We start from the raw sequence: 144,179 nt of genomic DNA, 5'->3' as shown, positions 1-144,179 counted from the left end.
AAAAACACTGACCCAGGAACCTATCCTTGTAACAAAGCCCGATGTCAACTCTGTCCACATATCTATTCAAGTGACATCATCATAGGGCCTAATCACATCAGCCATATCATCAGGGGCTCGTTCACCTGCACATCTACCAATGTGATATATGCCATCATGTGCCAACAATGCCCCTCTGCCATGTACATTGGCCAAACCGGACAGTCTCTACGCAAAAGAATTAATGGACACAAATCTGACATCAGGAATCAAAATACTCAAAAACCAGTGGGAGAACACTTTAACCTGTCTGGTCATTCTATGACAGATCTGCGGGTGGCTATCTTAAAACAGAAAAACTTCAAAAACAGACTCCAACGAGAGACTGCTGAGCTGGAATTGATATGCAAACTAGACACAATCAACTCAGGATTAAATAAGGACTGGGAATGGCTGAGCCATTACAAACATTGAATCTATCTCCCTTTGTAAGTATTCTCACACTTGCTTCTTATCAAACTGTCTGTACTGAGCTACCTTGATTATCACTTCAAAAGTTTTTTTCTCTTACTTAATTGGCCTCTCAGAGTTGGTAAGATAACTCCCACCTGTTCATGCTCTCTGTATGTGTGTATATATTTCTCCTCAATATATGTTTCACTCTATATGCATCCGAAGAAGTGGGTTGTAGCCCACAAAAGCTTATGCTTTAATAAATTTGTTAGTCTCTAAGGTGCCACAAGTACTCCTGTTCTTTTTGAGGATACAGACTAACACGGCTGCTACCCTGAAATATGTTAACATCATTTTCAACTAGTCCATTAGATTGTGAATAACCTGGATTTGATGTAATATCTTTGAAATTATATGTTATGGCAATTTTTTTAAACTCTTGATGGTGAAATTGAGGTCCATCATCACTCGTGACTGTATTGGGAATGCCATGCCTTGCAAACATTAATTTACTTTTATTAATGACTTGTTTGGCACATGTGTTTTCTAGTATGGATATTTCAGGAATGATGCAAAAAATAATCAAGAACTATAACATATCTAATCTACCAAAGTCTTCCATTTTAAAAACAGATATTTATTACATGGAAAATTGCCCTCTCTTTATTATGTGTTAATAATTGTTTCATCCACTTTGCTGTATTGTGCACCAGGCACATGATTAAAAATTACACACCTAATGTGTTGTCACATAATAGCTAAGTCTGAGAAAACAGTGGCTTTTAAAAAAAAAACTGACACACAGGGCAGCAACAGCTGTTAAGAGTCAAGGGCTCATCTATGCATAGAGTTATTCAGGAATAGCTGTTCTAGTTTAAATTCACACCCTACCTTAATCCTAATTAACTTTGCAGTGTAGACAAGCCCTAAGAGCTAGTCCACACTGGGGATTTTACACCAGTGTAGTAGCTACACTGATGTGACTTCACGAGCCCAACCCCTATTATCGATGTGCTGTAGCAGTGTAAAAAGTGACTCACGCTGGCACAATGTATCAACACCAGTAGGTTACATCAGTATAGCTATAGTGGGGCAAAACTCCTTATTTAAGACAAGCCCAACATGAGTTCTGTGAGGCAATTTAAATATTCCAGGATATTTTATTGTCAAGGCAGGTCAATCACATTGTAATTTATTTTAATTAGCACTGTTAAATTCTTCCCATGCAGCCAGCTGCTAGATTCTTCCCCTGCAGCAGTGTTATATTAAAAATAAGTACAAAAATCTTTTCTGCTTTATGAAAATTTAAAATAAAATTATTTCTAAACTGGTCTTTACAGTCAGAAGCTCCAGTCACTGATCATTAGAATGAAGGACAAACAGTCTAGCACAGTGGTAGGCACCTTGCGGCCCATCAGGGTAATCCACTGGCGGGCCACAAGCCAGTTTGTTTACATTGACCGTCTGCAAGCATGGCCGCCCGCAGTTCCTAGTGGCCACGGTTCACTGTTCCTGGCCAATGGGAGCTGCAGGAAACGGCGCAGGCCACAGGGACGTGCTGGCCACTGCTTCCCACAGCTCCCATTGACCGGGAATGGCAAACCACAGCCATTGGGAGCTGCGGACAGTCGTGCCTGCGGATGGTCAACGATGTCTCGTGGCCCATCAGAGAATTACCCTGATGGGCCACGTGTGGCCTGCGGGCTGCAGGTCGTCCAGCACTGCTCTAGCATCTACAGCAGCTGGATTTTGGAAAGTAAAATCTGATCCCTGGAACCTAAGATAATTAAATAAAGCCAACTCCCATTGCAGTGAATAATCGCCCTGCAACCAGACTGCAGCAATGTTCACATCACACCATGATGTGACTATTGGATTCTTTGCAGTCTGAGTGCTCTTCCACTCATTTTAGGTACTGTGGCAAACCCAGGACAAACAGCTACAAAGGGGGGGTGTAGTAATTAGTCCCCGGGGGTTAAAAGGCCTCTCCCAATCCACTGAGGAGAGATAACCACGGGGAAATAAGGTGCAGCTGGAAAAGGGGTTACCAGGGAACTAATTAGGTTCAGCTGGCTCCAACTGCTTGAGACCCGCCCCCCCGGGGGGGGGGGGAGAGTGAGAGAAGCAGGGAAGCTGCCAGTAAGCTAGGTGCAACAAGGAAGGCCGCACTCTCCCCAGAAGGGAAGAAAAACAAGCACAAGGGACTGACTGAGGGAAGGAATAGCCAGACCCTGTGCTACCTACAAGGATTTGCTTTGCCCAAGCCTGTATCTCCAAGGCTAAAAAGGACTGAGCCTGCTGAGGAGAAGAAGGTACTTTGCCACAGTACTTACATGCCACCACCCTCCCACCAGATTATCTGAGCACCTCACAGTATTTAATATATTTTCCCTCACAACACCTCCCAGGTGGTAGGAAGTCTTGTTATCCTCATTTCACAGATGGGTGGAATGAAGCACTGAGGCGCAGATCCTCAATCTCTGGAAGTTAGGAGCCTAAATACCTTTGAGGATCTGGCCCAGAGTGACTAAGGAACTTAGGCCAGGTCTACACTAAAAAGTTAGGTTGACCCAGCTATGTAATTAAGTCAACCTAACCCCGGGTGTAGACCTAGCTACCTCCTCTCTGGGAGGGGGATTAACTACAGCGACAGAAGAACTCTTCCCATCGCTGTAGCGAGAGTCTACAGTGAAACACTACAGCAGCACAGCTAGGCACTTTTAGCCTAGTGATGTGAACTCTCAGTTGGGATGTGGGAGACCCACTCTGCCTGATATGGAGAAGGGATTTGAACTTGGGTTTCCTCCCAGAGGAGGGCCTGAACCACAGGACTATAGACTCATTCTTGCTCTCTCTTTGGCCCAGTGCATTTTTGATTATTTATATACAATAGAATAGCTTCAACAGGAAAGCTTTAGAGAAATCCACACCAGACTAGCCCCTAGTCCAGTGATAATGGCACCCAGGTCTCCCACGTATAAGGAGTGCCCTGACCTCTGGGCTAAAGGTTATAAGGGAGACCTCACTCCAGCCATTATGTGCAAGTCCAAAGGTGAGATAGGTGGGGGAACACCTAGTTTGAGCATCCCACTGGGGATTTAAGCCTGAAACAGACACTTAGGCACCTAGACTGAGGTAGCTGTGCACATGCTCACTAGCAGAAACTTGGATGCCTAGGGAACATTAATGGTAAAATCTCAGTGCCTAAAGATGTTAGACGGCTCCAGCTTGGCAGCAGCTGAGGGGGGATTTTAAGGATCTCAATGGCATCTAAATTGGCAGTCAGGTGCTGACATCCTTTTGAGAATGTAGCCCTAAATGACTTTCCCAAAGTCACATAGGAAGTCTGTGGTACAACAGGAATTTGAACCTGGATCTCCCAAGTCCCAGACTAACACCCTAATCCTTCCTTGCCACTCACTATTGGGGACTCAAGAGGGAATTGATAATATTCCAAATCAAGTACTTAGTACTGGGCCAGCTTCCAAACTTTCATCGATTTGGTTCTGATCCCACCGTTCGCAGGTTAACATGAATCAAATTTCTGAAGCTATTGAGTAGAGCTGGTTGAAATTTTGCCATCAAAACTTTAAAAAAAAAAAACCCTAAAAATGGCCTTTTTATCAAAATGAAAAATGCACCCTGAAAATGTTTGGGTTTTTTTAATTGAAATTTTCCAATTTTGGGACAAAACCCCCAAAACTGGAAAAGGAGTTTTCATTTTGGGGGAGTTATTTTACACGGGTCAGGTAAAAGGATATAGTCATGCCAAGAATGCCATGTCAATTCTGCACTGTACTAGGTAAAGGAGTTCTAGCTCCAGGGCTTTAAATCTGGAACATTTCACAAGCACTGAATTTAAAATACATAAATAATTTTCCCGTACACCTCCAAACTTTGGTATCATTAACTGAACCTAACCAGCAGATTTCAATCATCACTATCGCATCTCCTAGGGCTAGAGGAAGAGAGAGGTATTATGAGGAGGAAGAGAGGTGTGGGAATGGTTGGAAAGGTCTCCTTTACACTTGTGATACTAGTTCTTGCTGTGACTGGCCCCAAGAGAGTTTCTATGTGGTACCAGCATGGCATGAAATGTTGGCACTTCAAAGGTGACACACCTGCTACTTCGTGCAGCCCTGGAGAGCTGCATCTGAGAGACATACATAGAGCTCTCCCTCCAGAGCTTCTGCAAGACCATCGCCTGCATCCTGCAAGAGCTCTCTGAGACACCCCTGGAGACAAGGAGATCCCTGAGGACCCCTGTGGCTGCAGGTGAGGCCAGGGCTGCTGGGCAAGCTGAGGGGGAGCAACAAGATGCCCTATGAGAATATTTTGCCCATTGAGCATGGACCAGCAGAGAAACAATTAACTGATCAGGTCCTGAAGCTTAAAGGAAGGGGTTCACAATCCAGATCAGTTCAGAAAAAGAGAGGAGGTTCAAACTTACTTTTATGCTATAAGAGCTACTTTGTCCCTTTCACTATTTACTAATCATCAGCTACATAGTGACTTGCTAACTCTCCTTTGGGATAACAGCCATATAGATTTTTCTGACAAAACAACGAAATGAAACAAATATTGATTTGACAGGAACTCCAAGATATCAAATCCAGATACAGATGCAAAATTTTGCTGGCAAAAACCACAGGTTGACAGAAACTCAGACAACTCCATCAATAGTGAGTGACATGATTGTACATCCAGAGGGAGCGTACAAAGTAATAAACAGCTTTTGGGAGGTTTGGGGGGAGTGCCCCATGAGAAACACAGGTGATAAAATTGTACTGGATTTTCAAACTAGACTCTAAACTTGAATGTGCATGGAAATCAATTAATTGTGAATCTGACCATTTTATTTGCAAGCACAAATATTTGCTTGTCTGTTCAAATGAGTGTGCATGCAAAATTTGCTTGTGGAAATTTGCAAGCCAGGTTGAAAATGTGGCATAATGGCAATAAGGATTTCCATGTAATTTCTGAATAAATAGTTGATCTTTCTGGATTGTGATTGGATGAAGTCCTTATCTTGTTGAAAACTTGTAAAACATGTACATGATAGATCCATTATTATTAATAATAGTATTGTTATAGTTTGCTGTTTACCCTGTTAGGGGCAATAAAATACCCCCCTTCATCTCCTGTGTGGGCTATCTGCATCACTAGTCAACACTGGGAAGGGAGAGCAGCCTCCATTGGGTCATGATTCTCCATCCTGAGCAGGAGCTCCATCCCACCAACACTCCAGTCAGTGCAACTGAGCTACAGCATAGGGACATATGATGTGAGTCAGGTGTAAGGTTTAGATTATTTCCCTCTTGGAACAAGCAGGGAACCAAGGGCCAGTTTTGAGCTCTGTGTCCTAATCTGTTCCAGGCTACTCCTGGGGCAGTGCCATTATGTGCTGTTAGCATAGAACACAGATGGGGAAGGGTGGCAGCCATAGGCACACAAGATTACCTATATCTGGGAAGTATAGGCATTCTATTTTTATTTTATTTTTAAATATCTTAGGTGAACAAGACATTAATGAATCACTGACAGACCACTTGTCTAGCAATTAATATTGCTAGAGGTTAACAGGTCAGAAATCTGCCTTTCAAAAATGGTCCCTAAATATGGATTTAACACAAGCCTCTAACAATTCTAACATAGCTATAACTACTGGGAAAACAAATATATATTTGCAAAATTGCCTGACTGTTTACACAGTTGTCTGTAGTGGCTTGAAAGTGGAGATTCTTCAAATAAGATGATGCTGGTTATGGGTTACTCATGGTGAAGATATGACATAGAGTCGACATAGAGTAGAAAATCATAGAGGAACAATGCTGATTTTGTTGTACCAAATAAATGGTTTTCACAGCTAAAACATTTTTTGTGTATAAAAATGAATATCTATTTTAAAATGTATTATCATTAATAAGCATTTATAAACCCTTGTATATTATTATGTACCTGGCACTTTACTAAAAAGAGAGCAAGTCATGGCCACCACCCCAGAGAGCTCATAATCTAGCACTTACAAGAGACAGCATGGAACAACGACTCCATAAGGAAGAGTGTGGAGAGATCACTGGGGAGGAAACTAATATAGTGCCCTGGTTTCTGAGCATCTGAGGTTAGACTTCTGGAATGGGCTAAATCCTCACTGAGAGAGAAATGTGTGGACTCGAACCCAGCATTTTGTATTCTAATCCATTAATAAGCTTTTAGGCCCACATGCTCAAAGAGGTTTAGGTGCTTAACTCCCATTGTTTTCAATGGACGTTGGGCACCCAAATGCCATTGAGGATCTGGGCCTTAGACCCCGGTTCTGCAAAGCACTTCAGCATATAGTTACGTCCCATTGACTTCAATGGAACTTCACGTCATTCCTTGATGGTCTGCCTAACATATAATATAGTGGGTAAACAGCTGAATCTCCAGACTTCTTTTGATCTGGTGTTTGTTGCAAATCTGTCTTCTTTGGGTAATGTGTTTGTTCAACAGAAGTTTTGAGCACAGGCAACTATTAATTGTTATTTCAGTTTCTCTCCACAGAAGTTTGGTAGAATTCATGGTAGATGAAGTTTTTTACCTGCTTCAATACCCTAAAATGTAGGGGGATCAAAAGAGTACTAATAAAATGCTATTTTTTATGTTATGTTTAGGAGGGAGCAGTGGGCTGGTGGATAGGGCCCTAAACTAGGAATCAGGATACCAGAGTTGTGTTCCCAGCTTGGCCACAGACCTACTATGTGATCTTAGGCAAGTTATGCTGCCTATCTTTCCCCTCCCATATTTTGTCTGACTTGTTTATTTAGATGGTAAGTGTTTGGGGCAGGGATTCGTTCTCTCTATGTGTTTGTACTCTGGCTAGCACCTGATTTTTGGTTGGGGCCCCCAGAGGGCTAAAGTAACACAAAGCGACTAGAAAACTAAACAACAGATTATATGCAAATAGATCAGAGAGGAGTATGTAGTAGGTGATTAAAGTAAACTAGAGGTAAAATTGTGTACAAGATCACTCGTAATAGGAATACTCCTGACCTCGGTATATTCCTAGACTTAGGGTTAAAATGTGTCATTTAGTGTCAGCCTGTGCTGGGGGATGACCCCATGCGCACTTTCACAATTCCTCCCCAGTGGGAAGGGGAATACCCTGTCTTCCCCATTCCTTAGCAATGTACAACACGCCCCCGCCCCAGTGTGGCCAACCCACTGGCTTTTTTTTTTTTTTTTTAAGAAAAAGGTGAGTAGGATGCTGAAAAATAGTTTGATCTATAGAATTCCCTCCCAACAATTTTCTGAATTAATAGATGTCAATCATGGTCCTTGGGTCTAGCCGGTAACAAATGAATCTGAACAGTGTCATTAGATTGATGGCAACAAGCAAATAAACGCCTTTATATGTTGAACACTTTCCTATTGCTACTGTTGTGCAGTGTAACATTTATATATAGTAAATGAAAGATTAGCAATTGAGTGTTGTTCTCTACCTTGGAGAGTGGGAAAACGACAATTCCTGAAGCATGCAGATGGCTTTTCATCTGTAGGGAAAAATCAAGCAACTCTCTTTGCACCAGCCTCTGATGCTGCTAATGCTCATAATTACTATATGTTTTCATAACAACATATTAAGTTTTTGCCCATTTGAGTGTTTCCATTAGCTTTTGTTTACATCCTAAAAAAAACCTTAGTCCTTGGCCACACTTCCTGAAGTTTCCTTTACATTTTTAGTTACAACTGGACTGACTGATTTTAAAGCTAAATGTATTTCTTCTACTGAATAGCATCTAATTGCTGCACAACCAGAGGACTCAACTCTTTAAATTTATACACCAGGTGTAGTGCTTACTGTGATCAGACTGCAATAGGACACCTGACAAAAGAAAGCATGTCCCCGCCCTGGTAGTAAGTGGGCCCAAAGGTTGCAGCAGTGGGCCCAAAGATTGTGTTTGTATGAAAAAGCCTTTGTTCTCCGAACTTCCACTTGTTGGTGTCTAGGCTAGTTTGTTTAGAAAAAGAAATTAAAAATTGAAAATCATTTCTTCTTTTTGGGGACTTCCAAACAGAGGATGAATTCAAGTCCTTTTCCTTAGATTATCAAGAAACAGCCAATAGAAAAACAGTCTTACTGTACGCACAAATAAGCAAAGTCTCAAGAGAAATGCAGACCCAGGAGCTTACATATGAAAGTGGCAGGAATGCACAGAAAGACAATGTTTCAACCCATCAGTCTTGATAAAGGCCCAGATGTGTAGAAATGTCAGCTTTATGTGTGTTCCAGCCACTCTCAATCAATCTACTTTCCTATGTAGGTTACTTGAGTGCGTCTTCCCCAAAGCCTTTAAGGCTCTAAATCTTGTGCCCAGAGTGATGCCATTATTTTCATGATAGAATTGATCCAGGCAGCCATCAACATTCATTTTCATGGTACCAGACTGGTGGGATTGTACTTTTCAGCTCAGTGGTTCTGGAAATACTCATTGTAGTTGAGCTGTATTAAATAGTGCAGTGCGCTTGATTCTCTTTTACTTGATATCACCAAATCTATATTACTAGGTTGTCGTAGGGTTTTTACACATTATTCGTTTGATATAATTTATTGCTCAAAAGCAGAAGACAACATATAACTATAAATATAACTAATTATAAGTCTCAAATAGGTTTTTTACGATGATGTGGATTGGGCAGACAGACTATATTGATCATTACATACATTTAGTTATTAAAAGTGATGTAGCTCTTGGGCAAGGTTCACTGCTGTGCTACTTCAATTTTGCATCAGCATAACACTGAAGTTATTCACAGTGGTGAACCAGGTCCCCTTTCTAAGGGCCATGGGATGCCTTAACATCCAGATCCAAACCGAAACTTTCCCAGAGTTCATAGGAGTTCAGATCTGGGCCCATCACTAGTTAAAATGAAATTTCTTTTTCCAGCATTTTCTCAGTCAGCAATATGCTAGATGGCACTTTAACATTATGGTATTATTTGATTGGGAAGCCACCATTTTAGATGGCAGGGAAGTATCATCAGGTGTCTACTTCAAACACCTGTTGGTATTCAAGATGATTTTCAGACTGTACTGTATTTGAGATAAGTGGTATAGAATGGGACAGGAAGATACTAGTAAGAGTAAAAGGGAAAGTCTACAATGCATCCAGATATGCTCAAAGTAACACCCATAAACAAAAAAAATGAGAGTGCAGACTCAGATGGCTTGGGTATGTAAAGTGCAGTCCTGAGACCTATGAGGGTAAGAGAGTCCAACAGATTTAGATTGAAGGGAAAAGACAGAGAAACCGACCAAAGAAGAAATGGAGGGACGTCATAAAGGAAGACATTTTACCATTTGTTGTGATAGAGGATAAGGCATTGAACAGAGTGCTGTGGAGAGAAAGGACCCATCTGATGGGATTACACCAAGGAAAAAGATGGTATTGGAAAGCCCAAAATCTTAAGTACTGTATACAGTAGATTTATTAATAAGGAAACTGCATGTTCCAACTATAGATGAATCTATAAGTTTAGATCAAATTAAAATTTGTTCTAACTTTTCTATGACTCACCCTGAACTTAATCATGGAGGCCTCAATTCAGAAGAGCACTTAAGCACGTACTTAACTCCCATTTAAGTTAGTGGGACTTCAGCATATGCTTAAGTGTTAGGCTCACTCTCGGCATTAGTTACCTAGTGTTCATTTTTCCCACCTCTCTGTTTTGGTTGAGAAGAGAAAAGCTGCCTGAATACTCTGAAGATAACTGGTTCTGGAGGTATTTCTGCCTAACCAGAAACAGGAAATATTAGAGATCTCATGAAAGAACCTGTTCTTGTAAAGGCCTTGATCTCGTAAAGGCCTTGCTTTTTAAACAGCTCACCTCTTACTACTGAATAAAAGGATCCAATTAGAAGATAGTGATTAGAACAGCAAATTCTGACTATCAAAAGAGAGAATTATCTAGCTGGGAGGAGGGATAGCTCAGTGGTTTGAGCATTGGCCTGCTAAACCCAGGGTTGTGAGTTCAATCCTTGAGGGGGCCACTTAGGGATCTGGGGCAAAATCAGTACTTGGTCCTGCTAGTGAAGGCAGGGGGCTGGACTTGATGACCTTTGGTCCCTTCCAGTTCTAGGAGATGGGATATCTCCATTAATTTAAAAGCCTGCTGAAGTAAGTGGAGGGACTCACATTGACTTGAATGTGCTTTTAGACCAGATCCAAGAAGTACAGTTCAATTTTGCAGACACAGGAGATTCAGATCCAGCAGTTCTCAAACTGTGGGTCAGGACCCCAAAGTGGGGCTTAGACTTTCTGGGGCCTGAAGCCAAAGCCCAAGCCCCACTGCCCAGGGCCAAAGCCTGAGGGTTCAGCCCTGGGTGGTGGGGCTTAGGTTACAGGCCTTCCACCTGGGGCTGAAGGCCTTGGGCTTTGGCTTTGCTCTCCCTCTCCCTCCTGGGACAGGGAGTTTGTCTTTGGCCCCACCACACCTGGGGTGGTGGGGCTCAGGTGGGCTCAGGCTTTGCTCCACCTTCCTGGGGGTCATGTAGTAATTTTTGTTGTCAGAAGGGGCTCAAGGCGCAACAAAGTTTGAGAACCCCTGAGGTAATTTAAAGTAAGAATTTGAAGATTTGTGGGGAAGGAAAGTGGGGCCTAATGCAAATTGAACAAAACCGTTTGAAGGTGACTATCACTACATCCAGCCCTGTACCAGTGGCATTTACCAGTAGTGTCATAGATTTCCCAAAGTACCCTTTTTCTCTGCATAAAAATGTAAAGAAGCAAATACTGAATCAGCTTGTTGTATAATGAAGGGGGGTGGGGGAATGTGCAGCTTTTACCACTGTGACTAGATATTCCTTTATTTCCTTTCAATTTAACATTCAGAGAGGGTGGTTTTCAAACAGAAAGCCGTTTTCTTAAGGGATAGCAACACTGCAGGGTCTGGAATTATACAATTGTGTAAGAATATTGAAAAGGCTGCATATGTTTCTCAGTCAAATAGTCTTTCAAGTAACCATAATGGATAAATCAACACAGTCCCCTAACCCAACTTGAAGTGAATGTAGTATTCAGAAAGCACTACTGTCTGCAGCACTGTTGCAATAACAACATTTATTTATAAAGATTTAACATTTTCTCCATAACACTCTCAAATTCTGACTTCACTCTGTGTATCAGTAGGGCATCATTTTAACACAGATGAAGTACAGAAGCATGCTACCCTTTTAAATACTAGCAAAAAATGGTTGGTTGCACCACTTCATCTGTTACCCTTCAAAATGCTATGAAGTATATCTTAGGAATCAAACCACATTTCCTCAATTTTTCCCTTAAAGGTCCAGGGTTTGAATTGGGTCAGTATGTGCTGACATTTCCCCTCAACCAGAACCACTGCCCGTCAGTGTGAGAGTACTGTTTAAGGTGCTCCTAGGTCTGCTAAGGAAGTGATCTGATTGGCGCTTTGTTCAGTTTACCAAGGTCTATCTGAAACAGGATTTACAGTACGGTTCTCTGCTAGATCAGGCACTGAGGAAACAGGCATGGTGGCAGGGGAGAGCATGAGATAAAGATTCCAGGAACATACACGCCAAGACATCCTTCAGCATGCACGCCAACACCTGAGAACCACAAACGCAGGCTAGAGAGAGCCACAAGGAAGATGTGAGGAGGGGGGAAAAACAGCAAGAGAGGAGGTGTTCCTCCCCCTTGAAAACGTAGACTTAGGCTTGGTCTACACTACCCGCCCCAATTCGAACTAAGGTACGCAACTTCAGCTACGTGAATAACGTAGCTGAAGTCGAAGTACCTTAGTTCGAACTTACCTTGGTCCACACGCGGCAGGCAGGCTCCCCCGTCGACTCCGCGGTACTCCTCTCGCCGAGCTGGAGTACCGCAGTCGACGGCAAGCACTTCCGGGTTCGACTTATCGCGTCCAGACTAGACGCGATAAGTCGAACCCAGAACTTCGATTTCCAGCCGTCGAACTAGCTGGTAAGTGTAGCCAAGGCCTCACTCTTTCAACCCAGCACCTGAGAGGGAATAAAGTATCCTAGTTGTGCTGGTTACGAGGTGAGCACCATCTTCCTTCTTATCTCCAGGTATTGCAGGGACAAATCTCAAGGTGTTGAATAATGTTAAGAAACTTGGGGTCACTTGCCATTCCAAATAAAAACGTATGTTGGAGGAAAGGTTTTGCTCCATTTACACAGGCTGTGCTCTTTATTCTGCGCTGACTTTGCACAAGCAACATGCACGGGGCTCAGTTATTGTAATTCCCTTTTCTCAGGCCTCAAAGCGTGACTTCTCCGTCGCTCACTGTTTATTCAAAATGCAACAGTGCACGTACTCACTGGCTTGAGCTTCCACAGTCATATTAAGCCCACTCTGTGTTCTCTGCATTGCCTGCGTATAGAGTGGCAGACTGCTTTTGTTATTAAACTATTATTTCTTATATTGTGCTAGCACATAAGGTCTAGTGGAAATCAGGACCCCACTGTGATAGGCACTGTTATTGTTCAAAGCCCTGCATGGTAAAACAGGTCAAGAAACAATAACTTTTTCTAACAAAACATTCCACCTGCTTTGTTAGTGGAGCTGGTCCTGGATGCATTCAAACTCTCCTCCTGAAGTTCATGTTAAGGACTACTTGAGTTCTGACACTGCCCAGCATTTACAGGTTTCACCCTGAGCCTCAGGTTATCTGGCAATCATGTCCTTGTTCTAGTGGGACCTAAAGTGTGGAATTTGCTCTCCCCTTAATATCCATCACAGCCCATTCTTCCCCACCTTCAAAGAGTACTACAGGTGGGATTTTCCAAAGCCCTCAGCACTGCCCTATCTCTGCTCCCCACTGAAGTCAGTAGCAGTTTTGGTGACAGCAGAGATAGACTGACACTGAACCTATCATTTTGCTTACTCATGCTCTTTTGCAAATCTTTTCTCCTCCTGCTATATCGCCACTGTGGTCTCCATATTTATTAACTTCCCTTATTTCTTTTTTCTCTTCATTTTCATGAGAGATTTTTATTATAGTCATATTTTATGTTGTTCAGCACCTTGACTGCCTCAGCAGGAGAGTGGGGGATACTGTGCACTTTATAAATTCATTATTATTAAATTTGGTTCTTAGATGGCTTTATTAATACAAATATAGTTAAAGTCCACATAGTCTCTGGGGTATGTCTGCGGTATGATTACAGACCTCATGCTTATACAAAGCTATTGATTTTTCTTATGTCCTCTATTCTCAAGTAGCTTAATCTGTTGCACATAGGTGCTATTTTAACATGTTCCTCTTCATTATGCTCAAGTTTTGAATAACATTTTATCGAGGGGGAGAAGAATCCTGCATATTTTCTCAATCATCAATAGAAACTTATTTCCTGGAAAATCCTCGTCCTTTTGGAAATCAGTAAAATGACACTTACACTTGGTTTTTGTTACGTGCTCTCCATTGCCATTTCACTTCCACCCAAGCTGATGATGACAAAAATGAATCTTGCAAGCAAGGAAGAGATTTTCATCCCTAGATGAATTCATAAGAACGCTGTGGGTATTTTTAAACAAGGTCTGCTCTATCCATTGTTACCACTTCAACAATAGCCTTGGGCTGTTGGGAGTTTATGCTCTATGATTTATTTGAAAGGTACTCATGAACCCTTCATTTTTGTGGCTTCCACTCCCCAACCCCTTCCAATTTTTAAAAATAGTTCTTGTGCATTTGAGGATCGGAGTATTTCTCCTAGAATAATGGGTTCAAGCAACTATGAACAAATCACTTCCCTTTCTCTGCTGCACGGGGCTTGAACCTCAAAAGGTTCTACTGCTTCAAGATAATTCACACCCACAGTCTTCAAAGAGGTTTTGGAATTCCTCAAATCCATGTTCATAGTGAGTAAAACTATTAAAGGAAGGGTTAACTAAGACCCAAAAGGGGCCTGGTGTAGCGAACTACCCTGCAAAATACAGGCGGAATAGTGGCCATATCCCCTCTGCACCAGTTATACAATATGCTGGGACCACTGGATGTGTATAAAGGTGGATTTGCAGATCTGGCCCTTGTACTGTCCCAGCCCACCCCTTGTGAACTTTTACACTGGATTATGTGAAGCTGGCATGGAAACACTTTCCACAGTTCATAAGGGGCATAGGGTCCCTGTGCAGCTGCTCTGCTTGCAGAGTCTCAGCACAATTCACATACTGTGGCGAAACTACTGTAGTGGTTCTCTGCTCTATGGGTTGATTTCACCATATCACCAATTTTGGTTTCAAATGTTTTCCCACTCAGATGGTTTGCTGCGTCTCAGATGGTGGTGGAAGAACCACTTGTGGTTCAGCGGATTAATTTGGTGGAGCAATTCACACAAACAAGTTTATCCAAACCTTATTGCTCCACTTATAATTTAAACTTGGTTTTACAATCCAAAACTACATTAGACTGTATAGACACTGAAGAGAGGGATGTTTTGATTTGTAGATTCACAACTGTAGAAATACATTAGAAAAGCCAAAGATTGGCACTGATTCCTTTGAAAAATAATCCAACATGATAAGATTCTGTCCTTGGATGTTCTCCTTATACAAGGGCATGAGTGCCATTAACCTCACTGACAATTATGTGTGCACTTTGAAAGGAGAATTCAGCAGATCATCTCTATTTCCTCGGAAAGCCTGGAGAGCTCTAAGGTTGGCTAAACAAAATAGTGACCCCATTTACCATTTGTAACACATCTTGTGATTCTCAGTGTATTTTAGGACTTATCTTACGTGAGCTGATCTTTCTCTCAATTTGCTGCTGGCTGGCAATTATCACTGACTGAATATGACCTGCCAATTGTGGGGAATGTGTCAGCCCTGTTAGTGTCAGACAAAGAAATTATAATAAATATTTGCTCAGTGATTTTATTTTTTCTAGGTAGTCCGTTTTGATTGTTTAGCACACTACCTCTGACCTAATGTTGTGGCTGTACAGTAAAGCAAATGCCATTGATTCAAATGGGTTTTGATCATTATTTCAAAAGAAATCTTGCAGCTTATCACACTCCGTTATCTTTGTGTTTGGACTGAGGATTATATTATGAAGCATGGTCTAGCAAGGCTAATATTGTACACTATGCTCTCACCTTCACATATGCTCCGAATACCTTCAAACTCCAATGCAAATTCATGTCTGAATTGTCCTAATCACCAGCGCGCAGGCCGTTTAGCTGAACATACTTTTACTTTGAACCGTACAAAATCTAATATTGTCACTTGAGGCTATATCTGCTTTCCTTGTCATACTGCAGTACATAGTTTTCTTTGTCTGCTCTACAACCACACTGAGACAAAAATAACACGCTACTGTTTGGTGTCTCACTGGGCCAGAAAGGCTAAATGTTGCTGAGCATCAGCCAGTGTTGAAATGTGAGTGTAGTAGATCTTCACTTCTCTTTAAAAAAGGAGTCACCTGGTACCAGGAGCCTTCATATCTTAGAGATCCTGCTTTTTGGTGGGGGGAGGGGAGTGGTAAATGGGGGGAAGCCTGATAATTCACAGTTTAGGCACCACAGACAAAGAAAACAAAGCCATAGATAGGTGATAAGTGAGTGAGTGTTCCAGAGTCCAGGTCTGGACCACAGGGCCACAGTCAAACCCCCCAAATTCCTTACAAGCAGTGGAAGATCAAGCATAGATCCATTCCTGACACCTGCTGGCAGGAAACCTAGGGCCGAAGAGAATTTAGATCGACAGATCAATCTGAGGAGGGGGGTCGATTGCTGGCGAAGAGTCGACCCAGGAGAAGCAGAAATTGGAGAGTTGGGGGTTGGCTGGCTGCTCTCTGTCTCTTGTGTTTGAATTTAGTACACCACCATGTTATGCATTACGAGGTACGATCTGAGAAACCCCATAATGCAGTATGTAGGAACAGGCTAAAGCCAATCACAAGGGGCAGCCAATGGGAAGAGGGTACTGAAACAGCTGGGTCCACCAGAGAATCATCACAAGAAGTGACCGCAGCAGTGTTTCTAGTGCCCTTATCTGAGGGAGGAATGACCATCCCCATCCCACTGAATTCATCCCTCTGAGTAGTGAGTAAGCACAGCATGAGCCACCGCAGCACAGGCCATTCTGTCCTAGCATCCCTTTTCTTCCCCGTCCAACTCTGCTGCAGTGCCTATTTATCAGCCAAGCAGCAGAATGGATCATGAGGAATTGCAGCTGCAACTCCCTTGCAGCGCAGGAGCAGGGGAAACTCCTGACTTGCAATGACCACCTCTGCTACATTTTCATGAACTGCTGCAGTAAATGATAAGTAGCTGGTTGTAAAGTGGGGATGTTCGGAGGCTCAAACTTTAAGTTCAGTCCCTAAAATGAATTGGAAGCATCTGGCTGTTTTGCTGTCAGTGGGTAATGATGCAGCCGTGTCACAAACCCAGATGTGATTCTACATTTCTGCAGCTGTTCTGATGGGAGTTCCAACACCCGAAACATCTGCTATTGGGAATCAGAGACACAATATTCACACAGTGGTTTAAGGCTGTTGTTATTGTTTTCTTTGGGTTTTTTCCCTTAGAAAATTTGTTTTGTCTCTATAATGTATCTTCCTATTTTTTACTAGAAGTGTTAATATCCTTAACAAGAGGTTCTCTCTCTTGCACTCACACACACACACACACACACAAAACTCCTATGTTTCGGTAGCAGACGACACAAAGGTCAGGAAATTCAGAGTGAAGGCTGCATGTGTGTCACAAATGAGGTTTATGGGGATTGACATGATAGAACAGTATGGTCTGTCATGTAAATATATATATCGGGAGCTGTTAAAATGAAGTCATTATTGTCTGTTGCATAAATATGTATTTACACCATTTTAATAATGCAGAGATTGCAGATTTAGAACATGGGTGGAAAAAGCTTTTTGAGTCATTGCATAAGGGCCTTTTGTGGGGAAAAAAATTCAGATGATCTAATTTATCAAAACAAAATTGATTTGACAATCATACCACAAACTCACCAACCAAATCTGAGGATAGTTCAGGTGGGATGAAAGTGTCTAGAAAATCAGTAAGCCTCGGGAAGTGGGGGCGGATGGTATATGATCTTATAATGCTCACATTGATTTATTAAAATATGGGGGGGGATTGCACTCTGGCTGAGACTTTTGAATGCCAAATTTAATCCTGAAGTGAAGTTTATGATTGCATTGTATAAACTCATTAAACCCAGAATTTCTTATGGAAATGCTGATTTAGCACAGTAGCAGGAGCAGAAAATGTTATAATTCTTTGATTTCCTGTCACTGTGGACAGTTAATAAACTCAAAGTAAATAGGACATGGAAAAGCAATATGAGGGACTGTATTATTCCAGCTGCTACCATGCTGTTAATTACACTTTATTTTTTATTGAGCAATTCAGCACAGACTTTCTGGTGTCCTGGAGGCCATCTCCTGCATTGGAAAGTTAATCTCATATTTTAGCAGCAGCAAAGGACATGCTATCCCACTAAGGTTTCTGCATGCTGATCGACTCCCAGACATGCACCACATTGATACTAATTGTGTCTCAGCTGTGACTTTTATCTCCCGTTATCATAGACGCAGAAGGTGCTGTGAGATAGTGGTGGCTGGCATGGCTGGGAAGGGAGGGTCAGTCAATATGAAGGGTGTGAATCGTAGGAACATGAAAGCGTGCTCTCTGCTGTTGCCTCTCGGGCTGAGAGGGTTATTGAAATGAGTGAGCGGTATCAAGGAGAAGGGAGAGAAGAAAGACAATGAGAATGAAGAGATACAAGGTGGTAGCAGGGATTGAACAGAGAAAGTTCGGAAGATGTGAGAGAAACAGCAGGAAAAGGAGGATAAACAAGACAATATGGAGAGGGAAGAGAGAAAAGCTTGAAGGAAGGAAAAGGAAATGGAAGACAGGAAACTGAGATGAGAGAAGGGGGGAAGGAAAAGAAAGAGGAGAAAGGCAGAAGAATTTCTTCCCCTGGGAACAGTACCTCGACTCATCTACTAAGAGCTTATGCTGCCTTGAGAAGAGTCATTTCAAGCTCTGGTGAGACTCACAGGAGGAATTGGGGAGCCCTGAGTTAACCATAAAAAAGCAAAGGAGGAAATGGAATTCAAGGGCAAATATAAGCGAGGGGGGAAAAAAGGGAAAATGGAGAGAAATGGGAGATGTCGTTCTCTTTATGAGAAGACAGGATGTCCCAGTTTAACTTTACAATGTATTTTGGACGGTTTTCAGGACAGGAGCCCCACTTCCATGCTAGATTTCAGGTGAAGCTCTAGCAAAGCAAACTCAGCTCCTTGCTTTGGCATCTCAGTCAGCAGTAATTTATATTGCTGTTCCTCCTTAATAAAATCCATCGTGCACTCCAAAAGAGTAACTAGGACACTTAGTTTTTATTCCACATGCATCTCATTTGTCTTCAGCAGGTTCTTCCATAATCTCATCATTATTGCTATCACCCTCTGAGGACAGCTGACTTGCATTAATCAGCTAGGCCTCTCTCATCCCTCACTAGATTCTTTACAGTTTTACTGTGCCCTTGGGCATCCTAACTTTACTTGAAAAATTAATAAACCTCCCCTCTCTTATCTTACCTTATTAATGTCTGTCTTTGTAACCCATTATCCGTGCATCTCATCAGTGACCATTTGAGGATGTGGTGAGCACCAAAGGATTGCACCCTGGTGATGTAGCACACAAGAGTGCCCTACATAAATACAAAAAAAAAAAAAAAAGTTCAAAGACCGGCATAGTTGTTTACTAGTTTGGATGGCTGATGGAATGAAGACATGGGAATTGTTAGGAACCAAATAAAGGCCATTAAGGCCCATCAAATAGTTCCCTCTTGCCTTATCCCTCTTCCCATTTAGCCCCCCTGCCCCTCCAATCCTCTTCCTGCACCCCTTTCTCTCTTGTACACTGTTAAATCTGACTCGTTAGTTTTAAATGTTTTGAAATACTGGTACATTAATCACTTGTGTTTGCACACTGTTTATGTGGGTTGTTGGTCATGGTCTGTAGTTATACTGGCTGTCTCCCTTGCTTACTTAAAAGTACAATCCAATTGAAAATAAAGATTTTGCAGGTTTGCTCATTTCACACAGTGATAGCAGCTGGTAAGTGTCTTTTGCAATTCATCAGAGGCCTCCCAGACCACCTGCTCTTGGCATCCTGCAAACAGCTGGCTCTGTGTAAGTACCATAAGCTATTATCTTACTCAATAAATAATGAAATAAAGAAAGCAGGACAAAGCCATTTCTTTGTAAATAAAATAAGTCCATTGCCATCCATCCCTCCTCTTCCAGCAAAGAAGCCTTCAAGTTAAGATAATTTGCTGTCTAAGCAACACCGCACATCAAAATATTGAGATAAATCAACACCAAAATCTAATGCACTTTATTTTCTTTATAAAAAATCTGCTGCATTTCTGAAAAGGCCATAGGGAGCTTTTGTGGAATTTCAGCTAATGTCACCAGATGTCCCACTTTTCAGAGGTGACTCTGTTTTCTAAGGACTGCCCCTCTTAACTTTTTAACTATGAACTTTTGTCCTCTATTTGTAGTCCCAGCAATAGACTCCAGGTCACTTCCCCCTCCTGGTGCTGTGCTATACTGCAGCAGTATCTTCTAGCAGCATGGGGGTGTGCTGCTGATCCACCAGAGAGGAGATGGGCCACAGACTGCCACTGGGAGCAGAAGAGTCAGGGGCAGCTTGAGCTCAGAACTGGTAATGGATTGCTATGATTGGATAGAAATCCCAGAGCTATGAAGGAGAACTAGACAGCAATGTCCCAAAATCTTCCCAAGTGTCTAGAATTTAACAAGAAAATACTGCATTTTGGAACAAAACCCATGTCTAAGAGAGACTTTTTTAAATCTGGGAATTCCACAAGGTGCATCTAACAGATTTTTGTACTATGAATAAAAGTAACAAATAAATGCAATCTGTTGCATGAATGATTTATACCACCCCATTTTAAGTTTAGGGACTATTTTGTTAATGGCCTCCTGTTTTGTGTTTGCTATAGCTTGAGGTTGCAAGTGACGGCGGTTAGCTATCTAACGACCTGAATTGGGAGGACAACTAGGAAGTTCAGTGTCTTGCCATGGTTTGCAAACACAGGGCCACCCTTCCTCATACACAGGGAGACCTGATGCTGCAAGCAGTCCCTTTTTCTTTAATGAAAACAATGAGGAGTACTTGTGGCACCTTAGAGACTAACAAATTTATTTGGGCATAAGATTTCGTGGGCTATAACCCACTTCATCAGATTTTAGCCCACGAAAGCTTATGCCCAAATAAATTTGTTAGTCTCTAAGGTGCCACACGTACTCATTGTTTTTGCTGATATAGACTAACGCGGCTACCACTCTGAAACTTTTTCTTTAATGGCAGTGTTCATTGAGTATGATACTACTCAGTGTCAGCAAGACTGACAGAATTTGACTCAAATTCAAAAATTTCAAAAAATACTCCAGTTCTGATTTCCGTAACATTTTGTTTACACCATGACAGCATCCCTGGGGTGAGTTGTTCATAATATTTAACACAGACCGGCTCAGGGGTGCTGGAACAATTTGTACAGTGGGGGTGCCGAGAGCCATTGAACCAAACTGTAAACCCCGTGTATGATGGAATCCACTTCAAACCAGGGGGTGCTGCAGCACCTCTAGTTCCAGGACCTGTGTACTGGCTTGACTGACTAGAACTACCCCCTGCACAGGCTACCTGGACACGGCGCCATACACCAGCCCCATTAGTAGGTAGCTGTGGACTGAGATGGATGGGATGGGGGATGGGTGGAGCCTGGGCTTTGACCAGTGCACCAGCCTGCACAGCTGGACTGAGGTAGAGTGCTGTATTTGCTTCTGGTATAGGTCACTACCCTCCCCACTACCCAAGCAAGGGGGAGGCAGGAGCATATTGTGCCTGCTGGGGCTATTTTTGGGGTGGTGCTGCTGCTTATGCACTGTCCCTTACTCAGAGCAGGGTCAAAAAGCACAAGCTACCCCATATCGTTTTATAGACAAAAAATTAGTTTTTCTCACAACCCTTACTGAAGATGGGGAAACAGAGGTTAGAGAGGCTGAGTGACTTGTCAAGATCACAGAGAAAGTCAATGGCAAAGAGCTGGGATCACAATTCAAGAGTTGCTCCCAGTTTCCCACCCTGTGCTCAGAATTCTAGCGCATTCCTAGAATGGGTCTGTTTGCTGTAAGAGAAAGGACCATTCATAAGAGGAACTAGAGAGGGAATGGGGGAAGAGAATGACCATTGAGGTAATCCACCTAGATGCTCCCATTCTTCCGCCCCTCCCCCAATTTATTGCCCCTTGCTCTCTAGGCTTCCTCAGGCAAAGTCTGGCTGGATGCATTTTCCTTTAGCGTTTTTAATTGCCGTGTAAATGTAAGCTCAGTGCATTTCACTCTATGCCTCTCCTGTTCTGCTGTCTTGGACAGGAGGTGCTCAATGTGATGGAGGAGCTGGATGTGGAGCACTGAGCTGCAGGTCAGGAACAGCAGCTCTCCATCAGCCCGGGTCATGAAAGAGCACTATGGTGGCATCCCATCCCCTTACGTATTAGGGGAGCTTGAAGAGAGACAGAAGGGGAAGGAGAGGAATGAGTGAGGGGCAGAGACACCTCTCTGAGGAGAGGAAGAGAGATAAGGGGATAGCAAAGGGAAGAGAGGAGAATCAGAGGGACAGGCAGAAGAAATTCAGAGAGATCAGGGAGACATGGGCAAGCTCAGGAGAGGAGAAATGACGCCCTCCCCCCCATAAGACACCAGAGCGGGATGGTCCTGTCATTGCCTCCCCCAAAGTATCTTCTGATGATATGGTAGCAAAGAGGTAACTGTATGGATAAGCATTGAACCCACATAGGCCCCACAACCACCCCAGAGAGACCCTGCCTCCCCAGGAAACAAAAAAGCAGAGGAGAGCCAGGGTCTCTTTGGGGTCGCTGTGGGGCCTCTTTAGGTTCATAGAAGCAGATGAGCTGTTTGATCCTTACGCAAGCCAGTCACAAATACCAAACACTTTGAGGTTCCCCAGTCATGGTATTTTATGGGTAATTTTGCCATTAGGGTGATGAGCATTGCGAATTGGTTACTATGTATTTTGGCAGTGTCACTGGGCCTGAACCAGAACCCCAGTCCCAAGTGTCCCTCTGCTTTGGGTATCCGCTTCCCCCACCTCTCTTTAATTTTCACCCTTTTCTCTTTTTGCCACTTAGCATTTTCTGAAGCGCATGGCTGGAAGCTATGGTTTTATGATATTTTTAATATGCTGCATGCTTATTGAAAGAGCACCTTATAAACCCTCAATCTTCAGTGAGCCCCCTATAAACTGGTTCTGTTTTACATCAACAGGCTTCACATTTTTCCTGGCCATCATCCCCACCCCTTTTAATAAAACAAGGCAATCTCCCATAAGGATTTCTCTTGTGTATGCTGGTGCAGCCTACTCAAAATTCAAGACAGAATGCCTTTATTTTATTATATTTCACCGAGACTAAAATCCTCAAGATACTATTTTCAGTTTTAAGAGCAGCCCGGGTAAACAGTGAAGTTGGAATTAAGAATGTCACTCTTGACTCAAAGAAACTTGAATAAAATGAACTTGGGACACAGTATAACCTAGCCAGGAGCACAGAAAATAAGCTAATAAAAGCAAGGAATTCATTACCAGCAGGCCTCAACTAAAACTCTGGCTCCATACACTCAAAAACTGTGACAAAGTTCAAATCTGAATTTTGTTCTGCCCTTATCCATATAATGGGTTGAACCAAAGCTTTGGATCTAAATATTGAGGAGTATGGATTTACATCAAACCTTTGACTCACTCTCGTAAGTAGTGAAGGATGACCCTCAAAGGATTTGAACGTTTGGTTTAAACCATCCTCCAACAGTCTGGATGCCTCTCTGAAACGTAACTGAACTGCCCAAAGCTCTTTGGTCTGCAAAACTGGGCTGGAATTATTATAACTAGCTTTTTGTGAGATTTCCAGTCCTTCCTACTTCCAGTCAGGCCAGAAATACTATAGGAGCACCCTTTCTTGCATTATTTCAGCCCTTCTGTTTCTGGCTGGATACTATAATATCACATATGTACATTATGGTAGTGCCCAAAAACGCTAACCAAGATTGGGACCCCATTGTGCCAGGCACTACACACACACACACAGTAAGAGAGTCTTTGCCTTGAAGAACTTACCTTCAATGTCCCCTAATCAGCAATGTTTGTAGGCATGTGACCATTCCCATTCACTCAATGGGACTACTCACCTGCTTAGAGTTAAGCAGGTGCTTGCTAAACCAGGGCCCAAATAGACAAGGCAGACAAAGGATATAAGAAAGGAAGTATTATCTCCTACAATTATTGTTGATGTTATTTTTATTTTTATTATTATTATAATTACTAAGATGTTAAGTATCATTCTCACTTGTGTAGGCCTTTTAAAGTATCTCCTGAGCTCTATATTCCATGTGAGGGGCTACAGTACTTATCTCCCTTTTCTCGAGTGTTATCATTAACAAGGAAATGTGGCATAGCTGTCTGCAAAAGCAGTTGAAGCCCACATACTTTAGTTAAAAACTGAAAGTAAATGGAAGCTCTGGAATATCAATGGGAGGTAGCACTCCAGCTGCTGGTGCAGCACTGTTAATTACACAATACTTTTTATTGAGCAATTCAGTGGTAATTCTTACTGCTACTCCTCCTTAATAAGATCCATTGTGCACCATAAAATAGTAACTAGGACACAGTTTGTATTCCACATGCATCTCATATCTCTTTAGCAGGTTCTTCCATATCCATAATCTCATCATTATTACTATTACCCTCAGAAGACAGCTGACTTGCATTAATCAGACAGGCTGCCATTCCCTTGCCAGATTTTCTGCAGTTTTATTGTGCTTTTGGACATTTTAATTAACTTGGAAAATTAATTAAAAATCTTACCTTATTAATACCCCCTTCTTGCCACCCCCGTTTTGTAACCTATTATCCCTGTTTATCACTGACCATTTATTCTAGGGTCACCAAAAATGGTGCTGAAATGGGTGACCACACAAGAATGCCTAAGTTAATGGTAAAATGATAAGCTGGTTTGCGAAATGCTAAAAAGGGTTTCTTAGTATTGATTTAAATTATATCAGACCAGGAGAGAAGTTGAAGACACGACTATAGATCATTAAAGTTTATTTTAGTTCTCGCTCACTAACTCTACTGCTATATCCTCGGGTCTTTACTGGAGTTTGCCTGAGTAAGGACTGAGCAAACTGAAGGCCAATTTACTCAGCATGAGTAAGAGAGGAGAGGACTAGGCTACATCCACACTTGGAGCTGGGGGTGTGATTCCCAGCTCACATAGACACACTTGCCCTAGCTCTCCTTGAGCTAGCATGCTAAAAATGGTAGTGTAGCAGGCATAGCATGGGCAGTAGCACAGACTAGGCATGCCAAGTACGTACCCAGGAGGTTGAGGCGGTTAGCCCATGCCCTGGCTACCCCAATTACACTGCTATTTTTAGTGCGCTAGCTCAACGCGAGCTAGCGCTAGTACATTTAGACTCACATCCCCAGCTCCAAGTCTCGACATACTCAAAATCAGGCCCTGAGACTTGGCTATCAGTAACATAAATTAGAGTTTTATGACTTTCCTTATGGAAAAGAAAAATGAAAGAGGGAGTCTATAGAAATGACTCTATAAAACCCTACAGTTAAGTTTAATATAGTGCGATCCTTCCTATGGAATTTTTAAATCTGCAGAATTTAATCAAGAATGCTACACAATTCAATAGGGTCGTTTAAAAATGCTAAAGAAGCGATAGTCTCTATAATATGTACAGCACTATTCCATAACTGGGTTTTTCATGCCTGTCTGCATTGCCTGCCACATTTTTATTAGAAACTCACACTATTCTTATGAGATAGTCAGATTATACTACCCTTACATGGGTTGAACAGTATCACTCTCCGAGAGCAGTTCCATTGAAAGCAATAGGATTGCTTTCAGAGTAAGGTACTACTCACCATGAGTAAGGGTGAATCAATCTTGTCCTTATGATTTACATTATGATAGCAGTCAGATGCACCAATCAGGATCTGGGCTACTGTACATAGACATATGAAGACATAGTGCTTGGTTTGCAATCAAAGGGCCAGATTTAGTGTTAAAACATGGTTGTATTGAGTCATTTTTTAAACATCCTGCAGATTCTATGGCACACTGGCACCCAGTTCAATGATAAACCTTCCTAGCTGAAATACTTACCAACGGCTAAATGTCGGCCTGTTAAGCACGAGTAGGGGACACATAAACCAGCTCCTCCACTTGTAACAGGTCCACCACTGCTCACTAAAAGGGCAGAAAGGCATAAAGCTGCTCAAAGGGGTGAGGAGCTTATTCGCTCTCCTTGCAGCCTGCAGAGAGAGCACTAGGGGCTGTAGTAACCTCTATGGGGTTTTCCATAAGGAAAGTGAGAGGGGCAAGAGGAGAGCAGATCCCTTAACAGCCCCCTTCAATCATACTTAGTATCTTCTGGGAGGCGGAGGAGGCAGATGGAGTTAGGAGGGTCAGGGGATTCTTTATCCTCCCCATTCTTGACTGCCTAGGGCAGTAGTTCTCAATCAGGGATATGTGTACCCCTGAGGGGGTGCGCAGAGGTCTTACAGGGGATACATCAACTCATCTGGAAATTTGCCTAGTTTTACAACAGGCTACATAAAAAGCACTAGTGAAGTCAGTACAAACTAACATTTCATAAAGAAAATGACTTGTTTATACTGCTCTATATACTATACACTGAAAGGTAAGTACCATATTTATATTCCAATTGATTTATTTTATAATTATAAAATGAAGAAAGTCAGCAATGTTTCAGTAATAGTGTGGCTGTGACACTTTTGTATTTTTATGTCTGATTTTATGAGCAAGTAGTTTTTAAAGTGAGGTGAAACTTGGGGTACTAAGGCAAATCAGACTCCTGAAAGAGGTACAATAGAAAGCTTGAGAGCCACTGGCTTATGCATAGGGTATGTCTACACAGCAAAGAAAAATCCACAGCTGGCCCGTACCAACTGACTTGGGCTCATGGGGATCAGGCTGTGGGGCTATTTCATTGCTGTATAGGCTTCTGGGTTCAGGGACTCTAGGACCCTGCGGTCCCAAAGCTCGGGCTCCAGCCCAAGTCCAGAAGTCTAGATAGCAATGAAACAGCCCCACAGCCCAAGCACCACTAGCCCGTGTCAGCGGACATGGGCCAGCTGCAGGTGTTTAATTACAGGGTGGACATATCCTCTGCCTCAGTTTCCCATCAGTAAAACGAAGACACTAGCACATTCTGACCTCACCAGGGTGAAGAGAGGAAAAAGATATTAGACTGTGAGGTGCTCAGATATTATGCTAAAGGAGGTCTTATAACTACCTTAGATAGAACTGTCAGGGCTGCACAGGGAAGAGGGCCAGGAGTCAGTGCAAAGTGATTTAATATTAAACCTAAAAGACGAAGACAAAGGCTACCCAGAAAACAAAACATATTTACTAAAGTAGCCACAAAATAATTCTAACTCCAGTCACACAATGGAAGATTCACAGAACTCCCAGTAAATGGAAGAACATGGGTGAGAGACATCAAAATAGCCTGTGTTTTTAAATCATTTTAATAGGAGAGACTTGCATTTTGATAGACGTTGGCATTTCATGCATCAGAGTCCCCGCCCACCTTTAGATAATGTTAAACATCCAGATTTCCAGAAGACAGAGTCACAAGAGTGACCATCTTAGCTTCATAAGGAACAAAAAGCTCTTTGAGGTAGTTAAAAGCTATACATCCTATCACAGCCAAGAGAGAAGGTACTGAATTATTTAGTAATTTCAGACCACTCCAAAGGAGAAGAAACTCATTGCAGGGCTCCATGGGACTTGGATGAAGTTATGTGGGTAGGAGTATTATATATTTATTCACCATGGACTTTGATAAATTATTTACCTGTTCAACTGCCACTGACAAGATCTCTGAATGGTGAGGTCTCTGCAGTAACCAAATATAAACATTCCTTTCATTATTTACGCAGGTGAGATCCTAACCTTTTAATATAGAAATCTAGTGCTATGTTCCCTAAAGTCACCTGAATAATGAGATAGCCTCATGTTATACGGACATAACTTAATCTGTTTTCTAGCCACCTTTCTGGGCCTAATCCTACTTGCCTTACATTAAAATAATGGGATTAATCGTGTGAGCATGGGCTGCAGGATCTGACCCTCTCTGTGTAATTCAGCTAGACCTTTCACAGGGCTATGAGAGATGTGGGGCAAATGTATAGTTTCTGTAGTGCTGTGTTTTTTAATTATTTCACTTTCAACTGTGAGTACAAAAAGCAACAGTGCTACCCACTAGCCAGCGGCGTTAACTGCATGGAAGCAGAAATTGTGTGCATCCCTAAACAGTGTATTCTTCTCATTCTGTTTAAATGAGAGGGCCAGATGCCATCTCTAAACCTTTTATAAGATTCTTCTTTTGTAAAACTCCCTCCCTGCTATAGTCTTCCCATTGTATTGTACATTATCAAGCAATAGTGACCTCAAGTGGCCTATGTAGTTGCTCACTGGTATCTTTTCCACTGTGTATTCCCAGAGGAAGTTATCCATTGTCACCAATCCATTTTGTAAACAGAAAGCTGAAATAAATCCAATATTGATTATTTATCCAGTTAGGTCATATCTAATCAGTGTCTCCATGTCATGATTTAGATTATGTTTATAGATTATAATCGGATTGCCAGTAGATCCTCTAATTTTTCACTGTATGGTAGTTTTAAAGTTCTCTAGCAAAAATGTGCCTGCATAATCCTATTGTCTGGAACACTTGAGGGCCCTATACTCCCATCCAATCTGTAACACAGGGAAGAGCAAAAGAGTCAAGTATTATTTATTATTTGTATTGTGGTAGTGCCGAGCAGCTCCAACTAGGGATCAGGGCCCCATTTTGCCAGACACAGCAAACACATCACAAAGAGATTGTTCATGCCTCAAAGAACTTGCAGTCTAAATATAAAATGAAAACCAACAGGTAGATACAACAAACAGATGGAAGAGCAGCAGGTAACAATGGGATGATAACAGCATGATAAGTAGTGATCATAGCCCACCAGCTGCCCAAATGGTAAGTGGGTGTAAGCCCCTAAATAATAAAGGCACATAACCCCTAAATCTGTGGCAGTCACACTGACAGTACAAAACATTCTTGGTCAAGGGCATTTGGCTGCACAGTGGACTTCCTGAAGACGGATTTGATGTATCCAGATTCTGACCATCATTAGGAAATTCTGAAAAACCTTCTTCTTTGCCTTTCCACCATAAAAAATATGCTCCCGACACTGACACTTCTTTTACCGCTAAACCCTACCAGCTAAATAAATCTTCAAAAAAAAATGTCAAAACAAAAAATCCTAGCAAAGTTTTGACTCCAAGAAGGGAGGGGTATTAGAGACTCCATGAAACTTACTAAGGACTTTACTGTTGCTATTGATGGTATGTGGAAGGCACTCAGATACTATGGTAATGGGCAGCGATATAAGGCCCAGGAGAAAATACAGCAAGTTTCCTTTTTCTGAGCATGCTAATTCCACAAAGGAAGGGCCTAGAAAGATTTCAGGGAAGTTTATGGTAGAGCTAGTTGAGAAATACAAAATTTGGCTTGTGGATATTTTCACAAATCAACATGGTGTGTTCGTCCCCCTGTTACATATCATGTGATTTGTTGCCCACAAGTACTTGCACAACTGGTATGTTCATTTATGCAAATGTTTGTGAACCCTAAAAGTTTGAGATTTTAGCATGAGCCAGCCACAGGTTTTTAATTGTAGTGTACACATACCCTCAGCATATGTTATTTCAATACTACCATCTTCTGGAAAGTTAGAAAAAAGCAGAAAAAAAGCTGGAGCAGTTTGTCTAATGGAAGACACTCAGATACTACGGGAATGGGCAGTAATATAACACCCTAGGCAGAAACAATGGGGACAAAAACCTATTTGTTGGAATGTTAGCAAATAGGAATAAAAAAGGGACACAAACATAGCTGACCTGGACAGTTATTTGGCATTCACATAAATGTCCATGAACCCTATTTTTACTGTATTTAACTAGCTCCAGTGCAGAGGATCTAATTGACACATTGTTGTTGAAACCTGACTGCATTCATGAAAGAGCTGCAAAGTCCTCCAGTTTGTGTACTGTAAACATTAGTGATTGGTGAACAAGTCAGACCTGAAGCAGTTTTCACTAAAAAACACATTGGGCAGTGCTGACAGATGCCAAAAAAAAAAAATTCTGGTAGCACTGGAATGGGTTACCCAGGGAGGTGGTGGAATCTCCATCCTTAGAGATTTTTAAGGCCTGGCTTGACAAATCCCTGGCTGGGATGATTTAGTTGGTGTTGGTCCTGCTTTGAGCAGGGGATTGGACTAAATGACCTCCTGAGGTCTCTTCCAATCCTAATATTCTATGATTCTATGCCCTAAGTTGTGCTCCTCACACACCTGTACAAAACCCCTATCTCCAAGGGATGGAGCATATATTAATATGGCAAAGAGATCAGGTATTCTGTGATTATTTTTTTGACTTAAGCATGCATATAGAGAGGCTGCTCACTGCCCCCTTTGATCCCCATCATTTAAAACTGGTCAAATTACTCATGGAGAACAAGTAATCTCACTAATTTAGCCCTTTTTTGTCTATTTGTGAATTGTTAGTCAACTCATTCTGATTCCTACCAATGTACTGGTTATTCATAAGGATTTGCCAAATAGCTCATGTGCAAAAATACCAGTGTATGTGCTGCTCAACTGTTCACTAGGACTACTAGGTATTTGTTATTCATGTTGTGTGACTGGTCACCTAAGTCACATGGTATTATTTCTGCTTCCTGATTGGATGACAAACTTTTTAAATGGAAAAATAAGGAGCTGGATTGACTTCTGACAATGATTAACGCTTCCAGAATTAATTTTTTTTATGAATAGTCATTTGTGCTGACAGCATATATTAGCAGGAAGCAAAGTGAAAAAGTAGAACCAAGACCCAAATATAAAGGGATTCATAATATTGGGCTTCAGAGGGAACAGTGTTCTTTCCAGCAGTGTGTATCTTAAGAAGAATGGGTGGGCCATGCAAGATGAATGGCGATGCCCATGCAGATACCATCTGTGATGTTGGCTTATCAGGTTCTGACATATATTCTGGCTCTCCCATGTTAGGTTGTCATGTTTTGTTGAATTCAGTCTTCTAACTAAACTCAGAGATGGCATGATCTGAATGGTGATGTAGCTAACAACAAAGATCCCATAAGCCAAACATGACCATTTGTAAAGTTTTGGATATTGATATAGCACCTCCTCCCCTCTAGCACACACCCCCATGCCTGGACTGGCATTGCAGGGAGCTTTACCTCTTGCACCCCCTACTGACTATGTCCTTGCCCCTGCAATGGCCTGTCTCTGTCTGAGCCTTTGCTAGCCTGGCCCTCCAGACAGGTCACTTCTTCGGTTTAGCCCCCTTCCAGGTCTAACTAGAAGTCAAAAATAAACACTCCGATTAATTATTCTTCTGCCCCCTCAGGCTCCACTCAAGTTCTCCCTCCCTTCTCCTGACCCCTGCAAAGCTGCTCTTACACTGCTTCCAACCAACAGTGTCTCCCCTCCTCAGGGACTCTGGCAGCTTCCATGCTCTTTGGATGGCCTATCTCTGCCCCCCTCCTCTTCATCTTCCAGGCCCTTCCTATGAAATACCTCCAACCCCCCCCTGTGTCTTTTCCATTAAGTCCGCCACTCTGTTTATATGGTCTTTCCCTGACCCTTTCACAGCTGGGGTCAGTAATTATTATGGTTGCCATCAGATAGGGATTAGCTAGTAGGTTACAGACAAAGCTGAGCCCACCTTGCCTTAAAGGTCCAGCCAGCCTGTGACAAGATATATTTTCAGTTCTTTTGATATTATAACAACAATTAGGCCAGCCATGTGTATGAGGAATATGCATGAGTAGACATGATGGAAGTTAAGAAAATGTCTCCAAAAGGTATAGGGACCTGCTTAGAAACCTCATGGGTGAGACCTCCAGAATGATCAGAATCTAAAACTGTTGGGTTGTATCACAGGGCACTGGGAGCCTTCAGTTAATATGCAGAAACTCCAGTTTAAGGTAAAGAACTATAGCTGCAGTTTTATTAATAGCAATAATAATGCAAAGCTCACATCAACTTTACCATACGGATCCCAAAGTGCTTTACAAACAATTTTTTAGACAGGGGTCATGTGATCCATACCTGTAACATTTTGAGGGGAGAATTATATGGTCCATTTAATTTCTCAACAGAAGTAGTAGTAGGTGGACCTGGGATGTTGAAAACTTTTCTGCCTCCCAATCATTTGTGTTTAATACCAGTTCAATCAAGCTCGACACTTGGCTCATTTTATTTTATTTTGCTTTTGCACAGGAGCCACAATTAGCGCTGCAGATAAAGAGAAAATCCCAAGCTTGTGTTTAAAAAATTCCAGATTTAAAGCAAAAATGATGAATATACTTTTCTACAAAGTAGTAAAATAAAAACTGATCTGATGTTCTTCCTTGCAATTTGCCCCAGGCAAAGAGCATTCCACTTTAAAAAAAAATACTTTTGGTCAGAAAAAATTTAATGTTCCCATGGAGGAATAGCTAGAGGTCAAAGGTCAATTCACTTTGCTGGCACATGTGTTTCCAATCTGTTTGACCCCTGTGATCAGCAAGATGTGGACATGCAAAGGGAAAGAGGATAAAAATGGATTGGGAAGAATAAAAAAATCAAAAGAAATACTTAAGAGATCTGCAAAATACAGGTATACATTTCCTTTATGGGGGCAGGGAGGTGGAAAGTATTGAAGAAGTTTTCTGTTTTTCTTTTTTTGGAAGAAAAAGGAGGAGGATGTGGGCTGTGACAGAGAACAGGGGTTTTCTCAACAGAAGAGAGTGGGAAGAATTAGCCTAGAGCTGCTGTGACAGGGATTTGTTTCTGATGTAATGCCTGATGATGGGTATACCTAAAAAGAATCAGTGAGGAGGGGATCAGCACAATGACAAATAAAAATAATGAGAAAAAACCTTTTTCCACTAACCTGCTGAGTCTGCATGCTCCTTGTCCTACTTTGCTCAGTGAGCATATTCTAGCTAGCTGCCTTTAAACCAGCCTCTTCAGACGTGTCCTCTCTTAAGGGAAGTCCTAGGGGTGGAGTCTACAAATAGAAGCTGCCTCGTGCCATAAATGAGGATGTATTGCCTCCTTCCACAGTAAGTATCTATGGCAGGAGTTTTCAACCTTTTTCTTTCTGAGCTTCCACCCCCCATGCTATAAAAACTCCACGGCCCACCTGTGCCACAATGGCTTTTCTTCACATAAAAGCCAAGGCTGGTGTTAGGGGGCAGAAGGCAGGGTAGTTACCTGGGGCCCCATGTCACAGAGGCCTCTACAAAGCTACTTTGCTCAGGGCCCCGGGCTTCAGCCACATGCAGTGGAGCTTCAGCTTTCTACCCTGGGCCTCAGCAACTCTAATGCTGGCCCTGCCTGGCAGCCCCCCTGAAACCTGCTCATGGTCCCCCCAGGGGGCCCCGGACCCCTGGTTGAAAACCACTGATCTATGGGACTACAGAGCCTTCTATTGCAAGACTCCATTAGTCTTTTGTAGTTCCTGATACTGTTCCCAATTTTTGTGCTCTGGAAGTCCAGGACAGACTTGCTAAAGAGTCATTCCTTCTCCTATTACCTCTACACTGTGTATTCTCTCAGCAGTCAATTGCCCTTTGCAGTCCAGTTTTCCTTCTGAGCTAACCAGGTTAACATTAACGGATTCCAGTTTAAACGAGTTATAACGATTGTTGCATGAATACGGTATAAATGCCTGGATGTCATGGACAAATGGATATGTTTGGTTTTGTTTCTGTTTCAAAGTGATCAGTTTACCATGAGGTAACAAAGTCATCCCCTAGCCTCATACTTCAGCCGTATTATTGTCATGAATGATTGAACCGGCTGAGGGGAAAATATGAATGCTGCTGTAATCCTTTTTGTTCCAGGTTGTGCAGAATGACCCATCTGATGACTCTTTCTGCATTTTGTGTTCCTGGCTGCACACTCCTCCTCCCTGTGAAGTCATAACTGTTGCTTGTGAATAACCTGCTCTTCTAGGCACTCCTTGGGTTTGGCTATGTGTGTTTGATTTGTCTGTGTTGTTTTATGGGCTGGCGATACTTGAGTGGAACTTTCCTGACTGCTTTGCAGCCCTGACTGCTTATACGATCTCTAATAACGTCTGAGTGGTGTGCAATTGTGCCTGAATGCTTCAGGGTCAGATCTGATTTTGCAGGCAGTGTCTCTGCTAAATCCTTACCAGAAATAACAATTATAAATATGTCTCAAATGTTCACTCCTACTACTCCTGAAGTCACTGAGAGTCATATCCTCAGCTAGTCTAAATTAGAATAGCTCTATGGATTTCAATGGTACTATATGGATTTACACAAGCTGAGAATCCAGGCCCCAGTGTTCTGCCAATACAGGCTTCCAACAAGTGTTTCAATTACAGCTGGACCCAAACAAAAACCCTTGCCCCTAACACACCCAAGCTGCGAGACAGTTTAGAAATTGGCTCCTCTTGCTAATAGGATTGACCCAACCCTTAGATCTGAACAGCCTTGAATTTTTGGGGAAGTTTGCATCAGGGGGGAAGTCAGACTAAAGTCATTCATGAGGGGTAATGAGATTTACCCTACAAACATATCCAATTAGAGAGTAGCTCTTCCCTTTCCAAAGAGTAATTCAAAGTGGAGGGGTAGGTAGAGGCTGTACTAAAAGCAATGGAAGTTACACTTCCTTGTTTGTAGCTTGCCATTCTTAAACCAAATGTATGTTCCAGAAGCTCTGTGGCTTCATCGATTATAACAGGGTCTCAGTAATAAACCTGGGAAGAGATTTCAGAAAACAGGAGCAAATACAGCAAAAGTGGGTGGAGGGGATACACAAACAGGAGTGTCTACGTGGAATCCAGAAACATATTTTGCTAGTATCTGCTTCATTTACTTGGAATTTACACCACTGTTACTTGCCTGAAGTGACTGGATTTACACCAGTATCTCTGAGGGAGAGGGAGCCTTTGTCACACCCTTAAAAGATACACTCCTCTCTGTAATTAGATGTTGTGATCAGAATCCGTTTTACATGCCTCTAGAGTTCTCCTTTCAGTGCAATGTCGAGAGTTTGCTCGTTATATTTTTGCATGCGAGATTGAGGATTGATGAGCCCATTCATTTCTCTTTTATCTGTCTGTAAGCTATATCACTAAAGTCTCTGCTTTGCTTGTCTTCTATTCAGTGTGCAGTGCAACTCATCTGCAAGCACAAATTACCTTGCTCAAGTATTCTTCAGAGAAATAATTAGCCACAAGCACCTCCTCTGCAGGCTCTTGCATGTGCCTCCGGGGACTAGGGCGCTTGACATAAATCATTTAGTCCTGAGCCCTAGCGCGTACCTTTCCCAATGGACTCCATAATTGGCAAAGCAGTTGCCAACTGGGTTTAAAGTGATTTGAAATTGTTTTCCATACAGCCTTGCTGACAGCAAAAGGTTTTCCCTTTACCTCAAGCTTGAGTTACAGTAACATGATTGAATGTAACCAGTTATTCAGTTCAAGCTGTGATTCTGATACAGTATAGACAATATAAATTCCCCGGAGCTCTGTGAGGCCACCTCAATGGTCCATTTAAGTCCAATTCAATTAGGCTCACTATAGTTCTTAGGATTTCTTAGGTATGTTTGCAGCAGCCTTGGGGTTTGAATGTGAGAACAGTATTCATCCAGGACTTTTAAATTAGGTCTCAGGTGTCATCATTCTAAATGAATTATTACAGTGGTGTGTTCATGCACTACAGTTAAGGTTATGTTAGCATCTGCACTCAGCCATTTTAATGCACTGAGGGCTGAGGTTTGGCATGGAAGGTCCTTGCCTAACAGTGACTATTTTAACCCAATTTTTAAGTAATTGGGCTGTCAGGTAAATACGAGGTGTATATTTTTACATGTAAATAAGTTTTTTGTACTTTTGGATTTGCAGTGGTATGAATTAAGGAAAGCATATTGTGCACCTGGCACTAACATTGTGCTACTGTGAACATCTACACAGACAGGAAGAAGACAAGGTCCCTGTCCCAAATAATGTGCAATCAAAATACACCATGAATAGAGGAGGGTGGGGGGACATGACCAACAGGATACAAGAAAATGCAAAGTTACTGAGCCTGTGGCTTGCAGGGGCCGTGATTTTTTTGTTCAGATATATTGACTTTTAAAAAAGGGGAGGGCAGAGCTGAGGGGATAAGATCAGCCTTTATTTTGCATTTCTTCACACTTGCTAATTAGTGTCTCAATTTAATCTTGACAGTATTTAGGGTTAAATTTTCAAAGTACTCTCAATTGGGGGGCTCTTAACCATGCCTGCCCAATTCTGCAGGTCCAAGATTTTTGGTGAAAAAAATCATATGTTCTGCACTCGAATGTCACTTGCACAATCCAGTTAGGTATTACAAATGTCACATGTGTGGTTAAATCTGAGTTTTTTGTGGATTTAAAAAGGTGCACAATTTTGAGCATGTAAATTTGGAGACTGTTTTGAACATATGGCCCTTAGACTTGTATTTAAAGAGAAAGAAAAATTTTCTAGCCTTTCATTGTTTGTTTTTATTATTACAGTCCCATCTAGAGGCCCCAACCAAGAATAGGGATCCCAGTGGACTAACCACTGTAAAGCAGAGTAAGACACATTCCCAAAGAGTTTACATTCTAAATAGACAAGGGAGAGGAAAACTTTATATGTGGGGAAATGAGACCCAGAGCCACAAAGATATTTAGGCACCTGAATCTCAAGTTTAAGCACCTAAGACCCAGTTTTGGCTTCACTGCCATCCACAAAACTTCCACTAGACCCCATAGTCATCTAATCTCACTCACTCCCTAAATTTTCAGAGTTAAAGTTCCCTTGGTGCCTACGTTTCAGCCTTAGTGGTGGGTGCCCTAACCACTGGGCTACAGAGTCATTTTCTCTCTCTCTGTCTCTCTCCCCGTGACTATTTAAGTATTTATCCACAGTGGAAAAGTCATTGGCTCAGAGACAGTGGTACACTGGGAAGGGAGTGGATTCATAGACTATAAGGTCAGAAAGAACCATTAGATTATCAGTCTGACCTCCTGTATATTGCACGGAGTAGCTGGTGTCATTTGAGCAGCAGTGCCTGGAGACATCAAGCTTGTGAAAATCATGGTACCTTCAGGGGTGCTAGGGGGGGCACTCGGAGGAGTGGCACTTGCTGTACCTTTTTATAAGATGCTGCCTATGCAGCTCCAGAGCTGTCTTGCCAATGTGCAATCAGCCTACTTTCACCCAGACTTGCTTCTTGTGCAGATGGCACCATGAGCCAGCCAGACAAGATCCACTCCCCCTAGCACCCCTGAAGGTACCAGCCAGCATTCTAAATATTGATATTGTAAAAATTAATTTCTGATATCACAAATTAATTTTATTTTAGCCAGTTTCATCCATTTAGTCCTATTTTTGACTTCTCACACTACCACGGCCCTCTCTGCTCCCTCCTTAATATAGCTACCATACAAGTACAATCAAGGTCACTTCAGTGTTACTGACATTCAGGGGAAGTCTCTTCTCTTTTGCAAGAACTCAGAGGAATTTAATTCAGTTTGCTTAAAATTAACCATGTTTTTAAGTACCTTGCTGAATCAGAGCCATAGTGCAGGAGAAAAGGGGAGTGGAGGACTATATACAAAAGGTAGAATGACTATCTCCTGAGACGAGGATAACTTTTAGCCACTTTCCTAGACAAGCTGACATTATTTTGATCAATGTTTGTTTTTTTTCAGATGTGGAATAATTCTGTGATTTTTATTGAAGAGTCATGTTTTAGTTCTGCTTTTATAAAAATGTTTGTCAGTATATTAACTATCCTCTTTTTGCTAGGCAACACTTTTGGAAGTTTCTGCATCAACTGGATAATTAAGTTTAGTGGGTATACAACAGACACCCCTTTCATGCATTGTGAAGGGCATGAAAATCCACGTGAGGCCAAATCTTGCAGGCCCTATAGTGTTAGCATAAAAACATATTGGTAACTAGAAGTGAAAGATTTTTCACTAACGCTACACAGTCCTAAAGCCTGAAAACATTGTATGGGATTCTCAGAGTTAGAAATTGATCCTCCTCTGCACAAAACTCATGTGAAGCACAGGTGATGGGGGGGGGGTGGTAAAAGAGACCAAGATGGGTCTAAGCCATCTTTCTGCTTCCTCCATCCTGGGGCTGGTTGGGGCCCAGAGTAAGTTCGAGTAGCCACTGGGCTGCTTGAACTTTCATCAGCTGATGACCCTGTCCACTGGTCCAGCATTACTGGAGCTCATTGTGCTATGGGCAGAGTCCCTTTTCACCCCCAGCACCCTGCAGGGAGGGATTAAGTGATGCAAAGTTGGCTACATAGTAAGATTACCCAGCTGTCCCTTAAGGGCATGTAATGCTTCACTAAGAGTGCCACAGCTGGGACTCAGTCTGGGCCAAAGGTCTGGTCCCTAGATCCTGAGCTATTTTTGTCTGTTTAAAATGCACAGGTTGGATGCCAAATACCTGCATGGCTCAGCTGAACCAATTCCCAGCACAAACTTACCTTCCCATACCCGGCATAACTTTGTCTTCCTTTCCCTACTGTAATCCACCTGAAGTTATTGTTTGTTTCCAGTGTTGTTAATGAGTTAAACTCTGGAATAGGCTTCCAAGGGAGGTTGTGGAATCCCCGTCACTGGACGTTTTTAAGAACAGGTTGGACAAACACTTGTCAGGGATGGTCTAGGCTAGGTAGAGTAGCGCAGGGCGCTGGACTTGATGATCTCTCAAGATCCCTTCCAACCCTACATATCTATGATTCTGTGTTTTTAAAAAAAAGTTCTCAAAAGAGAGAAACCGCTGTGTCCTCAATATTGCAGCATTGTGGGCACAATACCAAAAGATGGCTGTCACTTGTAAAATATGCAGTGTAGTTGTCATGTTGGTCCCAGGATATTAGAGAGACAAAGGTGGGTGAGGTAAGATCTTTTATTGGACCAACTTCTGTTGGTGAGAGAGACAAGCTTTCAAGCTACACAGAGCTCTTCTTCAGAAACCCACAGATTACCACTCTTACCTTCATAGATCCAGTATCTATCCCAAGAAATCTGTTATCTACCGCCAGGCACTCAGATACCACAGAATATGCTCTGAGAAGAAAGTCTGGGATATACACCTTAACACACTCAGAACGGCCTTCACCAAACAAGGACACTCCACCAGAGAAGTAGATTGTATCATGGAATGGACCACCCAAATACCTTGAGAGATCCTGCTTCAATACAGAAATAAAACACCTTCTGACCGCACACCCATATTGTTACCTATTTCTCCACACTGGAGCCCATATGGGGTATCCTCTAACTACAACCCATACTCAACGGAGACCCCATCATGAAAAATCTTTCCTGAACACCCTCTCCCCCCCCATTCTGGCCTTCAACCAATCCCCCAACCTCTCCAAGCTCATCATCAGAAGTAAGTTTCCCACAGACTAGGACACACCACCCAGACCCTGCCAGAGCAACTGATGCAAAACCTGCAGACATATACCCACTGCTACAATGATCAACACAACACACCTTTCAAGATCTATGGATCCTACACATGCCTATCACAACGTGTGGTGTAACTTACCCAGTGTGCTATGTGCGTGAAACCAGACAATCACTATGCTCTCAAATGAACTCTCACAGGAAAATGATAAAAGACAAAAACATCCTGTCACTGGAGGGTGAACACTTTTGACAAAGCGATTACTCTATGTCTGACCTATCAGTCCTCATCCTCAAAAGAAACGTGAACAACACTTTCAAAAGACGAGCCTGGGAGCTTAAATTCATAACTCTGCTAGATGCCAAAAATCATGGACTGAACAGAGACACTGGATTTATGACTTATTACAACAATCTGTTACCCACTAACCCCTCTTTTTGTCCTGTGACTGCAAAGGGTGTTAGGCCGTCTACCTTGAATGGTCCCTTACAATATGTGCTAACTGCTTATGCTAAGCAATCTGTTCCACCTTGCATTTTGCTGTAATACTGGGAGATCCTTTCCCAAACCTGAAGAAGAGCTCGGTGTGGCTTAAAAGCTTATCTCTCTCACCAACAGAAATTGGTCCAATAAAAGATATTACCTCATCCACTCTTGTAAAATATGACACAACATCTACATGAAGATTTTTCATGTGCATGACTTGTCAGGCCTACTTAATGCAACAGCATCCTGTAAAGGATGCTAATGCTATACTGCACAAAGGCCATGGGTTGCTATAATAAAACTCTGCGTGGCTAATGTAATTTACAGTTATAGTTCTGTGGAACAACAGTGACACCCAGTGGTCAGTTAGGACAAGTCAAAATGTGCATTTCATGTAACAGGAGTTTCCCAGGGGAAAGTGCATCTCCTACTTTACCTTTCTTGTGTAAAGACAACAGTTAAAATACTAATAAGTATGTGACACACCAAAATCACTAGTCACTTCTGAAAAGTTGGGCCTCTCTTTTTAACTGGAAAACCTCGATATAATACAGTAAACTAAATCTATATATGAGAAATTCAGTAATCGAGTAAGGCCAAGAATGAGAAGTTTTCGAAGTAGTACCAATTGAAAATATTTCAAGGGGATGGATCAACCACATCTTTTGGGGAGATATCGTCTCATTGTAAGCCCCAAACCTCAGTCTTTCCAACCCCAAGTGCTCCAAAATCATGTCAGCCCTTCCCCGCTGCCCCATCAGGTGAGCTTTTTTAAAAAAAGAATAAATGTTGCGTTCTTTTTCTTTGCCTTGTGTTTTCTGAGCCTTAAGATTAGAGTCAGGTCACATTTTCAAGCTTTTCTCCACAATCACAAGGGCTATAAAATTACTTTTTTAAAAAAATGAAAGCCAAGATTCTCATAGTTTGACCGTGTGCTTGATTGCTTGTTTGTTTGAAAAGTGTGAATTGGGAGTGCTTTGTTCCAGGTGGGCCTTGAGTGGGCCTGACTGGTATATAAGGGCAGTCAGCAGTGAACCAGCTGAGCGGCGAACAGCAGAGGCTAACAGCGGGAGTTTGCCTGGGAGTTCGCTTGGGGAGAGCGAACTGAGGCTTTCATCTGCAGGTTTCTCTGAATAGTTCCTGCAACAGTTGAGGAAGTTCTTAAGAGGATGGTGATATGGAAGGTGAGCAATCAGCTGTTGTAACCTGCACAGGTTGTGCCATGTTTGTCTTCCTTCCACAGGACAGAAGCGACTTTGTCTGTACAAAGTGCAAGCTGGTCTCCATATTGGAAGAGAAGGTTCGAGGGCTGGAGAAACGAGTATCGACTCTGCGTTGCATAGGGAAAATGAAGATTTCCTGGACAGACGTCAGGAGATGCTTCTACGGCCACAATGTTCTGAAGATTCAGAGCAGGCGCAGCAGGGACAGAAGGATTGTGAAGAGGTTTGGCAGCATGTGACCTCCAGAAGGAGAAAGAGGAGCGTCCATGCACCAGCAATGGAGATACAGGTGAGCAATCGTTTCCATGTTCTCTCTACAGGTACTAATGCGGGGAGTGGACTAGATGACCCATCTGAGGGAAGGGAGCAGAAGGAGACTCCACCGATTGGAAGGCAAAAGATGCACTGTCCTAGGGATGGGGGTTCCACGACCACCACTCCCAAGAGGAGGAGGAGGGTGGTGGTGGTCGGGGACTCCCTCCTCAGGGGGACTGAGTCATCCATCTGCCGCCCCGACCGGGAAAACCGAGAGGTCTGCTGCTTGCCAGGAGCTAGGATACACGATGTGACGGAGAGACTGCCAAGACTCATCAAGCCCTCGGATCGCTACCCCTTCCTGCTTCTCCACGTGGGCACTAATGATACTGCCAAGAATGACCTTGAGCGGATCACTGCAGACTATGTGGCTCTGGGAAGAAGGATAAAGGAGTTTGAAGCGCAAGTGGTGTTCTCGTCCATCCTCCCTGTGCAAGGAAAAGGCCGGGGAAGGGACCGTCGAATCATTGAAGTCAACGAATGGCTACGCAGGTGGTGTCAGAGAGAAGGCTTTGGATTCTTCGACCATGGGATGGTGTTCCAAGAAGGAGGAGTGCTAGGCAGAGACAGGCTCCACCTAACGAAGAGAGGGAAGAGCATCTTTGCTAGCAGGCTGGCTAACCTAGTGAGGAGGGCTTTAAACTAGGTTCACCGGGGGAAGGAGACCAAAGCCCTGAGGTAAGTGGGGAAACGGGATCCTGGGAGGAAGCACAAGCAGGAGAGCGCAAGAGGGGAGGACTCCTGTCTCATGCTGAGAAAGAGGGACGATCGATGAGTTATCTTAAGTGCCTATACACAAATGCAAGAAGCCTGGGAAACAAGCAGGGAGAACTGGAAGTCCTGGCACAGTCAGGGAACTATGATGCGATTGGAATAACAGAGACTTGGTGGGATAACTCACATGACTGGAGTACTGTCATGGATGGATATAAAACTGTTCAGGAAGGACAGGCAGGGCAGAAAAGGTGGGGGAGTTGTGTTGTATGTAAGAGAGGAGTATGACTGCTCAGAGCTCCGGTATGAAACCGCAGAAAAACCTAAGAGTCTCTGGATAAAGTTGAGAAGTGTGAGCAACAAGGGTGATGTCGTGGTTGGAGTCTGCTATAGACCACCAGACCAGGGGGATGAGGTGGACGAGGCTTTCTTCTGGCAACTAGCAGAAATTGCTAGATCGCAGGCCCTAGTTCTCATGGGAGACTTTAGTCACCCTGATATCTGCTGGGAGAGCAATACAGCGGTGCACAGACAATCCAGGAAGTTTTTGGAAAGTGTAGGGGACAATTTCCTGGTGCAAGTGCTAGAGGAACCAACTAGGGGCAGAGCTTTTCTTGACCTGCTGCTCGCAAACAGGGAAGAATTAGTAGGGGAAGCAAAAGTGGATGGGAACCTGGGAGGCAGTGACCATGAGATGGTCGAGTTCAGGATCCTGACACAAGGAAGAAAGGAGAGCAGCAGAATACGGACCCTGGACTTCAGAAAAGCAGACTTTGACTCCCTCAGGGAACAGATGGGCAGGATCCCCTGGGAGAATAACATGAAGGGCAAAGGGGTCCAGGAGAGCTGGCTGTATTTTAAAGAATCCTTATTGAGGTTGCAGGAACAAACCATCCCGATGTGTAGAAAGAATAGTAAATATGGCAGGCGACCAGCTTGGCTAAACAGTGAAATCCTTGCTGATCTTAAATGCAAAAAAAGAAGCTTACAAGAAGTGGAAGATTGGACAAATGACCAGGGAGGAGTATAAAAATATTGCTCAGGCATGCAGGAGTGAAATCAGGAAAGCCAAATCACACTTGGAGTTGTAGTTAGCAAGAAATGTTAAGAGTAACAAGAAGAGTTTCTTCAGGTATGTTAGCAACAAGAAGAAAATCAAGGAAAGTGTGGGCCCCTTACTGAATGAGGGAGGCAACCTAGTGACCAAGGATGTGGAAAAAGCTAATGTACTCAATGACTTTTTTTTGCCTCTGTCTTCACGAACAAGGTCAGCTCCCAGATTGCTGCACTGGGCAGTACAGTATGGGGAGAAGGTGACCAACTCTCTGTGGAGAAAGAAGTGGTTCGGGACTATTTAGAAAAACTGGACGTGCACAAGTCCATGGGGCCAGATGCACTGCATCCAAGGGTGCTAAAGGAGTTGGCAGGTGAGATTGCAGAGCCATTAGCCATTATTTTTGAAAACTCATGGCGATCAGGGGAGGTCCCAGATGACTGGAAAAAGGCTAATGTAGTGCCCATCTTTAAAAAAGGGAAGAAGGAGGATCCAGGGAACTACAGGCCAGTCAGCCTCACCTCAGTCCCTGGAAAAATCAGGTAGCAGGTCCTCAAGGACTCAATTATGAAACATTTAGAGGAGAGGAAAGTGATCAGGAACAGTCAGCATGGATTCACAAAGGGGAAGTCATGCCTGACTAACCTAATTGCCTTCTATGATGAGATAACTGGTTCTGTGGATGAGGGGAAAGCAGTGGATGTGTTATTCCTTGACTTTAGCAAAGCTTTTGATACGGTCTCCCACAGTATTCTTGCCGCCAAGTTAAAGAAGTATGAGCTGGATGAATGGACTGTAAGGTGGATAGAAAGCTGGCTAGATCGTCGGGCTCAACGGGTAGTGATCAATGGCTCCATGTCCAGTTGGCAGCCGGTTTCAAGCGGAGTGCCCCAAGTGTTGGTCCTGGGGCCGGTTTTGTTTAATATCTTTATTAATGATCTGGAGGATGGTGTGGACTGCACTCTCAGCAAGTTTGCAGATGACACTAAACTAGGAGGCGTGGTAGGTACACTAGAGGGTAGGGATCGGATACAGAGGGACCTAGACAAATTAGAGGATTGGGCCAAAAAAAACCTGATGAGGTTCAACAAGGACAAGTGCAGAGTCCTGCACTTAGGACGGAAGAATTCCATGCACTGCTACAGACTAGGGACCGAATGTCTAGGTAGCAGTTCTGCAGAAAAGGACCTAGGGGTCACAGTGGACAAGAAGCTGGATATGAGTCAACAGTGTGCTCTTGTTGCCAAGAAGGCTAACGGCATTTTGGGCTGTATAAGTAGGGGCATTGCCAGCAGATCGAGGAACGTGATCGTTCCCCTTTATTCAACATTGGTGAGGCCTCATCTGGAATACTGTGTCCAGTTTTGGGCCCCACACTACAAGAAGGATGTAGAAAAATTGGAAAGAGTCCAACGGAGGGCAACAAAAATGATTAGGGGTCTGGAGCACATAACTTATGAGGAGAGGCTGAGGGAACTGGGATTGTTTAGTCTCCAGAAGAGAAGAATGAGGGGGGATTTGATAGCAGCCTTCAACTACCTGAAGGGGGGCTCCAAAGAGGATGGAGCTCGGCTGTTCTCAGTGGTGGCAAATGACAGAACAAGGAGCAATGGTCTCAAGTTGCAGTGGGGGAGGTCCAGGTTGGATATTAGGAAAAACTATTTCACTAGGAGGGTGGTGAAACACTGGAATGCGTTACCTAGGGAGGTGGTGGAGTCTCCTTCCTTGGAGGTTTTTAAGGCCCGGCTTGACAAAGCCCTGGCTGGGATGATTTAGTTGGGAATTGGTCCTGCTTTGAGCAGAGGGTTGGACTAGATGACCTCTTGAGGTGCCTTCCAACCCTGATATTCTATGATTCTATGATATTATCAGGTTTCAGAGTAGCAGCCGTGTTAGTCTGTATCCGCAAAAAGAACAGGAGTACTTGTGGCACCTTAGAGACTAACAAATTTATTAGAGCATAAGCTTTCGTGGACTACAGCCCACTAAGAAGTTTGTTAGTCTCTAAGATGCCACAAGTACTCCTGTTCATATTATCAGGTAATTCCAGGAGCTGGGTTTTAAGGAAAACACTAAATATTGTGAGACTCACAAAAAAATCATGAGATTCAGCAACACAGAGACTTCTTTTTTTTTCTTTTTTTTCCTGAAGGCCCAGTCTTTCCCTGTGCATGGATTAAAAGACATTAACGACTGTAAAAAGGAGGAGTTCCTGGAAAAACAGACCTGAGGCCTAGTGTACAAGAGACATTTTTGCCAGTATAGCAATGTCAGTTAGAAGGGTGGGGGAGTTTTTAAATACATGTTTTACCAGCAAAAGCCTTAGTGTAGATGCAGTTACACCAGCATAAAAAATGCTTATTTTATTCAGGGAACTGGTATAAGCTATACTGGCAAAAACATTCTTTTGCCACTGTAAACTGTATCTATCTATACTAAGAGGGTTTGCCAGTATTTCTATGCCAGCAAAGCTTTTCTAGTGTAGAATAGGCCTAAATCAGCCCTAACTTACCATTTCCACACTTTCAAACTACCAAAAATTGCTAGGATTCCCCAGAAAAGGGAATATTTTGCCAATGGAAGGTTATGGTCCTTGGCCTCTGCTTCGGCCTTTTCCTAAAATCTGAGAGTAAAAAGGCTTATCTACTTAAAGGACAATTTCACGCTGCAGAGTCAGAAGGGCACCCAAGGCTACATATCTGAGCCACAGTACACTTGTTAAAGCTCTTGAGGATTGTGGTAAATACATAATAATCCAGTTTCTCAGTTTAAACTTTCTGGGCTTTCCTCTGGATGTCATAGCTCTAACATTAACAAAAAAAATTAAATGGGCACAAAGAGAATCCATAATAAACAAGTGTCAAGAGGTGATGTCTTAACTCCTGACAGGAAAGGAAATTAGCAAGTTTATTGGGGTCACTAGTATCTTTACTCCTTGCTTTTCCAGTGGCCATAGGGACATCCAGAGTTATCCACTGGCTGAAAAAAAATGAATAACTAATTGAGAAGCAAGCATTACAAGTGCCACAAGCCACTTGGCTAGACCTCCTACAGTAGAGGTTAAAACCTAATACTATGAGAATCCTATTCCTTCCTAGACTTATCCCTTTCAGAAAGCCTGGAAAGAGATTTCTCATAGTCAGTCTTCTTCCGTTGCTAACAGTAAGTGGGATATAGGACCCTACTAAAGCATAAGCAATCAGGGTTGCATTGAGTATGGAAAACTCTTAGTGGGCTACTGATAACTCAGGAGATTCTGCACACGTGGCATTTTTTTTTAAACATTTCAAGTGGAAACTTTTAAAGATGAATGTGTAGAAAAAATTCAATGCAATACATTCCATTGATCTCATGAAGAGAGAACTAAAATTGCTTTTTGCTGCTGCTGCTTTTGGAGTTACAGTTGCTATCTCCCCCAGCTGATCTATGGAGAAATATACATCCTGTGTCTTAATCAGCAACATCCTGCTGCTGCAATGTGTTTGTGAGTGGCCTGTGCCTGGAAGGAGAGGAGGAGGAAGATGTCAGCTATTCCATGAGTCATTCAGAAGCAGGGTAGAATATGGCTCACAACAGTACCAGTTTTGCCTGTATAGCAACAGACTTCTACTAAGTTTGACTTAGTAGGTACCGACTTCTTTTCTGCCCATGCTTGACTGAACAAAAGCCATGAAGAAGCAGCTACTGATAAGTGCACAACAGCTACAATTACAGTTAGGTCCCTCAGTCAGTGTCAACACTGTGATTCCAATCTAGCAATGTTCCTGCAACAGTTCTGTAGCTGTCAGCATGACCGGTGTATGCCAAAGTTATGCCAATGCATCATCAGCCCAGAAGGACAGCTGTAGACAGAAGAAGAGCCAAAGATTGCAGAGCAGGGGGAAACCATTGTGGTACCAACATTGAAGTACATGCTATAAGTGACAGAGCCATGTTGTCACATAGGCACTGAGGAGAAATGTCCTCCCACCAGGCGAAAGGAACTGCAGTTTTCTAACAACCTCTCTCCAGCTTTGCCTGCCTTTTCATGTGCACCATCAGAAGCCACATCTCCTGTCAATTGCTGACAATAAATCCTACCGGGACAGTGCAGATGCTGTGGAACAGCACAACAGGCTAGCAGTAGAGTAATGTGGAGTGTGTCAGCTTTAAAGGAAATAAGTTCTTTTGCTGAAAGAAAAAAAGTGAGTGGTGACAACAAAGAAGATGGGAGGTGGGAAAAGGCAGGAAGAAGAGGGGAAATCTGATCTGAGGAAATAAGGGAGAGGAAGAAACAGCAAAGGGGGGGAGGGGGGCTAGCGATATTGGTGTGGTAAATAGTAGTTCCTTTATTCATTACTGCCCCCTTCCCTGGTTTTGGCTCTGCACTGATGCTGCTGATTATTGTCAGGGATCAAAGTGGGGACGGAGGGAAATGTGATGGAATTCTACTGAAGCTTCATTGCCAAATCCCTCGTCATGTCCACCATCCCATAATTCCCCCCACTCATCATGCTGACAGTCCTGTAATTCCTCATAAACCCGCGGTGCCCCCCATCAACTTTGGAGATTTGTGCAAGGAACTTAGATTATTGAGCTAACAGGATTGCTTGTGATTTTTGAAGCACAGGTTATCCAGATCCATACTAGTCTGAGCAAGTCTATATATGGCCCATGATCAAAATATAGAGATGCTGTCTTTTTTCTTACAGGCTCAAAAATCTGCTCATAGTCATCCTCTTTCATCTCTTTTCAGCCAGCTCAGGATCTTCTGTCATGACCACCGCTCTTCTAGTTCTAAATTCCCATAGCTGTTTCTCATAACCCTTTCTATCTCCCACAGCCTTCCAAGCACCTCTTACTTCCCTATATACCACCCTTTCTCTCATCAGTTTACTCTACAAGTGCAAACTTTGATCTCCTCCATCAGCTTCTATCTCCAGCTTACTTCCTCTACTCTGTAACCTTGGGCACAAATATCTGCTACACCTCAGATTTTCGCCAGCTTTGTTTCATATAGGCATGGCTCCTGTTGTTCACCTGGAAAATTGAGCCTTTTGACATTGAATTTCCACTTTCCCAGAAGCCAGCAGTTCTCCAGCTAGTGAACAATCATCATTTGGGCTCCTTCTGTAGAGATAATGTGCTAATTTATACCCAAAACCAAACATCTCCATTACCATGTGTGCTGCAGATAGTGGGGAGGGGATTTGAGAGACATTCAGATTTTGCATTAACTGGGGGAAATCTGATTTATTCCCCTCTCACTGCAGTAGTTATTAAAGTGAGTGTGATTGGATTCCCCTTTTCACTGGGTCTTGGAGTCTAGGTGTATGTCTATACTTACCTCTGGGTCCGGCGGTAAGCAATTGAGCTTCTGGGTTCGATTTATCGCGTCTTGTCTAGACACGATAAATCGATCCCGGATCGATCCCGGAAGTGCTCGCCATCGACGCCGGTACTGCTGCTCCGCGAGAGGAGTACGCAGAGTCAACAGGGGAGCCTGCCTGCCGTGTCTGGACCCGCGGTAAGTTCGAACTAAGGTACTTCAACTTCAGCTAGGTTATTAACGTAGCTGAAGTTGTGTATCTTAGTTCGAAGTGGGGGGTTAGTGTGGACCAGGCCTAGGAGGCACATTTGGTGGAGAAAATTTTCTCACTGAGTTAGCAGCAAAGAGTCCTGTGGCACCTTATAGACTAACAGACATATTGGAGTATGAGCTTTCGTGGGTGAATACCCACTTCGTCGGATGCATGTAGTGGAAATTTACTGAGTTATTATCTTATTCAGCCTACTACCCCAGTGTTCTTTTTCCCACTACCCAGAACGCACAGGTGCATAGACAGACTCTTGAGCTGAAGAAGTATGTCATTTATTTGCTGCTTCAGTGAGTGATCAGTCCATCGAAACAGAGCATGGCATAGGGTTAAATGCAAGTGCATCCCCACATTCAGAGAAGTGCCAGAGATTCCCTGAGTCCCTTAGGGACTTACTATTGCAGTTGATTTTACATGGAAAACATTTAGGTACTATGGTGAAGGGTGGCACTATAAAAGACTAAGACAGATATATAAGATAGATCTGAGCCACTATCCGGTCCTCTTTCTAATCTTGCCACAAAACACAGCTCTTCCACGATACCTACAAGATGAGATAGTTTGAAGGAGAGTCAGGAACAACTGAGGTGTTTTCTTTTATTCATTATTTTCACAAAGTATGCCATGTCAGTATTTAAAATGTCAGTGTTGTAAACTTTTTTGCTCTGTGTTTGTACAGCACCTAGCACCATGGGGGCCTGGTCCAAGACTGGGACTCCTAGGCTTACTGCAATATGAATAATAGTAATATTTGATTTCCCCTCTCCTCACCCTCCATTTGTTCCTTATCTTCTTAGATTGTCAGTGCCTTCAGGCAGGGACCATGTCTTCCTATGTGTTAGTACATTGCCTAGCATAATGGCCCCAGATCCTGATTGCGATGTCTGAGCACTACTGCAGTACTGATCAAACATAATAATATATTACAAATGTAGCCCTAAGGATTAATCTGCTTGTCTGTATAAATATATCTTTCTTATAAAATGAGTATTTGATGTATTAGATTTATAGATTTTATATTAAAAGTAAGTTTAGCTGTAATGCAAGAGACCTACCTACAGGTTAAACACTGTATGTTAAAGCTAATGCGTAGTTAACACCTTTTTGAGACCCTTCCCAGGAAAAAGTAAAATTAGGCAAAACACTCACGCAGATGTCTAAAGACCTTTACCTAAACCAATAGTAAAATGGGGTGGAAAATTAGGGGTTTTGCCCACATTCTAACATATTTACCACAAGTGAGTACATATCTGTCATCCATACGCACATGCATACTAGCCTATGGGTAAGTACCCTAACATTTCCGTGGGGGAAGAATGAAATATGGGCATAAGAGGGAGGATTTCCGATTAAATACTTTATAAAAAACCAAGCAGCTTGCCATTAGACAGGCAATCTACCCATCTACCTCCTCCTGTCTACTCTTCATTGCCTCCACCTTTCAACTACGTATCGATACTACTCATCTTCCACACGACTCTTAACTATTGATAGGTCGTTCTTCATTCTTTTCAAGACTGTAAGTTAAAAAAGGATTTAATCTCATTTACATTTTATTTAGGTAAGGCATATAGAGTTAATTTAGAAAGCAAGTCACTTTGCAGTAGCTTCCTTTACTAGAAGTGTGAAAAACGCCCAAGGTGTTGCCAACACCAGATTATTATCAAGAACAGGGTGTGAGTATTAATCCATTTTGCAATGTATAGCTTTATATTCTCTTAAAGAACTGTGATACAAGTGTAACTCTGTAATTCTAACTGTTTTACCATTTACTTACTATCTTCATTGATTTTAATAAAAAGTCTTTATGACTACATCTGTTTCTTTGTAAACTTCCTGTCACAACCCCGAATTTCCTTTTATAAACTCTGTGAAGCCTGATTCAGGACGAACTCTATCTTCTGATTAAACAAATTGGCGAGCAAAATACCCATACTAATTAATATTCATAATAATTATTAAAATTGTTAAAAATAATAAAATTATTAATGAAAAATAAAATTAAGTGGATAAATTAAATCAACACTACTAACCTACCCCAAATCAGGCTACACAAAGCATGACTCAGACCACTTTTTCCTACTCATTCTTGCCACAGGAAGTGTTAGAAAGAGCAGAGGTAATGATGATGATGCTAGACTTAATGCTGTACATATATGAGGGCAGTTAGTGAACACAATAAGGTGAAAGAGCCCTTGTTCCTGCTGTGGCCTATTTGCTCTGAGTCATTATTTACCCCGACACTTCACAATCCCCGCTGAGCTAATACTGTTTCAACAGAGAGTTTTAACATTTGATGAAGCCCATGTTAGCATTTACCCAACTGATTGTTACGTTCCATGTAGCTAAATCTAATTTTTCCCCCTCCAATTTCTTCTTGAAGCTAAACATCACATTTTATTTCAACCAAATCACTCCCTTAATAGGCCAAATTTTAAGCTTGATGGAGCTTTTTGATGACTTCTCCACCAGTGGAACATAAAACAGTGTCTAGAAATTGAAAAGAGGGTTGAATCAGATCAGGGTCTCTGTCTTAGGAAGTATTACATCCTTTAAAAAAGGTTGAGAACAATTGATCTACTCTACAGGATGGGCCAGACTGTGAATGGCCCATGCACAGGACTCAAGGAGACTTCCCCATCTTCCACAGCCCATGTATATGGTTAGCTACAATTACAGACCTTGTAATTGTCAGGGGAACAGGTGGGCCACGCCCTGCATAAATCCTAATGTGGGTGGAGTGATGGCGAAGAGGCATGTCTAGTGTACCCCTGTGTGAGCACCAGTAAGCTCAGGGAGGGATTATGCATCTATGTTTGTTTACCCTTGGGTGCTGCAGCATTGCATTGCTGCACATAGGTACAACCTAGCCTAATGTGATTGTCAGTTCTTTCTACTATGTGGATAAGGAAGATACAATGCTAATTTTTCTGGCATATATTTCAACTGCTTCTCCATTTTGCAACTTTAATTATCCCCAGGTAGTGTCCAAGTGCAGTTGTCTGGACTACCTTGATCTGGCACATTTGCTTATAAAATAGTCCGGTTGGTGGGTTCTTTCTGTTAAGAAAGTTGTGCTTTCCTGGCTACTCCTTAGGAAATCATTTCTCTCCAAAGATCTCCCCATGTCCCTAAACTGTGTGATGGCTAATCAAAGTAATAAACAAAGCCAGTACTGAAAATGTTGTCTTAGACTCTCATACAATATGTTCAGCTTCACTAATCCTTCTAAACCATACAGGGAGCCGATAAGATCTCTTCTTGTGCTGAACGTACTTATCCTCTTTATTTTTCTCAGACAACTGATTTTCCCCTTGAAGTTTAGAAGGATCAACTGAACTTTGCAGGTAGTTCTACCACTAACTACACCAACCAGGGCTTCTCTCAGAAGATGGTTGCTATGGTTTTACACAAAGTACATGCCCTGAATTCATTTTCCACTCAAACTATTCAAATGGGTAAATTTAAAAAAGAAAACCAAAAACCCTGACATAACACAAAACTAGCATCACTGTTTAACGTTATGAAATAACAAGAACAATCAAGGTTCCCCACAACCCGTGTAATTCTGCTATGTCATGAGTAGTTTCAGTTATTACATCATTCATATTCAAAAAGTCCTAGATTTTCATATCAACAAATATTATCATGAAAATAATAGTAATGTGACTAAATGAACAATATTGTGAAAGGAAAAGTAGCCTAGTGGCAAAGACACAGGAGTGGGATGCAGGAGGCTTGGCTGGCATTCCTGGATTTGCCACAGACTTCCTATGTGACTGGGACAAGTTACATAGGGTCTGATTCAGTTCTCATCTAAAGCAATCGGAGTAGGAGTCAGCCTTAAATCCCTCCTTGCCTCAGTTTTTCCCAGCTGTCAACTGAGGATAACAATATTTGCCAACATCATAGGGTGTTGTTTGACTATATTAGCGAATGTTCTTTGGATTCCTGGGATGGAAGGTACAAAGAACTATTATAATTACATACATGTATAATTATTATACCTAAAGAGGCTCAATAATAAAAGAATGTTGGAGCAATAAAGTAAATTCCTGGGATTGTTTTCTGTGTGGAGGGACAGCATATCCATAGAGATGGAATTTTAGGCAAAGGGATAATTGAATGTTTATTAATTTAATTGAGGGGAATTGTATGCTTTTTTTTCTTTGTAATTACAGGATCTATAGGACTAATCCATTGTTATTATTGTTTATTAAACACTGACATTGTTAATGCTTAGATACTATAGGGATGCGTGCTACTGAAAACTCCTCAGAATACATAGATGTTCTTGGCACTGTGTGAGACTCTAAATGAAGAAAATCTCAGCCATGAAGTGCTTACAATCTGTTGGATGGAAATGGAGAGAACAGGACACACAGGGAAACCCAGAGATAGTGATATTATTTTTGTGTGGATTTTGTTTTGTAATACAAATAAATCCTCTTTTTAATGTCTAGTTACCAGGTAACGACGATTATGTCAGAACTGACAATCAAGCAAGGAAAAACAAGATGTTGATTTAATGAACTTAAATAAAAAGTGATCTTACAAGAACCTTTTATTTAATTAGCATTTCACTTTACCTTTTAGCAGAATAAACCTTATAATCACTGAAAGAATGTAAAGATGGAAAAGGACAATGAGAGTATCTGGTCCCACTCATATATTTTGGAGGATTTTTTCCAGTTGAGTTGTAAAAGTCACAAGGGATGAGGTTCCCACCATTTCCCTAGGGATACTATTCCCCTGCCTAAATCATCTCACTGTCATTGACGAGTAAAATGCCAACCATAGTTAGGACAGTAATAATGTGTTGTGGAAATAAGCTCTGTGCCCTTTAGTTACTATTCATTGGCTCAGTTAACTGAACTATAGTAGACAGAGGAGTGCGAGAGAGGATGTAACACAATATACACGTGCACACACATATAAATATGCACTTTAGGCTTTTGATATTTTATGATACCTTAAAAATTAAAAGCTGTAGTTGACTCACATCTGAATCAACTTTCGAAGTAGTTGGAAGACCCCTGCCTAGAAATTATAGAGCTGGTATTTGAAAGGTTACTGCCTAACCATGAAATTAGGGATTTATGTGCATTCAACTCCAAATGTGAAAATTTAGAATTAGTGTCTGTACAGATGAAAGATATCGTACGTTTGTGTGAGAAAAACATTTTTTACATCAACTTTGGATCCTATTCCTGCAAACACTGACTCACATGCTTAAGCACATCCACATGAGAGGATCCATTGAATTCAATGAGCCTATTCACACATATAAAGTTAAGCACACGCGTGTTTGCAGAATTGAGCCTATCTGTCCCATCCATTATACACATAACGTACGGTATCAGCTGATGTTTCAGGGACAAGTTTTCGTGCTTATAACTGCACAGCAATCAGTGTCCCATTGCTCATGAGCATACAGAACATCTCCAATTTGGGTCTCCATTTGGACAATGTTTTTCACCCTCTAAATTCCCTTTACACGGTAGTCTTACATCAGTCACAGTAGTGTGCTATGTTTAATTCTAGTGTCCACTTCAGTTGCTCTTAACTTTCTCAGACAAAGTCCTTTATATTGTCCAGTCTTAGTCCCAGCCCAAAGATGATTTATTTTTTGAGGACTCGTAGCTCAAAAATTCAGTTGTATTTAAATTATGCATGTGCGGGGGAAACTGCTCTCTTTCCATATGATCTAACTGAAATGTTTGTGATCACCAACCTCAAGCATTGCTAAAGTTTGGCTTCCATGTTGGCTTCCTCGCTGAGGAAAAAAATACAAGCCAGAACCCTGATCCTGCAGTCCAATCCCTGTGGGCAGATTCTTGCTTCTATGCAGAATCTCGTAGAAGTCAGGAGGGAAGGCTCCAGAAAACACAGGTAGCGGCTGCTTCCAGGGATGAGATTCTGAGATCAGGGTCCTAGTTTGATTAACATTGATTAAAACATCCCTACATATATATTTTTAAACAAAAATCAAATTTTGGCAAACGTGGACTACACCCTTTCTCATTTCTTAGTTCATTTTGAGGATAAATCAATTTAGGACACTGGAGATGCTGTGAACCAGTTTAGATTTGAGGCAACCTAAATAGCTTATGTGTGCCGTAAATCTTTAAGATAGCTTATTAGTGGCCAGTAAGACTGCTACTAAATTGCATTAAGGGCTTATAACAGTTCATGATCTTCTATTGCTTTAAATCCTTAAAGCACCTTAAATTCTTATGCTCACCTAAGATCTCAGAATGAATTAAGGAAATTCCCAAAATATTTAGTGAAACATGATATGTACATAAAAGTCCAAACTGAATTTTATTAAAGAGATGCTGATATAAGCAATACTGTTACGAGAGTGGATGGCTTTGACATGACTTCATGGAGGCAGCCAACTTCCGTGTGAATGGGCAAACTTGAGGGATGTCAGTCATTTTAGTTCCAAAGTTATGTACATTCCATATATACTGGGTTAGCACACACTTCCATTGCTTACAAATTATTTACACCATAAAAGGAGGCTGTAGATATATTTATACTAAATGAATCCCACAGCACTTTAAGATTCCTTAAACTTACACTCAGCATAGCTGTGAGAGGGAGAAAAGCAAAGGTGGCTTAAGTTACCTTTGCAGCTTCCTGATCCTGGGGTAATCCTGGCCCCCAATATAACTTAGAGCAGCCTCATGATGGCTCTAGGTTATGCCTGGCTACCCACAGGCCCAAGGAAATCACTGTGGTATGTGTGTGCTAGAGCTGGAAGGTGTAAATTCCAGCGCAAGAAGACATACCTGTGCTAGCTCTAGTAGAGCTAGCATGTTAAAAATAGAAGTGTAGCCGCAGTGGCATGAGCAGCAGGCGGGGCTAGTTGCTGTGAGTATGTATCTGTGGTCTGGGACAGGATTGTACTCAGGCAGCTAACCACTCATGCACCTGTGGCTACACTCTATTTTTAGCTCACTAACTCCATCAGAGCTAGTGTGGCTATGTCTAACTGAGCTGGGAATTACACTCCAGTTTCAATGTAGACATACCCCCACAGGCACTCCACCCACCTTTGTTGTGGGAAAGCCCCCTCTGCTGGAGGGGGAGGAGGTGGCCTATGCCACCTCTAACCTGCCTGAGTGTTCCCCACTACCAGGGGACTCCTTAGCTGGGAGAATCTGACAGGCTTCTGGCTGTTTTATGCCACTGCAGCAGTGCAAAGGTGGTAGGACAGGGCTAAGGAGCTGGCTCTGTTTAGACAAAGGTTTTCTATTTTTTTGTCTTCCCTCTCCCTTAACACCACTTGAACACAGTTGCTCCCAGCCAGCCAGTGGACAGTTTATGGCCTGAAAAACCTCATGAGATAGCAGTTCAGGCATTATTCCCAAAGCATTAAAGAGGAAGAAGTGCCTTAGTTTACACTCTGAACCAGGAAGTAAATGTGAGTTTTCAGCCAATAAGGAAACACCTGTTTTGATAAACCTAGAATGGATGTGATACCGAAAAAAAATAAATGAGTCCACCACTCAGCTTTGAACTCGTGAGGCTCAAGAGAGTTGTAAATTAGGCAAAACCTGCTCTCAATCCTAGTTTTACATACAACAATGATTCAGCTTTAGAATACCTGAAGGCCTGGGATGCAAAGTTCCTTAATACACAGTGGACTCAAACTGCATCATGGACTTTATTTCATGTGACCTGCTTCAGATCTCTCTCCTTCCTCCCTTGAGCTTGGTTACCGCTTTCAAAATCACTTCATGGCCACTCAGTAATTTTCGACTATTAGAAAAGCTAAGTTGGATGCTAAGTGGCCCGACTGCCTGCAAAAGGCTGATAATGACAATGGGCAAGGGGACAGTTTGAAATGCAGCCCTTCTCTTTGTGGGCTGTTTGTCTGGCCAGAAGGCTCACCACAGCTCCTCAGGCATCTTGGAAGGTTGCCTTTCACTTAAATAAATCTCAACCGGGAGCAGTTATGGAAGAGGAAGAATTATTCATCATGGTCAAAGGGGACAAGACAAAGGCCAATAGCCTGAAGCCAAGAATAAAGACAATCAGAGGTCAAAGGAATCCTAACAGAACGTCAACTGAGCAATACCATAATTAAATTAATTTTTTTTAAATTAAATTAATGGAGATATGCCATCTCCTAGAACTGGAAGGGACCTTGAAAGGTCATCGAGTCCAGCCCCCTGCCTTCACTATCAGGTACTGATTTTGCCCCAGATCCCTAAGTGGCTCCCTCAAGCAGGGCCGGCTTTAGGCCGATTCAGCCGATTCGGCTGAATTGGGCCCCGCGCCAAGAGGGCCCCGCGCTGCAGCTGTTCACCCCGCCCCCCTCCCCCCCCNGAAGTGAAAGATGTTCTAGAATTACATCAAAATGAAAAGCAAGGATCAACTGTCCTCTGTTCCAGTTGGCTGAGTGAGTGTTCAAAAATCCCAAATATTTGGTAGCAGGGCCGGCTTTAGGCCGATTCAGCCGATTCGGCTGAATTGGGCCCCGCGCCAAGAGGGCCCCGCGCTGCAGCTGTTCACCCCGCCCCCTCCTCCCCTCCCCTGCACGCTCCTCCACCCCCTCCCCTGCTTCTCTGATTCGCGGGAAGTCTGAGACGAAGCAGGGGCGGGCTGGCCAGCAGCACGAGGTAAGCTGGGATGGGGGCGGGAGAAGGGCTCTGGGGAGGCGCGGCCCGTTCCCGCAGGCCCCAGCACGGCCCCCGTGGCCCGGCTCCAGCCAGGTCCCCGCGGCTCGGGCCCCCCGTCCCCCCCCCCGCGGCGCGGCTCGGGTCCCCCCCCCCGGCGCGGCTTCCGCGGCGCGGCTGGGCCTCCCCCCCCCCGGCGCGGCCCCCGCGGCTCGGCTCGGGTCCCCCCGGCGGCGCGGCGGCAAGTCAATTGAGAAGCTAGTAAAGAAAAATCAGTTTCCAATTAACCCAGTTAGCTGCCAATATCCTGGATCCCTCCTAGGCAGGTTTCAAGCCAGGGTATAGTATTGAGATCGCACTTTTGCTCACCTCTTCCTGGCTGTAGACAAGAGAAGTACAGCCATACTAAATTAGTGGGATTTAGGTACACAAGTAACTTAGAGGAACTGGGTCTAAGATACTATGGTTTTGGGGTAACATGTAGGTAGGGAGGTAAATAGGTCTGTTTGTAAAGAGCTGGGCTGGTGCTTAACTCTGGTGCTATCATACTAGAATGTGGATGGTGCTTTTAGAGTCTGCTGTGACATGACCAAAAATACAGTTGCCCAATCAGAATTTGACACTGGACATTTGTGGCATAATCAGAATAAGATTAGCTAATGCGTAATATGATCAACCAGTTTGAATTAGTCATTTGTAGAAAATTGAAAGGAAGAACTGTGCATGTAAAAGTGAAACTATAAAAGCAATGCAATAAATTTATCTGAAATAGCAACAGTGGAACAGATTGAAAAAATGTGTTGATCTGAATACACCGGATATAAGGGGTAAAATATAATGCAGACATTTGATTAAACATAAAAGATCACATTCATCCCATGATTTCAATGGCATTATTCCAGGGATGAATTTGGCCCCTGTAGCGTAATTATGATATTTTAGCTGACATATTTTGTTTCCATTTGTTGGAGCTTTGAATCTACTTGCAAATTTCAGAAGCCAAAACAGCATTTGGGGGTGACTGTATCTGCAGGGCTTCTTTGTCAATATTAGGATATGGCTATACTTGATGCTGGGGGAGTGTAATTTCTAGCTCAAGGAGACATACCCACACTAGTGCACTAAAAATAAAAATAAAGTGGCACAAGCAGCAGGAGGGGCTAGCCACACTGATTATGCACCTACTTCGGGGCAGTTAGCCCCTCCTGCTGCTCGTGCCCCCATGGCTACACTCTATTTTTAGCACCCTAGCTCCATCAGAGCTAGCGCAGGTATGTCTCCACGTGCTGAAAATTACCCAGCTGGCTTCAAGTGGAGACCTATCTTCAATGTCTAAATATAGTTCTTTCCTAACCCCAAGGGCCTTCTGAGTGAAATTAGTGGAGTTCAGAATGGTTCTGTACTTCTCAGGAGCTGCTCAGCTTCTTGCAGGATCAATCCCCCAGTGCGTAGCTGTGAGTATCCCTTCACAATGGCAAATCACGCACACAAGTCCAGATCCTCATCTGGTGTTAGCTGGTGTAACTCTATTGATTTCTCTCCCTAAGGAGCTGCCCTGCAAAATCTACTCTGGGAGAAATACACTTGTCATAAGAGGAAAAGAATATATTTTTTCCAAGCTCAAATTCCAAACTTCTGTATTCAGCTGCATGTGGCTCAAAACCCAATGCTCAGAGGTGGCCTTGGGGTTCAAATGCAGAATTCGAGGCAGCTTCCACACTGGAGAACACATGAAGAAGTTCCATATCAGGATATGATTACCTGTATGATTAAATGCTTCCTTTCTTTACCAGGATAATGTGTCCCCCACTAATTTTTTTCTTCACCAGACTAAATATAAAACAAAATGTAAAGGATTTGGTGGTTTTTTTGGCATAATTATATCAGTCTTATTATATTACATGGCATTGTGCAGGTGTTGTCTGTTGAAAGACCAGTGGATCTGCAAGGTTTAAAAATACCATGTAGCGCTAGTGACATCTACTGGGGGTAGCCTGCTGAAACAATGATAGGAAAACACTAGTCAGACTCAAGTCTCTTGCAAAAGCCTCACTCGTCTACACAGCCCTGCAGTTTGGACTAGGGGGATGTGAATGGCTGTGCTGTAACTCCCCCATGTGGGTGCTGCTGGTTTAAACTAAAAGGGACCTAGTTCACATTAATGTAGTCCTGTTTGAAGAGGACTTTATTAATACAAACAAGGGACCTTTCAGTTTGCACTACCAGCATCGACATGGGGGAGTTACGGCACTTCACTTTGGTGCATGCTGCAGTTCACCCCATAGCCTGCACTGGGGCACAGTATTAGACAGGGCCGGCTCCAGGCACCAGCCTGGCAAGCAGGTGCTTGGGGCGGCCGCTCCGGAGAGGGGCGGCACGTCCAGGTATTCGGTGGCAATTCGGCGGACGGTCCCTCACTCCGCTTCAGAGCGAAGGACCTCCCGCCGAATTGCCATCACGATCGCTGCTTTCGTTTTTTGTTTTTTTGGCTGCTTGGGGCGGCCAAAACCCTGGAGCCGGCCCTGGTATTAGACGTAGCCTAAAATCCAACTTTGAACCAGATTTTGTGAGCACGAGTCTATTAATACATGCCATTGTTCAGGCAGTCAGTGGAAGCAGTCTTGCATGAATGATCTCTGATTTATTCTAGAAGATCTATTTGTGAGCAGTAATAGAATCATCTTCAGCAGGTGTTTGTGTTGCTTCCTCTGTCAGTCCCAGAGAGAGAGAGAATCACAATAGACTAATGTGACAAATACATGAATCAACCTGGCCAGATCCTTGTCCAAGAAGAAAGGGCAAAAAAATTTATCCTAAATTTATGTTTTCCCAAGGCTCAAGGGAAAAGAGGCCAGTAGAATATCAACCAGCTAAAGTATATTATTTCCATATTAAGGAGGAGGATGGATAGCAGTGCAGTGTTATGCGGTGTGATGGGGTGTTCACCCCACACTGGTCCGGGAAGAGTTAAGACAGACTGAGAAGGGGGCTAATTAAACAGCAACTAATTTTAAAAAGTACGGAAAAATGGAAAAGGTTAAAGGAAAACATGTAACCCCTCCCTGTGGGCCCGGGGGAACCACAGACAGCCGTTTCTGGAATATAAAGTTTACAGTCGGTTCCTCACATGTCCCAGGCCTCCTGCCCAGGCCCGGGCTGTGCTGCAGGGATGCTGTAGGTTGGATACTTGCTCTGGGGGTGGTCACACGCCCTCAGGTTCTAGGTGGCAGGACCCTTCTTCCCAGCGTCGCCTCCCCACCAACCGCATTGGGGTCACGATCCCCCTCCCAGTCCAGCCTGCAGTAGCTCTTGGCTGGTGACATCTCCCTGCATGGGGCTCTGCCCCGGGCCCCCTCAGTCTTCCCAGCTGCTCACCGCACCTGGCTCCAGACTGCTCCAGCTCCAGTCCAGCCTCACTCTATCTCCAGCACAGCTCCCTGGGCTGCTCCTCTGGCTCTGGCTTTGGCTGGCAGGGCTCTCTGCTCCTCAGCTCGGGCTGATGCTCTCTCCTTAGCTCGCCCTGCCTGCTCTGGCCCAGGCAGTTCCAGCTCACATGGAGGATGGGACCCGGGGCCTCCTGACTCCCTCATTGCCTACCCTGTCAATCAGACTGACCTGGAGCGTTGGCATCTCCCCATCGCCCCTCGGGATGGTCAGTCTCAGGGTCCTGATTTCTCAGCAGCCCTTCCTCTGCCTTTTCGTACTGGGAGAGGGCCAACCAAAAAAACCCCACTAAGTTTCAGTAAGGGGCCAACCGTCCAACAAAGGTGGATGATGGATAGCCGTGCACCGTTGTGTGGTGTGATGGGATGTTCACCTCACACTGGCCCTGAAAGGGTTAAGGCAGACTGAGAAGGGGATTAATTAACCCAACAGGCCACAGCTGAGGGAAGTCAGGTGACTAAGCAATCCCCTGATTGAATGAGGAAACCCAGCTGAGGAGGAAGGAGCTGGGCTGGGACTATAAAAACAGGGAATTGGAAGCAGAAAGGGCTGCTGGGAGAGTCTACAGTCATGTTCTAGGAGAAGGGAGGCATGTTTGGTGGCTGCAGTGACAGGTTGCCTGCAGTTGCTCCCTGGGAAGAGGGAGTAGTGAATCTGGCAGACCCAGAAAGTTAGGAAAGAGATCAGGGAAATGCAGCATGGTCTGGGGTGGCACAAACCTTGACTGCTGACTAGACAGTCCCTGAACTGCAACCTGAGGTAAATTGTGGGCCTAGGTTCCCTAACCAGCCACTGGGGTTAGGGAAGTGGTACTGGTGGGACAGTGAATGGGAAGACTGTGTAGTACTGCTGGTGAGGAAAGACTTTCCAACCCTGGAAGGAGAAAAGACATATAGTTACCTGGCTGGAGGGCTAACTCACGAAGAGGGAGCAGCAGCAGCTCATGCAGTCAGAGGGGCTCCAGACCCAGAGAGAGAGAGGCAGAGGATGGTGTGCAAGAAGGGTTGACCTTGTGAGCTATTCCCCAGAACAATTAGGAGAAGATGTCATCCTAGCAGTGAGTGGAGCACCCCATCACATGTGGGTAGAAAAACTGTGATATAATCAATGTAATTACACATGACTGGTGGGGCATACTGCAGTGAGCATTGTGAGTGCTGAACAGTGCACTGGACAACTGAAATCTGTAAATTGTTCCTCTATCTGGTTGCTAAACTACTGAACTCCACCTTCCCCCACCATACTGTACTGCTCCAGTATTGCAAAGTGCATATCCAGTCACTCAACCCAATCAATCATCACATGCACCATTTTACAATGAAAAAACTGGACAAGCTTTATTCTAACATTACTAACAATCCAATTAGACCAGAACTTTTAAAGGTATAGTTCCAGAAAATTAGAAAGATCTCAGAGTAACTGAGTGCTTTCTCAGTTTGGACACATTTATTGTGTTTCTTTGCTTAAAATGCCAGCTTTCTGCTCTTTTTGAAGAAAGGACAGATTTTTGTTTAATAAACAATACTTTTGCACATGTATAGTGCTTTTCATCCAAGGCCCTCTTAGAACTTTACAGATATTATCCTTAGTGAGTGTAAATTGGCATAGTTGCATTTGAAATAAATAGTGCTAGGACAATTTACACCAGCTAAGAATCTGGCTCACTAAGTCAAAACACACCTCCCCTTGAGGCAGGGAGGTATTATCACCATTTTATAGCTATTTTAAAGCACAGAGAGAATGATTTGTTAAAGATCACACAGCAAATCGGTATGAAAACTGGGAATAGACCGCAGAAAATCTGAGTTCTCCTGTTTGCCCCCTTCCCTCATTGGCCCTGGGGAGAACAGGATTGCTTACACTGTCTTCAGCATGCTCATGACACTTGCTGCTCTGAATTAAGATAATGACAATTGACTAGATGTGTTTCAGGGTAAGGGTTCACCTTCCTCTGCAACTTCAGAGATTGTCTGCGACTGGAGCTGGCACACCGGATTGGATTGACCCAGTGCTCTGAGGTGGGACAAAGGATCTTCTTTCTCGATCCCTAGCTGATGTGCCCAGCCCACATGCTCAGATTTCCATACAGATAACCAGATTTGAAATCAGAAAGGAATTTTCCGCCCAGGTAGATTGGCAGGGACTTCAGGGTTTGTCACATCCCTCTGCAGTATGGGGTGTTGTTCGCCTGCTGGGATCATGTGGGCATAACTCACCTAATTAATTCTCTGCAATTGCAGGGGCATCAAGCATTGGTGCCACCTCAGTCTCTCCTGTTCTCTCCCTGTGGTACATAGTTTACAGCATTTCAGTCCTCAGAAAACTAATCTATCATTATTTTTACACAATCCAACATGATAAGCACTTTACAGAAAAAATTGAAAGATGTGGTCCCTGCCCTGTAAAGATTAGTCTGCTTTTAGACAAGACAAGACGGGGGTGACAAACAGGGAGAGTGAGGAAGGATGACTGTTACAACAATATGATCCCACAGTTACTAAGCCTAGGCATGTGAAAATCATTATTTCAAAGATTAATAGATTTTTAAGGCCAGACGGGACCATTTGATCATCTGTCTGACTTACTGTATAACACAGGCCATAGAATTTCACCCAGTTATCCCTTTGAGCTCAGTAAGTTGTTTGACTAAAGCATGTCCTCCAGAAAGGCATCCAGTCTTGATCTGAAGACATTAAGAGACGGAGACTCCACCATTTCCCTTGGTAGTTTGTTCCAATAACTAATCATCCTCACAGTTAAAAAAATGTGTGCTTGGTTTCTAATTTGAATTTGTCTAGCTTTAACTTCCAGCCATTGTGTCTTGTTATGCCTTTCTCCACTAAATCAAAGAGCCCTTTAATAACTGGTATTTCTCCCTGTGAAGGTACTTACACCAGGTTCAAGTCACCTCTTGGTTTTCTTTTTGCCAAGCTGAACTGATTGAGCTCATTAAGTCCCCCAATGTAACTTCCCAAAAGCATTGCTTACTGAGTGAACAGCACTTGTTCATACTTGAGGCCAAAGCAAAAAGACTTCTTTGTGCAAGCAAGGCATCCTTTTGCACCCTTCCTGAATTTAAGAAATTGTCTTAAAATTAATAAGAGCCAATCTCTGTGAAGAACAGAACTCATGAAGATGGCACTTTAAAGAAGACAGCTGGTTACATTGGGCACTTGATTCAGTTTCTGCCTTGCTTAAGATATTTTCTGCAACTATTAGTGAATATCTTTTTTAAATCTGGTATTTATTATTGTGTAGGTATGATTCTTTAGATCATAATACGGTAGAATCCTCTTGATTGGGACAAATCAATGGATGGCCAATAACCATGATTAAATGAAAATTCTAGTCAAAATGAGGCCCTTAAACTAAGGAATTTGCAATGATGTCAAATGACAGAATACTCTTCTAAATAACAATAAAAGAATAAAATGGATATTCACTATAATTTACATTTCATATTTCTTTTTCTCCTCTTTTAATATTTATTTGGTAACTTCTGCCTTAATACCAGTGTAACGAGATGCAGCTACCATACACTGAATTCTAGACAGCTAGGTCTGCTTATGCCTGTGCTGAATTTGGCCTTAGATCTCAGAATTTACTCCATTAATACTTTGGAAACTGGTCCATTATGAGGAATTTAGGCTCATATTGTCCTAGTTAAACAGCAGTCATTACAATCCTATATCATTAGGCTAAATTGGTTCTCTGGGAGTGGTGCTAATTAGGCACATACCAATGATGAATTGTATCCTTCATTCCTTGTACAATCAAAACGTATTAGTTATATTGTACCCAAAATGTGTAGGTGCTGAAGTGGATAGGGTGGTGGAGGGGAGGTTTCCTCTCCGGGATGAACGGTCTGATCAGCTGATATGTGTGGTGGTGATGATGGTGCTACCGCTTCAGAAGGCATAGCCTTCTGCGTGTGGCCCCAAGGTACTGGGGGAGGGCTGGCGGTAGCTGCTGCCCGTGTCCTGCCGGAGACACAGCCCTGTTCAACAGGTTTCAGAGTTACAGCCGTGTTAGTCTGTATCCGCAAAAAGAAGAACAGAAGTACTTGTGGCACCTTAGAGACTAACAAATTTATTAGAGCATAAGCTTTCGTGGACAACAGAAGCACTGTTGAAAAAATCCACAATGTCCTCGGCTGTCTCCTCCTCCCTCCCAGTCTTTACTAATTGGGGATACAAAGGAGCTGAGGGGGTCGATGAGGTAGAGGGAGTTGATGAGGTAGTTTGGGTAAAGGGACATCCGGTTGTCTTGCATTTAGTTTTTAAATCCTGCACTTGGATTTTTAACTTTTCCTGGGAGTCCTTTAGACTCCGCACTTGAGACTCATGGACAGGGCTGGCTCTAACTTTTTTGCTGCCCCAAGCAGCAAAAAAAAGCGCCGTCCCACCGAGCGCCCCTCCCTCCCCCCAGCCAAGCGCTGCACCGCCGGAACCCCCTGCCGAGCGTGCCTCTTGTCTGGTGCCTTGGGGTTCAAAGGGGAACGCTCCGTAGTGATTGCCGCTGTATCCAAGTCATGGCACCAAATAGTGGAAGAAAACCAGTCCTCACTCTGCATTTGTTAGCAACAAGTCAGAAACAGTTTATTGCGAGCAATTGCAATGGAAGCCTGAGGTCGGAGTGGGGGCCTCCCTGACCTTAGGCAGATCTTCACTCTACAAGCAGCATAAGACAAGCATTTATACCTTCCCCTTGCATACATCAATCGGCTAATGGTTATCCTTTGTTTATACAAACTCCCTCCAGACACTACTTTGTCTCAAGGTTTCTCCTTAAATCAGCATTCCATTCTTATCAACTAAAGCCAGGCGACAAGTGAGGCGTGAAGCAGCATCTCTTACAACTCTTGCGTTATTAGGGTTAGGATTATACTTCACTCTATCCTTAAACCTGACTAAAACATTTGCCCTGCTTTAATTTTGCTTCCACAGTCTCTTTCCCAGGGACACTTCTGTAGCAGCCTTTGAAAATATATGCCTTGTGTTGTCCCAATTTTAAATAAACGGTATTAATAAAAGAAAGGGATCCTGCTCTGTGAATAAAATTCATAAATTAAAGGAATAGTGCACAATCAGGCAAAAGTTGCTGTTGAATTTAACATGATACTATTAAGAGAAAAGAAAACTAATGCACTGAAAATTATCAAACTATTGGCAAATTTACATATTGCATCCTTGACTAATGCCATCTATGAAACAAACATATCTACTATATTATTGAAAATGAGATCAGAACAAGCTAAACTAAAATAAGGTGGAGGAGCTTCTGTTGTAAGTCTTTTAGTTGGCTCTCAAAGAAGACTCTGACTGGGCTGGTGGCACAAACCTTTTTGGGCACAATATTTTCATGAAAGCCTTCCGAAACCTAACATGGCAGAGAGGGTAGAGGAAAGGATTTACAGAGGAATTAAGCCACAAAAGCCAAAATGTTATATCATACAAGATTTCGTTGATACACTCTCCACAGCAGGCTCCACGAATTATCATAAGTAATGAATATGGTGCCCAGCAAATGGCAAAGACACAGACAATTATGGCAAGTGACTTAGCAATTTTTTTGTCCCTGTTCAATTTTGACCTGGTATTCACTTTGAGGGCTACTGACTGATCATTGTCAGGGGTTATGGAATAGCCTCTGGACCGATGTGAACTGTCAGTCACCTGTGACTGCCCCTGTGTCCTGGAAGTAGTAGAAAGACTGTCCTCTGTTTCTGAATCAGGAAAAGAAGCTTCTTCCTTCAAAGAACAATGGTCAGCCATCAAGACATTCTTTCCTGTTGGAGGTACAGACACCTGTTTGCTGATGCTGACTGTGCTCAGGAGCCTGTTTCTCTTGCGTTTTTGTATATCCCAGTAGATGCGCATGTTGAAATAGGCCACAGAGATACAAGGTGTGAAGAACTCAAAGGTTGAGGCACACAGGAGAAAGTACCAGTTGTAGTAGAATTCAGCATCGCATTTTCCATCGGGTATGATGCTGTTGCCGACCACCTGTTCCCAAATGAGGATTGCAGGGCCATAGATTAAGAATGCAAAGACCCAGACTGCCACCATCTTAACAATAGTCTTTGACATCATTCCCTGTTGAATCCTATATGTCACCTAGAAGTAAAATTAAAAGACCCCATGTCAGTCACACATTGTGTTCTTTTTATAACTAGTATAAGTACTTTGTAAAAACTTTGGGAAATTAAGAATAATATTTGTACTGTAGGTCTCCAGATGTCCGGAACATCTGTGTTTATATAAAGCCCTGAAAAACTTTATTAATCTTGGGCTCAAGCACTATAGCCTACTGTATGCTTGAGATTTGGTGGGAAATTTGAGATGGATACACCATCCACTGGAATGAATGAATGAGTAATAGAAATGGTTTGATGGCATCACCACTACAATAAGGAAATAACAAGGAGTCAGCTTCTGATTCATGAAAACATTGAATCTCAGAGGTGAACTAAGAGTTGGGGGTGGAGGGTTACTCCCACTGTAATAGAAAAGTAACCATGACGGCTTCCAAGCACTAGATAGTATCTAAATGTGAATATTTGTTTTTCTTTGCCATAGAATAAAATTTATCCCCCCCCCCCCCACCCAGATCTCCTTATATTTCTTAAAGGAAGGAAATTCAATCATTTAGATGTTGTGTTATGGTACTTTCTTTATCATTTAAATGGCCGCTCAGATTCCTTTAGTTGTTTAGATTTTTATGCCTTACCACATTTTATTTTTTTTAAGTATCCAGCAGCAAAAAAAGTTGCCAGTGCAACCTCAATTCAGATCCCTTGTGTGTAAGCATTATGACATAGTCTTTAATAACATTATCTCACACTATTTTTTCCACAGAACCCCAACTCACTCAGTGCACAGGATGTATGATACTTCCTGAATGAGCAGCTTTCAATATTTTGGGGGATTTTTTTTCCTCATTTTTCAGTGACTGGCCCCAGGCCGTATTTACTGCACACTATTCAAACCCTGCTCTGAAGACAGAATTAGTAATTTCCTTATGGGCTTGTCTGTGGTGCTAATCACTATAATAGCTGAGTGCTTCACCTGGGAAGTGAGACGGTATTATTATTATTCCGATTTTACAGATGGGGAGCTGAGGCACAGAGACAATGGCAAAAGTATCCAATTTTGGGTGCACAGTCCAAAGTGCCTATGGACTGATTTTTTTTTTTTCAGAGAACCGTCCATTTTATAATACTTTGTTTGTTCAAAGTACAGCTCCCATTGACTTCAGCTATAGCTGTGAGTGCTCAGGACTCTGCAAATCAGATCCCAGGTGTCTCAGTTTGGGACACAGACAGTGAAGAATACACAGTTAAGTGACCACCTGTGAAAAGTCTGGTGTAAGTGACTTGCCTAGTATCACATATGAGCTCTGTGGCAGAGGCAGGGATAGAATCCACGTTCCCAGGACAGCATTCAACTGCCTTAACTGGGAGACCCTCCTTTCTATTCCTGCCATCACCTGCCCCATTCACTACACACCTTCCAATCCTCCCTCTTGGCAGAGGGTGTGGGCCTTTGGTTCTGGGCAGGCCTACTCCCAGCGTCCATATGCAGCAATTGCAGTAAAAGACCTGCTCCACCCCTGCAAGATGTTCACTGTAGATGGAATTGTCAGAGAATTCAGTTGCCAAACTAACAATTCTCTACCGAGCCTGTGCAAACAGATTTTCAGAGGCTCTTAAGTTGGACCAATTTTCACAGGAATAGCAAAAAAACACGCTCCTGAAAGTAGGGCAACCGTCATACCAAATTCCAAGTCTCTGCTCCAATGAACGGAGGAGCTAGAGCTTCTGAACGAAACACTCAAAAAAAATTTTATCATTGTCAAAACAAAGTATTATCCCTATCCTTATTCTGAGAAATGACTGAACTGTTAGCTGAAACTTTCAACATCAGCAAAAAAATTCACCCTGAGGAAGACAGCCAACACAGAAAACTTCAGCCTGGATGGCAAAAGTTTGGCAAAGTTATAAGTTACATGAAAATAGGATCTTATAATGTCAGGCAACCTTAACTATAGGCATTATTACGTGTGCCACCTATAATTTAGATTAGCCAAAGTCACTGGCCTGGGAGTCTGGAAATCTATTTCCAATTCTGCCATTGACTAATTGACTTTAGATGAGTCACTTAAATTCTTTGTTGGATAATGCTTATCCACCTTTGTAAAGTACCTTCCAATCTATGGATGAAAAGTGTTATATAAGTGTTAAGTATTATCATAAATACACAATTACATCTAAACATCATGAGACATGCAAAGCTAACTATGAATGTTCTACTCACAGCTTTAGTAACTGACAGGAACCGATCATAGCTGATAAGGACGATGCTAAAGGCTGAAGCTGTGCACATAAGATAGTCTACAACTAGCCAGAGTTTGCAGAGAGGTCTTCCAAACATCCACTTGTCTTTCAGGATGTAAGGGATATACAGGGGGATACAGAATGCACCTATAGAGAAAAATCATAAATAAACAATCAAGTTGTTATAGTCAGGACTGCAGATGGTACACCTCTACCTCGATATAACGCTGTCCTCGGAAGCCAAAAAATCTTTCCGTGTTATAGGTGAAACCGCGTTATATCGAACTTGCTTTGATCCACCGGAGTGCGCAGCCCCGCCCCCCTGGAGCACTGCTTTACCGCATTATATCCAAATTCGTGTTATATCAGGTCGCGTTATATCGGGGTAGAGGTGTACTGACAAGAACACAGAACAATTTTTGTGGTACCCAATTAAAAAAACCGCAGATTGGAATTTACAGATTGAAGTTCTTGTATTCTCATGAAATTAGTTAATGGGTTCCTTATACTTGATCTCCACAATGTTTTTATGCACTGTTAATGCTCTGGCAGGCATAATATAGCACTTATTATTAGTATTTTCCAGACTTTGATCACAACTTAAAGGAAAGAGTAGCTAGCCAGTGGTGGGCAACCTGAGGCCCACAGGCCACATACAGACCATCAGGGTAATCTGATCGCGGGCCGCGAGACATTGTGCTGACATTGACCATCCACAGGCACGGCCCCCCGCAGCTCCCAGTGGCCGTGGTTCACCGATCCCATTTAATGGGAGCTCCGGGAAGCGGCAGCCAGCACATCCCTGTGGCCCATCACTTCCCGCAGCTCTCATTGGCTGGGAACAGTGAACGGAGCCAACAACAAAAGATAAAAAGATTTTATAGTTTCCTATACATACTCAGACTAGCATTTTCCACTGATCATAATCCCCTTTTTGGCATTGAGCTGATAAGGTATTAGACTGGAACACACATGAAGCAATCTCAACACCCATGCTGAACCTAAATTTAGGTTCCTAAAACCACATGTAGGCACTTAAGTCTGCTTTTCAAAGATGATGAACACCTGTACTTCTCATCATCTTCAATGGGATTAGATGATGCTTAGGACCTCTGAAAAATCAGGTTACTTTTATTTAGATGTCTCAATATGGAGTTAAGAACCTATCTTTACACATATAAGTTTGAAAATGGTGTCCTCACTTGCAATCTCGCATCCTTAGTTAGCAAACAGGATGGACAAGATGTGAGTTGTCTGTTTCTAACACTTCTTACTGACTCAGAAGATTTCAGGCCCACAGGAAATTTGAAAGGAAAGTAGGAAACATTAAGGCAGCCTGAGGGGACTTGGAGCTCTCTGCTTAAACCTAGAAACAAAAGTCTCTGAAAAAACTGTCAACCACTGAGAAGAACATGTCTGTGCAGAAGGCCTGAGCTATGGAACAGCAAATACAGATGGGAGGGTGGTCAATGTGGAGTCCAATGCCCTGGATATCAACATGGACACTCTTGGTTTCACCTCTATGCCAGTCCCAGAATTAGATGGAATGCCATCGGTAAAGGAGGCGGGACTGGTACCTAAGGTTTTAAAGGCTAAAGTGGAATGACTTAAATACTCTGATGAAAAGAGGTGCTACATATTCAGAACATGCATTGGACACTGCTTGGAGTGGTATAGATGGCTCAGTAGGAGGTTCTCCTTCTCCTGGTTCAGTGAACTAATGACTCTGCATTGCACTGGAAAATGGAAAGCACTGGTCTGCAGAAAGGGCTATCTTGGGAACGGGCTGAAAATCAAGGTGCCCCATCAGGACATTTATGACAACTCAAAATATGGTGCCCTCTCTAATCTCCTAAACCAAAAGTTTCAAAAATGGGAGCTACAGTAACTCCTCACTTAAAGTCATCCCGGTTAATGTTGTTTCATTGCTGATCAATTAGGGAACATGCTCGTTTAAAGTTGCGCAATGCTCCTTATAACATTGTTTGGCAGCCGCCTGCTTTGTCCACTGCTTGCAGAAAGAGCAGCCCATTGGAGCTAGCTGGTGGGGGCTTGGAACCAGGGTGGACAGGCAGCCCCCCATCAGCTTCCCACTCCCCTAAGTTCCCTGTGCAGCAGCCGCCCAGCAGGCTATCAATTGCCGGCAGTTCAGCTGTCCCTCCCCTCACTGCAATGTGCTGCTCCTACCCTCTGCCTTGGAGCTGCTGCCGGGAGCCTTCTGCTGTGCAGGGGTGGGGAAAGAGGGGTGCTAATGTCAGGGTGTCCTCACCCCCCCTGCTCCTGCACCCCACTTACCCCATCTCCATAGAGAAAGGGGGGACATAACAGGGCTCAGGATGGAGGGAGCTTGCTAGCAGCAGCTGCTGTCTCAACTTGCTGATTTACTTAAAAAGGCAATGTACTTAGAGTGGTGTCAGGGTACTTAAAGGGTTAATGTGCATCTCTCTCTCTCTCTCTCTCTCTTCCCACCCACATTGTGTGTGTCTCTGTCTGCCATGCTTTCTCCAGTCCCTTCATTTGTGCTGCCTGGTAGAGTGTGAGGCTACATTAACAACAATGTGTTAACCCTTGAGGGCTCAGCCGAGTGCTAGTTCATCATTTAGCAGCAAGGCATTCCCTGGGAAATATCCTACCCTCTGACTCCACCACCTCACCAAGCTTCACAATCATCATTGCTGTGTACAGTATTAAATTGTTTGTTTAAAACTTATACTGTGTGTGTGTGTGTGTGTAGTCTTTTGTCTGGTGAAAAAACTTTCCCTGGAACCTAACCCCTCCTATTTACATTAATTCTTATGGGGAAATTGGATTTGCTCAACATCGTTTCGCTTAAAGTTGCATTTTTAAGGAACATAGCTACAACGTTAAGCGAGGAGTTACTGTACAGCTAAGCTGCTACATCATATTTAGGCATGATCATAAGTGGTCTGAGTTTCAAAAGAGCTGAATGGCCACATGAATCCCATTAAGATCACCCTACAGATATATACACCTATTCACGTAAAATAGCATTCACCTAAGTAGGAGCTGCTGGGTGCTCAGCACTTTTGAAAAGTAGGCCAATTGTTTAGGTGGCTGTATGGATTTAGGAACCTAACATTAGGTTTCTACTTTTTTAAAAATTAGGGGGCTTTCTAATTAATTGAAAAAGAAATATTTTGACTCTGCCTCCTGCCCTATAACTATATTTCAGTGCGTGTGGTGATCCCACTGGACAATGCTTGCAAAGTCATTTATTAATATGGTTCCTCTGCAACTCATATAAATTTGCTGCAATACCTGTCAGTGTGTCACATTCCTGAAGGATAACATTTCGGTAGGATGCTACCACCACATAGTAAATTAAATAAGTTGCCTTGAAATAGCACATGCTACTATACAAGATCATGGTAATACTGTTGGAAACAGTGAGTTGCACACAACTCACATTAAGGTCCTTACAGTCTCTCTTAATAAATATCCAGCTGGTACATGTCAACTTCTATAATTTGCATGCAGAACCATTTGATTAATTTACATTAATAATGACTGTCTGTTAGCATCAATCTCTATTCTGTGCATGGATAATGTTGGCAACACATTTTGACATATATAGTTCATATAATTTGTATACTGTTTGTAATACGTAGTTCAAATATTAGCACTGCCAAATTGTACAGCATGAACTGCTCCTATATTATTCTTTGGGGGATGAAATTCACTCCTGGCAGAGGCTCAGCATAAAGCCTCATTAAATCCCTCTGAAATACTTAGGAGCAATTTATGAGCATGCTCCCATTCTTATCTCTGAAACCTGCCATCTCAGCCACCATTCCTTTGGAGTCCATAAACACTGCTTCTTATATGGCCAGTGGGGTTACTGTTGAAAGCTGAGAAGTGTTCCCTGCTCTTCAGTGGATTGAGTACACAATCTCTACAGCATTCCCAGCCTGATAGCTCCAGGCCCTGAAGTCTGGGTGGGACCAGAACCAGAACCCCATTAATGGGAGCACTTCAGCTAATTCCCAGCACTGAAAATGCACCCCTTCCCAAACAGTGCATATTATAGGAGTATATATTGTGTATGTCATAAATCTAACATTTAAATTATCCCCATTAATGCTGTTATGTTCTGAGGAGCAAAGACTAGTTCCTTTTAAAATGTATTACAGCAATATGACACTGTGCATTCCTAGGGCTCCTTTACTTATCAGTACAGTACACTAGAGCACTAGGGTCTAGATCAGGGGTGTGCAAACTATGGCCCGGGGGCCACATCCAACCCTCCAGCCAGTTTAATCCTGCCCTCTATCTCCTGCTGGGGAACAGGGTCTGGGGCTTGCCCTGCTCCCACGCTCCAGCCGGGGACCGGGGTTGGAGGCCGCTCCACGCACGCGTGCCAAGGCTCCTGGAAGCAGCAGCATGTCCCCCTCCGGGTCCTATGTTTAGGGGGAGCCAGGGGCTCCGCGCACTGCCACCGCCCCAAGCACCACCCCCGCAGCTCCCATTGGCCAGAGGGAGGACATGCTGCTGCTTCCAGGAGCTGCTTGTGGTAAGCCCAGAGCCTCCACCCCTTCCCCAACCCTGATCTCGCTCCCACACCCCAGCCCCCTACCCCAGCCCAGAGCCCCCTCCCGTACCCTGAACTCCTCATTTCTGGCCCCACCACAGAGCCCGCACCCACAGCTAGAGCCCTCACCCCCTCCTGCACCCCAACCCCAATTTCGTGAGCATTCATGGCCTGCAATACAATTTTCATACCCAGATGTGGCCCTCGGCCAAAAAGTTTGCCAACCCCTGGTCTAGATCCACAAAGGGATTTTAGGTGCCTAAATTCCTGAGGTGCCTAAGTTTCCATGAGCAAAGTCCCCATGGCACCTACATTTCTTGGTACGCATGTGCAAAGCTACCTAAGTTCTGATGCCCAGCTCACACCTAAGCCACTTTGGGATCCTGAAACTGCATTCCCCTGCCTACCTCACCTATGGGGCCTGATCCAGTAGGCATTGTGAGAGGCTGCCTACAAGCAAGCCTACTGCATCAGGCCCTGTCCAAAACAGAGGAGGAACTATCACCCTCAATTATACACAATAGGCCAGTGGTTAGAGCACTCATGGGATACGGGAGACTGCAACTCAGATCCTTACTCTGCCTGATTCAGAGCAAGGACTTGAACCTCAGTTTCATACCTCTGTGCCCTAATCACTGGGCTATAGAGCATTCTGAGATAGGTTTCTCTCAATCTCTGACCTGGTTTAGGTGCCTAACTCCAGGAGGGGTTCACAGCTGTGAATCTCAAGTGGAGTTAGGTGCCTGCCTCTGATCCAGGCTTAGGTGCCTAATTCCCTTTGAGGGATGGAATTTAAAGCATACACCTCTCTTCAGCATTTCACTCCTCATTAGCTTAAGGTTTCTTGCTCAGCATGCTGGCTTCTGAGAATCCCATTCCTAGGCACCCATCTCACCCCGTGCATTGTATAGGGAGCCGAGACACCTAACTCGGGGTTGAGGATCCAGTGGGCAGCAGGACACCTAAAGACAGGCATTGCAGCGAGGAGCTTATATCCTTTTTGTGGCTGTAGCCCTAGGTCTTCAGCCTCATGCCTCTGAATACCACCTGAGGCATACAACAATCACCCAGAACTTCATTGCTGATCTTGTGTTATTGCTTAAGTAAAATAAGCAGGATGTAAATATGTTAATTACAGAAAATTCAGTTGTGCCTTCAAAAAATATTTAACATTCTTGAAATATTAACTCTTGTTAAAAACTATTGTTCTGCGTTTACAATGATTTAATTCTCTTCTATCAATGATAGCTCTTCTACATATTTGTTTAAATGCTATAGTGGAATAATTTGGATTCCAACAATCAATTTTAATTTATTTCAAGCATAGTTTTTAAAAGGTGCATGTGTGTGTGTGTGTGTGGCATCAACCCGCTGAAATGATTAATAATTGATTATTTATTCTTTTCATATGTCCTTAAGCCTGCAGCCAGATACAGAGATGAACAGTAGAATACTTGCAAAAACTGCCTAGCGCTAGTCAGTTGGCTGACTCAGTAAATGGAATGATGCAGCATATGTACTCCTGGAAAAAATAACTTGTAATTCTTAAACTTTTGGCTACTAGTTAATTTCAACCAAATACAGAAAAACTGAATGGAATTTGCAATATATACAAGATCTACTGGTTAACATATACTGTGCTCCATCTGACAATCTATGATGAAAAGCAAAAATTCCAAGTTTTAAAGATGTGTGAGGGTTAATTAAAACCAGTTACAAACAATAACCCCTAGGCAGCAATGGTTTCACATCCATTCTACATAGAATAGTTGCTCTCTTTTCTGGACCAAACAACTTTCACATTGCTAAAAGATCGGTTTCTCTTTCTAATATATTTCTGAGAACTAATAGCCTGCTAAAGTACTTTATGCAGCTTCCACCCCATTATCTGATCTTAGGTATATGTTCAGGAAATTTGCTTAAGAGAAACAACATAATGAAATAAATCTTTCTTTGCCATAAACTATAAAATGAATATTACATTTGCTTCATTATCGTAACTTACCCACTAAAAAGTCTGAAATAGCAAGATTAAGAAATAAATAATTACTCCGATGCCGAAGATCTTTGTTCACCAAAAAAGCCAGGATGACCAAGCCATTTCCAAGCACTGTAATAAGAGCTATCAAACCCATAAGAATTCCCAGAAATACCATTGCAACCAATGAAAATTTTGAACCCACGTCCGATGTGGATGAAGTCATGTTTCGATCTGTAGCACATTTGTTATACATATTGTCCATCTACTTCAGGCTCTTTTCTGAAGAAACAATACAGTAACTGTTTCTGTTAATGAAGATTAAAAATTAAGATACTGGATACTGAAAAGCAAATAATGAGCATCCAAAATGATTTCATAAAGTAAAAAAAAAAATGATTGCAAGATTCTGATGCTTGGTAAATCTAGATTTTGCACAGCTTCCTTGTTTTCAAAAGCATAGTCCATATAGCTGAAATATCCTGAAAAATGAATCTGCAGAAGTATCACCAGTAAACAGGAAGTAGAGTTTTCAAATGCTAGTTTTAAAATGCAGTGACTGTGTGACGTTCCCCTCTGGTGTTGTGTGGACTGGTGATCTGGTAGGTCACTCCAGTCCTTGACTCTGGGAGCCAGCCTTACCCTGCTCTGCTGTGAGAACCCCCACTCCTGGGCTGTTCACAGACAGCCTTTGGCATGTAAGCTGCTCCCAGCTACTTGCAACCGAATGACACTAGTCAATATCTCTGGTCCCAGACACAACCCTAGGAACCTCCATCTTGCAGTGCCCAGTTATGCCCGCTGGATGCTGCAAGCTTATATGAGTTCATCAATTTAACAAAGAAATTGATATGTACCAGGCTTGTTATCTCAAGGGGAGTCTCTGACACGCTTCAAACCAAACGCACTGCTTCAGGTAGAATAAACAGATTTATTAACTATAAAGATAGATTTTAAGTTATTATAAATCAAAGCATAAGTCAGATTTGGTCAAATGAAATAAAAGCAAAACACATTGTAAGCTGATTTTAACACTTTCAATGCCCTTACAAACTTAGATGCTTCTCACCACAGGCTGTCTGGTTGCCCTTCAGCCGGGCTCTCCCCTTTGATCAGTGCTTCATTCGCTTGGTGGTGGTGTCTGTGGATGGAGGTGGAAGAGAGAGGAAGAGCATGGCAAGTATCTCTCCCTTTTATCATGTTCTTTCTTCCCTCTTGCCTTTGCGCCCCCCTTCAGGGTCAGGTGAGCATTACCTCATCGTAGTCCCAAACTGACCAAAGGAAAGGGGGTGACTCACTTGAGAGTTCAAGAGATCCTTTGTTGCTGCCTAGGCCAGTGTCCTTTGTTCCTGTGAGGTGGGCTGAGTTTGTCCCATACATGCCCTGATGAGGTGTGAACTGCCACTCTGCTCTTGGAGAGTTTTTCCTGGTCTTGTTTTAAAACATGAGGACACATTTTCAGCCTCATAACCATATACATGAAATTACAACCTATCATAGGTGCTGACTCTGTGGGTGCTCCGGGGCTGGAGCACCAACAGGGAAAAATTAGCGGGTGCACTGCACCCACCGGCAACCAAGCTCCCCACTCCTATTCTCCTTTTCCTCCCCTCCCAGCGTGCCGCATCCCTGCTCCGCCCTCTCCCTCCCAGCACTTCCCGCCCCCCTGCTGCCTAACAGCTGTTTGGTGGTGCTTAGGACTTTCTGGGAGGGAAGGGGAGGAGCGGGGACGTGGTTCGCTCGGGGGAGGAGGCGGAGAAGAGGCAGGGCAGGGACGGGGACTTGGAGGAAGGGGGTGGAATGGGGGTGGGGTGAGGGCAATGCAGGGACGGGAAGAGGCAGGGCCAGGGGTGTGGGGGGTATTGAGCACCCACCAGGCAGAGGGGAAGTTGATGCTTATGCAACCTATAACATTATTATAACAACAATCACTATAACATCACTATAACAACAATGTTCAGTGCATTATGAGCCTTCCAAAGACACCCAACATGACAGACTTTGCATTGGATACCACGCAATCATATTACAAGGATGAACATGGGGGTGCTGGGTGTTCCCTCGAGGTACAGAGTGTCACACTGTGTTTCCTTCAGGCTGATCCTTATCAATGGAGGTCAGAAAAGCTGTCTCGAAAAATTGCTTTCTTGCTCACTCTTATTATACACAAGAATTTTTGATGTTTAGCATAGTGTGTGCACCAGATTTTCTCTGGAATTTGTTTCCCATTTACATGTATTTGGAGGGACTTAATTCTAGGGAAGAAAAATAGGTTTAATTTCGAATTTCTTCAGTATTTATTTAGCAACAACAAATTATTATTTCTATTGCTGTAGGACTGAGGTCCCATTTGCTTGATGATGTACAACCATATAAAATGATGTTGTCCATGTCGTGGAGATCAGAATTTTTTTTTTTTTAATATTTTCCTGTTTATGCAGTCTCTATTGTTCAAAGCTCATATACAGCAAAATTATATCTGAGATCTCTTGGACTGATGTTAACCAATACGGGTCTAATCCTGCACCCACTGACAGGCATTGACTTCCGTGAACTAGGATCAGAAGCTAACTTCCTAAAAACAGGGGAGAAATCCTGGCCCTGTTGAAGTCAGTGAGAGCTTTGCTTTTGGCTTCAATGGGGCCATGACTTCGTAGGGCTGGTGATAGAAATGGAGTGCCAATTGTGTGCACAGATTCTATTTTTATTTGTGCATAAGCCACTCATTAGAAGCTGTGAAACAACTCTGAAAAATCAAGCCACTTTTATTCAGAAGCTTAAAAATGGTTTATAGGGTCTAACTTTAAGTACCCAAGTTTGCAAATGCTGATCTCAAGCTTTGACTCTAGTGACCCATCTTCAAAATGGGAATACAAAGATTTACTCTATAGGGTGTTGGAGTAAATTCATTATTGCTTGCAAAATGCTTTCAGATAATCATTGTATAGGAGGCACTATAGCAGGGTTGGCAAACTATGGCCTGCGGGCCAGATCTGGCCCGTCAGGAGTTTGGATCTGGCCCGCGGGTCTGCCAGCCCCGTGGTGCCACAGGCCCTGCGCCACTCCCTGAAGTGGCCAGCACTGCATCCTGCAGGCTGCAGGCCCTGCAGGCCCTGGGGGAGGGGGGACAGAGGGCTCCGGGAACGGGGAACCATGGCCAATGGGAGCTTCAGGGGAGGTACCTGCAAGCAAGGGCAGCGCATGGAGCCCTCTGCCTCCTCCCCCCCGTCCACAGGGACGTGGTACCGGCCACTTCTGGAAGCCTGCCCTAGCCCCGCTGCGCACCGCTGCCACCCAGGAGCCACTCCAGGTAAGTGGTGCCAGGCTGGAGCCTGCACCCCGAACCCCTCCTGCACCCCGCACCCCAATCCCCTGCCGCACCCCTCCTGCACCGAGCCCCCTGCCGCACCCCAACCCCCTGCCTTGATCCCCCTGCTGTGCCTCGCACCCCTGCTGCACCCTGACCCCTGCCCTGAGCCCCTGCCGCACCCCAACCCTCTGCCCTGAGCCCCCTGCTGTGCCTCGCACCCCAGCTGCACCCCAACTCCTTGCCTTGAGCCCCCTCCCACACTCCTCCCTGCATCCCTGCCCTGAGCCCCCCTCGCACCCCAACCCCTTCCCTGAGCCCACTCATATACCCCGTACCCCTCCTCTGCACCTACCCCTTCCTCTGAGCCCCTTCCTGCACACTGCACCCCCTCCCACACCTCCTCCCGTACCCCAACCCCCTGCCCCAGCCCTACATTCATGGCCCTGCATGCAATTTCCCCACCCAGATGTGGCCCTCAGGCCAAAAAGTTTGCCCACCCCTGCACTATAGACATGCAAAACATTATTATTCATACAAAATCTGCACACTATGTAAGTAATATCAGAATGTAAACTATATACGATACTCACTTCTGCTTTGAGCATTATCTCATTTCCAAGCATCATTGTGCAAACCACAGATCTTAACAACTGCTAAGCAGTGCTGCAAACTGTTTTCTTCACCTTGCTACCATATACTGAAGTTTGATCTAAACTAAGCTAACTGGATCTAATTCAACATGGGATTATCTGGTTGAAAATGAAAAGGAATAGCATCCCACTATTTCCATATATAGTAATAGAAATGACAGCTTTCATTTAGACATGTGAAAATGTAAGAGACCCGCTTACCACTAGAATTTTTCTTCCTTTTATGCGTACATTAGCAAAGAAATCCATTAACTTAGACACCCAGGTTAACTTTGTCAGGAGTTTGGAAATATCTTTTTGTTGGATGTTTGACGATTATAAGACTCAAGCAATGCTTAATAGGACAGAAAAGTACCAAATACAGAGCTAGTTCTGCCTTCTAACTGCTTCCTTTTTAGATCAGTCTTTAAAGGCAAAAACATTACAATAACTCCTCACTTACTGTTGTAGTTATGTTCCTGAAAAATGCAACTTTAAGTGAAATGATGTTAAGCAAATCCAATTTCCCCATAAGAATTAATGTAAATGGGGAAGTGGGGTTAGGTTCCAGGGAAATTTTTTTGGCCAGACAAAAGACTATATATAGATAGATACACACACACATATACACAGTATGAGTTTTAAACAAACAATTTAATATTGTACACATCAGGGCTGGCTTTAGGCCGATTCAACCAATTCCCCTGAATTGGGCCCCGCGCCTAAGAGGGCCCCGCGCTGGAGCCCCAGGCCCTTTAAATTGCCACCAGAGCCCCACTGCTGGAGCCCTGGGGTAGGGCTGTGGGGCTCTGCGGGCTATTTAAAAAGTCTGGGGCTCCCGTTGCTTCTGCCGCTCCGGTCCTTTAAATAGCCGCTGGAGCCCCACTGCTTCCCCAGGGCTCCCAAGGCTATTTAAAGGGCCGGGGCAGTAGAAGCAGGGGAGCCCCGGGCCCTTTAAATAGCCCCCAGAACCCTGGGGTAGCGGGGGCTCTGGGGGCTATTTAAGGGGCCGGGGCTCCAGCTGCCTCTACTGCACCCCCGACCCCCTGCCCGCACCAGCCCCACACCCCCTGCCCTGCCCGCAGCCAGCCCGTCTCCAGCCAGCCCTGCACTCTACCCGCAGCCAGCCCCTGCTGCACCCCCTGCCCTGCCTCCAGCCCTGCACCCCCTGCCCTGCCTGCACCAGCCCCGTCTCCAGCCAGCCCCACACCCCCTGCCCTACCTGCAGCCAGCCCGTCTGCAGCCAGCCCGGCACCCCCTGCCCACAGCCAGCCCTGCCGGGGCCCCGCCGAAAATGTTCGAATTGGGCCCTGCATTTCCTAAATCCGGCCCTGGTACATGATTGTGAAGCTTGGTTGAGGTGGTGAAGTCAGAGGGTGGAAGAGGGTGGGATATGATGAACTAGCACTTGGCTGAGCCCTCAAGGGTTAACACATTGTTATTAATATAGCATCACACTCTACAAGGCAGCTCGAATGGAGGGAGGGGAGACAGCATGGCAGATAGAGACTGAGACACACACCGTGCATGTGTGTGTGTGTGTGTGTGAGAGAGCGAGACAGACACACACACACTGCGTGTGTGAGATGCGCATTGCCCCTTTAAGCACGCTGACACCACTCTATGTACATTGCCCTTTTAAGTAGATCAACAAGTTGAAACAGCAGCTGCTGCTAGCAAGCTCCCTTTCTCCTGAACACCCCTCTTCTTCCCCCTCCTCCCGCACAGCAAGCAGGAGGCTCCTGGGAGCTGCTCCAAGGCAGAGGGCAGGAGCAGCACACAGCAGTGTGGGGTGGGACAGCTGAACTGCTGGCAATTGATAGCCTGCTGGGTGGCTGCCGCACAGGGAACTTAGGGGAACGGGGAGCTGCTGGTCCACCCTGGTTCCAAGCCCCCACCAGCTAGCTCCAACCGGCTGCTCTTTCTGCACACAGTGGACAAAGCAGGCGGCTGCCAAACCATGTTATAAGGGAGCATTGCGCAACTTTAAACGAGCATGTTCTCTAATTGATCAGCAACGGAACAACGTTAACCAGGACAATGTTAAGTGAGGAGTTACTGTATTAGCTTCATAGCTATTATTTATATTATCACGGAGCCTCGCAGTCATGGCCCAACAACCCATTGTGCTAGGTGCTATACAAACACGGATGGTTTCTGCCCCAAAAGAGTTTACAATCTAAAAGTAGGAGACAATAACTTCTTCATTTCTAGTAATGCCCTTATGGAAGAGTTTGCTGCAGGTTGAAAGGAAATTGTATAAAGACCCCAATCTTGCAACAAGACCTATCAATGGAACACTATGCTAAGCAGTTTACACAATATGAGAATCTGGACCTGTTAATTTGAATATCTCTAGTATTATTAGAAATGAAGCAGGGTCTTGGGTCCTGAATACCAATTTTAGGAGGGAGAATGTAGTTCAGTGTGTATGGTACCTCAAATCCATGGCTATAAGGAAGCTAGTTTGTGCCAATTATCATACAGGTTTTAGTGGTATGATAAATAGACCAAGCTCACAAACTTATTTCACATAGGCCAATAAGCAGCCATCAGATGGATCAGCAGAGTGCTGGAAAAGGTATTGGGAGCAACAGGCTGTCTATACTAGGGCTCCCAATACTGTTAGCAACACAGAGAAATGTTTCAAAAATGTTCCTAATGTAGTCACAATTTAACCAGGGATCCATCCCATTAGTTATTAGAAGAGTTCTGCTGCAGCATTGTAACTATGATGAAACTGGGAGAGAAAATTAGTAGCTAGACAATTACTAACTATACTTGAAAGCTTAGAATTAAATAAAATTGTAAATAACTAGGAGAATTTCTAAGGGAGCTAACTGGTACCTAATAGATGGCTGAACATGTGCTTCCAGCAGGATATTGTGTGAAAATTCTATAAAAGTAACAATTCTATTTAGTGACAATTCTATAAAAAGAGTAACTTTCATTCAATTCAACATGCTAGATAGTAGGTGTGAAAATCTAATATGCTCAAGGGAGCACAGTCAGTTATGTATATTTTTTCCTTATAGGCATTCTTAGTGAAATTATTCCTTGGGGGAATTCTGCACCACTGCACACGCACAGAATTCATATCCCCTGCAGAATTTTTTCACTCACCAGGGCTACTGTGGTGCCAGAAAAGAGGGAAGCCACTCCCGGTAGGGAGCAGCCAGCTGCAGAGAGGGAAGTGGCAGGAGAAGAGGCTGAGTTCCTCAAAGTGCCTTGCTGATGGGGCCAGGTGAGGAGGCATGGGATAAGGTGGGGACAGACAGCGTGGGGCACATTGGGCTGCTGCGGCAGGATGCAGACTGGGGCTCAGAATGGCTATAGCAGTGACAGACAGGGGTGCGGGCTGAATATCGGTGCAGGGCCACATGGGGACAGGGCAGATGTGTCTGACTGAATGATAGGCTAGGATTAGCCAGGGCCTGCATGGGGGAGGCTCCGCAACTCCCTAATAATCCCTTCCTCCTCCCCCAAAAAACTGTTCCATACTTCTCCCACCCACATCCAACGACCCTGCAGGTTCACTCCAAGGCTTCTTCCCAGCAATTACTTCCCTCTTCCTCAGCGACTCCATCAGCCCTGATTCCCCCAAACCTTTGCACTGCAGGAAATACATTTCTATATTGTAGTTTAAATGAATTATTACTCAAAGTTCTGTATTAATATGCCTACTAAGGAATCTATTTGTCAAAAAATATTTCCTGAATCTTTTTTTGTTGTCTATATAATTACAGACATACTTGCTGACAGGTATTCTGAAATGAATTACCAAAATAACCAAAACTGGTGTGATTATATTGTGGTGTTTTGACAAATAAAATATGCAGAATTTTACAGAATTTTAAAATAGTGTGCAGAATTTTTAATTTTTTGGTGTAGAATTCCCCCAGAAGTATGAACTGCAAACATAAAACTGTACAGTAATAGGTAACAGAACTGCACTGAACGCCTTTTCAAAGTATTAAGACACTACAAGACCAAACTATTACTACAATTCAAAATTTAAAATTGCTATGTTGGGATAATAAAATGATTTTATCCCCTGTAAAATATAAAAATGGTTTAAGAACAAACTAATCCTTTTTAGATTTATGTACTGAAAAATTCTGAGTACATGGTAGGAGTGTTGAATTAAATGTTTTATGCTTTTTTTCCCCTTCAACCTAAATAACTTTGCACTGAGGGTAATCAAAGTGCATCCTGCAAACCATCTGGCCGTTTATAAGACTAGCAGGAACTAGCTCTCAGTCATTCCTTTTGAATTCACCTTGGCTCATGGAGAACCCAGCACTTTGATAGAAAAGTCTTTTCTAACAACGTTGGGTTTGTTTGTTTGTTTATTTAAAAATCCTTATCAGAGGGGCTGTTGGCAGAATGAAAGCATTTAAATTTTCAATTTAAACACCTAGAAAAAGGAATGCAAATACTGTTTCTAGGCACTTCGGGGTCCTAGAGTGGTCATTGGGTTTCAGGTGCAGTCTGATTTGCTTCCAATACAGCAAAGTCATTGCAATCAAAATAATAAAAACATATTAAAGCACCCTTCTCCCCCTCTGTTCTCCAACTGCTGTTTGCACCCTTTTATGGGCATATGGAGAAGGCGGCTGTATTTAATGACTTAAGTAGGGATTAATGCCATATTAATTTCTCTCTCTGAATTTTCTTCTGATAAACAGATCACTCAATTTTTCCAGCCTGCTGGAAAATCCTTTCACATTTATTGGATGAAATATGTATTTACTCCATAATTTGGTATCTGAATTACAGTGGTAGGGGACATTTAACAGCATTTAGTTTCTTTGCTTATTTAAAAGCACCATTATATTTTATTAGAAAGTATAAAATATATTTGGATAATGGGTTTTAATGCAAAGGAATTAGAATGACTTTTGCACATTTCTTCTTGTTTGATCCTATTTTCCAGTTAAAGTCCTACAAGATTTGTTTAAATCTAGGTGATCCCATAGTAAATGAAGCATCATTGTGTTCAGATGGGGAGCATTGTGCTGCATTTAAATTTTGTTTTGTTAATTTTTAAATGCATCCATCCAAACCCTTACGAAAATACTGTAATATTTTGCATGCAAGTTCCAAAGCACTACAGCTTGCAATAGTAAGTAATACTACTGCAATGTTTTGGGCTATTACTTTAGGATACTGAAATTCACCTAATTAAGATAATAAAATGGTTCACTATTAAGGTGAAATATAGGAACGTCCATTTATTTTGGACTAGATTGTGTCTTTGCCAAAAGCCCTGATGACTTAAGGGGCAGACCAGGGACCAAATTTTGACTCCGTCTCAACATACTGCCTTTTTCGTCCCGTGCTCCATGGTGGGAGATTACACTGTGCTGACCCTATCCCTGACCCAGATTGTTTCCCCACATGCTGGCTGGCACAGCTAAACTGGCATGGAAAGAGTAGGGTGAAATCTTCATCCATTCCCTGCCAATCTGCATGGGATGGGGAGAAATCAGCCTTGCAGAGGTTGCTGTTCCCTGAGATATCCTTATCTCACACAGAAGAGAGACAGGGTGTGTCTTACTCCCCTGTACATCTCTGAATGGGCACATACTGCAGACGACAACTTTGCCTTTTATTGCCCATAGCCATATCTCAAAATCACAAGAAGTTGGATTGCATCAGAGCTGTAAAAACTAACAGACTATCACGGCTAGAGAGATTAAAGCTAGAAAGGTTCCCTATAATTTATTGATCAGAACAAAACTGACATCCATCTAGAATTTACTAGCACATTTAACAGCACGTTCTCAGAGTTACATAACTTGTACTCCAGCAGAGTATCATTGAACACCATGCACATCTTCACTGTCAGATTTCAATAAACATCTCACTTGTCTTGATATCTACATCAATCCTAAACCTTTTGACATCTGACCTAGGCTGCCCTTCTATGCTTTAAAGGACAATGAAGAGACAGTTGTATGCAATCAAATGATTGAGCCCAATCCCCTTGAAGGTCTGTCAGCAGTCCAAAGTATCACAGGGAACACAAGTTCTTTGTCTGTAAGATACATTGGAGCATTTCTCACAATGTTTGGAACAAAAATCTACTCTCATGCTATGTTGCAAAACTTTGTTCTCAATCAAAGGCAGCTTTAAATTAGAAAAATACTTTTTAAAAAAGAGGATATAACTTCTCTTATCTTATCAGTCCAGAAGAGATAGTTCGCCAGCAGATAACATTCTTGCAGAAGAAACAAATGCAAGCATGATGGCCACCCTCCTGGAGGTGACACAAAGGGGACTGAACTGGGAACGTCCAGAGCTAAAAGCAGGAGCTGCTTGAGCTAAAGAGACAAGGCTCAGTAGCTGGCTGCTGTAACAAGTTGTCTATTCTCTGGACTGGCACAGAAGGGGATTTACACACCAGTGGTTACACAAACACATACATACTGTCATTTTGACTATTTGCTCTCAGAGATGTTATTTGCTACCTCAATTAAATGGGATTGTTTTTGCTCACTGATTCGTTGACAAACTTTTGTAATGGGAAAATAAACGACAACCAACACTTATCTGAATTTTCAGCTGAATAATTATTTGGGCAAAAATTCATGGAGCTTTTGGGATTCTCTAACATCTTCATAAATAAATTGGCATTGGTTAAGGTATTCAAACAACAAACCATGTGACACCATGAATAAGAGCTTTGCAAAGTTACCACATTTATTCTCTAAAATATCTGCAAATCATTTTTAGTATTATTTGAACAGCTCTAACGTAGAGACTTCCATGTCAACCTTTCCTAAGGATTCTCAAGTCTCTTAGCTTTGCTAGTCTGCTTTCCAATCTCCTTCAACTTGAGGGTTGATTTGTTATAGTTTATTTTAGGAGGAATATAGACCTAATTTTTAGAAGTGACCAAGGATTATGAGTTCCTCAATTCTGGAGTGCCTGACTTAACACTCCAGAAAGGAACTTGCTTTTTAGGGGGTACAGGCTCAGCATTTTCTGAAAATCAGACCCCTTTAAGGTATCTCAACTTGGGCATCTAAAAACTTAGACGCTTAAAATCACTAGTCACTTTTGAAAACATAAGCTAAAGTGTGCATTTTGGAAGGAGTGAATGAAACATACATATCATCATGGGACTGGAATCGATAGTGTTTGTAAAATATCTGAAGTCCAACCTATTTTTACATAAAATAATTGGAGCGATTTCTACCTCTGAGGAAAACACTGGAATATTGGGAATATTTGTCAACAGTTTACCAGAAGTAAAGGACAGTATTTTTGGCTTTAAGTGAATCCATCTGTAAGATAACAAAACAGCTGCAAAGGGATCTGTGGGTGGTCTGTTCTTTTGGAAATCGGGCCACTAAATGACTTATGCATAACTTTAGTATGACTAAACAGGTTATGAGATTTCTCCATTGCTGTGTGATACTCTGGTGTAGCTAGTTTAATCAGCCCAGGCCTATGGTAGAAAATGTTTGTGGGTATAACTGTACCAGCAACTTAAGGGCATATTCAAGTTATACTAGCAAAAAAGTGCTTTTGCTGGTATATTTTATATCAGTTTGGTGAGCAAAATAAACTATACTGTCAAAGCACTTTTTTTTTCTGATACAACTACATGTACACTAAGGCTTTTGCTGATATATAAATGCTATTAAAAAAAAGCATACCTCTCACTGACAGTGCTATACCACTAAAATTTTCTAGTGTGGACCAAGCCTATGAAAGTGGCTTTATTGTTAGAACTCAAATAGAAATTATCAACCCTAGCAATTAAAGATCATAAAAGTTAGAGATGAAAAAGATCTTCAGCTAATTGAGTACATCCAGACAAGTGAGAGATACAGGAAAAAAACCTCAGGATCCACATGGCAGGTCCTTAATGCATAAGAGGAATCCCATTGACTCCCTTTGCAGGATCAAGACCTAAATTTGCAGTATAGTAGAGAGAAATCTGGAAGTTCTATGAGAGAGGAAAAATTATTGGCATGAAAGATTCTACACAATTAACAAAACAGAACCACTTGTACAGATACTTGATATTTAATATTCATTATTAGGTGCAATACATGATGATTTCAAAATTGCTGTTTCCTGTTTCAAAAACATTGGTTCTTCCAATTTTAGGGCACCTCACCTACACAGGTTTCAGCCTGACACACATGCAACAAAATTCTCAATGGATTGACCAAGTGACTTTTATAGTCTGTGGTTTGCCACCTTTTCTTTTGTTTTCTTCGTGATAGCTCTTGAGACTCCATCAAGCAGACTCCAAATTGTATGCTCAAGGACTAGATACACAAGAGAGCCTATCTGCTTTTTTTCTTAGGTACAGAAAGCTTTAAAAGACAATATTCTTTACCAAAGTTTTCATGTCTTCATCCCAATGTTGAAGAACCCTGCTGACTGAGTCCCAGTACAAGACAGGCACTTGACTAGTGACCTGATGGTATGGAGGCCAGTTAATCCATGTTCTGCCTGAATCAACTGTAGATGACAAAAAAAAATGGCTCTGGGTATGCACAGGACCCAGTTTAAAAGTATGAGAGTATGGAAAACTCATTTGTTTAAGCTCTCCATTCCAGAACAGCTGAGGCAACCATAGAACAGAAAGAAAATGTTTTTAAGTCCTTGTTGAATTTTCTTCTGAATAAAAATATATATTTCTGAGGATCATGTTTAATTTTATATAAATATGTGTAAACTAAATTTTCTATGTTATTTTTAAATGAATTAATGTTCAGTTCTCTTCTTGTCCTTTTTTACTCTTTTGTTCTTTCCCAATTGCTTAGATGATTCTTCCTGAAAGAAAAAAAATCACACAAGTATGATTTCAGTAATCTCTTGCCTTCTAGTAAAGTCCATTTTGCTTTTCTGTGCATTGCTAACATTCTTTTGAGGTGACTCACTACACTACACTTAATAGTGTAATCAGTTTAAAATATTCATAATTCAGAGATTTTGTGATCATTCAGACTTGGATATTTAACAAGCTAACTTGCTTATTTAGAAAATGTTTGTCTTGAGCAACTCTAAAACCTATATTCATAGTTACAAAAGGAATTATCGCCCTGGCTCTGACCTCGCTTACAACAGCTAAGCTCTTCAGGCCAAGGATCTTATCCTCCTCTGTTTGTACATCAACTAACAGAATGGACCACTGAACCTAACTGGGGGCTCTGGGCACCACCCCAATAAGCACTCAGATACTAAGGAAGAGAGCTGAATGAACAGATAAGACAGATATAATAAATAACTTCACACTGGTTGACTTCATTGAAGTTACGCTGTGTTAATCGGGAGTGGATCAACATGTGTGCTTCACTCACTATCTTGCACTTCGGGACCAAAAAAGAAAGGAAGTGCTCACCCCAATGGCCAGCTGGGGTTTTGGTAGAGGCAGGAGCAGTGGAGACAGTTCTCAACCAGAAGCAGCTAATGCAGTATTCCACATCCCTTGCTTCCCACACTCCCCCTCATCTCTGGTGGGTGAGGGATGATGCTTCATTCTTCTCCTTTTTTCCCTTTCCCCAAGCTGTCTCTCCCAAGGGTGGAGGACTTACATGTTGCATCTGTGTCCAAGCTGTGGGGCATGACAGGTTCACTCCTGCTGCCACTGGGTAGGTGGACGGAGGAAGGATGCAGGGTTGGATAATTGGCTCCCACCTGGTGCAGTGGGGGAAAGGGAGTGACAAGATTTGCTTCCCAGGTGGGGAAGCCTTGCAGGCTCTCTGTTTCAGCCCCTTTTAAGCTAATAATGCTGGATCTCCTCTGATGCCAGGGGCTAACCCGACTGCCCGTTCTGGAGGGGATATTTTTCCCCACCTGGTGAAATTAGCAAGTTGCTGTGTGAGTTTTTTCACCTTCCACATGGTATCCAGGAAGTTTGGCTGTGGCAGATTTAATTACAATTGTTATAACTTTGGTGTGGCTGGTGGATTAGTAAGGGTTAAAGGCCCTAAACCCAGCAGGCTGCCTGGGCATTGGTCCTGAGCACTTTCATGCAATAGCCAGGGGGTATGCCTATCTGTCTCATAGAGCTTGTGACTTCCCTCATCTCGTGTCTCCTACCTCCAGCCTGGAGGAAAGGAGGGGGTCAGGACTCTAGCTTCCAGTTTGGGGTGCCTGGCAGACCTAAGGGTGGCCTTCACTCTCATGTTCAGGTTTATAATACATTGGGGTGTGGGGTGGCTTACCCTAGTATGGTGTGAGTTGTTAATAAAAATACAGCCTCCACATTTAATCACATTATGGTGTCTGTGTCTCACTGTTTCCGTGTTCAAATCAACACACAATGTTTACAAGCTGACCGCTATGCAGGACCTCCTGTTTCTCATGTCTGGCATAAGTATCAAACACATCTGAACCTGTTGTAAAAACCTGTTGCCTTCCTACTGGCATGCAATTCTCACATTGTATGCATAATTTACAAAATGCTTTTGATCCTTTACTGGAAACTAGCTTTTAAAATGAAACAGAAAAGTTCATTAGTGGAACACATTAAAGAGTACTTTTGCATCCTGATTATTACGCTGAAGACAATTAGCAAAAAAGAACACTTTTCCAAGAACCACAATTGCTATCTACAGTACTAGTATCTTTAGCATTCATTTGATAAACATTTCACTGAATGATGTTAACCTCTACAAAGCACTATCAAATTACACACGCCTTAAAAGGAACCGAGTCAATCTGAAATGAAGTCATTAAAAAAAATGCACCAAAAGTAAATCCTGACTCCCTGAGGACAATTTTTTGTTTTACAATCACATTTTCCTATTTAAAAAAAATATTTTTCTCTCCCCTGCTGCTGTGTGAACAATCCACAACACACGCAAAAGAGAGGAAATGGATTGACTATACGTATAAGGAAACAGTGAAATTCAAGATACACAAAGTGCTGTGAAATGCACAAACAAACAGAAAAGGGAGAAAGAAAATTCTTATCTCTTTCAGTTATAACCATCTTAGATGTACTTTGTATCAGAAATAAGAGAAAAGTTTCATGCAAAAAGTGTGATTTTTGAAGTATCCTTTAAACAACTGGTTCCAAGTGTCTGGATCCTTTTAGAGTTGGCAATTACATATCATATACATACATGCATATATACAAACATGATTTATATCTTCTAGAGTGAAGAGGAGGAAGGGAACAGAAACATTAAGAGACAGGAGAAGCTGGCATGGATGGTAAGGTGCTGGAGGTAGGGAATTTGAAGTTTCAATATTTGAACTGTTTGGGAAAATTAGAGAAGGATATAATTTTGATACTTAGTACTTATACACATAGGTGCCGACTCCGTGGTTGCTCAAAAATGGTGGGTGCAGCCAGATTCCCCCCCCCAGCTCCTCCCACCTGCTGGAGGCCCCGCCAATCAACTCCTATCCCTCCCTCGCCACGCATCCTGCTCACGTGATCAGCTGTTCCGTGGTGTGCAGGAGGCATTGGGAGGGAGGGGGAGGAGTAAGGGCGGTACATGCTCAGGGGAGAGGGCGGAACCGGGCAGGAAGAGGCAGGGTGGGGTGGAGCAGGGCGGGGTCGAGGCTTGAGGGAAGGGGTGGAGGTGAGGTGAGGAGAGGCGAGGCAGGGTGGGGTAGGGGCTTGAGGGAAGGGGTGAAGTGGAGGCTGGGGGTGGGGCAGAGCCAGGGAGTCGAGCACCACCCCTCCCCGCCCGGGCACATTAGAAAGTCGGCGCCTCTGTTTATACATAACTTCTATTTCAGTACTTTGCAAATATTAATTCATCCTGTATGAGCAAATACTATTGCTTACCACAATGTATTACATAAGTAAGAATTATTATCTGAACTTTACAGATCAGGAAACAAAACCCAGAAAAGTTTAAGAGACTTTCCTATGGTCACACAGGGAATCTGCGCAGAGGTAGGATCAGAACTCAGATCACCAGACTTCAAATTAGTAGCGCCCTGCAAGTCCAGAAGTATCTGCTTTATATCCGTGGACCATTTTTGCGGATAGCAGCACGGATGAGGATACAAATTTTGTATCTGTGCAGGGCTCTGACGGTAAGAGACGGGCAGGCAGCTGTGAGGAACCGCGGCACAGATCCTCCACCTGCTCTGGGTGGGGGGCTGGGACACGGGTCGGAGGCTGCTCGGGGCTCCCCACCCAGGGCAGGTGGAGGGTCCGCAGCAGCTTCCCACAGCTGCCAGTGCAACTCTACCCAACCCAACTTCAGCTGGGGAGGGGCGTGGCTCGGCTCAAAGCCGCTGCCTGGCCACAGTAAGAGCCTCCCCTGGGCAGGAGGCCCGAGCAGCCCCAGGCAGCTCCATAGGTCTTCCCCCTTCCCCTGGCCAGGCCAGCATGGAGCCCAACCAGTGAGCCGTGGGGAGTCGCAGTGAACCCCCACCTGCCCACGGTGCAGGGGTGGGGGACTGAAAGCAGCCCACAGCCATGTCCCCGCCCCCCAGGCTCTCTGCCCGGCCGAGGGTAGGTGGAGGGTCCGGGACTCCGCGCGGGCTCCCCACAGCTGCCCACACAGCTCTCCCCAATCAGACTCTGGCTGGGGGGATGGCCTTGGAGCCTTAGCCTGGCCCCCGGTGTAGAGCCCTGCTAATCCGTGGATATGTGCAGATATCCTCATGCGCGGATGCGGATATCCGCAGATAATTTTTGCGGATCGGATGCGGATACACATTTGTGTATCCTCGCAGGGCTCTACAAATTAGACTTTAACCATAAGCCCAACCTTACTCTTTTTCATGGCCCTGTTAAGAGTAATGCCCAAATTGGAATGTTACTCTGGAAGACTACTTAAAATCAGATGCATTTTATTGCTAGGATTCTGTGCTAAGCAGGAGTGTGGGCAGTTAAGGGAAGATATAGGAGAGGGAATATAGTTTCACCCTGGACTTGAGAGCAACACCACCAGGTGGTTTGTTATCAAGCTGTAAAATGCTTATATCAGTATTGTATAGTGCAATAAGGTAAACATTTTCAAAAGCAACTAAGTGATGTAGGAGGCTAAGTCCCATTCAAAGTCAATCCACTTAGGTGCTTTTGAAAAATTTTACCCTTAGTCTTTTCTTTGTTCTTGATTTCCATTCTTCTAATCTAGTTTTAAAAAGGGAAAAGTTTGGTGTTTTATTGTTTACATGTTTTTCTGTCCATATAAATTTCTTCTGAGAGCTGCTTTCTCTTTGATAAAGCATCAAAAATGTTGAATTGTACAATCATCGTACAGTGAACGGTATCATTTCTGAAAAACAGCTCATTGTAGTTAAATAACCTGAGATTCATACAGTGTATCAGAACAAATGAGGTGTTTAAAAAAAACAGATATAAATATCAGACCAATCCTGACCTCTTAGAAATTAATGTGAAAGCTTCCATTGATTTCAATGGGACTAGAACTTGGCCTCACTCAATCTCAGGATCATTTGAGGATATGTCCCATGATGGTGCCTATCATGAATTTGGTTATCAGGCATGTACTCTAACTTGGGGATCTTTAACGCCATAGTCTTTACCCATGTAAGTCAGTCAGGTATTTACAAATTAACGTTTTTTCTTTTTTTACTTTTACATTTAACAAGCAATAAAACCAAAATTACACAACACAAGGGAAAATTCCAAAGAGGTAGGAAAACAAAGGGATGTCTATGGAATCTTAATAGGGAGAAAAGTAGTGATGGAATCTTTTTAACTGAGCTCTTAAGTTTAGCATAAGCACTCAAAAATTACCAAGGGGCAGATCCTCAGCTGGTGTAAACTGTCATAGCTCCATTGACTTCAGCTGAACTATGAAAATTTACACAAATTGAGTACACGGCCCTATATGTTCAGATATTGACATTGTCAATCTACCAGTAATAACTTACAGCTGAATTTGTATAGCTGCATTCCACTAGTATATTTCTGGCACAATTGTTGATGTGTTTAAAGCGATCTGGTCCTAGCAGGATACCTCCATACCAGCGGGATACCACAACCAAAACATTACGGACATTCAAAATCTGTTTAAAAAAAAAACCCAGAACATTATTTTAAATAGATAAACACATAAGTCAACAGTGAAACTAGTTTCTTTTGTATAATTAAAGCTTTTTCTTTCCCAAAGGAACTTGCAAGGGATATTATTAAAGGGATACTTGTTGATTCACATTTATTATTTTTAAATATTATGCATTTTTAGTTACTATTTGTATTGAGGTCTGAATCCCTGGCCCATGAGCAGAGCTTCTATCTGCATTTTTAACTTTATCCTGAAACACTGTGGGGGTTAGGGTAGGTAATTGTCTTGGGCTGGTTCTCTGAAGACCTTTGTAAGCTGCAGCTTCAGAACATGCATGTGGGGCATAGTCCAGGTGAATGCTTTTCAGAAATGCTCCAAGCCTGGGCTGCTGCCACTTGCAGGGCAGCAACAATAGCACGTGGAGAAGACATGAAAGGTAAGGAGGACTTCACGTCTGAGTTAGGTTCTCTTCGCACCCTGAAAAAATAATTCGGGTGAGGAGGACTTGACTCTCATCTCTCCACTCAAACAGAAAGACAAGGCAAATATTGGCCATTTGCCTCTTTTGTCCCTCAAAAATACCCTCTCCCAGTTCCTGTGTTTTTAAATTAAGTTAAATGTATCTTTCCGCTTTACTCCCCCACCCCCCAATTCTCTTCTTATAAGTGCACTGGAGCCAGAGAATTTTGCCTAGCAGTACTTGCAGGAGGCAGTCCCTGTGCCTCCGGCTCATAGCCCCTCCCCTGGCTTTATGGGGCTGTGCCGCCTCGATCCTCCTCAGTTCCTTAGCACTGAAAGCCCAGACACTAGACTCGGATGAAGAGGGGATGGAGGGTGGGTTGTGGAATACACGTCTGCATCACATCTTGAAGAACCAGTGACAGTAAGTAACCACTTCTTTTTTAAGGAGATGCAGCCATTTATTCCACTTAGGTGACTCACAAGCAGTACCCATAGGAGGCGGAGTCTATCTAAATAAGGATTCCAGGATTGCCCTTCCAAAGTTTGCATCAGCTCTGGAAGATGCGGTAATGGCATAATGGTTCATAAATGTATGTATGGATGACTATATGGCAGCCCTGCAAATGTCCAATATTGAAACATCATCAAGGACCACTACTGACATTGCTTGCGCTCTCGTAGAATTAGCTCACACCCACTCAGCGGGTGTAGTTGAAGCTATTTCATATGAAGACTTGATACAGGATGTTATCCATCTAAAGATAGTTTGTGAAGAGACTGCTCGATCCTTCATACGATCCCCGTACAACACAAAAAGGTGAGGCAAAGCACGAAATGGTTTAGTCCTGTCAAGATAGAAGGCTAGACATCACCTGACATCTAATGTATGGAGATGCTGCTCCTCTAGAGATGAATGCGGCTTAGGAAAGAACACAGGTAAATATACTGCCTGGTTCAAATGAAACCAAGAGGCCACTTTCAATAAAAATTTTGGGTGCAGCTGTAAAGTCAATTTGTCCTTGGAGAACTGTGTATAAGGTGCTACTGCAATCAGAGCCTGCAACTTGCAGACTCTACTTGCAGATTTTCTCACAACCAGTGACACAGTTTTCTCACACAAAAGTGGAAAGGAACAAGATGCCAGAGGCTCACAGAGGTCCCACTACAGCTGCCGGAACTGTGTGAAGGTCCTACAGAGGAACCAGCTCTCAGACTGGAGGATGGAGACGAAGAAGCCCTTTTAAGAATCTTGCTACCATTGCATTGGAAAAGACTGATCTTCTAGGAATGGGGGGATGAAATGCTGAAATTGCCTCCAGGTGCATTCTCAATGAACTAAGCACAAGGCCCAACGACCAATGATGCAGGAAGTACTGGATAGAAGCCAGCATCAGTTGAACTCTGCAGGCCGACAACCACATAGAAAATCATTTCCATTTCACCAAATAGGCAATTCTGGTAGAGGACTTTCCACTGTTGAATAGAACCTGCTGAAAGCCACTGAACAATGCTCTTTCTCCTAATTCAACCATGAAGCAGCCACGCAGTGAGATGGAAGAGAGCTGACTACGGGGTGCAAGCTGTGGCCATGATTCTGCATGAGGAGGTCAGGAGGGAGAGGAAGGGATATGGGAGGCTGAATCAGGAAGGTCATACAACCAAACACTGCTTGGCCATGCCAGGGCAATGAGGATGAGCTTGACCTGATCCACTTTCAGATGACCTATGGAATGATCGGGATCAGAGGAAACGTGTACAGAAGAGCCAATTGCCAGCTGAGATGGAAAGTGTCAGTCAGGGAGCCTGGACCAAATTGCATGTAATGATCAATATAATGAACACAATTCACCCCTGGTGTAACTCCATGAACTTCAGTAGTTACAGTATTGCAACTCAGGCATAAAATTGGAAGTTGTCCAATGGAAAACATATATGGATACACGCAATCCAACACAAATTCACCTGCAATGGCTCAACTATCGCTACCTAGCCCAGATAGATATGTTTTATATGGCAATTTATACAGAGAAACCTTATTTATGTAATTGTAAAAATATTGTCAAATTGTTCTGCCTTTGTATGTGTAAACAAGAATTCAATAAAAATTCCAGAATAAAAATGAATAAAGGGGCTATCTAGAAAAGAAGTGTTGAGACAATTTCAATACAGTTCATGTTTCACAATATACTTATACAACACTTGTGAGCTCAGTGAATTAACTCTAGCAAAGCAATTCCAGATATCAATTGTTCATAGTAAGCAGGATGCCAAATGGCATTAGGAAATTTTTGAGCTCTCTACCATTTTAAATCTAAAAGGTGTGTCTAAAATATTGTTTCTTCTAACCGGAAAGTACTATCTTGATTTAAGTGGTTTTAGTTTATCTTAGACAAGATAAGAGTCCTACAGAAGAGAAGACCACATCTTCACCGATCATATCACTAGAACACAGTGATATGATCATAGCACTAGAACCTCAGTGATAAAGAACTATGCCCAAGTTTGTGCAAGAGCTGGGGTTGCTGTTTTTTAAAAAATGGTGCAATACAAACACCACCCTTTCCTCAAAACTATTTTTATTCATTTTTCATGAGAATGGGGAAGGATGAGCCATAGTATAGTTACTGCATAGTGTCCAATCTTCCTCCCGAGGCATGAAGTATAATACTTTGTTCAGTTCTATTAGTGGTAGAGGTTAATTTAGTCTACTTTGTCATTTTGAGTGGAGTATCCAATAGAGCAGCTATAAGAATATGGAAGAGTTAAAAAAAAGATAGAATTTATGAAAAAAGACAAGGAGTACTTGTGGCACCTTAGAGACTAACAAATTTATTTGGGCATAAGCTTTCGTGGGCTAAAACCCACTTCATCCAATGGGTTTTAGCTCACAGAAGCTTATGCCCAGATCATCCGATGAAGTGGATTTTAGCCCATGAAAGCTTATGCCCAAATAAATTTGTTAGTCTCTAAGGTGCCACAAGTACTCCTCGTTCTTTTTGCTGATACAGACTAACACGGCTACCACTCTGAAACCTGTCACCATGCAAAGCAGAATTTATGGTTTAACTTCTTGCCTCAAGTTTCAGTAGAATAGAGACTGCTTAGACTGCAAATGATATACTAACCTGCAAAAACTGCAAACCTCCAAATGAAGATTAAAACAACAGAAAGAGCAGAAGTGGGTGAATTTCCCAATTTACATTATCAGTCATAAGTGTGTTTAAGCAGGAAGTCAAGAGATCTCACTGAAGAGCTACAAATAAACTTATGAACTGCTACTACTCAAGTGCTCATACACTTTTCTTTCCTCTGGGAACTATGCTTTCCTGATCTACACAGAATAACTCTCTCAAATATCTAATTGATGTGGTGTTAAGCAAAGTGATGGTCCTAAGTAGAATCTTACAAGCTGGTTTGTACTGTTCCTTTGGGAACAGCAGGCCTGATAATTCAATGAGTATTCAGTGGATAAGGGGCTGGACACTGCAGGGAATGCTCTGAGAACCTGGGAGTTGGTGTGTGTCTATCATTACCTAATAGAACTTCTTTTTTAAAAGCCAGATAATATACAGAATACTAAATCAGCTTAAGTGCGTAAAGCTGTGAGCCTTATTTATGATCTATGATTTTTAAAACACATTTAAAACTATCTAAAGACAAAGTTTGTTTCCTTTAACCTGCATAAGATGGAGGAGGCGTCCACCTGCTGCTGTCTCCCCATCATCTTCACAATCCTGTAAGTACGTCTGTTTGTCCTCACAGTATATTCTGAAAACAAGCAACAGTATTAGAACCTAATCCAAAAATATCAATCACTTAATATTTTTACAGTATGACACCCTGGCACACCCCAATATTCACCACTGTCATGTAATTAGGATATGTTTTGTACAAAGTATGCCTTGTGAGGTATCATTCTAAAAGTCTTGATCTGCTAGACAATAATATCTCGTTGGATTGTATATGCTATCATCGTATGTGAAGTTATGAAGTTTGGCTATGTATGTGTTACTGAAACATACTGTTGTGAAGTTGAAAACACCCACAAGCAGCCTTTCAGGTTCAACAGTAAAAAGGCCAATGTTAATGGCTTGTTGAGGAAATGCACACAAGCATTACCCCAGAAACCTCTCAGAAATAGCACTACACAATGGGAAATATTTAGCCAGGTCATAGCAAAACAGCTTTCAAGCAAGTGGGAAGAAGATATAAAAGGGGGACAATGACATCATGATGGTACCTCACTCTCCCTGGAAACACCTGAGAGGCAAGGACTGAGTTGTGGAAAGTGATGGTCTCAGGTTCGAGGGATTTTTAGCCTGTGTATAAAAACCTGGGAAAGCCAAGGCAGCTTGTGCCTTAAGAATCTACCAGCCTGTTTATCATCAGGGTGAGAATTTGCTAATTCATATCCTACCTATCTAGTGTGTTAAGCTCAGTTTGCAGTTTTGTTTATTTACTAAGGTAATATGCTTTGATCTGTTTGCTATCACTTATAATCACTTAAAAGCTATCCTTGTGTAGTTAATACATTTGTTTTTGTTTTGTCTAAAACCAGCGTGTGAAATTATAACTTGGGGCAGAAAACTGTTGCATCTCTCTCTCGCCACACTGAGAGAGGGGGCGAATTTTATGAGCTTACGCTCTACAGTTCCCTGTGCAGCACAAGACAGTATAATTTTGGGTTTACACTCCAGAGGGGAGTGCGTGCCTTAGCAACGGGAAGGTGCCTTAGCTAAGCCTTCTCATGCAGAGCTAATCTCGGCATGTGTGTGTGAAGCTGCAGCTGGGTGTGTCCCTATCTGTGTGTATGCTGAAAGAGCAAGCTTGAAGAGCTTGGAAACTTATCACAGCACCACAGTGAAAAAGGAAGCCCAGGCTGGTTGGTCAGGCAGGCTCAGTAGTACCTAGTTCCAAGTGGCACTCCAGGGGGAACCTATCACATACAGAATTACTGATATCTTCGAAAACTTTCATAAACACTGTGTAATCAACAACTTTGTTTACCAAGGACATCTGCATGAAAACAGGATTGCTGTTTCTTAAGACCCCATCTGTAGGGATTGAATGTCTCAGGAGGTTGGTAATGGAAAGCATAGTTTTTCACTTCTTGGACACTGGCTCACGTCATCCAGGTCAGTAGAGAGTTATTAGCATTTGATGACTGTTCTGTCTGATAGGACTAGGACTCACATGGACAGAAACTCATCTGAAGTCCCAAGCTAAGCAAAGAAAACCCTCACCAGAGTTCTGAATTTATTTACAACTTTTTTAATGTGATCAAAATAAAACAAACTAATAGAATCTGTGGCCACATTCTCTATATGCAGCTCAACAGATTTTAAACACTAAATCAAATAATACAAACAAACCAGCTCTTATCTCTCCCGTGATCCCTGCCTTGGCTCTCAGATGCCCACCCCTAGCACCTAGAAGGAGCCTAAGACTTACATCTTGTCTTTACTGTGAAAACAGTGGGGTTTCTACCATGTGTTAGCTAACAAATAGCAACTAATGTGATACAATTCTAGTGTGGACAAGGCCGTTGTAATTTTCACACATTAGCCGGTTGAGGTAAACCCTAGGCCCCCCACCATAATGTTTATCTCAACCTGCAAACACATGTGAGAACTACAAACTGCCTTGTCCACGCTAAGAGTTTTCCATGTGTTAATTACCCAGTGTTAGCTAATACAGAATAAAAACACACCTTTTTTCTTATGGGTCCCCTGCAGAATGTCAAAATGTTATTTTGAGAACACAAACGTTTGTGGTTTACCTTAGTCTAGCATTAGAGTACATCACAAACATTTATCTGTACCACAGAACAAACATTTGGGGAGTGTCTACCCTTGTTTCTACAAAAGCTTAAACACATCAGGTTAACAGGCAACCAATTAGCCTGAGATAAAAACTCTAGTTTAAACAAATCCTTAGGTTCTGAGCCTAACTAGGTTTAGCTGAACCGAGTTACATGACAGTGCAGGTAGAAGTTATAGATCAGAAAGGGAGTCTCAAGTCTGGTCTACACGGAAAACATACATTGGCATAGCTACATCTCTCAGCAGTGTGAAAAATCCACGTACAGATGTAGCTATGCCAACCTAATCCTTGGTGTAGACAGCACTAGGTCGACAGAAGAATTCTTCTGTCAACCTACCTACCAGCTCTCAGAGAGGTGGATTAACTACAGTGATGGGCAAACCCCTCCCGTCGCAGTAGTGAGTATCTACACTGAAGCACTACAGTGGTGCAGATGCAGTGCTGCTGCTGCGTTGTAAGTGTAGACATAGCCTCCAGAGCTCTAGTAAAACTATTTTTGACATCAGTGGAGTCATGATTTCACTGTCAATGTGAAAGTACGACTGAGTTTTAACTCAGATTCCCCAGGCCACTCTTTGGCTCTGTGGGGCTTCCCCTGCATCCAGGAACAGCTCTGGAGCAGGTTGTGTCATGAGTAATGCTCAGATTTTGTCACGGATACAAAATGGGGAGGGAGGATGGTCCAAATGGGCCAGGGGGCCCTCGCCGCACACCATGGATGAGTAGATGCAGGGGGACCCCTCGCCACCCACTGCGGCTGAGCAGCTGAAGGGGGGCTCCCACCACCCGCCATGGTTGGGCAGCTCTGGGGTCACTCACTGCCCACCAGAGCTGGGCAGCTGTGGGGAGCCCCACTGCTTGCAGCAAGTGGGAGCTCTGGCTTCCCTGTGCCGCCCTTGGCGGCTGGAAACTCCAGGGGACCCCCACCACCCACAGGGGCTTAGAGCTCCAGGGTCCCCCTGCTGCCCAGCGTCTAGGAGCTGCTGAGGGGCCAGCCGTCAGCAGCAGCTGAGAGCTGCAAGGCTGCCACAGATTCCGTGACTTCCATGACATAATCGCTGCCTTAGTCATGCATGAGAGGCTTGCACATCAGGCACTGTAGGAGCTGTACACCCTGGAACAGGTGATTTATATTGATAGGACTATGGCCTCAGTCTAGTTCTAAACAATTATCCACACAATTGGCATCATGCCACTTGTTACCCAAACTGATTTCATAACCTTTGTTTGTAACATCACACTCAGTTATTATAGAAGCAATGTAATCATGAAAAGAGAATTGTGTCATCAGGTGAAGAATATGAAGTAAAAATAAGATATTTTTGGTTTTGTTTAAAGTGTATGTAGCTAGTGACGGAGAGAGGTGTCATATTGGCAATAGTAAAAACGGAAATCTTCTGTTCACAGACAGATATAGCATGGGTGGTATTCAAACCTCCTCTTCCTACCATTTTGCTCTTTGGTAGTACCACCAATAGATATAACTGTCTAGGTCAGTTTTCTTGCATGGTGTTTCAGATCATTGGCTTCTTTGCTACGACTGCCAACAAGGGATAACTGTTAGCATCAGTTGTAGTGATGGTGGTTTTTGTGATGTGGATCTGGACTGAGATCAAGTCATATATGAAGCCTATGTGAAATGAGTTTATGATAGGTAGGGCTGCTGGTAGCTCTCATTATTAAGGTTGCCCAAAACTTCCTATATTAAGACCCCATTTTCAGTTACTTATAACTTTGCCAAATTTTTACTATTTGGGTGAAAGTTTCCATGGCAGGTGTCTGCCTCTGGCTGAATTTTTGGGGAAAATTTCAGCCAAAACGCTTCATCTGCTTCCAAGAACGAGGCTAAGGAATAATACTTTTTGCCCATATTCAAAAATTCTGGCAACCTTTTTTTTTTGAGAAGCTCTAGTGTCCTCATGTTTTGGAGAATGGATTTGAAATTTGGCAGAGGACTGACTTTTACATCAAGGACGTACTTTTTGTCATCCTCATTAAAATATGCCCAAATTTGGTCAAGATATAAGCCTATTAGAAAATCACAATTTGCACAAGTTCAGTCTTAGACCTTCTCAGCAAAACCTCTGAAGATTCCATTCACACTGGGCATACTCCAGCCCAGGGATGAGCAGAAATTTAATGTGCAACCTTAATTCATCCCTCTGGTGCATATGAATTATGATATAGTTCTTAATAAAAAGATGACATCATTTCCACAGGACCCGTTTTATTCAGTGCACAGGATGGACAGTACTCAATGACTAGCTGTTCAATATTTTGTTTCATCCTCATTGTTCAGTGTGTGATGGTAGGCCTTATTTACTGCACACTATTCAGACCCTGCTATGAAGACAGGCAACCTAAATTCTGGTATTTCCTAATTTTTCAGTGCTTGACTTTGCAACCTTAAAAATCGTTCTTTTAATGTCATTTTTTTGCAAGTAGTATACATAAAATGTATGTTTGTGTATATGTGTTTCTCTCACACACACACAGTTTAACAAACACACACAAATCCACTGGAGTGTCTTTTTGGAAAACTGGAAATAACCTTCCTCAGCCAAAACCCTACATGCAAATATTCAGCCTAGAATATTTTATCATCAAAATAAAATAAATGGAAGTGAAGAGATTTAAATGTAGGCCAGGAAAACAGTTTATGGGATGTTTTACTTTATATTTTATTTATATGTACAATACAGTAATTGCACATTATCTTCAAAGCAGTGTGTCTCTAATGGATTTTGACCATGGAAATGTGGCTGAGATAAAACATTGTTGTCTGAGTACCATCCACACAAACTGATTTTAGACATTTCCTGAGTAGCTTTTAAATATACTGTCCTCTATGTCCCTCTTCGCCATGCTTTGTCCACATGTGTAGTAAGTGAAGGCCCTAATGAAGGCCCAGTATGAGGCCTGAGGCCTGAACCAAACTAAAGTAATGGTCAAGACTTTGCTAACATAAAGCAAAGTTAAGCTGTGAGCAAGAGGCAGGCCCTGCTCACAGAAGCTGGCAAGAAAAGGGCTGATGTTGCATAAATATATATTCACCTCGCATAGTTAAACATGGTACCAAGATACACTATACCGGAACATTCCACAGATAACATGGAACAGGCCGACCCATCCCAAAGACAGGGGCAAAAGGGTAAAATGATGGATAGAGTTGTTTTGATCGAACCAACATGTACAAGGTGAGAGGCGGCACCTTGCTATGTAGAGGGGTTGCACCTCAATACGTCAGGAGTGATGTGTAACTTGTTTGTACCTGTGTATAAAAATGTATCCCTGGGGTGGTGTCTTTGTCCGGCCACGGGGGCAGTGGAAAGTCCCGCCACTGAGTCGGGTCCTTGCCAAGAGGCATCTATTAGTAGTATGCCCGGTAGACTAAGTAATCTACGGGGAACTGCAATTGTGTCCGAGATCGCAATAAACCTGGCCTAGGTGCCTTTGTACCTTACTAGACTCTGTGGTCATTGGGGGTTCTCGTCGGGTCTGCTGTGTCAGCTATCTGCGCAGAGCTGGGGCAGCATACAGAGGAAACACACGCACGCAGCCGAGTGATATCAACAGGAGAAAGCAGAAGCACCACATATGTGGTATGTGCGAGTGTGCATGTGTGTGTATGTATATTTATTTCTCTTCCCACTCTATTTCCCCGGTGCCATACTTATTTATTATTTGTATTGCAATAGTGCCTTGGGACTTCAGTCAGGGCTGTGGGTCTCATACAGATACATAAAACAAAAAAAGAGGTTTCTGTCCCAAAATGTTTACTATCTATTTTTCTTTCTATTTTCATGATGAATTAGTGGATTCTGCTAGAAGGACTGTTTTCATCCAATAGCATTCCAAAGGTGTATGAGTAGATTCAGAATGATCAGTAATTTTCAGACCATATGGAATCAATGTGTACACTTTTGACTTGTAGATCACTCTTAGGCATTGTTTGAATCCAAATGCAGTGTAAGAAGATTATAGGACCCTATAACACAATTTCTGATTTTTATTTTATATCTGTGATCTTCATGGGTTCTATGAGTATGTTTATCCATAACAAAACTTAATACTCTTAATGTATAGTTAGGGTCAAAGTTACTGAGGCTGAAAATTCTTTACTCTTCACTCACCTGTATGCATATATGTTGTGGGTAGCACTCGCTATTTTCTTATTCTCATACAATTTGGCAAGAACCATTTTCACCTTGAAAAACAACAACAGGGTTTGTAGGCATCATTTGTAAAGGATCTGTACACAGATGTTAAAATAAACAATTATCTAACATTAATCTTGAATTGTTTTATTGTATCAAAAGAAATTGGTGTTTAAAAAAAGTAAGTAAACTATCCAACATAGAAGAACAGATACTTCTATCCCTATAGCCTCTCGATTGCCCTGATTCAGCAAGGTACTTAAGTATATGTTTAACTTTAAGCACAAGATGGGACTATTGTTTATGTAACTTGCAAAATCCGGGTCTATAAGCATTTCTAAAGCCCTCATCATCCTAGAATTTAAGCGCTATACAGTCTACTGCATACTCCCTTGACATGCAGGTGTAACTACCTAAAGCAAGCAGTGGTGATTATACAGAGCATGATGTAAAGAAGATACAATAATTTCTATAACATTAAAGGTGTTTACTTCTGGAAGTTAAGAATGAATTTGCTGATATGTCTCTCCTATATCAATATGCAATGCATCTGTTGTTCACCCTGTTCGTGCGAAACACTCACATAACATATGGGATGGTCTTTAGAGTTGCACATTACACAAGTTGCACAAGCATAAATTTTGCAAAGTCAGCAGATTACTTGAATTCTATGATGAATTCTGGGGACAACGTGAGGAACAGTACTAATGTTTTTTTAAAAGGTGATGACCAGTTCATTCAGCAGAGCTTTATTTATTCATAGAGCTTCACTCTATGAGTCGAAAGCATTTAAAATTGCTTTTGTAAATGTGGAGGAAGCAGATTTCTCTCTTTTAACACATATAACACAGTATGTGAATAGCGGAGCTAGGCTATCCCATTGACTATTGTTCCAATTGAGCATACTGGTCACATTGTAAGAAACTGATAGACTGAAAAGGATAGACCTATTTAAATATATAGCACTGATGACTTCGTAATGTTCTTGTTTTACTATGCAGAAAAATAATCTCTTAACAAGTTGCTATCTCTGTTTTTAACAAATAGCACTTTTTAAAACATCATTTAGTAAATCAATATTAATTCCTCTTCTGTGTCTAATTAAACAAACTTCCAATTGTTCTGCCCTTATCAATTGGGTCTAGCAAAGAAAAGAGCTTTGCTAAAGACACTGTTTTAATAAACAATGCATAATTAATACTACTTTAAGCAAAATATTATTAAAGTTGTGAGAGCTTAAGAAAGCATCCCTGGCAAGCAAATTGTTTTTAATTCCCCACTGATCCTACTTGTTGCATTTTTTATATATTTAAAACTGTAAGCTACAAGAAGCAGAGAACTTAACTCTGTATATGTCCATCAGGCACCTAGCAGAGTTTTAGAGAACTTGATAAATAGTAAACAATAACAAGGTGAGGGTAAAAAGAGGGAAAATAGGAGCACTCAGTTATCACAAAGTCAAGATGTTGAAAACAAAATTAATCAAAGAACCAAAGGACATGAAGAGAAGAAATTCATTTGAATTGCTCACACTCCAATGCTAGGAGCCCGGGTAATAAATCAGAGGAATTGAAATTGCTAATTTATGAACATAAATTCAATCCCATTGATATTACTGAAACCTGGTGGGATGATCTGCACAACTGGAATGTTAAAATCAATGGTTTTAAGCTATTTAGGAAGGATCGAGTGAGCAAAAGGAAAGGGAGAGTGGCATTCTGTCAAAAATAGCATTACCTGTTTCCGAGTCACTGATAACTCTGAAGAAAATGATCTTAAATGCATTTGGATCAATGTCCTAACAGATAAAGCACAAGACAGGGTACTAGTTAGTGTCTGCTACAGATCACCAAATCACACTAGAGACAGAATGACTGACTCCTTATGTGTCTATCTACACTGTGTAGGAAAAAAAGCAGCATGATCATGAAGGACTTTGATGTGAATGACATATGTTGGAGGTCTTATGCTGCCAATATTAAAACATCCTTGGAATTTCTAAACATTATAGATGAGAATTTCCTAACTCAAAAAGTGTTGCAACCAACACAGGGGAATTCTACATTAGACCTTGCCCTAACAGATAAATAGGAACTGATCACAGAAGAGAAGGTTACTCATCTTGCAGTAACTGAGGTTCTTCGAGATGTGTCCCCCTGTGGATGCTCCACTCCAGCTGTCACTGTGGGTGCTCCACTCCAGGTGTCAGTGCATCCTGGAGCCGTTGATCGGGATCTTCAGTAGCAGTGCCTGGGTGGGACGCACGCGCCCAGCTGTTGTCTCGTGGCATCGTTAGGGTGCATGCACATCCCGCACCCCTTCAATTCCTTCTCTACCGTAGAGTCATCTGATTCATACTCCAAAGTAGAGGGAAGAAGGGTGGGTAGTGGAGCACCCACAGGGGGACACATCTTAAAGAACCTCAGTTACTGCAAGGTGAGTAACCTTCTCTTCTTCTTTGAGTGCTGTCCCTGTGGGTGTTCTACTCCAGGTGAATGTGAAGCAGTACCCACTACGGTTGATGGGACTTTGGAGTTGCGTCGTTGATAACGGTGGACAGTACTGTGTGGCCTACTATGGCGTCTGCCATATTGTCCTGTGTGATAGCATAATGTTTGATGAATGTGTGGTCTGATGCCCATGTGGCCACCTTGCATATGTCGGTAATAGATACGTTTTGCAGGAATGCAACCGATGTTGACATCGCTCTAGTAGAGTGTGTTCTAATGCCCTCTGGGGGTTGAACATTCTGGGTCTGGTAGCAGGACCTAATGCATTCAGAAATCCACTTGGAGAGTCATTGCTTGGAAATAGCAGCACCCTTCGATCATTCGGTAATGGACACAAATAGTCTTGGAGATTTTACGGAATGCCTTAGTACTGTCTAAATAAAAGGCAATTACATGTCTGACATCAAGAATATGTAATGCCGCTTCCTGTGGGTTCTTATGAGGTTTAGGGTAGAATGCAGGTAGGTGTATTGGGTGATGGAGATGGAAGGTGGACGCCACCTTGAGAAGAAATTTGGGGTGGGGTCGCATTGTAATCTTGTCTTTGAAGAAAATCGTGTACAGAGGGTAGGTCATTAGTGCGCTTATTTCCCATACCCTTCTTGCCAATGTTATGGCGACCAAGAATGCTACTTTCATGGACATGTGTAGTTTGGAGGAGGTAGCCAGTGGTTCAAAGGGAGGTTTCATAAGACCCTGGAGAACTAGGTTCAGATTCCAGGTAGCTGCAGGTAGATGAATCTCAGGGTAAAGGTCTTGAAGGCCCGTGAGGAAGCGTTTTTATGGTGGGGTGGGTGAAAACTGAAAATCCATCCAGCATGTCATGGAAGGTATTAACTGCCGCAAGGTGTACTCTGATAGAGCTGAGTGATAGTCTGTCTTTTTTTAGTTGTAAGAGGTAGTTCAAGATATCAGGGAGAAGCGTGGTATGGTGTGGCAAGTTTCTGTGTAAGCACCATATGGAGAACCGTTTTCACTTTTGAAGGTAAGTCTTACGAGTGGAGTCTCGTCGACTATGCAGGACGACATGTTGGACCTGCTCCGAACAAGCTAGGTTGTGTGTTTGGAACCATGAAGGAACCATGCCGTCAGATGGAGCTTCTGCAGTTGCGGATGAAGAATCCGACCGTTGCCCTGGGAGAGCAGATCCAGTCTGTTGGGAAGAGTTCTTGGAGGGTGGATGGACATGTACAGCAGGTAAGGATACTACGTTTGTCTTGGCCAGGCTGGGGCAATACGTATGACACTGGCCTTGTCCTCTTTGATCCTGCGTAAGATTCTGCATATCAGTGGGATGGCCGGAAAAGCGTACGTGTGTCTTGTTCCACGGAATGAGGAATGCGTCTCCGGGGGACGCGGTTCCAAGTCCCACTCTGGAGCAGAATACATGGCATTTGCGGTTTTGTGATGTGGCAAACAGGTCTACCGACGGGGTGCCCCAGTGGGAGAAGAGCTGTCACAGTATCATGGTGTGCAATTCCCATTCGTGTTCTTGTGAGAAGTGTGTGCTGAGTGTGTTGGCGGTAGTGTTCTGACACCCAGGCAGATAGGAAAGCAGTGATCTCTATGCGATGTTGTATGCACCAATTCCATAGTTGGATGGCTTCTGTGCATAGGAAGTGCTATCGCACTCCTCCTTCCCCCCACCCCCATCTGTTGACGTAGAACATGCATGCTATATTGTCTGTCAAGACCCAAATAGATTTGTTCCTTATGATAGGGAGAAAGTGAAGGCAGGCATATCTGACTGCTCTAAGCTCTAGAAGATTTATGTGCAGATGCATCTATGACAGGGACCATCAGCCCTGTGTTGTGTGAGCTCCCAGGTGCGCTCCCCAGCCTATCAGGGAAGTGTCTGTCGTGAGCATGAGCACAGGGGAATTTTGATGGAAGGGGATGCCCATGCATACATTTCCCAGTTTTGTCCACCATTGCAGGGAGACTAATACCTTTGCTGGAGCAATCAGCATCATGCAGAGGCTGTGCCTGCTGGGTTTGTATATGGAGCTGAGCCAACCCTGAAGGCACCTCATATGTAGTCTGGCATATTTGACCATGAAGGTGGTGGCTGCCATGTGACCAAGAAGCTGCAGGCATGTTCTTGCCTCTAGTCTGGGGCAAACAAATAACGTGTGTGTGAGGTGTATGATGGCAAGGAATCTGGTGCGTGGGAGCGAGGCTCTGGTCAAAATTGAGTCCAGATGAGCCCCAATGAACTCGATTTGCTGTGTGGGTATCAGGGTGGATTTTTGGAAGTTTATTTGCAGGCCTAGACTGTGGAAGAGGGAGATGGTAAAACCAGTGGCCTCTAATGTCTCATTGTATGAATGGCCTTTGATAAGGCAGTCGTCTAGGTAGGGGAAAAGTATAATTCCGTGTTTGCGTAAGTGGGCCACCACTACTGCGAGAGTCTTGAAGAACACTATCGGTGCCATGGAGAGTCCGAATGGTAGCACTCTGTATTGGAAGTGTTTGTGCCCTACTGTGAATCGCAGAAAGCATCTGTGCTGGGTGAATAGATATATGAAAATAGGCATCCTGTAGGTTGAGGGCTGAGAACCAGTCCCCTTGTTCCAGTGCAGGTATTATTGTGCCCAATGTGACCATCTTGAATTTCTGTACACGTACAAATTTGTTCAGTCTGCTTAGGTCTAGTATAGGCCTCCATCCCCCATCTTTCTTCTGGGTCAGAAAATAGTGAGAGTAAAACCCTTTTCCCCGATGTTGTGGCAGTACAGGTAACACTGCACCAAGCTGTAGAAAATGAGTCACCTCAGTACGTGCTTTTTGAGAGGGGTCCCTGAAGAGGGACAGGGAAGGGGGAAGGGTGGGTGGGCATGAAGTGAAAGGGATGGAGTAGCCCAATTGTACTATTTCCAGGCCCAGCGGTCCTGTCTGACCTGTTGCCAGACATGGTGGAAAAACTGGAGGCGGTGGCCAAAAGGGCAAGTAAGCGGTGGTGCCAAGGGATGGTCACTCTGACCCCCGACCCAGGCTTCAAAATTGTTGTTTGTTTCCTGATGTGTGGGATGTAGTCAGTTGCGCTTGGCTGTGTCTGCGCCTGGGAGGTCTGTTGCGGTTCCTCCCATTATCATATGGTCTCGACTGGGGCCTGCACTTCCTCTAAGGCAGCAGTTCTTAACTTTTACTGCAGCCTGCACCCCTTTGGTTCTCAAAAATATGTTCTCGCACTTCTTATCAAAAATCGTTGAAGTAGGTCAGTTCTTTAAACCTATATATATCATAACTATAGAATGAAAGAGATATAATTATATATTTATTTTAATTTTGCAGTTAAAATTTAACGCAGTAATCGTTAAAAAATGTATAATGTTAATAAATACATAGGTTTGATGAAACAAAGTAGTTGTACTTACGTGACTGTGCTTAATTTGAGTTTTTGATGATTTGCCTTCTAAAAAAATTTGGCATGTTTCGCACCCCCGGAAAGGGCATCTTGTACCCCCAGAGGGTGCGTGCGTGCACCCCAGGTTAAGAACCATTGCTCTAAAGGAATGTTCTGACTGATTGCCATTCTCTTAAAAAGTTCCTGGAACTGCTTAAAATTATCCACGTTCTGTGGTGGTGGTGGCGTGAGAGCTTCATCTGCAGCTGATGGAGAATTATGATCAGATGATTCAGGGAAAGGTTCGTAGCCCACTTCTTTGGGGGGGGGGGCTCAGGAGCTCTAAATGTAGATGGAGCTGGAGATAGAGATGCAGAGCGGGTCTGAGGTCTGGTAGAGGGTCCACAAGAAGGACTGGCATCATGGGCAGACCATGTGGCCACTGCATAAGGTATGAAAAGTGGGGCCCTGCCCATCCGGGGACAAAGCAGGGAAATTGAGACTCATTCTTGTGGAGTGCCGTGCCTTGAAATAGGTATGGCTCCGGAGGGGGAGGAGAGACAGGTGGGGAAAACTCTGCCTGCTGCGGCATGTCATTCTCACTGTCAATGAGTGCAGCTGATCAAAGAGTGAGCGCTCGGTGCCTAGTAGAGGAGAGTCAGGCTTTGGGGCCACAGGTCTCAGAGCGTGAGCCGACGTCCACAGCGATTTCTGTTTAGCCATCAGGTGCCCTCCGACGGTAGTGCGTCTGCAGCGGGGGTTATTGTCAGTCTCGGTGCCGATGGTCTTGTCAGCGCCAGGGTGGACCGCGCAGCCAGTCCCGAGTCCGTTCGTGGTGCCGGCAGGGTCGGTGCCAAGGAAAGCTGACCGCTGTGGAAGGTCAAATCCTTGTTTCTGTGCCCTGTGTGAGCCATGTTTGAGGTGCTGGGGTAGTCGGCTGTGCCGGTTTTTGGTGCTGTCAACACCGGGGGAAGTGACTTCACCGGAGACCTTTTTCGTTTCTGTAGGTCTCTGTGTGGAGAGGTTGGGGCTTCCTGCCTCTTTGCATGAGAGGGTGAAGCCGCACTCCTGGTCGGTTCCGACCTGGCAGGGAAGCATGCGAAAGAGTTTACTTGTGCCTGTCTCTGCTGATGGCTGCAGGGATTTCTCCATAAGGAGCATTTTCAGCCATAGGTCTCTGTCGCGGTGAGCCCTGGTTTCCAGGCTATTACAATGCACACACTTTGTGGGGACATATGTCTTGCCTAGACACTTCACACACAGTGAGTGTCCATCAGACCACGGCATAGACTCATTGCAGGAGCTGCATTTTTTTAATCCAGGGGACTCCGTCATCATGAAGCGATGATTGCCTGGGGAGGAAGGTCTCAGTGGGAGATGAATGTGAGAGAAAAAAAAGAGTTGAGGGTTTTTTTGGGGGGGGGGTTTAATTTTTAAACTAACGAACAATGAATAACTATTCTAAAGGAAGGGAAAGAACTGGGATATTTCTAGCTACGGTAACTATTTCTACTTGTTTCCTTCAGTGACCGGGGAAGAGGTTCAGCACTGCCCCGAGTCCCAACTTCAGCCGAGGACGGTTGAGAAGGAACTGAGGGGGTGCAGGACGCACGCGCAAAGACAGACCCTAACGCCACCGCAAGACAACAGCTAGGCGCATGTGTCCCAACCAGGCACTGCTACCGAAGATCTCCAATCAACGGCACCAGGGTGCACCGACAGCTGGAGTGGAGCACCCACAGGGACAGAACTCGAAGAAGAACTAAAAATTAATGGTATCTTAGATATAAATGATCATGACTTCATCACATTTACAATGTGCAAGCAGAATAAATACCAGAACAATAATATATCTACTAGGTACTTCAAAAGGGCCAATTTCACAAAGATCAAAACAATTGTGTGGCACATCAGCTGCGAGGAACAATTTAATCAGAAAAATGTGAATGATAATTGGGAATCATTTAAGAACACCTTTTTAGTTCTCCCAAAAAACCAGAATCCCACAATCAAAGAAGAAGGCTGTGCTGGTTAAAAAACCAGCCTCGGTTAGCAGGGAGATGATAGCAGCTGTAAAAAACAAAAAAAATACTATATAACAAATGGAAGAAAGTTGACACAAGGAATGTAAATCAGAAGTTAGAAATTGTAGAACACTGATAAGGGAAGCCAAGGGACACAAGAAATATATGACCAGCAGAGTTAAGGACAATAAGAAGGAGTTTTAAAAATATATTGGGAACAAAAAGAATCCTGACACTGGTATTAGTCCATTACTAAATGGAAATGGTACAACTATCAATAATAATGCAGAAAAGGCAGAAGTGTTCAGTAAACATTTCTGTTCTATATCTGAGGGGAAAAAAGATATTATAGTCTTATCATATAGTGATAACACTCTTTCCATTCCACTAGTATCTTGGAAGGATATTGAACAAATTAGACATTTTTTAAATCAGCAAATCTAAATAACTTGCATCCAAGAGTTTTAAAAGAGCTGCCTGAGGAGCTTGCTGGAATGTTAATGTTGATTCTCAATATGTCTCAGATTACTGGGGATGTTCCAGGAGACTGAAAGAAAGCTAATGTTGTGACAGTTTTTTAAAAGGGTAAACAGGATGACCCAGATAATTATAGGCCTGTCAGCCTGACATCAATCCTAGGCAAGATAATGGAGAAGCTGATACAGGACTTGATTAATAAAGGAGGGTAATGTAATTAATGTAAATTGACATGGGTTTATGGAAAATAGGTCCAGTTAAACTAACTTAATATCTTTTTTTCTTATGAGGTTACAAGTTTGGTTAATAAAGGCAACAGTGTTGATGTAATATACTCAGATTTCTGTAGGGCTTTTGACTTGATATCATACAACATTTTTATTAAAAACTGGAACAATATAAAATTCACATGGCACACTGTAAATGGCTTAAAAACTGGCTAATTGTAAATTGGGAATTGTCATCAAGAGGGTCCATTTCAAGTGGGATTGGTTCTTGATTCTACACCACTTAACAATTTTATTAATATCCAGGAACAAAATTATTACTGATAAAGTTTGCAGATGACACAAAACCTGGGGGAATGGTAAACAACAAAGAAGACAGGTCACTGATTCAGAACAATCTGGATTGCTTGGTAAACAGGTCACAAGCAAACAATATACATTTTAATAGGACTAAATGTAAATGTATATATCTACGAAAAAAGAATGGAGGCTATACTTACAGGATGGGAGGTTCTATCCTGGGAAGCAGCGATTGAAAAAGATTTGAGGGTCATGGTGGATAGTCTGCTGAACATAATCTCCCAATGTGATGCTCTGGCCAAAAGAGCTAATGAGATATTGGGATGCATAAACAGGGGAATCTCAAGAAGCAGAGAGGTTATTTTACCTCTGTATTTGGCACTGGTGCGACTGGGCTGGAACAGTGTGTCCAGTTCAGATGCTCACAATTCAAGACGAATGTTGATAAATTGGAGAGGGTTCAGAGAAGAGCCATGAGAATGATTAAAGAATTAGAAAGCATGCCTTATAGCAATAGCCTCAAGGAGCTCGATTTCTTTAGCTTTATAAAGAGAAGGTTAAGGGTGACTTGATTACAGTCTAAATGTATTAACATGGGGAACAAATATTTAATAATGGGCTCTTCAATCTCACAGAGAAAAGTATAACACGATCCAATGGCTGGAAGTTGAAGCTAGACAAATTCAGACTGGACATGAGGCATACATTTTTGGAAAGGGAGTAATGGAAAGAGTAGTTAACCATTGGAACAATTTACCAAAGGTTGTGGTGGATTCTCCATCTCTGACAATTTTTAAACCAAAATTGGATGCTTTTCTAAAAGTATGCTCTAGGAATTATTTTAGGGAAGTTCTATGGCCTGTGTTATACAGAAGGTCATACTAGATGATCATAATGGTCCCTTCTCCCCTTAGAATCTATGACGCACTATTTTAGGTGATATTACACATAACAGAGTTTCATTCCGTCCATTCAGATGAATCTCTGCAAACGTGTTATGGCACAGTTTTAAACTGTGATCCAATATATACAAACTGAGAGGGAGTGCAGTTAATTCTAGTACAAGTTTTCCAGGATGCTCCATGAATTTTATTTACAGCAGATTGTGAATAGAAGTGTGGGGGATTTTTTATTTTTAATCTCTAGACCATTATTTGGGCAGATCTCATCTGTTATTTCAAACAGATGCATCTGGAATGTTTTATATTTCTAAATGATTTAATTTTCCATACTCGTTACTAGGATACAAAATTAGAGGCCTGAAGTTCTGTTTATTTCAAATTTTGTATGCTCCTCTCATAATGAATTCTAAAGAATTTCCATTAAAAATGTTGGGTTTTTTTCACACATATTTCCCTCCTCTGCTTTCTCAACTTTTTAACTCTGCAATAGAGTTAAATACATACACATCTTTTTCATAACAGATTTAAATCAATTTGTCCCTTATAAAGGCATATTCAGTAGCATACAACAGATCTGAAGATTTTTCAGTGTGATTTTACTAAATCAGCTTAATCTGATTTCACACTAGTGGCTAGATTGTTCCCCACACTTCTGTGGGCAAAGGAATGGAACCCAGTAGCTTTCTCAGTTGGGACATACAGGGAGATAAGTAGCCACTGCTTGGCATTTTTTTACCTGGCGTCACCCTAGGATCCCACAAAAGCGCTAGTGGAGCTCTGAAGGGTCCTCCTTCCTCATTATTTTGGAGGTGGGGCCAAAGGAGGTGGAACAGCACCAGTCTTCTGATGCATCATCCCTAGCTGACCATGCAGATATCTAAGTGGATATCCAATTGAGAGTTAATACAGCATTAACTCCTTAAGAGCTTGGCTTCTCTGTAACTGCTACTGAACAACTCCAGAGGGACTCAACCAATGGATGCATGTGACCTGAAAGAAACATACTGCCAGGGCTGGGATGGAAGCCAATGGAGAACCATGGGGAGAAGCCCGCCCTCCAAGTGGACACCTCTGAAACCACAGCAAGAGGGTTCTCTTTCACTGTGAACCACTGGAATCTGCGAGATTAGGAGCCCAAACACTCAGCCCTAAACTCGTCCTAAACTCCTCACAGTAGAAGGTACAATCATTTGACAATCTGGAGGGGTAAGCACATCTTTTCCTGGCCTTTTGCCCTCCTCCTGTAGGTAAGCACAAACTGGCTTAGGGAATTCATTATTGCTTTTTCATCTCACCAGTAAGAATTTATGAATTTGGTGGAGGAAACGAGGATACTCAAAGGGAGATAACACTTTCAAACTGGATTAGTATTTTATATTTTCAGGTATATTTGTGGAAAAGATGCCAAGTAAAGATAACTTCCAGAATGATCGAACAATCCAGTTGCATAGACTATATATGCAATGTGCATGTTTTGGTTTTTTAAATTTCAAAAGAATAAGTTAACACAAAATATTAAGTCAGAATAATAAATAATGCCCAATGAATGTAGACCCCAGGGAGGGTAAGGAAGCCCCTTTGCAAACTCAAAACATAAAAAGACCAAAAGTTATCTTCCAAACACCAGGTAAACTCTTTTTAGCATCTTTCAAAAATTTAAATACCAACCATGGAAGCTTTGTGGATTTTAAACACCTAATCCCTTCAGCAAAAGAAGAATAGAAAAAGTAATGCTACAAAACATGTTAAATTGCAGCCATTACCTTTGTTTTCAGTTTTAAAATAATAATTACTATACCAATTAAAAGTACCGGTAATATTATTTAAAACCATATTAAAGGTTAATTGAAACTGTTAAAAAAATGTTAAATACTGAACAATAATTAGAAGTTACATAGCACTTTACATTTTATAGTGCATTACAAATATTAATTAATATTATGAAGTAGGCAAAGTGTTGTGAATAGATGCTACTCCCTCCATAGTTACTGATGAAGCTAGTTTTTGTTATGATCCCAGTTTTAACCACACATACCATCACTTTAACTTTGCCCAATCAAAACCCTGTCTGTCTGAAATTTCCTAAGTATTTCGAGAGGAGGAATGAAGGGAGGAAAGGAGAAGAATTATTTAATTTTCTGCACAGGTAGCTTTAAAAACCTGTTCAGATGAGTACATCTCTGTGGCGATATTCCAGTGCACATCACAAATATATGCTTTAGGAAGCACATACCCACTGGTTATGGGCTTCCTGTAATCAGTATCTGTGCTATGCATAGCTTAAGAACTGTGACCAATAGGTGCAAGTATCCTAAAGCAAGAAGAGGAAATAACATTGGTGGTACTGATTCCCTCCTTTCCTGAAGCCATATTATCCAGAGGGATTGAATTTTAATGCCCCTCTAGACACCATAGTCAAAATAATATGTATATGTCAAGTGACAAAGATTCTGTAGCTCACATTATGCCCGCCATGACAACCATGCAACTCTATTACCTCCAACAGGTTTGTTCTATATATCTTAAGTACTCATATGGCCCCCGTTGCCACAGAATCTGAGCACTTCACAATCTTTAATGCATTTTATGCTCAACATGCCTGAGAGGTAGGGAAGTACTATTAGCCCCATTTTACAGGTGGGAAACAGAAACATTGACTAAGTGATTTGCCCAAGATCACACAAACTTATTGTGGTGGAGCAGGGATTTGAACTCTCAAGTCCTTGGCTAATGCCCTAACAATCATTCCCCTCTTTGTAGCAGCTGTCAAAAACGTAAATGCCAACCACAAAAGTGTTGTGCATTTTAAACAACTAATCCCCTTATGAACAGCCAAAGAAGAGCAGAAAAGATAATGCTACAGAACAGGCTAAATTGCACCCATTACTCTTGTTTTCTGTTTTTGTTCAGGTATAATAGACACAAACAATTTTGTTAATGATGCACAAGCCTCCAGATCACTTTGCCATAGTTGTATTGGCTACATAGTACCAAAGAGACTGAAAAATAATTATTATTTGCATCACTAAAACGAGAAAATGTGACTAAGAATACAAAAAGATTACAGACGAGCTAGGAATTTAATGTGTATACAGTCCCTTTTCAGAGCAGAAACACACTTTAACTGATTTGCCCAAGGTTACACTATGTCACAACTAGACTAGAACAGGGGTTCTCAAACTGGGGGTCAGGACTCCTTGGGGTCATGAGGTTATTACGTGGGGGGTCACGAGCTGTCAATCTCCACCCCAAACCCTGCTTTGCCTCCAACATTCATAATGGTGTTAAATATATAAAAAAGTATTTTTAATTTATAAGAGGGGGGTCGCACTCAGAGCCTTGCGATGTGAAAGGGGTCACCAGTAAAAAAAGTTTGAGAGCCACTGGACTAGAAACCAAATCTCCTCACTCCCAATCCCATGCCTAGTCCACTTGAAAGCAAGTGATAATAATACTTACCTTCTTCAACAGTGAGATGGGACAACTGCATTAATGGGAAGTATCACAGGGAATAGATTCAGCAAATAGTGAATGATAATGACTAGTTCTTATCAGAACAGTATTAGCATACATTTCACAAAATAGAGATGCATTCAGATAGTTCCAAGTACATCAGTGGTATTTAATCAGGCACAAAACTGTAGGATACAAATCTGTCTTACAAGCTTTACTAACCTGTTTGGGGCTCACTACAGGAGCCAGATGTGCCTGAAAAGTACTCCTTCGGTCCGAGATTGGGTTCCCATGATTAATTGGTGGCAGTTCTTCATCTACCGATTTAAAATTAAGACCTCTTTATTTACATTTTTATTTTGGAGAGAAATATGTCTACAACTTCCTAACAGTATATTTAGCTAGCTAGGAAATAAGGCATACTTCCAAATTCTAAAGAACAACTCAGAAAAAGCTGAAATGACAATATCTCACACACCACAAAAAAGGATGTTTTATAGTTACTATACAGTCTATAGGCTAGGGAAACAAAATACTTTTTTAAAACCAAATATTGCATAATTATTTGATAAAATACAAAGGATGGTAATAAAAAGTAGAAATATAAAGGTTTTCTCTTCTAAATTTTTACATCAAAATTAGCAGAGATTCTTTTACCTTCTTGGCTTTCAGATATAACAAAATTCAGTGTTTTAATTGTATCTTCTTGAACTGGTTGATACTCAAGGGAATAATCATCTTCATTATCTTCATCAATCTCTTCAGTAATTTTCTCAATGTTTGGTCCTGCTGGTGTAGACAAATAGAATTTGTAACAAATTTTATCAGGGTTGTCTGGCGCAAAGTATAAACTCCAATCACTTTGCTCAAAAGTCTCTAAAACCAACAGTATGAATCAGTTTTATGACTGTGATTAAACTATTAAATGTATTTGACAATAACATTAATTAAATTACAACTGGCATTTTTAGCGCAATATTTGTGATTGCAATCTTGCTAAAAAGTATTATTGTAATACTGGCAGTATGGTAGACATATGCAATAGATTATAAAACATGGTCTGTTTTAATATTGGTTTTAAAAAACTGAAGAAAATCATTGTCTACTATTTAGATCAAAAGATTAAAATGTTATTGTTGTTAAATTAATAGTAAGATCAGAATGAAAACTGAAGTTTAGACATCCAAGTGTGATCCACATTAAACAGGGTTCCATACCACAAAAACAGTCCACATAATTTGGCAAAAATTATATGCTTTGGTCAAGAAAGTGTGAAGACTGACTTACTCACAGAATCAGAAATGAGATGAAAATGTCCTGGTAGGTTATTAAACCTATCCCCCCTGCTAAAGTAGGATTGTTCCCTACAGTGCACTTTTAGTATTTTGTCTACTCTATTTTTAAGTATAAAGATTAAGCTTTTTAGACCTAGTGACTGTTAGTGTTAGTGACTGTTCCCTCCAGCTCAGGTGATTTGTTGAGCATTGTAGGAAAGATCTGAACCTGATGCCCAACTCTAACTGGTATGGGGTAATACAATCCCTCAGTTTTTACTATTCCCAATTCCTTTCTGGTCACGTTTAAGTTCCATGTTGGTGAAACATGCTACACTGACAGTGTTGGAGATTGAAGTTTTTTATTCACTTGAAAGATAGAGTCTCTTATGGTTGGTGGCAGTGCCAGTTTCCACAGTAGCATAGCTACAATGGTGTGAGAAGTGCTGTCATAGCAAGGCCCATAAGGTTATGGGGGCCCAACCAGCAGAAGCTGCTCTACCTTAGGGATCGTTGTACTTACACCATATTCTACCTACAGGCTGACTTGGCAGCTGCCAACCAGCTGGGGCTCCAAGGAGCAGGAACAGCAGAGGCTAACAGCGGGAGTTTGCCTGGGAGCTGTCCGAGAGGAGCTGGGCCTTGAGTGGGCCTGACTGGTATATAAGGGCAGTCAGCAGCGAACCAGCTGAGCGGCGAACAGCAGAGGCTAACAGCGGGAGTTTGCCTGGGAGTTTGCTTGGGGAGAGCGCACTGAGGCTTTCATCTGCAGGTTTCTCCGAGTAGTTCCTGCAACAGTTGAGGAAGCTCCTAAGAGGACGGTGATATGGAAGGTGAGCGATCAGCTGTTGTAACCTGCACAGGTTGTGCCATGTTTGTCTTTCTTCCGCAGGACAGAAGCGACTTTGTCTGTACAAAGTGCAAGCTGGTCTCCATACTGGAGGAGAAGGTTCGAGGGCTGGAGAAACAAGTATCGACTCTGCGTTGCATAAGGGAAAATGAAGATTTCCTGGACAGACGTCAGGAGATGCTTCTACGGCCACAATGTTCTGAAGATTCAGAGCAGGCGCAGCAGGGACAGAAGGATTGTGAGGAGGTTTGGCAGCATGTGACCTCCAGAAGAAGAAAGAGGAGCGTCCATGCACCAGCAATGGAGATACAGGTGAGGAATCGTTTCCATGTTCTCTCTACAGGTGCTAATGCGGAGAGTGGACTAGATGGCCCATCTGAGGGAAGGGAGCAGAAGGAGACTCCACCGATTGGAAGGCAAAAGATGCACTGTCCTAGGGATGGGGGTTCCACGACCACCACTCCCAAGAGGAGGAGGAGGGTGGTGGTGGTCGGGGACTCCCTCCTCAGGGGGACTGAGTCATCTATCTGCCGCCCTGACCGGGAAAACCGAGAGGTCTGCTGCTTGCCAGGAGCTAGGATACACAATGTGACGGAGAGACTGCCGAGACTCATCAAGCCCTCGGATCGCTACCCCTTCCTGCTTCTCCACGTGGGCACCAATGATACTGCCAAGAATGACCTTGAGCGGATCACTGCAGACTACGTGGCTCTGGGAAGAAGGATAAAGGAGTTTGAGGCGCAAGTGGTGTTCTCATCCATCCTCCCTGTGCAAGGAAAAGGCCGGGGTAGAGACTGTCGAATCGTGGAAGTCAACGAATGGCTACGCAGGTGGTGTCGGAGAGAAGGCTTTGGATTCTTCGACCATGGGATGGTGTTCCAAGAAGAAGGAGTGCTAGGCAGAGATGGGCTCCACCTAACGAAGAGAGGGAAGAGCATCTTCGCCAGCAGGCTGGCTAACCTAGTGAGGAGGGCTTTAAACTAGGTTCACCGGGGGAAGGAGACCAAAGCCCTGAGGTAAGTGGGGAAATGGGATCCTGGGAGGAAGCACAAGCAGGAGAGCGCAAGAGGGGAGGACTCCTGTCTCATGCTGAGAAAGAGGGACGATCATTGAGTTATCTTAAGTGCCTATACACAAATGCAAGAAGCCTGGGAAACAAGCAGGGAGAACTGGAAGTCCTGGCACAGTCAGGGAACTATGATGTGATTGGAATAACAGAGACTTGGTGGGACAACTCACATGACTGGAGTACTGTCATGGATGGATATAAACTGTTCAGGAAGGACAGGCAGGGCAGAAAAGGTGGGGGAGTTGCGTTGTATGTAAGAGAGGAGTATGACTGCTCAGAGCTCCGGTATGATACTGCAGAAAAACCTGAGAGTCTCTGGATAAAGTTGAGAAGTGGGAGCAACAAGGGTGATGTTGTGGTTGGAGTCTGCTATAGACCACCAGACCAGGGGGATGAGGTGGACGAGGCTTTCTTCTGGCAACTAGCAGAAATTGCTAGATCACAGGCCCTGGTTCTCATGGGAGACTTTAATCACCCTGATATCTGCTGGGAGAGCAATACAGCGGTGCACAGGCAATCCAGGAAATTTTTGGAAAGTGTAGGGGACAATTTCCTGGTGCAAGTGCTGGAGGAACCAACTAGGGGCAAAGCTTTTCTTGACCTGCTGCTCACAAACAGGGAAGAACTAGTAGGGGAAGCAAAAGTGGATGGGAACCTGGGAGGCAGTGACCATGAGATGGTCGAGTTCAGGATCCTGACACAAGGAAGAAAGGAGAGCAGCAGAATACGGACCCTGGACTTCAGAAAAGCAGACTTTGACTCCCTCAGGGAACAGATGGGCAGGATCCCCTGGGAGAATAACATGAAGGGCAAAGGGGTCCAGGAGAGCTGGCTGTATTTTAAAGAATCCTTATTGAGGTTGCAGGAACAAACCATCCCGATGTGTAGAAAGAATAGTAAATATGGCAGGCGACCAGCTTGGCTAAACAGTGAAATCCTTGCTAATCTTAAATGCAAAAAAGAGGCTTATAAGAAGTGGAAGATTGGACAAATGACCAGGGAGGAGTATAAAAATATTGCTCAGGCGTGCAGGAGTGAAATCAGGAAGGCCAAATCACACTTGGAGTTGCAGTTAGCAAGAGATGTTAAGAGTAACAAGAAGGGTTTCTTCAGGTATGTTAGCAACAAGAAGAAAATCAAGGAAAGTGTGGGCCCCTTACTGAATGAGGGAGGCAACCTAGTGACAGAGGATGTGGAAAAAGCTAATGTACTCAATGATTTTTTTGCCTCTGTCTTCACGCACAAGGTCAGCTCCCAGATTGCTGCACTGGGCAGTACAGCATGGGGAGAAGGTGACCAACCCTCTGTGGAGAAAGAAGTGGTTCAGGACTATTTAGAAAAACTGGACGTGCACAAGTCCATGGGGCCGGATGCGCTGCATCCGAGGGTGCTAAAAGAGTTGGCGGGTGAGATTGCAGAGCCATTAGCCATTATTTTTGAAAACTCATGGCGATCGGGGGAGGTCCCAGATGACTGGAAAAAGGCTAATGTAGTGCCCATCTTTAAAAAAGGGAAGAAGGAGGATCCGGGGAACTACAGGCCAGTCAGCCTCACCTCAGTCCCTGGAAAAATCATGGAGCAGGTCCTCAAGGAATCAATTATGAAACATTTAGAGGAGAGGAAAGTGATCAGGAACAGTCAGCATGGATTCACGAAGGGGAAGTCGTGCCTGACTAACCTAATTGCCTTCTATGATGAGATAACTGGCTCTGTGGATGAGGGGAAAGCAGTGGATGTGTTATTTCTTGACTTTAGCAAAGCTTTTGATACGGTCTCCCACAGTATTCTTGCCACCAAGTTAAAGAAGTATGGGCTGGATGAATGGACTGTAAGGTGGATAGAAAGCTGGCTAGATCGTCGGGCTCAGCGGGTAGTGATCAATGGCTCCATGTCTAGTTGGCAGCCGGTTTCAAGTGGAGTGCCCCAAGGGTCGGTCCTGGGGCCGGTTTTGTTTAATATCTTTATTAATGATCTGGAGGATGGTGTGGACTGCACTCTCAGCAAGTTTGCAGATGACACTAAACTAGGAGGCGTGGTAGATACACTAGAGGGTAGGGATCGGATACAGAGGGACCTAGACAAATTAGAGGATTGGGCAGAAAAAAACCTGATGAGGTTCAACAAGGACAAGTGCAGAGTCCTGCACTTAGGACAGAAGAATCCCATGCACTGCTACAGACTAGGGACCGAATGGCTAGGTAGCAGTTCTGCTGAAAAGGACCTAGGGGTCACAGTGGACGAGAAGCTGGATATGAGTCAACAGTGTGCTCTTGTTGCCAAGAAGGCTAACGGCATTTTGGGCTGTATAAGTAGGGGCATTGCCAGCAGATCGAGGAACGTGATTGTTCCCCTTTATTCGACATTGGTGAGGCCTCATCTGGAATACTGTGTCCAGTTTTGGGCCCCACACTACAAGAAGGATGTGGAAAAATTGGAAAGAGTCCAGCGGAGGGCAACAAAAATGATTAGGGGTCTGGAGCACATGACTTATGAGGAGAGGCTGAGAGAACTGGGATTGTTTAGTCTCCAGAAGAGAAGAATGAGGGGGGATTTGATAGCAGCCTTCAACTACCTGAAGGGGGGTTCCAAAGATGATGGAGCTCGGCTGTTCTCAGTGGTGGCAGATGACAGAACAAGGAGCAATGGTCTCAAGTTGCAGTGGGGGAGGTCCAGGTTGGATATCAGGAAAAACTATTTCACTAGGAGGGTGGTGAAACACTGGAATGCGTTACCTAGGGAGGTGGTGGAGTCTCCTTCCTTGGAGGTTTTTAAGGCCCGGCTTGACAAAGCCCTGGCTGGGATGATTTAGCTGGGAATTGGTCCTGCTTTGAGCAGGGGGTTGGACTAGATGACCTCTTGAGGTCCCTTCCAACTCTGATATTCTATGATTCTATGATTCTATGAAGCAGCCCCTACCTGGGCTTCCGAGAAAAATGCTCCCAGGGGCTCTGAGGACCAGGAAGTGGCACCCAGGCAGGCTGTCAGAGAAGCACTCCTGCCCTCTCCACAGCCACTTCCTGCTCCCAGCATGGTACGATCATGGCTGTGATTCAGGCACCGCTTGGAGCTGCTAATGGAGGCACCACGAATGCTGCTGGGCCTTCACGTTAGCGTCCCAATGCACATGCCACTCCGAAGCCAGCCCCCATGGGCCCTGCTGCTTGGCAGTCCGCAGCCCCTGCCCTGGTTGCTACCTTGGGTTTGCACTATGGTCACCAGTGAGAAGCTCATCTGGAAAGTTGTGTAGGGAGGACTGGTGGTGCAGGGAACCAGACAGGGAGTATGATCTGGAAGAGGCAGAGGGTATTTGGGGGTGTGGGCTGGTGGTGTGAAGTGCAGGAGGCCAGGCAGAAGATGCATGCTGGGATAACCTGTGGGAGTGGAGTGTGGGGAGGCGAGTTGAGGGTACATGGTGCAAGTATGAAGAGCCAGGCAGAGGCTGGGATGGGCTTGGGGTGCAGGGGACCAGGCTGGGGGCTCTGGGGGTCAGAAAGCGGATATAGAACAGGTCCCACTGTGGTTGAGCTGAGTGGCTCCAGGGGCACGGATTGGAAGCAGCCCCTGATTAGAATTAATCTCTTAACTCTGTTAGAATGTGTTTCTCCTAACTAAGCTATTTTCACTGGTGTTAGGTTTTATAACATGGTAACCCGTTGAGAAGAAAATTGACTTAGCCAACTAACGTTTTTTAAAAAGCCAAAAAAAATGTTGTCATATTAGAGTAAGTAATGACCAGAGGCTGTTGCCAACACTCTTGGAGTCATTAAAGCCTTAATATCTCATTATTTATTCCTACATTATTTGGAGTCATTAAAGCCTTAATATCTCATTATTTATTCCTACATTATTTATTCTTACAGACATCCAGTTGCCTTTTTAGTTCTTACACCCAAATATTCAAAAATTTCACTTTTCAGTTTATTGTGGGCTACTGAAAATTAATACTAGATTTTTAATGAAAAAAAGAGTGGAACTATATACAATTAGGAACAATGATGCACAGTTGCAGACATAAGACGCAGATGCAAGAGGACAGGCGCTCCGACCAACCGTCACGGGCAGTAAGAAGGAATGGAGGGCACAGGTCCGGTAGCGCCTCATGTACCGGCATGACGTGGGCCTCGAGAGCATCAGACCCAGCCCTATGGATATCACTACGGCAAAAAATTCCAACAATGGGTGCACGTGGACGCGCACACATCTAGAATGGAATCGACATGAGCAAGTGCTCGAAGAAGAATCTTACTTTAAAATTGAAACAAGAGTAAACCGAAAACACCACATATTTTCTACATTACCTGCATCAGATGACTGAGATTTTTCTATCAGAACTTCTCGTATCTTCTCCACCCAGAGGTAAAGGATGCTTTCACCAAGATTCTTCCTGAAAGTTATACAAAATTCACAGTAAGTGAAAGGGCCTTTTCAGAGGCTTCACTTGGGAAATTATTTACAGTCAATAAATAATATGAACAAATTTTAGAAGTACATTGTAGAAACATTATAGATTGAAATGCTGAAGGATTTAGACATGCATGTGGAAGTAGAGTTCTTTTCTGAGTGGTGGTTTACAGTTTGAAATTCTTGATCACTTCCATTACAAGGTGCTGCAACTTAGGCTTTCTTCAGCTCCAAGGGTACCACTCAGATTTCCCTTAGCATCCTAGGGATTTATGTATGTTCATGACTCCCATTACCACATTGTACATGAAGCCTCTTTAAATGTCTCAAAATATTGTACAATTCTATAATACAAAACCTCAGTAGACTATTGTCCCTATTCAGAAGGTGATGGTCCTATTTTTGACTCCCATGTTTTTCCCTAAGCCTCATGATCTTCAAGGTAAAGCAAGATTGCACAGATTGCAATCTATAAGAACACTCAGACCCTGATCCTGCAAACGCTCTGAACATGCTTAACTTTAAATCAGTAGTTCATATCAACTCCAATGGAATTATTCATGTGCTTACAGTTAAGTCTGTGCATAAGCGTCTGCAGGATTGGACAGTTAATAGTTACTACACCTCTACCTCGATATAACGCTGTCCTCGGGAGCCAAAAAAATCTTACCGTATTATAAGTGAAACCGTGTTATATTGAACTTGCTTTGATCCACCGGCGTGCGCAGTCCCGCCCACCCCCCCAGAGCGCTGCTTTACCACGTTGTATCCGAATTCGTGTTATATCGGGTTGCGTTATATCAAGGTAGCGGTGTATTTGGAAAGAACAAAACTTTTCCCAACTCTTTACAGAATAAGGGGAGAAATCCCAAGGAAAAGCCCTTCAACATAAACTTTTATTAAAATGGATCATTGATGGTGTACCTGTACTGGATGGGTTGAAATTAAATTCTAGGAGATTTATTATTATAATCAGCTACTACTTCTATGAAAAATCTCTACATTCTTGAAATAAGGCTGCCCTGTACTTGAGACTTGGAGTTCAATTCCTACTTTAATGAAATATTACTCTCAATTCTAGAGCTAGATCAGATTCTTGGTTTCTGAAGCTAATCCTTTAATATCTGTTTTAATTAAGCGCTCCTCAACCCACCTCCTGGACTATGATACTTCTAGATAATCTCCTATTGTGTGGATCTGCAGAGGCAATTCAGGATGAAGAAAGAAAGATTACCCAACAGTAAATGGGGTTTCAGCTGTACTGTTTCTGCAGATCCACAGTGAGGATTCTTCCTTACTCTATTTTTGAAGGCCTTCGGTGAATATTTGAAGGTAGAGAAGAACTGAGAACTGCTATAAAGACTGCATTTAGCGTTTCCTGGTTCTTGCACTTTCAGATCTTAGACAGACACAGCTTCTAACAACTTTATAACTATCAATGGTTCCATTGCTCACAAGACATAGCACAAAACTTCTATGATGTGGATCTGCAAAGGCAATAAATTTGGAAAATTCCAATTATTGGTTATGAATCATGTTACTTATTTTAATTACAGGTGAACAGACTTGCTGACAGTACAGTTATTCTTTCATAAGCAATAAAGGAGAGCATGACAAATGTACAAAAAAGCAGATTGAATACTGCAGCAAATATAAATACTATTATAAAAAGTTAAATCAATTATTTGTTTTTAATTATTTTGTAATAGTTGATCCATCTTTCCTCCAAACAATTCAAGAGATCCAACATAGGGAATAAGTCCTTCAATTTCTCTCAGTTTTTTCTTGTGAGTCACAATTCTATAGTGTAAATTTATTTTTATAATCATTTTGATTAAATATGGAGTTATTTCAAGGATTCATACCTTAAATGCTTTTTATTATGTATGAAAATATCCTAATTTATTAAGATTATACAAAGTCAGACACAGAAATCAAGAAAGTGTACTTTCTTCCAGGGTGAAACTTACTTCCAATAATGAAAGTTAAATAATTAATTAGAAATAAGTTTATAAATATACCTCAGTGTCTCTGGGTGTTATAGACATGGTACTGCATGTTTACCCTTACCTGTATATATTCTTCCTTTTCCTTCACGTAATCATATTTTTCCTTGAAGTAGTTAAACTAATAACATGTAAAATTGTACTTGTAATTTACACAGAATGGAAAATACTTATTAGGAACACTTTTGTATTTTGCACAGAATTCAAAATCTATTACAAGCTGAAACTGCATGTAGTAGAAAATGAAAATTTAGAACACTGTCAAAAAATTTTCCAATTAAGATTTTTTTAAAAGATGCTTAAAATTCATGTTTGCCAGGGTCACAGGACCAAAATGCATTAAATGTGCAAGCTCAGGCTTCACTTTCAATAACTTTTTTCAAGCTACTGCCACCTTCTGGAATAATAATGCATAAGTAGAATTCTGTGGCAGAAAAATAGGTTTAAAAATGTAAACTTCTGGTAAATCTGTATATTACTACTGAACATAATCAAAATATTTAGGCACTAATATTATTAAGAAAAGACTCAAACAAAGAATCAGGAAAGTATAGACTTGTAGCTGTGACCTCAGAATCCAGACATACTCTAGAATGAGTTAAGTACCCTATTTCATGCTCCTTTCTGACTAGTATGTATACCAGTACCATTTGTTAATTCTTGCAATTTATTACATTCTGTATAATGAAGAGCAAGAATTTTAACTACAGAGTCATGAATAATTTTGTTCAGCAGTTCTATTCATTATATTTAATGTTTCCCACTTCATAGCAGATTTCATATTACTGAACACTCATTAGGAAATGTTTTGGAATGGATGAGATCAGACAAATCTCATGCAGTGTCGCCGATGAGTCCAGGGAACTCCCTGAGGACTTCTGGAATATTAGACACACCTTAAACCCTGCCTATATCTATGCTACTCCCATTCTGGTTGTTCCTGTTCCAAGCCTGCTATGATTTTCTTAGCATTTGTACCAAAGATGTTAAATTAAACTGTTCATTTAACACAGTAGTTCCCAAACTTTAACAACCTGCAAACCCCTTTCACTAAAATGTTAAATCTCACAAACCCCCTCCTAAAAATAAATATTTCCAGGGAATTTCTCCCTTACCCAAGCATAAATTATAACAGCAGTGATCTTGGAAATATAAAATTTGTTTTTTTATTACATGCTTATTACACACTATTTATTATTATTCATAATTACAGTATTAATTTATTACATTATGAAAATGGCAACACTCTTCCAAGATCTCACTTTTGTAGCTTGTATCACTTTGATTAAGCCTGTTATAAGACAAGACTCCTACGTTTCACCAAGGAGTATCAGATATGAAACAGCATGAAAGATGTAACCAACTCAAATAAAGTGTTCCTACACAAGCATTCGGGTCTTGAGTAGTCTAGGCAAACAACGCACATTACAACAAAGTTTAAACTTGTTCTTCATAATAATTAAAAATAAAAAAAAACACTAGCAGACTATTTAATTTTAAAAACAGAAAAAAATATCCATCTTCCTTTCCATTTCTTATAAGGAGTCTTGAAGTTTAAATCTCCTCAGTGTGATGGGTGTGCTTGCTTTGATCTGCATAGCTCTTAAAAGTCCCCAGGACTCTGGGCTGCCCTAAGAACGGCTCTGTCCGCCATTAGAGAATGTTTTCCCGAGAACCCCCTGTAACATTTAGTGAACCCCCAGGGGTTCACAAACCCCAGTTTGGGAACTACTGATTTAACTGAAGTCTGATACTGAGAGTCTCTAGGAAAGGAATAAGTATCTACACTTGTTGAATGTGTAACTTTTAATATATTAAGGGACCCAGCGTTCTTTTTGTGGTTTGTAATTCTGCAATCTAAAACCAACATTATGCATATCTGTATTGTCAATGACTTAAAACTTTTTAATGAGATAGGAAAAAGCACCTAAACTGCAATGTTCATGGGCAGGATAGCATAGGGGCTAGTTTAAGAAAAGGTACATGTACACTTACGGCAGTGTGCAAAGGAGACACTGCACCCCAGCTAGCACAGGTATAAACAAAAGTGTAGATGGCAAGGCATGGCTTAGGTGAGTAGAGTGCCTCACGCCCCTGAAATCCCAGGGATGCTCTTACACGCCCAAGCAGCATTTCCGTCTACACAGATATTTTTAGCAGTGTGATCTCCTACTGCCCCATCCCCACCAGAGCCTTTCCCTGGCGCTGCTTCCTGGCTGCCAGAGCCTTTCATTGCCGCACATAGTTACACACCGCAGTGACAAGTGTGGACGCTGCTTGCCTTCCACTGCAGCGTGTAGCTACATGTGTAGAGCCTGTACTCTACATATTGCTATACCTGTAGACATAGTCAAATACAGAGCCTTTCACCTCTAGATCTCTGATTGAATCAGACACAGGTTGGCAGTAACCAAAAGTCAGACAGATCACTTAAAATAATTAGTGAAGGATTTGAGAATAATATAAGTTGTTTATGTTTAACAGAAGATTATCCAAGGTTTGGATAAGTCAGAGCTCAGAGCCCTCCAGAAATAAGTAAGTGCTGTAGAGCTATGGTAGTCAATCCTCCTGCCACCAACTTAAAACTGAACCACGGCAGGCCCAGCATGTTAGAGACCACTGCTTTTAATACAGACTGCCGAATAAGCTAGAAGGACAGATTTGTTGCTGCAATCAGTTTTCTCCTAAGCAAAACAAAGGGGGGGTGGAAATGTCAAGTAGCCAGTTACATTTCCCACATTCCCAGCCTGGGGACAGTTCTAACTTGCACCAGCTAACTATCATCCACAAGGGTCCATGCACCAGCTAGGAATAGTCAGAGTATATCACACCCTGGTCACTGCACCCCAAACTCTGATATGGCCCCTGTTCCAAATGCTGTGGGTCAAAAGGTGCAGAAGCCAGCTACTGTGTAGCTACACATGCTGGAGACTCCCCCATGCCAAACATCACCCTGGCTGGGGAATCTCTGTTCCATCTGCACTGCTGGGGAATGTATGGCCATTAAAGGTCCCTGTAGCATTTTTCATAGGAATAGAGCTGTTAACCCACATGCTCTGTTCAAATTTTAACTTTGGTAATTACATTCTGCCTGCCCAGATTCTCCAGGGCTTAGTTAGATAAGATATCTGCTTCTAGTCCCAAACTAACTACTGTGTTGTTTCGTGCCATTTAAAAGCTACCATAGTCCCCACCAAAGGTGTTTGTATTTCAGTACTCAATGACATGACTTCTGTGCTTAATGTGTATTTCACTTTTGTTAGGTTCACATCACGCTTTAGGATCTGATTGGATAAATAAACTATATAAAACTGTTTCTATTATCCCATGCTAACACCAATAAAACCGCAAAAACACAGTCTAGGCATTTCTAAATATTTAGTTATTTATTCTCACACATTATGAGAAGTTCTGTTATCTGCACATTACGTTAACAAGCCTCTTCTAGCTACTGAGTGGCTTTATAGTTCATATTTTCTAAAGCTACTTTTATTTAAAATTCACTTTTTCTTTAGCTGAAACATTTGCTTTTAATAAAAACTGGTTTTCTGCCTGCGTTCAAAGGTCTGAGTAGGTATTTTCAGATCCTGCAGTTTAATATATGGATATAGATTGGACATAAGGAATTTGACTTCCTGGGACCAAACACTAAAAGTAACCTAACATATATTATAAGTCAAAATAAAGAATTCTATATCAATGGTACAAAGGGTTTAAAGAATATAATTATAATAGAAATTATCAATCAAGATTAATGCTTGTAACTTTAAATAATACCCTGTTCTCAACATAATTTAAGATACGTACAAAATGTACAGTAAGTATCTATTAGATTAGACTGTTTTATTTATGCACAAGTCTTACTTCATTTCAGCTGTTGCAGCAATTACCTCAATCCTTCCGATTCATGCACCTAGTACTCCTGGGGGAATTTTGCGTCACTGCGTGTGTGCAGAATTCATGGCCCCCACAGATTTCTTTGCTTACACGCAGAAAAATGACTTCTGACGGTAAAGCAAAGGGAAGTCGCAAGAGCGGTCATGCACCCACTCCCTGGCAGTGCAGACAGGTCAGTTTGGGCACCCAGAGCAGCCGGTAGAGACATAAATCACTGCCTGGGAGGCGTGAGGGCTGGGTAGTCATGTGTGTGAGAGAGAGAGACTGTCCCTCTCGCTTGCTATTGCAGCACACTCGCTGTGGAGGGGCAGGACCTTGGGGTATTTCTGAAGAAGTAGGCGTGGTGCAGGCTCTGTTCCTTCAGGCAGAGGAGAATGTAGCAGCCTGCCTGCTTAGTGAATTATTCCCATTGTTCTTAAAGTGAATTCCCCTAGAAGTATAAAACAGGTGTAAAAATTTTAAGGGGTCCTTTACATTGCCAGAGTGGTGTAAAGGAGCCTTATTGTAAAGGACAGTGTGGCCTTATAAATGCTTATGGTGCTTTAGTGATTAGATCTGGTCGAAATTTTTGGACTGAAAAAATTTCCTATCAAAATGTGCTCCATGAATTATTTGCTACTGACCTTTTTGGAGATGGTCAGTAGCCAGTATAAATTGTGAGTTTGTGTCCCCAGCTCTCCCTTGCTCTTCAGTTACCTATGATGTAACACTGAGCATATGGCTGCATATATTTGTTGACTAATAATTAGAAGTAAAGGGTCAATACTAGCTATATTACTATTAGACAGAGGGGGGTTGGAGATTTCCTCCAATGTTCCCCACTCCCATTCTCCATCCACTGTATTGTAGTTTAAATAAATTACCAGAATAATTGAAACTAGACAGATTATATTGCATTATTTTGACAAAAAATTACAGAATTTTGAAGAATTTTAAAATATTGTGCGCATAATTTTTAATTTTTTGGCACAGAATTCCCCCAGGAGTAATTTAGTTAACATGATAGGTTTAGCAAGATGTGCAACTAAAAATACAAGTAATTTTTAGAATTTTCCATCTTCTGCCACTTACACATAGATTTCTTCCAGGCTATTTGTTAGTTCAATATAATCCTGTCCTCGAAGCCAAGGGGCACTAGAATGACAAAAAAAAAAAAAAAAATACAATGAAGTTAGTGCCTACAAACTGTGAGTTTTGGTTCTTTGTTTAGCTTGAAAAATGACTGATTTAAAAAAATTAAAACCTTTAAGACAAAATATTGTCAACTGTTCCCACTGATAAAGATTTTGGTTTTCTAACATCTCAGGGTAAGCAATCTTCCAAGATATTCTACGGCTCCCCTCTAACGCCCTACTTTGGGATTACTCCATCACTCCATTTGAAGAAGGCTCAACACACTTGCCATTAGCATGGTTCCAGAGTTGCTCTTAGCATAACGTAAGCTCTCTCCACTGGCTCCCTAACAGCTGTGCATGCTGCTGCTTTTGTTCTCTCTGTCCCTGCTGCCATCCTGGCCTAACACACTTGCTCAGTGATCCTTTAATCCTGTAGTGCTAACATTTCAATCCCAAATTAAACTGTAAATTTTACAAAAGTTTGTTAACATCTCTAATTCCCAGGATGTATAGTCAATTCAACCAGAAAGCTACCTTAAACTTCTACAAGCAGCTGCAATAATAATAATTTGAAAAAAAATGCAGTAAATGTTTAAAATAAAAATCTGTCAACAAAGAGACATCACTTACTTCAGTTGATAAATAGGTGGGGCTGAAGCTGGATATTCAGAAGGCAGAATCACCTAAAAAGAATGTTAAATATAAATATTCATCAAGTTGGACCTCCAAAACTAGCTAAATTAAAAATGGACCATGACAGAACCAATTAGAGTATTTGGGTGGTAAGCAGTGCTATAAAAAAGAAGAAATAGGTTGCTCCATTATTATGTGATGATCCACAAGCTGTATTTCTATCATGAGTGTATAATTCAGGCTTTTGCCTATCTGTGATACAAACAAAGTGTCATATGGTCTACTCTCCGTGAACAGATAAAGTGTCATACGATATATCCTTTACTATAAAGAAAAAAGGTTAGAAGAAATGTAACTGTTTAGCTGGCTATTTGATTTATTAAGAAATATACATAGATACTTCAGCCCTGTCTACACTAAACAAAAAAGTATTGCAACAAACTATTGTTTGGAGTTCTCTTGGCTTGTAATACTGTACAAAGCCATATAGGACAGATATCCTAAACATTTTACAAACACTGATTGCAACACCTAGTAGAAAAATCTTTCAGCCAGGTCAGGCTGAACTGTAATGCAGTCTAAAATGGTTTCTTTCTAATTCTGGAATAAAGCTATAAGAGAACCAGCTGCACCAATTCAGCCTGTCCTTCTATGCAAAATACAGTATATAAATAGATAAATGGTGAAAGGACTATCTGGGAAAGACACTTTTAATTAAAATATTTAACGGTGTGGAATAAGCAAAAAGAATTACTGAAAAAGTTAGCAGATAGTGATATTTTAAAGAGACAATAACTGAACAGATTGTGAAAAGCCTTTATCCTACGACTGGATCCATAGGAGCAGACCCTTGAGCCTATATGGAGCCCCATTAAAAAAGGCACAAAGATCCACCCTGCATGATTCTGATAGCAGAATCTGGGCCAAACTCTGTACCAACACCATACCTGCAAACAGAGAGTCCATTTTGGCTGCTCCAAACAATCACTAATCTTAATGCAAAATATCCTTTCATCTTCATCAACAACACACCAGTCATCACCATATATAGATGAGAGAGCGTCAATTTCATCAATCTACAAAAAAAGAATGTTAAAAGACAAAAACACCAACCCTCTAAAGTGCTGAGCACTCTTGATTCCCAAATCACCAGAATTGTGCCCCTATCTGTACATGAAATGAAAGTTGTCAAACACATAACTTTCTGCACTGATATGATTTTTGCATCTTTGCAGTGTTACACATCAAACATTTTAAATGGACACCATCAACTTGAAAAACCACGTCTGAAAATGTCATACATAGGTTTCCATCTGCATGGAGCCCAATTAAAGTCAATGGAGCTGGCTCTATGCAGTCACTGGAGTCTGCAAAGAACTCATTGCAGGATTGGGGCCCATGTGAACACATTACTCTGAATTTACCAATTATATTGACAGGACAAATGGTTCTTTAAAAATGATACAGTGGACAAAACATTTAGATTAGATCAGGGGTCTCAAACACGCAGCCCATGGGCCGCATGTTATTTCTTGCAGCCCTGATAGGAAGAAAGTTTTTGAAGATATAAGCTTTTCTGCCAATACAGTGCCTGCAGGATAACGGATTTAGCAGACAATGTGCAAAAACAATTGATTCAAATGGCAAAAGACTTTGAAGCATTTTCAAATGCAGTTGATGAGAGTACAGATGTATCAGATACCGCACAATGTGCAGTGTTCATTAGAGGTGTGGATTGCAATTTGAATATAACTGAAGAATTGCTAGACTTAATGCCACTGGAGGGTACCACAACGGGACGTGACATATTTCAAGGACTGGAAGAGTGCATTGAAAAAGCTGCGCTGCCACGGAACAAACTCGTATCTTTGGCTACGGATGGTGCACCATCAATGTGCTCTGAAAACGTTGGTGTGGCTGGATTATTGAAGACCAAACTGAATAGCCTCAATATATCAGGAATTAGCTTCACCAGTATACACTGCATTTTGCACCAAGAAGCCCTGTGTAGTAAAAGTCTACAAATGAAGCAAGTTATAGATGTAGTTGTTAAAACTGTTAATGTTATACATGCACGAGGGCTGAATCAGCGACAGTTCACTTCTTTTCTAGCAAGTATGGACAGCGAATATGGAGAACTTCTGTATCACACACAGGTTAGATGTCTGAGTCATGGAAATGTTTTGAAGCTTTTTTTTTTTTTTTTTGCACTTAGAGAGGAGATTGATTCCTTCATGAAAATGAAAAACAAGGAGATTCCACAGCTTGCTGATTCCACGGTTATCTGCAACCTTGCTTTTCTAACAGATATAACTGATCACCTGAATGCACTGAACTTGAAGCTTCAGGATAGAAAACATGTGATAACACAGATGTATGACAGTGTTAAGTCATTCAAAGTCAAGCTTACTTTGTGGGGGGAAAACAGTTTACTGCTGGCAATTTGATCCATTTCTCTACTCTGAATTCCTTAGGAAAAGTTGAATCCAAATCCTTGAAAGAATATGCAGATATCATTTCTAACTTACACGAACAGTTTGATGTGCGGTTTAAAGATTTCAAGGCACTTGAACACCATTTGCTATGGAAATTGACAATGTTGCAGAGGAAAGGCAGATGGAGTTAGTGGAGCTTCAGTGTGATACCATTTTGAAGCAGAAGTATACAGATGTTGGAATTCCAGAATTCTACCGTTTTCTTTCACAAGAAAGATTTCCCATGTTATTCTCTGCTTCCGCAAGAGTAATGGCAATGTTTGGAAGTACATATATATGTGAACAGTTTTTCTCTTCCATGAAGATTAACAAATCTGTGTTAAGGTCAAGGCTCACTGATGAACATTTGAAAGCAACACTGAGATTGGTTTCATCTCAGGATATCAAACCTAATATTGATGCTCTGGTTGATGCAAAACACTGCCAGCTAAGTGGCCAAAAATGAAATGACTGTCAAAATTAGAAATGACTTTTTGCATTACAGTTTTAAAAAAGTTAATACATTGACTTTTAATAGCATACTATAGAAGTCTTCATTTTTTTCATTTTTGACTATACTTTTGTATCGTTGTATGAAAAGGTTTCAGTGATGTGGCCCTCGGGCCAACATACTAGTCCTCATGTGACCCTCGTATTGATTTGAGATCCCTGGATTAGATGCTGGTGTCTTGGGAAATAGTAACAGTTCGACGGCTTTAATTTAATGACTTTTCTGCTTTTAAACTCTCAACAACAAAACTTCCTTTATGCTTTGTAGCTTTATGCTTTTGATTTCCCTTATTGTACATATTTTTAACGGATAAAAACAAAGGTGGTGCCTACTACAGTAGTGTGTTTGGTAAATTTCCCACTGCCCCGTGGTAACAAATCGTGCCATTCCTAGCATAGATGAGGCTCCTGCAGCCACTGGCATTGTTAATACACAGTGGCTCTACATAGCATAGGATTGAACACACAGACATGCAAAGGTGAAACTGCACCAGTGGTAACAGCCATGCTGGGAAATGTTCCAGTGGTTCTCAAGCTTTCTGAATTGGGAATCCCTTTCACACAGCAAGACTCTGAGTACAACCCCTCTCCCCCCATACAGCTCATGACCCCCCAGGTAATAACCTTGTGACCCCCCAAGGGGTTGCAACCCCCAGTTTGAGAACCCTGCTTAAGACAAAGCTTAGTGGAGCCAAGGACCTGGACCCAGCACCCCTGGAGCAGCCTGCCAGGCCTTACTACAATACACATGATAACAATGTGAATAGGGACTGGCCAGGCCCCCGGTCCCATATAACTGCGCAGGGGGAAGAGGCTGGCGATGGAGGGGCAGGGCCAGGCCTCTCAGGTCACGGGGGGGGGGGGGGTTGAGGCTGGAGGAGGGGCAGAGCTCGCAGGGGGCTGGGAAGCTGGACGAGGTGAGGCTCGCAGGAGGCGCCGAGCCCCGGGCTCCCCCCCAGCGGCGGGGTCACAGCGCCCAGCCCGGCCGGGGCAGGCTGCGGAGCCGAGCCCTGTGGGTTTAACCCCCGCGCCCCCGTCACTCACTTGTCTCTGGGCCGTTTCCGGGTCACTCGCCGCCATTGGGCCCCGGGGCGGGGCACGGGTCACACCCCCCGAGGCCGATCTCCCCACCCCCCCGGAGGCGTGCACGGTGCGAAGGCGCATGCGCGGCTGGACGGACAGGTGGCGGCGGAGGCCTTGGTCCTGGTGTTCTGCTCCGCTCCTGGGCCGCACAGCGTCCCGCGGGCAGCGGCGGGAGGGTGGCCCCGGGCCGGGGGAGGGGATCAGTGACCCCAACAGATGGAGCCGCCCTAGAACAGCTGCAATCGGATCTGCCAATTAGTAACCCGGCCGCGTGCGTGACTGGGCAGGCTGCGCTGTTCCTTTGAAACGTACCTAACCCCGCTTAAATCCATCTAGCGCCTTCGGGGCCAGCCTGTGTGCACGCGGTCTTGTAGCTATTTCCCTGCCTGCCCGCCCGCCCAGTGTTTGCAACACCAGCTTCTCGTAATTTAGTTGTAAACTCTTCAAGGCGTGAACTCTTTTAATGTGATCTACCAACACGCAGCACGATGGGCCCCGATCCTGATTTTAGTCTCTAGACTTAATATATGGTGAAAAACTCAAAATGTTTTAATTTCATTAAAGCTGCCACATAATTCTGAGTCTGCCATAGCAGAAGGCAGGGAATTGGTGTCACAGTTACAGGGCCAGCTGCACCTCTGTCCCCTTCCTGGTCTCTCCCAGAGCACACAGTTGTCTGGCCTTGTGCCCTTACCTTTTCCGGGATGGAATTGTGCAATTCTCCCCCTCCTAGACCAGGCTTGGGGCTTCAGTACCAGTTATCAACCATGCTTATGCAGTGATGAGGGTTTGGGACATGTAGTTCTTCTTTTCAGGAGTCTGTGACCAGTAGAATGCAGTGATCAGGCAACCTTTTTAAACAAAAGTACTGTTTATTTTAACAGTAGGAAAAAGCGTCTATTCTTATATTACTGTAGCACTTAGCAGAGCGAGTCATTGACTAGGACCCGGTGCCCAGCAGTGCACAAGCACAACGAAAAGACAATCCCTGCCCCCAAAGAGCTTACAAACTAAGTAGAACACAAGAGACAACAGACAGAGACAAACAGATGAGGGAGTACAAGGAATCAGCATTATAGGCAGTGATCTCAATCCATCAGCAGCCTAACTTGTCAAGTTTCTTGTAGGTATCACAGCAGAGGAGAGTTCTGAGAAGGGGTTTGGAGGAGGATAATTAGGCAGCTTTGAGAATGTTTATGGGGAACATCTCCGAAGCATGAGAGGCAGCATGGGAGAAACCATGAAGGTGCTTATTTGAAAATGTAACAAGTGATGGAGGCTGACGTGAGCTGATTGGAGGTAAGCATCAACTTCTTGATAGTGAATGAGAGATGATAGATAAGGTGGGGATTACTCATGAAGGACCTTGAAAATGAAGACAAGCAGCTTATGTTTAATGCGATAGAGAAGGGGAAGCCAGTGGAGGGATGCAAAGAGAGGAGTGACATGCTTAAAGCTACAGCCTAGGAAAATGATCTTTGCCGAAGTATTCTGAATGGATATGAGAAAAGCAAGATGGTATTTGTTACGTCCAGAAGGATGTTGCAGTAATTGAGATGCAAGTTTATGAGAACTTGGATGAGAGTTTTAGCTGTGTGAATGGATAAGAAAGGCTGTTTTATAGACATTATGCAGAAAGAATTAGCAAGATTTAGATATAGTCTGGATATGGGGACCTAGAGAGAGAAAAAGGACTTTAAAGTAACAAACAGTCTACACACATTTCTATTTTACCATCCTATGATAGTGACCAAGGCAGACCTAGCTTCTTCACACACCATAGGTCAGGGGTGGGCAAACTACAGCCTGCTGGCCACATCTGGCCCACAGGACTGTCCTTCCCGGCCCCCAAGCTCCTGGCCCGGGAGGCTAGCCCCCGGCCCCTCCCCGGCTGTTCCCCCTAGCCCGCAGCCTCAGCTCGCTTGCTCCGCCACCGGCGCAATGCTCTGGGCAGCGGGGCTGTGAGCTCCTGGGGCAGCTGCAGGAGTCCCAGCTCCAGCCACCCATGCTCCTGATCTGATCTACCTGATCTGGCTTTTGGCCAATGTGCTTCCTCAGTTTCCCTCAATATCACACCTTATTTTCTCCTCAGATGGTTTTCTGGCTCTCAGTACCATTAGGTTGCAGAGGTAACTTAGCCCTCTGGCTAAGTCATGAAAGTCTACCTCTTCAGAGAGTTAATCCAGCCTCCCAACAGAAACACAAAATGTTTCCCCCACCCCCAAATGTTCTGCCCCAGCCTGTGCCAGGGGTTAATTTCAGAGATGCAGGATCAGGCCATAACTATCTACCTAGCTATCTGGCCTCCATCACCACAGTTGAAAACAAAAATTAATTATTACATAAACACAGAATATAAAAATACTGTTAAAGCTTTTTTAGTTAATAGGACTACTCATGTTCTCTAAATTCCAGCACAAGCTTCATTGCTGAATCGTGGTCTAGAGGCACAATTTGGCTGACTTTTTATATTTTAAAACCAACTTATGAAAAATAATAATAGTATTGTCTTCAGTTTAATCTGAAATATCATTTATCTCTCTATTAGTAGGAATAAACAGCTCACTGCATACACCATAGTTACAGCTTTAGTAACTGATAAAGACATATCATAGCTGTTGAGGTTGATGTGAAATGCTGAAGCTGTGCACATAAGATGGGCTACAACTTGCTGAAGTTTGTAGAGGTCTCTTCCAAATATCCACTTGTCTGTGAGGGCATAAGAGATACACCTCTACCCCGATATAACGCTGTCCTCGGGAGCCAAAAAATCTTAGCATGTTATAGGTGAAGCCACATTATATCGAACTTGCTTTGATCCACTGGAGTGCGCTGCCTCGCCCCCCCGGAGCGCTGCTTTACCGCGTACTATCCGAATTCGTGTTATATCGGGTCACGTTATATCGGGGTAGAGGTGTATACACAGGAATACAGAATGCTTCTATGGAAAGAAATCAAATACAAAATGCAGTTATTGTAGTCCAGGTTGCATGTGGTGCTAACAGAGAAACAGAACCATTAAAGATACATCAATACAAATTTCAGATTGGAATTTATACTGAAGTTCTTGTGTTCTCATGAAACCAGAGTGTGGTTTCCTACATATTAGGGGTAAATTCTTGGTTCTGTTGAAGTCAGTGGGAGTTTTGCCACTGATTTCAGCGGAGACAGAATTTCACTTTAGGTCTAAAAAACATTTTTTGTACTTTATTAATTTTCTATCAAATAAATGTCACTGCTTATTGGTTGTACTTTCCTTACTATCACTGTTTAAGAGGAACAACTGAGCTATAGAAGTTGACATTTTTAACACAGTCTGGAAATGTTAGAGCTAAAGCAGGCTTTCTTAATAATGTACTAGGTATTGGAATTAGATAGTCATTCTGTGGTTTGATTAAAAATTAGTCCTCCAAAATTAGTTTTCTAAAAATTAATTCCTATTACCAACTTTATGTCCGCTAAAAAGCATGATACAATATCTTATGTTATTCCAGAAGAAATAATAATATACATGCACTGCAGTACCTTAAGTATTATTCAGATATTTTCGGATTGGTACTTAATTTCAAAGTAGAAAAAACAAGGAGGTAAATGATGTACAATATTTGCAAGGTTGACTAGTTAATCTTTACTGTGTGACAATCCACCGTGAAAAGTGAAATTTAAAATTTTAAAGATATATGATTCAATTCATGAGCAAAACTAGCTTCAAACAACAACTTCTAAACTGAGGTGATTTTAATATCTATACTACTACAATTGTTGCCTTTTTTAACAAGGAAAATATTGCATGTTGTGAATGTGATAAAAAAGATCATTAATGAGACACACCTAAGAACTTATATCCCTCTTAAGTGCAATATGCAATTTCCTGCACATTAGTCTGCTAAGTATACCGTATGCTTGGTAAACTTTCTTAAGTTGAGAAACAACTTAGTGACATAAACCTTTTTTATTTGCCTATATATTAAAGATATCTTTAACATTGATATTATAAATAATACATTGCTTCATTATGCTAATATAACTTACCCATTTCAAAACCCAAAATAGCCAAATTAAAAAAGAAATAATTACTTCTTTGTCTAAGATTTTTGTCCACCACAATGGTCCAGATAACCAAGGCATTTCTAAGAATTGCAATAAGGACTAACAAAACCATAGGAACTGCCAATAATATCAAAACGCCTAATGAAAAAGTTGTTCCTAGGGCCTTACTGAATGAAGTTAGATTTTTGATACGTGTTATATCCACACATAGAGCACTGGCACTGTTGTTATTAATATTTTGCATCTACTTCAGCTCACTTAACCAAGGAATTCAGCATAGTAAATTAATCCCGTAAATTAATGCTGAAAAATATTTTTTTTCAGTAAGATACATTAAAAAAGCAATTATTGGTACACCCAGAAAAATATGTCTAGTGCAAGAAAATGGATTGCAAGATTGTGATGCTTGACCATTAAAAAAAATGTATAAGTCTTCCAGGTTCTAAAAACATAAGTGTAGGTATAATTTCTTTTAAACTCAAATTGCAGAAGTGTCACCACTATTGTGTAGAGTTCTCACATACCCTTTTAAAATTCAGTGTTTCTTTCTCCATTGTAGACCTATTTTCGGTATCTGTGATAGTAAAGATGTCTTGAAAATACATTTCTATTAGTAAATAATTTGATTATTAATTTCTCCATTTTTTGCAAAGTATGTGAGCCACCTTTTCTCTGCAATTTATAATTTGAATGTTTTCTTTTTATATATTTTCATAGAGATTCAATAGTGAAGAATTAAGATAAGATACATTTTCCCTTTCCTCTAAATTTCTTCGGAAAGAAAGCAAATAAATATACTTTGTTAATATGTTTCTGTTTATATTGTTATAGTTGAAAGCTCAGATATAGCAAAATTAGATCTGACTACTTTTTTGTTCTGACACTAACCAATGACTCCTCAAAAGAAGGGGTTGATGATAGAAATAGATTTGCATTGGCAAATGTGTGATTTATGTATGCAGTTTGGGGGGGCGTGATTTGCTGTGTTGAGAAAGTGAGTATGAACTAATTCAGCAGCTGGTCATCTGCTTGAAACCAAAATAGAGGAGCCCAACTGCTTCTATACACAGTAACAGAAATTAAAGTTAACGGTGTGGCAATATTGTTTTTCAACTAGCCTTCAAAAAATTATTACTTTGTTACATGGCCATGTTGTCCTCAAAATTTTTGCTTCCTCTCTAAGCATTAGTGATAGCAAGAAAACCATCTGGCTTGGGAACCATATCAAGATCTTAGAATACCTTTTTGACTTTGACGATTAATTATAAGGTTTGAGCCATATTTGACAGAAGAGGTGGGGAACAGTACCAAAGGCAGAGCAAGTTCTGATCTCTGCTCCGTTTGCTCTCATTTTAGTTCAATCTTTGTGTAAATAGACATCTTGCCCAACTCTTGACCCTATTTAAGAATGACCTCTTGATTTACACTGGCAAAGTCATATCTGCTTGCTTTAGCACCAGAATAAAGTTGAACTATTTTTTGTTCCTTTTAGCAATGTAGGCAATGGTTTGAGACATAAAACTGGGTTCTGTTCTGGGTCATGCATCATTAGAATGATTGTTAAGTAAGTTCTCATTGCAGGGCCAAATCTTGCTCCAAGTTATCTCCATTAATCCATACTGAAGAGAATGAGATTGCAAGGGTGTATCTCCTCATGACTTGAAGACAATGGGTTGGCACAGATATAATTAAGGAAGAATTTGGATCGGCATTTAGAACTTACTGAACAATTCTGCTGAGGTTTCCTGAGTCAAAAAGAACAAAACTGAATCTCAGGTCCCAGGCTCAGTTTGCAAGGATGGCAGTTTGAAAAAAAATATGTTTTTATCTGTAAACAATCAAATCTGATTTGAAAGCAACCGAGATACGAAAAATTTAGAACCTTATATGTATGGAGAAGTGGGTTTTTTACCCACGAAAGCTTATGCCCAAATAAATCTGTTAGTCTTTAAGGTGCCACCGGACTCCTCGTTTTTGTGCATATAGACTAACACAGCTACTCCTCTGATACTTCTAAGCAGTCACTTTTTTGAGTAGAAATGCACTGTAATGTATATAAATACTAAACAGTAGAACCTCACAATTACAAACACCTCAGGAATGGAGGTTCATAACTCTGAAATGTTTGTAACTGAACAAAATGTTATGGTTGTTCTTTCAAAAGTTGACAACTGAACACTGATTTAATATAGCTTTGAAACTTTACTATGCAGAACAAAAATGCTACTTTTAGCCATCTTAATTTAAATGAAACAAGCACAGAAACAGTTTCTGTATCTTGTCAAATCTTTTTTTAAACTTTCCATTAATTTTTTTAGTAGTTTACATTTAAAACAGTACTGTACTGTATTTGCTTTTTTTTTTTTGGTTTCTGCTGCTGCCTGATTGCGTACTGCCAGTTCCAAATGAGGTGTGTGGTTGATGGGTCAGTTTGTAACTCTGAGGTTCTACTGTATTCAGCTTTCTCATCCTAGATTATATATATAAAATATCTTCAATAGTTGGTCATTGGGAAGGTAATTTTCCCAAGATGGGCAAGGCTTCAGATTCGAGCTATGACCTCAGTGCCACGATTGTTTGGCCACAGTTAATATAACTGTTCTTTGAACTGTTATTTTCATTTTTGTTATGTTCTGTGTTTGTATACAGTTAAAGGACCAAAACATTCTTTCAGTGGCCTAAATTACCACAAGGAATGCAAGCTCTTTGTTCAGTGTGGTAAGGGTAAGATAATACATTGGGTCAAAGCTGATGCTGTTTGGAACAGGTTTATTCAAATTTTTTAATCCTAAACTTAGAACACACAAAAATCACCCAAACCTTAAATCGGATACAATTAATATTTCTTAGTTATAAATAAAATATTTACATACAGGTGCTTAATCTATGGATTGACCATTTAAAATGCAAATTGGTGTTATGAAACAACACCCTTTTATGGAAAACCGCATGTAAAACCTACCAGAATAAAAATTATAATTTAGGGGGGAATAGAAGAAATTTTTAATTTATTTTTTTAGTTTTTAATTTCTATTACCAAACATACACAAAGGAACATGTAATTAGCCATATCCTTATATTCTTGCAAAAGAAAAGGAACATTCAGGGATTAGATAGATAGATATCTTTGCATCACATAATTTTACTTTCCAAATGTCTTTTATCTTTGGTAGACAGTTTCCTAATATGGTATAACTCATGTTAGGAGAACCATATTTCAGTTTGTGAAGTCAACGTTAGTGCAAAATGAATGCAAAGTGGATGTAAAATGCTACAGCTGGTGTGAGCAGAGAATTCTGATTTAGTAGTGTTTATGAACAATTTGCACAGGTATAAAAAAGTTACGCAAGGTGAAAGGCAGTAAAAATCAAGTGCAGAATATCCAGTTTTGTCATTGACTTCAATGGGGCCAGGATTTTACGCCTAGTACTGGGGTGGCCAAACTTACCGACCCTTTGAGCTGCGTACAATAATCTTCAGCTGTTTGAGAACTGCAAGATACACACAAAATGCCCCCCATGGCAAGGCCTGCCGGGAAGTGGGGCGCTTCCCCTTTGGGGCGGCACCTGCCAGGGCATGGGGCTTCTGCCCCGACACCCCCATCCCCGACTTAGGGGCTGCCCCAGATCCTAGGGGCCACAGGGACCTGGCGGCCGCTTCCGGGAGCTACGCAGAGCTAGGACAGACACGGAACCTGCATTAGCCCTGGGCCCCCACCGCGCCACCGACTGGACTTTTAACAGTCCAGTCGACGGTGCCGACTGGAGCAGCCAGGATCCCCTTTTGAAAACCGGACGCCTGGCAACCCTAATAGGG

At 42.5% G+C, this 144,179-nt stretch overlaps 2 protein-coding genes across 4 annotated transcripts; both read right to left on the bottom strand.

Moving 5' to 3' along the window:
• Positions 1–65,127: 65,127 nt before the first annotated feature.
• On the bottom strand, positions 65,128–76,023 carry HRH4 (histamine receptor H4). Its single transcript, XM_034762788.1, has 3 exons — positions 75,436–76,023; positions 68,862–69,028; positions 65,128–66,662 (listed from the first exon to the last, which is right to left on the bottom strand). Exons 1-3 carry the CDS (start codon positions 75,671–75,673, stop codon positions 65,841–65,843), a joined length of 1,227 nt encoding a protein of 408 aa, XP_034618679.1. The 5' UTR covers positions 75,674–76,023; the 3' UTR covers positions 65,128–65,840.
• An 11,348-nt stretch (positions 76,024–87,371) lies between these two features.
• Positions 87,372–136,464, bottom strand: IMPACT (impact RWD domain protein). 3 transcript variants are annotated; one of them, XM_034762785.1, is made up of 11 exons: positions 136,275–136,459; positions 133,194–133,322; positions 132,244–132,296; positions 131,570–131,632; positions 124,493–124,578; positions 117,659–117,787; positions 117,224–117,318; positions 103,739–103,812; positions 97,460–97,550; positions 93,187–93,321; positions 87,372–88,146 (listed from the first exon to the last, which is right to left on the bottom strand). In XM_034762785.1, exons 1-11 carry the CDS (start codon positions 136,392–136,394, stop codon positions 88,078–88,080), a joined length of 1,044 nt encoding a protein of 347 aa, XP_034618676.1. In that variant the 5' UTR covers positions 136,395–136,459; the 3' UTR covers positions 87,372–88,077. The 3 variants fall into 3 exon arrangements, with proteins under 3 accessions (XP_034618676.1, XP_034618675.1, XP_034618677.1); XM_034762784.1 differs by having other exon boundaries at positions 117,659–117,790; positions 136,275–136,458; XM_034762786.1 differs by lacking the exon at positions 133,194–133,322 and having other exon boundaries at positions 117,659–117,790; positions 136,275–136,464.
• Between the last annotated feature and the right edge of the window lie 7,715 nt (positions 136,465–144,179).

Source organism: Trachemys scripta, chromosome 2 (assembly GCF_013100865.1).
Source record: "Trachemys scripta elegans isolate TJP31775 chromosome 2, CAS_Tse_1.0, whole genome shotgun sequence".
Lineage (NCBI taxonomy): Eukaryota > Metazoa > Chordata > Testudines > Emydidae > Trachemys > Trachemys scripta.
This window is presented reverse-complemented; position numbering and strand designations above follow the sequence as displayed.

Bases quoted from the DNA above. Each gene is read 5' to 3' on its own strand.
- HRH4 (XM_034762788.1), bottom strand. From the start codon at position 75,673: ATGGACAATATGTATAACAAATGTGCTACAGATCGAAACATGACTTCA. The intron at 69,029-75,435 runs GTAAGTTACGAT...TTTTCTCTATAG, and splicing joins TATTTCAGACTTTTTAGTGG to GTGCATTCTGTATCCCCCTG. The intron at 66,663-68,861 runs GTGAGTAGAACA...TTTTACTTCTAG, and splicing joins TCCTGTCAGTTACTAAAGCT to GTGACATATAGGATTCAACA.
- IMPACT (XM_034762784.1), bottom strand. From the start codon at position 136,394: ATGCGCCTTCGCACCGTGCACGCCTCCGGGGGGGTGGGGAGATCGGCC. The intron at 117,791-124,492 runs GTAATGTAGAAA...TGTCTACACCAG, and splicing joins ATCTCAGTCATCTGATGCAG to CAGGACCAAACATTGAGAAA. The intron at 103,813-117,223 runs GTTAGTAAAGCT...TTGTTTTTCAAG, and splicing joins CTGTAGTGAGCCCCAAACAG to GTGAAAATGGTTCTTGCCAA.